Source organism: Panulirus ornatus, chromosome 34 (genome assembly GCF_036320965.1).
Source record: "Panulirus ornatus isolate Po-2019 chromosome 34, ASM3632096v1, whole genome shotgun sequence".
Lineage (NCBI taxonomy): Eukaryota > Metazoa > Arthropoda > Malacostraca > Decapoda > Palinuridae > Panulirus > Panulirus ornatus.
Genome location: NC_092257.1, coordinates 1,253,056 through 1,357,283, shown reverse-complemented (window position 1 = coordinate 1,357,283; position 104,228 = coordinate 1,253,056). Strand labels below are relative to the sequence as shown.

The 104,228-nt window shown below is 42.6% G+C and overlaps 3 protein-coding genes across 15 annotated transcripts; all 3 read left to right on the top strand.

The window, feature by feature from the left end:
* The first annotated feature begins 4,129 nt into the window (after nt 1-4,129).
* On the top strand, nt 4,130-19,616 carry LOC139759741 (uncharacterized). Of its 11 annotated transcripts, none has more exons than XM_071682163.1 (6): nt 4,130-4,283; nt 6,267-9,328; nt 11,769-11,937; nt 14,203-14,360; nt 16,251-16,406; nt 17,251-19,616. In XM_071682163.1, exons 2-6 carry the CDS (start codon nt 6,378-6,380, stop codon nt 18,383-18,385), a joined length of 4,569 nt encoding a protein of 1,522 aa, XP_071538264.1. In that variant the 5' UTR covers nt 4,130-4,283; nt 6,267-6,377; the 3' UTR covers nt 18,386-19,616. The 11 variants fall into 11 exon arrangements, with proteins under 11 accessions (XP_071538264.1, XP_071538257.1, XP_071538259.1 ...); XM_071682156.1 differs by lacking the exon at nt 4,130-4,283 and adding an exon at nt 4,959-5,088; XM_071682158.1 differs by lacking the exon at nt 4,130-4,283 and adding an exon at nt 4,961-5,053.
* Nucleotides 19,617-24,233: 4,617 nt separating this feature from the next.
* On the top strand, nt 24,234-33,835 carry LOC139759745 (SET domain-containing protein SmydA-8-like). 2 transcript variants are annotated; one of them, XM_071682173.1, is made up of 8 exons: nt 24,234-24,371; nt 26,311-26,491; nt 27,334-27,491; nt 28,211-28,369; nt 28,818-29,010; nt 29,972-30,097; nt 32,449-32,721; nt 33,045-33,835. In XM_071682173.1, the coding sequence occupies exons 2-8, from the start codon at nt 26,342-26,344 to the stop codon at nt 33,603-33,605; spliced, it is 1,620 nt and encodes a 539-aa protein (XP_071538274.1). In that variant the 5' UTR covers nt 24,234-24,371; nt 26,311-26,341; the 3' UTR covers nt 33,606-33,835. The 2 variants fall into 2 exon arrangements, with proteins under 2 accessions (XP_071538274.1, XP_071538276.1); XM_071682175.1 differs by having other exon boundaries at nt 24,319-24,545.
* Nucleotides 33,836-34,822: 987 nt separating this feature from the next.
* Nucleotides 34,823-101,479, top strand: LOC139759746 (SET domain-containing protein SmydA-8-like). Of its 2 annotated transcripts, none has more exons than XM_071682176.1 (9): nt 34,823-34,989; nt 44,452-44,622; nt 46,437-46,629; nt 62,086-62,309; nt 67,317-67,602; nt 67,851-68,027; nt 83,498-83,681; nt 98,167-98,351; nt 101,081-101,479. In XM_071682176.1, exons 1-9 carry the CDS (start codon nt 34,982-34,984, stop codon nt 101,204-101,206), a joined length of 1,554 nt encoding a protein of 517 aa, XP_071538277.1. In that variant the 5' UTR covers nt 34,823-34,981; the 3' UTR covers nt 101,207-101,479. The 2 variants fall into 2 exon arrangements, with proteins under 2 accessions (XP_071538277.1, XP_071538278.1); XM_071682177.1 differs by lacking the exon at nt 34,823-34,989 and adding an exon at nt 39,544-39,702.
* The last annotated feature ends 2,749 nt before the right edge of the window (nt 101,480-104,228 follow it).

Below are 104,228 nucleotides of genomic sequence, written 5' to 3'. Positions count from 1 at the left end.
CCAGCTCGCCCTACACACGGACATGCTTAACAGACTGAATGCCTCACATAGCAAGGCGGATTCACTGAACACTGACTCACCAACCAGACCACAGACGGGTAGATATTACTCACAGAGTCTCAGCGCGATGAGGGGAGAGGGGAATTATCCTCAAGCAGGCACTGGGTAATGGCGGAGTTGAGTAGTTACGGTAGTTCAGAAGCCGTGTTGTTGCAAGTGTGTGTGTGTGTGTGTGTGTGTGTTGCTCCTGTACGCAAACCTAAGTCCGGGTTCTGAGGAAGGTTATGCAATATGATATGCCTGTGTTCGTCCCTGTAAAAGTTTACCATCTCTTACAGGATTAAGTGGCAACATCAAGAGTGAATCAAGACAAATCATATTACTTTAAACCCTTGAGCATGATGTTGCGACCCTTGGGCACGACGGGATGTGAGCCTTGACGATATGAATGTAGGTTCGAGGCACGGCTATTAATGCCCAAGAGCAACACGTCGTGTTGTTAATGAAACTAACTTTGTTATTGATTTTATGTTAGTTACAATATTCGGCTGACCCAGTTCTGTATCGTTGCTCTCCATAACATATTCTTTAGCGCCGTCTGACAACTGGTTCTCGGGGACGGGTGTACGTAAGGTTAGAGGTTAACACAGTTGAGGCCTCGACTCATGGCTCCTGGAAGATAAATAAAGAGCTACGCTTTGCTTTTCAGATAATGGTATTTGCTTGGGTGGGCAGTAATGAGCTGCCTCCCAAGTAGCTGGCAAGATGGCGGTGTGGCCTCGCTGAATACATCTGTCTGATTTATCACGCCAGTGCTGACACAGAACTCACCCAGTCATCCCTCACGGGATTTTCCTCTGAGAAAATAGAAAAAGATTGTGGGGAAAACATAGAAGGGAATTAGCGATGATCAAGCAGTAATGTGTAGATTAATAACCCTATGGCTAGTCATAGCATTTTCATTATCATCATAACTATCATAGTTGTATTATGGTTATCATTATTTTGTTAGCTATTCGTTAAATTCCAGATGAGTGATAGCTACTACATGTATAAGTACTGGCTTGGCATGATCTATAAACCAGGTTTAAAGAGGATATAGCACAGGACAAAGTGTCCTCTGTGTGTGTGTGTGTGTGTGTGTGATTACTAATGGAGTGTTACAAAGGGAGTGTCTGTGTCATTTCTTGCATTTAAAACAGTTAAGTGTGTGGCACTGGATATACTTGTATGACTGAAAATGAAGGGAGTGCTTGTGATTGCTTATACGTCCACTTGTGTCCCCAAACTTATACATCCCCGACGCCACTGTTGGGCAAGTGAGGAACTGCTATGACCACAGAGTTGGTTAACCTTATGAACGCGACATACCAGGAGTGAGGGATGGCAGCACACCCGCTTCTTCTAAGAACCCCACCACTACCTAGACGAGGACTTGTGCAACCCAACATTTCCGGGTATTTATCCTCTGACCTTTACAATGACATGAAACTGTGACAATCTGTGTGTATACGTATCGCAAGGTACGTATGTATATGGATACGAGTCTGCCGTGCTACGGTTTCAGTGTCTACCTATGGTTGGTAAATCTGATTTTAGAAATGACTGTCGTTATCAACTGACCTGATCTGGGATCAACTAGTGTAACTACCAACATAAAGTGAAATGCTGCTGGGCTATGTGATGGTGATACCATCTAGGTATGTGATAGGGTATACACACTAGGTTACCTGATGGTGATACCATCTAGGTATGTGATAGGGTATACACACTAGGTTACCTGATGATGATACCATCTTGGTATGTGATAGGCTAGACACACTAGGTTACCTGATGGTGATACCATCTAGGTATGTGATAGGCTATACACACTAGGTTACCTGATGGTGATACCATCTAGGTATGTGATAGGCTATACACACTAGGTTACCTGATGGTGATACCATCTAGGTATGTGATAGGGTATACACACTAGGTTACCTGATGATGATACCATCTTGGTATGTGATAGGCTAGACACACTAGGTTACCTGATGGTGATACCATCTAGGTATGTGATAGGCTATACACACTAGGTTACCTGATGGTGATACCATCTAGGTATGTGATAGGCTATACACACTAGGTTACCTGATGGTGATACCATCTAGGTATGTGATAGGCTGTGAAGATGATTATGATACGAACTTGGGTATGTGATGACGATCACACTAAGCTATGGCATCACACAATACAAACCCCTAATTCTCATCAAGTCACAATAATGGCAGGTGATTTGGGATATCACGTAACACCAGGTTATGACCTCACGGTATAAGAACGTGTACAGACGAGAGGAAGAAGGTTGTGAGCCCTATACCAGCTATGAGTCAAAACGCTTGATCTCAAGTGATCACTACACATGCAGAGCGAAAATAACTTCAGCCTTAACGTCCCTTCACGAGGACGGGACCTGGTGGCCTTATAGAGCATCAGGTTAAAGGTCAGGTCATCACCATACCTGAAGGTCGCATCGTTGTACTCAAGGGTCGCATCGCTGTTCTCGTGGGTCGTACTGTCGTTGTTCAAGGAGTTATTAATGAACAGGAGCTGCAGTTATGCAAAGGAATGATAACCCATGATGTAGTGTTATCTTTGGGTCATATTTGACAAAATAAAAAAAATCGACAGGGAAGGTCAGGACTTGGAAGATAAAGGACAGTTCGGAGAAGTAAGAGATGATGTTCCAACTACATATTCAACGTATTTCTAATATAAATAAGTACTGTTTATTGCCAAGAAATTTGTATGTAGCTAAAAAGCGTCCAAAATTTGTACTTTCTCCGTATTGCTACACATTGGAAAACTTTATCTAAAGATTACAGAAAATGGTGCATGAGGGTACCCTTTTATATTCGCCATATATTCGTGAAGGTATAAATTTCTATACGTTTCCATTGTGTTCTTGACTTCGGAACAATGTAGTTCTACGAGGTGGAAAACTATTTCACAAGATCAAACTACAAGAAACTTTAAAACGTGGGAGGACTTAACATGGTGGTGAATATCGATAATTCGTGGATACCGATAGTAAAAAAAAGTAGATAATCAGGCACTTCAGATAGACAATACGACTTGCTACATATAGTCCTCTGTTCTACTTGTATTTACTTAACTACGCTACGTTAGGATCGTTATTCTTACGTTGCTACAGTGCATCGCCATGCTTAGAATTAGCGTCCTTCTTGCCATTCCTTGTACTGTAGGAATAAGTAGAAGACGAACACAGCGTGAGTTTCTAACATGATAGACAGAGGTGCACTGAGGAGGACCCAGAGCGTCTGTGATCTGCCACACCAACTGGATGCTATCACTGTGGCGGGTGAGGTGTGTTCACAGACAGCAGGCGGCAGACTGGACATACACAGCAAGGATGGCTTTTTAAGTAACACAGCAAGGATGGCTTCTTAAGTAACATAGCAACGATGGCTTCTAAAGTAACACAGCAACGATGGCTTCTTAAGTAACACAGCACCGATGACTTCTTACGTAACACAGCAACGATGGCTTCTAAAGTAACACAGCAACGATGGCTTCTTAAGTAACATAGCAACGATGGCTTCTTAAGTAACACGGCAACGATGGCTTCTTAAGTAACACAGCAACGATGGCTTCTTAAGTAACACAGCAACGATGGCTTCTTAAGTAACATAGCAACGATGGCTTCTTAAGTAACATAGCAACGATGGCTTCGTAATACTACGATGGCTTCAAAAATGGTGTATTTCTTGAATCATGTTGTGATGTGTGTGTTGCGCCGTCCTGTTGTGACATACTGTGTCGTTATGTTGTGATGTGTTATGATATGGTGTGTTGTGGTGTCATAATTTTTTTTCTGTTGTCATGTGTTCTGTTGTTTTTTGATATGCTGTGTTACTCTTTTTTTTGAGTTGTGGACTGTTGTGCTTTGCATTGTGGTGTATTTGTTGCGTTGTGTTGTGACGTACACAGTATTATTATGTAGTGTTGAGGGTGTGAGGCAGATGAGGCAGCAACACTGCTGTAGAGGGTGACGTGGACGTGACGACACTAGACCCCCCCCTCCCCCCGCTAAATATATCGTAGGGGGCGGGCGCTCCACCTTCACTGAGCGGGAGGAGGGATGACCCGGAGGGAGCGGGGATGGGAGGACGCGGTGGGGGAGGGAGGAGGATGATGACGTGGAAAGGGGCGAAGACACGTGGCCCCTATCTGACGCGAGTGTAACATGCTATCGTTCTCCATCATCTTACAACACCCTGATGGTACAACAGTCGCAGGAGAGGAAGACAGAGACAAATTTTTGTGTATGGTTCAGTGTCAAGTGTTTCATTACAGTGGTGTGTGTGTGTGTGTGTGTGTGTGTGTGTCCGGTCCATCACTCCTGCAGGTAAGTCTCTGACGACACCTGCAGGAGGCCTGACATCGCCAGGTTTTAGGTGGTCCATCAGAGAGAAGCAGCAGACACTGAGAAACCCGCAGGGGACTTGGGAGGCATTAGAAGCTTGTAGAAAGCTCCTGACGGAAGGGGACGGGTGACAAGGCTCCTGACGGTGGTAGATGGGAAAGAGGTTCCCGATGGAGGTAGATGGGTGAGGCTTCTGACGATGGCAGACGGGAAAGGAAGTTCCTGACGGAGGTTGACGGGTGAGAAGGCTTCTGACGGTGGTAAACGGGAAATAAGTTCCCGACGGTGGTGGACAGGATAAAAGGCTCCTAACGATAGCGGATGGGGGGCATCAGAAGCTTGTAGAAGGCTCCTGACGGCGGTGGACGGGACTGGGTGCCGGCATGTGGAGGCGTGCAGCGGCCGGGGGCCACAGTGCCAACCACCAGGGCCTGGTGAGCGCCACGCTTCTCACACACACTGACGCCCTCGACAATAAGCAAGGTGCGGATTATCGAAGTGGTTATTTTTAGGCTCCTGCTGTAAAGTGTAGGTAGACTCGTAGGGGCGGCCGTGCGCCGTGCCAGCTGCAGCAGAAGCAGCAGCAGCAGCAGGAACACCGCTGCGGTGGTGGTGGTGGTGGCGGAGGTGGACAGTTGTGGTGGAGTTGTGGTCCAGTGATGGTGATAGTCATGGTGGCGAAGTCCAGTGTGGGGCATAATGGTGGTGCACAGTGGCGGAGTACGGTGAAGGAGAGGATAAGAACGATGCGTCGTGAGGGACATTGTCTATCAGTATCAGGAGTTGGGTTAACCGTGAAAATGAAAATGAAAAATACATTGATGGAAAATAGTCAGGAAGGTCCAACTGGGACGCACTCAACCTACCGACGGACGAGAACACTGATGACCATATTTCCTTCCCTCATTAACGACAGTCCTCGTGTGGTGGTGGTGGTGGTAGTAGTGGTGGCGGCTGGAAAAACTCGCGTTCGAGGGCTGGTGTTGGCTGGGTGGTGGGTGTTGGCGGCGTGAGGGTGTTGAAGATGGCGGTGAGGCAGGGCTGTCAGGACGACGCGTCGACGTGCCAAGAGGCAAGCCAAGGTGGTGCCGCTGCTCGTGCCGGCGCTCTGTCTACCTTTGCTCTCATTACCCTCACGCCTCACCATCTCCGAAAACGTTTCTGTATAGATATCAAGTCCGGGGGAAGAGATGGCGAAGACGGTCGAGCACGTATCATAACCCAGGTTATCACAGCCTAGCCGTGGACACGTGGGTTAACCTGGCTGTAGACGCGTGGGTTAGCCTAGCCAAGTTACCGTAGCCAGACCGCTCGTCCGGCACAGGCCGGGGTCCGCATGTGCTGTGATATATATAAACAAACATCGTGTGAAGTTTTCCCTCGTGTTGTTCAGGAAAAGTGTTGCATATATGTGTATATTCCCGCGTTCTGATCGTCTTCAAATGCACGTAATCATAAAAAGTTTATTCATTTGTGTATGTTATTAATACAAAAGTTATCTGATATGATGTAGTGCGGTGCGATACCTACCTGTTCTCACGACAAGAATCTGAGGGAAAAAGAATGTGGTATGAATCACAGAAACAGATGAGTGGCAGTGAAGCAAGATATAAATGTATCTAGGTCAACACAGTTTGTATTCAGTGCGCAAGTGCCAAAACTGTTTGACGACTGCCATGCGTATTTCATCCATCAGGAGAATATAATAGCAGTCCCTGTGAATAAGAGTTTGAAATGTATGTATCATTGCGTTCACCGTCATTATATCTCTACTAGGCTGGGTTAGGGTCGACGCTAGCGCCCCTGTTTTGTCTGTCTTTAAAGCACCATTTATTGGCAGGTCACTGAAAGACTGAAAGTGACTGACTGAACTGACTGACTGTATTAGTGTAGCGAGTTTATTACAAAGTGCAGAGAGTGTATCAGAGAGTGCAGGCAGTGAGTGCTGAAAATGTACGAGGGTGAGGTGCAACAGCTGCCAGACCATGCAGGGTCCGGCCACCATCACTTCCGGGATGTTCTGCAAGCCTTCGTGCAGGACTTCTCCTTGCGGCAGGCAGCAAGCGAAACTAAGGTCCGGGAGATAGAGAGGCAGCTCAGCGACGCCACCGGGGAGATCCACATCCTACGACGCCTCCTGGAGGAGTATCAAACGAAACTCAACGACGATAACCTTCTCATAACGAGACTACACCACGAAATCGAAGCCCTGCAGGGGAGAGTCAGCAGCCTGGACAAGAAGAACAGCCAGACCGAGGCCGTCAGCAGTCGACTCGAGATCCGGCTGGAGCACCTGAAGGAGTGCTTGACCCAGACTTGCAACGATACCCAGAAGGGAGTGAGCAAACTCCTGGGAAACTTCGCGAAAGTCCACTTTTCTGGAGACTACGCTAAGAATGAGGATCTACGACCTGCAGAAGAAGTCAAGGAGCAAGAGGAAGTGTCTGTAAGAAGGAAAAATGTCCCCACTTTTGCTCAAGTTTGTAAATCAGACGGGAGTGGTTCTGACGTTGAAATGACCGCGGCAATCAAGCCCCCTGGTGATACTGCATTAAATAAAAAACCCGACCGTACACATTCCACATCTACGTGCCAAATTTCAGCCGACAAGCCACAAGAGTTCCAGTCTTCCACAGGGCACGAATACGTTACCCCTACGAACGATGATTCGATGACTAACGAATGTCCATCGACCGATGTCTCATCAACGAACGACAAGAATACAACGACTGCTGAATGTCTTCCTTGCAGCATTGCCACATATTCAGCAAATGATCAAATTTCTCGTCAACCCGATGGCGAGGCGAAAACAGTCAACTGTGCAAACGACTTAACTACCAAACAAACTTCCTCTCAAGACGGCAGTAACTTCACAGCCAAGATCCCATCCAACACTACACAAGACAATATCACGAAGGTTCCAGCCAGGACTCGCTCAGATGACAACACTCCCACGTCAGACACCGCCCATCTCCCGCCAGTCCCACCCAATGCAAACACCTCGTCCACGAGTAACCTTAGAGGGCACGGTGGCCTTCCAAAGGCCAAGAAGGCTCCAAAGGGCATGAAAGGGCAAGGCCCGCTGAAGAACAGCAGCAGCAAGCAACCCCGCACAACGAGTTTGAGTGAAGAACATGGAAAATTAAACAGAAGGCAACGCACCACCAGTTTAACAGAAGAACAGTCCAACATTCAGAAACAGAGGCGTACTGCCAGCTTCTGTGAAGACCAGCTTCAACGCGGCAACAAGACTGTTCCATCTAGCGCAGGCAAGGAAGAGTTGAACACAAGGAGAAAGGTTACTTCGAGCTTGAGTGGGATACTAGGCAAGTCCTGCAGAAATCATGGCACTAACGTCAGTGAAGAACATGGGGATACGAAAAGAACAAATCGCGGTGGTGGCAACGAACACGGGAAATCTGAGAACAGGAGCGTACAGACAGATACTCAGGTCAATGAAGAACATGTATCAACAAAGAGCAAGGAACGAGCAACGACCACAGGCAGCAACAGTAAACAGGCTACTGGTACCTCGACAAACAACGCAGAACAAACAAACAAACAAAGTAATACAGAACAATCTAATGTCAAGCCTCCTGTTGAACAACATACCCCATCAAAAGTCCATCAAGAACCCATAAACCATCATGGCACTGAAGACCACATCACTAACCAGGAGAGTAGAGAACAAATAACTATAAAGAACAATAATAAAAAAGGAAACAGGAAAGGCAATGAAAAACATGTAAACAAAAAGAGCAATGACAAACAAGTAAACACGGGCAAAGAAAAACAGGTAAACAAGAGTACTGAAAAACAAGTAAACACGGGCAATGAAAAACAGGTAAAAGATAAGGATGATGAAAAACATGTACAGAAGGACCACGAGAAACAAAAAGAAAATGATACAGCAAAGCAAGTACATAAGAAGGTCAGTGAAAAACAAGTAAAGGAAAAGGATAACGAAAAACAGGTAAACAAAAGTAATGAAAAACAAGTAAACAAGAAGGAATTTGAACATCAGGTTAGTGATGAACAAGCAACAGTACCAGACACAGCCAACAGTCTCTCCTCGAACAGTGAAAATCAGGTGACTTCCCATAACAGTGAAGAACATGGTGTAGCACAAGACAGTGAAAAACGAGTTATATCAAGCTGCAACGTGGACCAGGAAATTTGCTCAAAGGTCAGTGAACAAACAACATTTCTGAGCAATGAAGAACAGGTAATTTACTCAGAGGTCAATGAACAACCAACCCTCCAGTGTAATGTAGAACGAGATGTAAGTCACACTTCTGAAGAAGGCGAGGAAGTCCAGAGGAATCAAAATAAAATAACACTTTGGAGCAATGAAGAACGAACTCAGAGTAACGAAGAGAATTCTAAATACACTAACAAACAAACATTCCAAAATGATGAAGCCCATGCAAAAGGCATTTTTTCTCAGAATAGTGAAGATGCAGCATTCAAGGCCACTGAGGAACAAAAACCATCCCAGGGCACTGAAGAACACACGAATACTCACGATCTTAGAGAAGCAAGGTCCCAGAACAGAAAACATAAGCAGCACACTCCGAAGTCATCGGAAGGCAATGAACGTAGCCTAGCCGTCTCCCAATTAGAGAGCTCGCCCGTCAATGTGGACGTTCATAAACTCACTCCTGACGGCAACACGCTCGAGCTGGCACCACAAGAGAACCAACAGGTCAGCAACAACGTAGCAGCGACAACAGACAGTCCCAAGACCAGCACTGGGAAACAGAGGAAGACTAAGAATAAGGAGAAGCAAGACAAGTGGGAGGAGAGTAAGAAAGAGGAGACTAAGAAGCAAGAGGGTGTTAGGCAGTCTTCAGCCAAGGACGAGTCGGTGTTCCTTCCTGGCCTCCGACGTCGAAGCTTCAGGTTATCATCTGAACTCGTTTGGTGTCTCATAGTGTTTATGCCTCAGAGTAAATCCTACAGTAGGAGTGCTGGGTTCCCTGTCTTTCAGGACGTTGTTGTGCACATTGGTTCACATGGAATGGGGAAAGATTTCATGTTTACAGCTTTACAAGTTCGTGTGTTTTTCTGTAATGCCTTTAACATTTAAGTCATTTGCATTCTCCTATGTTATCTGTTTGTGTTTTTTCATTATGTTTTAGAACGTGAAGTTATCTTATTTTATAATCATATTTTGCTTAGATGCGTCGGAAACTGGCGTGATCAGATTTTTCATGCCGTTAACATAACGTTTTAGATATATTTTATTTTCAATTTGCTGATTAACTAAAATTTTCTGCTTAATGTTGTTTACATCGTATTCTAACTTAATGCATAACTTTTTTGTTCGGCTTCTGAGTTGCTGTTATCTTGCACAGAATCTAATAACGCAAGTGGGGTTCTTTCTCGTGAACTATAATAGTGACCTTTGACTCTTTGAAAAACTATAGGCTTCGTACAGTATATGACTGCATTTAAGAGATCAGAATAATAATAATAATAAAACAAAGACCCACATGAAAATACTAAGATTTTCTGTGGTTGCAGGGTCTAATATTTTTAAAGGATATACGAGTAGTATGATTGCCTTCAAGACCCGAATAATAATACTTTAATGTAAAAAAAAAAGAAAAAAGAAATAAGAGCGTGATTTCAACTAAAAATAAAAATAAATAAATTAACATTAATTCCACAGTGTTTGACAAGAGATTCAGTAAATGTTCTTTAAAAATATTCAGATCCCTGAGTGAGAGAGTCAGACAAGCACATTAATGAATATAAACATCGTTAGTGGATAAATAAATGTAAGATAAAGCTTCCGTGATGTACTTAACATTGCTGACTGTGAATCACACACGGGCTATGGTAGGTATATGATAATCATGTATTAGCTTAGCCTGGGGCATATATATATATATATATATATATATATATATATATATATATATATATATATATATATATATATATATATATATAAATATATATATATATATATATATATATATATATATATATATATATATATATATATATATATATATATATATATATATATAAGGGAGAAAGAATACTTCCCCCGTACTACCTGTGTCGTAGAAGGCGGCTAAATGGAATGGGAGCGGGGGCTGAAAATCCTCCCCCTTCAAAAAAAAAAAAAAAAAAAAGAGAAGGGGCCAAATGAGGACTTTTTCCTCTAAGGCTTAGGCTTCTGCTCTTGACGCTACCTCACTAACGCGGGAAACATGTAGAATATATATATATATATATATATATATATATATATATATATATATATATATATATATATATATATATATATATATAAAATGTACAAAAATTTACTAAAAGATTCAGCAAAAGGTAACCCGGAACTAATGGAAACTTTCAAAGTAATATGATAGATATATTGGAGGACAGAATCATAAATTTAACCACTTTATGTTGGCAATATATAAGTCTCAAGCAAGGTCCTAGCATGTCATTATTCAACTTGAACAGATGTTCAGCCTTAGTTAGGAATGTCCTACACACTGGTTGACGTTAGACAATATCTTTAACAACTTCTTGGTTCGATGAACTGACATCGCAACACGGCCTACCTGGCTTCTTTTACACATAATGGCTATGTGCATCGTTATGTATCCTCCTCTACTACGAAGTATATGTAAATATAATACGGTACCGGGTGGGACACCATGTGTTTCATAACACAACAGCACAAAATAAATGACGAAGGCGGATGCAACGGGTCTCATCTTCCAACAATTACAACACGCGACTAACAATAATGTTGAAACATAATCATAATAAGCCAGATGTTGTTGCAAAAGAAAAATTTATGTCTGACGATATTCGTGTAGTTGTATGGCAAGTCATGGCCACTGGCTTCTTGTTCATGGCTAGGCCTCTTAACCTGCCTCGGTCTGCCCCAGCTTTAGCCAACAGAACAGAAGATCAGTTAAACAAACTTAATCTTCCATTTACAAAAAATACTGTGACATACATTACTCCCTAAATCATTCAACTTCAACTTCGTCTCTTAATTAGATATGTTTACTGAAATATAATTAATCAGGGTATATTCTGTGCGATCTTAGAGGAAAATGGGAAGCATTGTACTACAGAAATTTCTGTTCACAAGAACAGTATATATATTTTCATGAAATAGTTTATGGATATACTAAATGTAAGACAGGGTCAGCCTTTTTACTCTTGGTCAAGCTAAGGGGAAGCAATGCAAGCTATGTTTAATGTATCCTTAACATAAAGTTTAAGCTGTAAAGCTGAATAATTGTGTGACATAATGATAGGGTGACATCATTTACCGTACGTGTGTGTGTGTGTGTGTGTGTCTGTACAGGATGGAAGGCGAAGAGGAACACCAAGAGCAAGAGGTGGGCATGTGCGCCAACTGCGGTTTCCTGGCCAAGCTGCGCTGCGCTAACTGCCGCCAGGCTTTCTACTGTAAGCGGGAGTGTCAAAGAGAACACTGGAAAAAGGGACACAAGGACCAATGCCAACCCTTCCAGGTGAGCCTAACTGGTACCACCATATTGTGCATGACAGGATATGACATCACTAATGACCTTGCCAGATGCCACCTGAACATACGTTTAAACCTCAGTAGACTTTCAAAGATTAACAAGTTCTCTTCACAACTTCACCCACACATAATGTCAGCCCACACAAACGCACAGTAAGTCCACTTCCACAATTTGTTGGATACGTCACATTTGTTAATTCATCGATGCCAAGAACAGTAGAGGTTGGGAAGTCTTCATATTGGCCAATGCAAATATCGTACATCCGAGAAAAGTCATATTTATACCTATAGGAATAGGAAGATACCAAAGGGAAGGCATGAAAATGTCAGAAATGTCTTTTCAAAAAAAGTTTGGCAAATATAAAGGCAAATAAACTACTTTGAATATATTTTTTTTTTTTTTTGTTGAGCAATGTGTTCAGCAAGGAAAGCATTTCCCACGACCTGCCAGATACTGACAACTTTACAAGAGAGAAATGGTTATTAACGTAAGCAAAGAGCGGAGGAGGAGGAGGAGGGGCACAAAATCATTTGAGTCAATAGGACGGAGGTGCCAAGAGGGCACCAGTTCGAGAGTAATTTCTCGCCACAGTTTAGGGTACGCTGGAGACCGTGCTTAATGTGTTGATTCACTAGTCAACACATTGCTACAGTTTTAGAGATTAAGTCTGTGGCCAAGTCAAGCATCATAACTCAAAATAGAGAACAAAGTGAGAGAGTTACAACGTGCCCGTCTTTCTCACAGATAAGTGACACACTACTGATCAAGAGAACGCCGCCACCAGCCGGCTGGAGGGTAGATAACAGATACAAAAAAAAATTCAGATGACTAGAGGAACAACGAGTCTCGGCTACGAACGAAAGACATAAAAGTTCGTTAAAGAGTCAAGGCAAAACATTTTTCACCCACTTCGATGAGTAGTTATGACCCAAACATGTTATCTCGATAATTAACGATAATATACAATACACAGATAATGAACAATCACCCTCAATATATTGTCTTTCATGTTAGTAGAGTAACCTACTGACATGTTATTTACGTATGTCGAGCCTAAACACTTACACGCCCCTATAAACATCTGATACAAACAGATGGAATATTAATGAATACCTATAGCTAATCAGATGTACGCACTGTTGAAATTGCTACTTCTTCCCATGCGAAACATGGATTACGTCTCTGTATTACTCTAAGCACTGGCAGTGTTATCATGTTCAATAAGGTCAAATCTCCCACATTCATCCAGAATAGGGTTAACCACAGGCAGCTGGTACAGCGGTGGTCCAAAGCAGCAGTGAGGGAGGGTGACAGACGATTACCGTCAAACAACGCAGAACAAAACATCAACATGTAAATAACTTTGGGAAAATTTAGAATTCTGTTGGTCTTGTTGGGGGATATAACCCACCTTACGCTGGGACGAGGTACACATGGGGAACAGAGTTAAGATTAGACCGACTTATCCTAATAAATCCGCATCTTAAACCAGTGGGAGTTGATGCAGGGATGCGATCTTCCCACCTTAACCAACGAGAGCTGGTGCCGGGGTGCCACCCTGTCATCCTCACAAGGAAAAGGTCCAAACATACACACACATCTAGAAGACATTCTTTTTCTAATTTCTTGATCCTCCTGCACTTTTCAAATCGTTTTCCAATGGTGCACCAACATTACATTCATCGAATTCCCTCCTAGATTTGTAGATAATAATAACAATAATAATAATTATAATAATAATAATAATAATAATAATAATAATAATAATAATAATAATAATAATAATAGTTATTCTTTATCATATGTTGTCAGTCTTTAGTTAGAAAGAAAATCAAGCTTTTCTCTCATAAAATGTAACTGGCAAAATTCCTAGAATTGGAGCAGACCTTTATATTGTTTTGATATATTTTGTTGAAATTACTGGGTCATGTTTCATTCCTCTATTTCTTTGTCCTGGACCTCTGATGGGAATATATCAAATCCTTGAGCATGACGGTACGAGTGTTGGGTATGATGGCATGGTCTTGGACCTGACCCTCAGGCCACATCATCATACTCGAGGGTCGTACCATCATACTTGAGCGTCGTACTACCGTGCTCAAGGGTCGTAACATCGTGCTCAAGGGTCGTAACATCGTGCTCAAGGGTCGTACCATCGTGCTCAAGGGTCGTACCACCGTGCTCAAGGGGTTGACTAAGCTGATGTATGCCGTTACTCCAACACATGCACAACAAGAGCGTTCCTTGCAGGTGATGGAGTCGGCCGAGCTTGGGCGGTACATGGTGGCCTCCCGGGACCTGAAAGCGGGCGACGTAATCGTTAAGGAAGATCCGTTGGTGGTGGGACCCAAGCAGATCACTGAGCCAGTCTGCCTCGGCTGCTACAGCAGGGTCGACGGATCCTACAGGTGAGGCAAGCTGGGAAGCAAGGGCTTGGGGGAAAAAAGAATTAGAAAAATAAAGGGAAAAATTGGAGAGAGAGAGAGAGAGAGAGAGAGAGAGAGAGAGAGAGAGAGAGAGAGAGAGAGAGATTTGAAAACACGACAAAACTCGGAGGTCGTGTTCAGATAACAGACGGACACATTATAACTGCTCACTATGCCACGCTACAAGCTTCGAGTTCTTACATATATTACTACAAAAATTATGTTTTTTTCGAACGAAAACGTTACATTCATGGCACACATGGACGGATGATACGCTAATCTTGTCAACAGGTAAAGACTCCCTTGGTCAAACTGCTTATCATCATAAAGCAGTAATCATACACTGAATGATTAATCATCAATTGCTATCTGAAATTAATCATCTATCGTGTAAGCAATATCACAAAAGATCAACTGAACTGATGCCTTTCCTAAGAGCAAAACTAAACCTGAAGATTACTTACAAAATCATTACATGTTACTTGAGCTACGAGTTCATCTAGAAATTACAGTCACCTAACACTGGTTTGCCACATGTTTTCTTCGGATACATAGAATGTTAAGATCAAATTATATATATAAAACATAAAGTGGGCTATACAATAATGAAATCATCTTTGTTCTTTTTATCACTGAAATAATTGGCATTTCATTTACGTGAAACACACTGGCCTTCAAGTGAAGTAATTTGCATAATGAGGGTTACTTGGGATGTACATTTATTATCTATAATATATGTGGATTTGGGGCGGCGTGCTGTCGTCACTGGGTTGAACCAGGGTATATGCAGCGATCAATATAAAGTATGGAGTGATACCATAGTGGTTGTGGATGGTTAGCCATGCTTTCAGCGCATTATACACGACAGAACGGATCCGTTTAAACAAGTCTGTTATTTGTTAGTTTCTGACGCTATCTCGCTAAGGTGAGAAACGCAGTTAGACGAAAGAATATATATTCTTGAAGATATATATATAAGAATACGCTGTTTTTGAAAATTAAAATATTTTGTATATTTAATCACTACTGCTCAAACGCTTTACTAATTTTGTAATGAAACTATTGTGTTTCACTACATCATTCATTATGGATGGCCCCAGATAGCGAGGCGTTCCAGCAGGTAGCGCGCGAGCTGACGCCATCCGAGATGATGGCTACCATTTTAATTTTAGAGTCGCCATCCACCATGTGACGCTGTGCAACATCCGTCTCCAGCATGATAACAAAACAGATATGATAATATGACACGGGAAATATGTTCCTAACGATAACTACGTCGTTTGTATGTGGGTAGTTTAGTCTCATGGTTATAAATGTCACAGACCGAATGTTGCTATAATGCAAGCGCTATGTTCATGCATTTCTGTGGCACACTTTTCTTACCGACTGTACCACGAAGCACCTAGAGCAAATCAAACGTAGACCCACGCGGCTGTCGTATAAATACCTCTTGCGTAACCATCACATCACGGCTCATGGCGTCACTACGTTTCTAAGTTAGGGTTCTCTCTCACTCTCTCTCTCTCAAACTCGGTGATGGGGCGCAATAACCGTAATATCTTCTACCGTAGGCTGAGCCATTAATATCTTTATTGTACTGAAGTGTAGCCCAGCGGCAGATGTCTCCGTATCACTGGAGCGTTAACACAAGCTCGACTCCTTTCGTTCTAAGGAACTGGATACTGTTTGTGTATTATCGTCAGCTGACGAGATCCAAGGACTCGCTCCGCAGATCATCACTTGACCGGCACACTCCCACACCAGTGGCCCTTCGTTCTCAATTAACCAGGAACTTATTTAGTTTATTTCATAACATACGTTTGTAGTGTACCTTGATATTTATGACCACGCGTGTGTAACACCTTCCTTCAGGTGTCAGAAGTGCCAGTGGCCGCTGTGTGGACCCGAGTGCGAGAAGGCCCCTGACCACCTGCCCGAGTGCGTCGTCGGCCAGGAGATAGGCTCGCCCATCGACATCACCAACTACGACGAGCCAAACCACTTCTACGAGGTCGTCTTCTCTCTCAGGTACGACTTGTATAACTGACTACTGATTTGTTACACATTACTCAAACCTGTACACTGAGTCATCCATCTGTATGCTACTGTGTCATTAACACTCAAAATATTTCAACTTAATTTTCAGAAGTTTTACCGCTGATTCCTTTTTACAAAATGATTTTTTTTCTGTATCTATTACTCATTCTGAATTATTACTTGAAATTTATTTTCTAATGATTCTAATCGTTTTTCTTTCAACAATTCCCCGTAGCTTCTAGACAGATGACATGATATATCGAGTCAGTTACAGAGGTGCTAATGGCAGGCTCTTAACCCTGCAGTGGTGATCACGTGTTGCACGACTGTTTATAACATCTTTTTAGGAGATAATTCATTGGTTTATCTGTGTGTTATGAAAAGCGACCAGAGACATTGGGGGAATAAGGTTCAGCAACTCAGCAGTCACGGGAGGGGATATGTTACCGGGTATTATTACACAGGCTATATAGTTGACCGTATTATTTTCTCTGACGACCATCCTCAGACAACACGGGCCAAGGAAGACAATCTTGAGAGACGAGGGCACATTGTGGCTCACGTGACTTCCTCACACCCATGGATAAATGTGATATAACATTTTCTACTGTAAATCCACCTGTTCCATCCTAGTGACGCTGCAGCTGTCTCCTGCTGGAGACAATGAAAGCTATAATTGATCTCGGTGACAATATAGCTTTCAGAGAGCTATACCTTGTCCTAGTATCTCTTTAGCTCTGCTTTGTCCTCTCTCATCTTTCAGCTCCAGACTCTCCATCAGTTGCCCTACAACCCTTTCTGTATTTTCTTAACTAAACATTCTCCTCCTCTGCAGATGCCTGGCCCTAAAGAAGAAGTCGCCGAAGAAATACGAGCAACTGCTGGCTCTGGAGAGCCACTATGAGGACCGTAAGGGCACACACATCCACAAGGAAAATCAGAAACGCATCGTGAACTTCCTCCGTAACTACTTCTTCATCCAGGAGTTTCCCATTGAGGACATCGACAGCTCGGAGCGATCCATCCACAACATCACCGGCATCATCGACGTTAACGCCCTCGAGTTGCGGCTCAAAGAGTCGGAAGTGCTGGGTCTGTATCCTAACTTCGCCATGTTGGAACACTCGTGCACGCCAAACACCAAACACACGTTCAACAAGGACCGCCAGGTGGTGCTCAAAGCGGCTGTGGACATCAAGCGTGGGGAGCACATCAGTACAATGTACACACATATCTTGTGGGGTACGGCGGCGCGGCGTGACCACCTGAAGCACAGTAAGTACTTTATGTGCACCTGTTTCCGCTGCTCCGACCCGACAGAGCTAGGCACGCACTTCTCCGCCCTCCGCTGTAAAAACTGCACCAACGGTTTCATGCTCTCCGCCGCGCCTCTGGACGAGCTGGCCTCCTGGATCTGTACCTCATGCAACACCACCATGACCTCCGAGGTGGTAACAGAGACCAATCTGAAGCTTGGGGAGGATGTTGAGGCTGCACTTGCGATGCCCAACAGAGAGGCTCTGGAGGAGCTGGTACAAAAGCATGCTAAGAACACAGTCCACCCGAACCACTTCCATCTCTTCGCCGCCCGCCACACTTTACTGCAGATGTATGGACGCGACCCCAACAGCGCGGACGAAGCGTCCATGAAGAAAAAAGAGAAAATGTGCCAGGACTTCCTGAAGGTGTGCACGGCGCTGGACCCCGGCATGTCCCGCCTGGCACCATACGCTGGCGTGGCTCTGTACGAATATCACTTGGCGGTGCTGGCGCGCGCACGGCAGGACCCAAACGCGAAGCAGGTGGACTCCGTAGCCCTTAAGAAGGACGTGGAAACCGCCAAAGCTCTCCTGCAGCAATGTATCCGTGTGCTACAGGACGAGCCTGCCGACCAGCCAGAGGGTCAGCTATGCCATGTAGCTCAACAAAATTTGGCCGAACTTCGGCAGTGGGAAGCGACACTGTCCTAAGCGATCGGTCTCCTAACATGAAAAGTTGTATGCTACATTCATGAGTCAGTACCATTACTTGGTGCACCTTAAAAACTAGTCCGTCTGGCCTCAAACACTACTGTCAAATGACAAGTAAATTACATCGTGTTTTTATCATTAGTCTTGTTTTGTGTTGGAAGTCTTGATCAGATGGCCAAGATTCGTCTCATTTCTTAATTATTTACACAGAAAAGTGATTCTTTCCGGTATGTGGCTTCGCCTTCATATCTGAGATGGCTCTTGCTCCACATGCATCGAATTGCGTGTAGAACAATGGAAATTATATCTAGCTCTCGATCTGACCTTAAAACATGACCCAGTTTTCCTGCGCCGTGCTATTGGATCTCTGTTTCTTTTACACACATGACTTCAGGTTCTGGTTGATTACATGCCTCCACAATTAGCTCCTCTACGCAATACCGACCGTACTCGTTGGCAACGCGAGGATGGGCCGTTGTAATGTCGGTTGTTTATTTATAACTCCAGAAATAGTTTAATTCAAGTTAAAACATACGACGTCTTTCCATCTACCGCTAAAGACTTTATAATTCTACCTTTTCAATATTTCTTTTTCCTTGTAACGAGACCAGTCCCTCTTTATTATGACAAGTTTTCCATTTCCTCAAAACTCATTTTCTCTGTAGCATTTCCATTGCCTGTTCTCAATGCCTGGCCTTGGTGAGGTATTGTTTCTGGGTGGAATATTCACGCATAAAGTTGGCGATAACCGACAAGGCTTGGGGTGATCTGCCACATGCTGCTAATAACTATAATGTGATTCCCACTCGACAGTGGCTTCCCACTTGTAACTATCTTAATCAGTCTACAACATACTGTTCTCTTGAGTAATTCTTTACTTCCTAATTAGTAGGAAAAGTCTTCAGATCAAGGTATACAGAAGATACCCTTACCCATCAACGAAAGCTTAGTTGGCCTATCCAGCCCCACTATAAGCCAACTCACCACCACCACAATATGGATGTCCATTTCTGATGTAAAAATACTTTCTGATTCTGAACTTTGTGGAACTGTAAAAACAATTGTTATGATAAGTGCTAAATTCTAATTTCATTTGTTAAATGAAAGTGTGAATTTTATTTTTCTCTAGTATTAAGTATCTAGGTTCAAAGGTACATACATGTTTGTGATGTTTGACTGATTGAAGAAAGTGTTGTTTAAATTTGTTAATAACAATAAATGTCTTTACAAATTTGGATGTTTCCTCCAACCTCATTATCAATAGAAAAAATGGCATAGGTACTGACATGATAATGAGAGTAATACACATAACTCCTTCCATTTACACACAAAGATGATAAAAACTGCTAAGTGCAATCTAACCATTATTATATATAAAACAGCAGGAGAGACGCTACCAGTAGTTGCATTACGATGCAATTAAGGATAGGCTACATTTTTTTTCTACCCAATGCTACAACAAATGACTTTCTGAGTTGTACATTAAGCTTTGTAACAAATACATTTCTTCATGAAGTTAATCTTTCTCTCCCCAACATACAAGGTAGGTTGCTTCCTTAACATGAAAATCACTTCACAGCCAACCTTACTATGGGAACTAGGATACTCCAATGATAATAATCCAACTGTTCGCCTTCATCATTATAAATTTCCCACTTGCATACACACAGTGGGTTTATGTGATGTAAACAATATCCCTAAAAACCATAGGTTAAGGATTTTCCGGTTGCTGGAAACATAAGGTCGCCATGACCTACGCAGTTGATAGGCCTAAGCCCGAACAGCAAAGTAAACAGCACGAGCGCAGTGTGCACATACGTGCAGTCGTAGAATTATGTTGAACTTTTAGAGATTATGTCATGGGAAATAATCTGATTTTGACAGCACTGACAACCTTCACCGTTGATAGGCCTCAGGCCTACCTAAATGACCTAACATTACACACGCAATTATTGGCCACGGGTAACAACGTGTGTAGTTAAAGTCTTTGTTAAATCCACGCATTTTAGTTATGGATGAAGTGTATATATGTAAAGCGACAGAACTGTCTAAATTATATATATATAACACTAGAATGTGGACAGACTTGTTTGCTGGGGCATTAGTGGCGTTGTTGAAAAAAAAAAAAAAAAGTGTTTATAAGACCCAGTAAGTCTGGCAGGGGTCCTCCGTGCTTCACAAAACAGGCGTCATTTATGCTCAGAAATAGTTCAACTTACTCTAAGGACAGCCACACACACACACACGCACACACACACACACACACACACACACACACACACATACACACACACACACACACACACACACTTACACTTTCAGTCTCTGAATGTTAGTGGTAAAGAGACACACGCCACCTTCTGTAGCTTCTCTACTTACACTTTTCCCTCAAATCATAACACGGAACTCAACGACACGCTTCAAATTAACTAAGTAAATCATCTATTTCGTCTTATTAATCTAGAATTATTTTAAATCGAGTTGTTCTTCTACACTGGTTAGATATTGACCTGTTCTTGCGGAAAGTTTGACATGCCTTGATCAGCCATGGCCCCTGAGTACCTTCCTTTTCTATAGCAGTTCGTGGTCTGCCTGGCGTCGCCCGCAGCTCGTGGTCTGCCTGCGCGTCGTCACCCTCACATTTTGTGCGTCTCGCTACCGTTATTTTGGGCCAAGCCGTCGCGTCGTTCCCCACCTTTACAACACTGCCCCCGGTGCCTTCCACTCTTGTCGTAATATTTCCTGCAGTTTCACGGGTAATTCTCCCTCTTACATTACTATGCACTATACTTTCTTACCAGTATCTATACCAAGCACTTCCATTTCTTCTGACGCAGTCGTCCGCTGTATAACTTTAAACCTAAGTTCCCAAGGCTTACTGAACAGCTTTCCCTCTACAGCAAACATGAAACTACTTCCGTTACTGTGGCAAACACAGCACGAGCGTTTTAATCTTTCGTTCTCATTCTTCTCTCGTGCCGTTTCATCATTCATTCTTCCTCTCATTCGTGGTTTGTAGTGCCCCTTGCCTGCCCAGCCCTCGCCTGGTCCTGACGCTGTACTATTTATACCCAGACCCACGTGTGGAGTTCAGCTCAAGCTGGCTCCTCTCTCACCACCACCGCCATCACCAGTGCAACGCCTAAAGCCACAGCTAACACCACCATCACACAAACTCCAATTACAGTTAACACCACCATCACACAACCCCCAACCACAGTTAACACCACCACAAGCCTTCTAAACCACAACTAACACCACCACAAAGCCCAACTACATCTAATATTACCACAAGCCACAGCTGACACCACAAGCCACTCACCCACAGCCGACGCAGACACCACCCACAGCCCGTTGTGCCTTTGATTCCAATGAGAAATCTTACCCAGAGCGTATCATTATCATGACTTGCTCAGCACCACCACAGTTGCACCACAGTTCACGAAGCTGAACGTCATCGGGTACGTTTCTGTTCTGAATGACACAGGCGGCAGTTAACCGATGTTCTTGGACGATCAGAACTACCCACTGCCGCACCGAAACGACCCAATGATCAACAATACCAGAGCAAGACATTCCTCCTGTGTGATGAATTCTATTCTCGTCGGCCTCGACTGAAGATCTTTAAATAGTGCGGCGTGTGCACGTCTCTGCCCTACACACATCACATCATATATAAATCTTTGGACGTGAGGACTGTCACAGAGGGGCTAGGCACCTTGGATCTTCACCCACAGCAATGAACATATGCAACACTATAACAATATTACAAACAAAATAAGCCTCAGTGTCTTAAACAGACGCTAAGCTTGAATTCCAAATCATCTTCCTGTTGTACTTGGATTTAATGCCCACCACCAGCTACAGGGCAACTTGACACAGCACGTACCACCTCCTGTACCTACTAACCATACAACGAAAACTGAAAAATATACATATATAACTGAGTTAGGCGAGACTAGCGGAACGGCAGTGTGATAAGTCTCGCGGATCATTAGAACTAACTAACATTATCATAACCAGAAACACATGAAGCATGACCAGGTGACATTCAATGTACTGTACCTACACTCAATACGGTATAAACAATACAGTACAGACAACATAGAAGACATTTATTGCTATATAACTCCGCCTATTATTACCATTATCATTTATTCATTTATTCACGCAGGTATGATTACCTCAGGACTACTTTCTATGAAGGAAGCCTGGTGTTATCCAGGGCCTTTTTAAATGTTCCTGAAGAGCAAGGCTGCCCTCCCTCCACTCAGAGGGAAATGTGGACTCGCTCTGGAGTCACACTGACTGTGCTCCCAGTGATAACAACATAACAACCTTCCCAAAGATGACTTTTCACTCGTACTGTGACCCCGAGTAAGCACAGTCCGGTAACACCAGTTCGCGCATAATGACCAAACTTGACCATATAATATTTTCTTGTGTGTGAACCAGGATCAACTCGGCGTAAACCACTATGACGTCATACGGAGTACCTTAGAAGGCATGTTTGTGTACAGCGAATTCGATTTACATAACCAGTCCACAGTTACCCTCCTCAATAACAAGACTGATCATTTCTTGTTAACTAAAGGCATCATGAGCAGTTGAGACGATCTTAAAACACCCGTATGTAAGCGCTTCGAATGATGGTTAGAACTTGATGCTGACAGCGTTAATGACCCTGGCAGTCGACAGGCCTAAGCCCAGCATTAACAGCCATGAAGCCCATCAAGTACTGACATCAGAACTGGCAGTTACGACACAAATCTATCATTCAAACTACCTGACAGATTAAGAGCAAAAGAAGGCAATCAAGAAATCATGGTAAAGCTTCAATGATTTGCAGAGTCGTGTACGCCAATCCATCTTCAACTACTCACACGTGACTGCCAACCACAGACCTAACTTGGGGGTTTACCACCTTCACAGTGACTCACGTCTTGGGCAACAGAATCCATTAACATCTCTCGCAAACAAACATGTAATTAAGATTCAGTGGAATGACGTGTATAGCCTCTCACTGACTGACGGGTATTCCAAAGGTTGGAGAGTGGGGGTGGGTGGGGGGGGGGGGGGGAGACAGGCCTGACAACGACCAGGGTTGTTAAGTTTGTCAACGTCATCACAAAACAACGATTAAGCATGAACATCTTCCTCGGGTGTTCCAGAGAGTTCCAGTGATACACACACACGCTTTCGCCACAAATATGGCCGTTTCCTACCCCCAGATAATTTACCCACCCATGGTGGAGGTAAACAACCACGTGAAGCTGGGAGGTTCTTGCCCTCTCACTTACAGCAGAAACTGTCATCAGTCACTCGTTGGGAACATACAGGTTTCTAAGAGTTGTAACTTGCCCCCAGTACTGTCTTGACCATAACAGGTGTAGATATAACCTACGTAGGTTCAGTGGACAGAAACCGTAAAACAAGGCGTCAATGATGATAACCAACCGAAGCCTAATCAATCTACAATTAAAAAGCTTTGCCAACTTGCAAGATGTTCATTACGTTAATGTACTTTTGCGTCGTACAATGATTCTACTGTTTTAGCAAACGGTACAATGATACCTGATTGTGATTACGTGAATTGCGATGTAACCTGAGCTGGGGCAACTCATTATGTCTCATGGTCTTAACTGTCAACGCTGTACGTGTCCATGAACGAGTATATTTATCCACGAAGAAACGCCTAAAGTCATTCTAGCTCAGGAGCTGATCATTTATCTAGCTGTCTGTAACAACAGGAAAATCCTTACACATTTAACAAAATGCACACAGCGAAGAACCACTCTGAGTCACCGTATATAATAAGAACTATGCGGTACGAGAACGGCAACCATGTCACAGTGCCTAGAGGGGAGAGCCAGCCAGACGTACGACGACGGCGAAGGGTGTTTTTGGCTCTGGTCCGACGACGGCGTTAGTACTAGGTGCCACGTGTGTTTACCTGGAGGACGTCGCTGAGTGCCGGTAGTGCCAGGTAGGACCACGAGGGGGCTCTCAGTAATCAGACGAGACACGGAGACGATAAGTGCAAAGCAATGCTGCTGATACAGTGAAAAACGTGTTAACTCCACCAACAGCTGAAACTACAGGAGCGATGGAGCATATCAGCAGTGGGGGTCTGGTGGCTGTCATGCCCCCTGGGTATATGGTGGGTGCTGCAGGTGATGATGCCTCCCTCTACTGGCAAGGCTTATATATTTTTTCTTTTATCAAAGAAATAAGAACTTGGTACTGTAGATATTAAATGAGATCTAAATGAATACGAGGACACATGAATATTTACATAGTTGCTTCATATATATATATATATATATATATATATATATATATATATATATATATATATATATATATATATAAGCTGTCTTACATATTTTCTCATAGAAAAAGGGTGGTATAGTATCCCTGGGCTCCTGCTGCGTCGCCTATGGACTGAGACACCGCATTAAGCCACCGTATATACATATATATTCCAGTATACGATATCTATTTGATATACATTATCCAGTATACGATATCTATTTGATATACATTTTCCAGTATACGATATCTATTTGATGTACATTTTCCAGTATACGATATCTATTTACAGAAAATGTAAATAGAAAAATGTGATTAAGACATCTGGATTTAAATGTTTTACAAGTTGTACGACACTGCAGCGGAAGCAGCGACTACAGCAGATGGGCAGACGTCACGCCCACCTATACACGCAAGGGTTGTATACATCAATTTTGTCTCCTACCCTGAGCGTCAGGATGAGGTATACATACATATACATTCGCATCATATCGAGTGCCGTGATATTCTAGAAGCAAGCAATGAACATTCCTAGATTAAGCTATTTACATTCACACGTAAAGCAGCAGCTCATTAATGAATAAACATCAACAATGTCCTATAATTTTGACATCATGATGTGAAAAAGCGAAGACGAAAAATATATCAAGTAAAGATGTGCAGTGAGTGTTTATGTATGATTTATAAAAGTGAAGTATACGATGTATCAATACAAACAATCAGGAGGCACATCATGGTTCCTTAAAAGAGGAAAAATACAAATCTTATGTCAGTGAAGCTGATGTCACAAGAACCTGCTAAAAATAACATTCTAAACATATGATGTTGTTACCCACAATCCAGACGTACGCAAGTAACACAAGTAACGTTCACATTACGGTAATATTTCTTATTTACAAAGTGAGGTGTCAATGAACGGAGATTTTAAGAAAATGTCCTAGACTGCGCCATTTTATATAGAGAAAGCGGTAAGTTAATTATAACAAAAACAAAAGTTGGCATCTCAACTGTGAACCATTTAAAATCGATTTTTGTAAGTCTTTAAATGAACCTATCATTGCGAATATACTTAAAATAATTTAATAATCTACATCCGTGTGTCATGTATATCATTATATTACGATTTGGGCACGTGAAATTTTTTTTTTAAATGGAGTCATGTATCATAATCCTATTCTGATATCAACACAGGACAGAGTAAGTTATCTGATATGGTATTTTTTTCTCTGTATAATCACGTGTTTTGTAAGGTCATTCATTATCTTTTAACTCATCATTTTCTCTGATCTAATCTTAATGGCAGATAACTAGTTAGTCGGGTTAAGTTCCTAGAACACCTACTTAGTGTAATGCTTAACAGAAATATCGATTTTAAGTATTTTACAAAAATCAGGAAAACAATATTTTCACTTATCACAATACGGAATATATTATACACATAAAAAATACAGTTTCGTCGAGCAACTTCTTTCCCAAAAGGAGTCCAAAATTTCCCTGATGCAGGCTGTAGCGCATCTTTGAAGGTGCCGGAGTACGGTCAGAGTGTGCGTGAGGTTGTATGATATGGTATGTGTGCATGTATGTACAGTAACTCCAGGTGTAGAGGTGGACAGGTGTGTGTGTGTGTGGCCAGAGGAGGGCAGGATGGGCGGCGGGCAAGAGCCAGGCGCGTGCGCGTCGTGCGGTCGTGAGGCGGACACAAGGTGCACCGGCTGCCACGCCGTCTTCTACTGCGGCAGGGAGTGCCAGAAGAAGGGCTGGGCCGCCCACAAGGACGCCTGCAGGCCCTTCACGGTGAGTCAGTGTCCCTCAGTCTAGCAACACGTACAGTGCGATACACTATACAATGTTACGTGTAACGTGGCGTATGACGTCACAATGCGTCAGTGTTACACTGTTACGGCGTATATGTCACTAGGTATCACTATGCAGTGCTATCATGGATCATCCTCCCTATGTATCATATACCACCAGGTATGATTCGTCATAATTCATGTGTATAATGTGTCACTGTGTCCCTATTTGACGTGCTAAATCAATCCAGATTCGGTGACATTCCCTTACAGTGTTACAGTGTGTGACAATGTAGAGTTAAGTGGTGTTACAGTGTGTGACAATGTAGAGTTAAGTGGTGTTTAAGTGTGTGACAATGTAGTGAGTTAAGTGGTAAACACTTATGCAGTCAGTGATAAGTGGCTTGGCCAGTCCCTCTGACTCCACTGAGTACAACACCAACACTTACACTTAATAAAATATTCTTATGTTGAGAGTATCATCACAAAACATTTCGATATAGAGTGTAAGCAGAGGAAACAGCACCGTGAAGTGAGGTATTGACTGATTCACGTTGCCTGGCTACTGCCAACACCAGACGTAACCCCTCCAACCTCGGAGATACCCAGAGATAACCCCCTCACACTCGACCACCTAACCCCACACTGCAAAATCAAGAGGTAGTTCTCCTCCTGGAAGATAACAGGGAGATAACAGTAACATTAAATTTCCATCAAATTAAGATATTTCTCTAAGCTAACTCTACCTACCATCCTCCTAGTAAAACCAGTCTCAGACTTTCTCCTAGAAGTTACCCTCACGCTAGAGAGGACCAGACACTGAAGCAAGTCTTCCCTGGACAGATAAGCAAAAACAAGGATGTGGGTCGCCTGCTGGTAGCTACTAGGGACCTGAGCGTGGATGACCTCATCCTGACGGAGGCGCCGCTGGTACTGGGGCCCAAACAGGAGACCGAACCACTGTGTCTGGGATGCTACAAGAGAATCACTGGCAATTACAGGTCAGTTAGCACATTAGCTGGTAAATCTAACCATTCAGAATCCTCTGTTTTCTAACTTCCAAAACGCTGGATCATTAACACTCAAAAAGTTCCCTCTGTACCACAGACAACCCCACTGTTCATCTCTTTCCACTGTATAGTCAAAATTAGCAGATTCAAGATGCTAAGTTCACTCCAGTCATGGTTCACGTTGTCCTGTGGTGTTTGAACTCAATACTTTTACGTATAACTTTGAATTATAACCAAAGGAAAGTCCTCGGGGGTAATAAAGTTGTGTAAAAGCCAAATTATGGCACATTCTACTGATCCTCGTGTGTAGCTGTTCACCTGTTAAGATTCTCACAGAGACTCTCAGCAGCCGCTTTGTTCCTCACTCACTTCCAGTCTACGTGAGTGATGGGCACCTCTATAAGGGGTTCAGTCTGACTCGATTTCCATGATGATCAGACGACTGTCCTGTCCTCCTACTGTTGTGTCCATGATTGTTGTGAGCGTCTGGAGGTTTGTGAACCACTAGCCTCCCTGGCTGGTGTTGCTCAACTTGCAAGACGAAGGTTTCTTCCAGAGAGACGCCTCCTCCATCACCACTGACCTATCCCTCCCCCCTTCCCACTGTGACCTCTGACCCATTAGCCCACCCTCTCCTACCTACCCTGACCTCTGACCCACCGGTCTCTCGTCCCATCAGCCATGATCAAGATACCCTCTACCCTGGCCAGGTGTTCCCGGTGCAGCTGGCCGATGTGTGGGGCCAAATGTGAGGACAGCCCAGACCACAGACCTGAGTGTGACGTCACTAGGGCCGCTGGACTCACCATATCTATCGACGAAGCAGACAGTGGACCCCACCACCTGTACGAGGTCATCACAGTCCTGAGGTGGGTCAGGGGAGATCATCAGGGCCCTGAGGTAGATCAGGGGAAATCATCAGGGCCGTCAGGTAGGTCTTAACGGCCTTCAGGTTGGTGAAGGGAGGTCAGCACGATGGTCGGGTGGGTCAGGTGTGGGAGTGACACAGCCCTCAGCGATCACATTAGGCACCACTACAGATTCATCCAGCCACCTTTCACCTTACAGAAGTACACAAGACGTGTACTGAGAGCCATTTCATAACAGGGTTTACCTCCTATAGACGGTGATGTGCCACAGGACATGGTACAATGTCAAGCTCATGGAACCCCTCCAACGTAATTGCATCAGGTATTTAAATCAATCGAATCAGCTTCTGATCGGTGCCTTGAGTCCATTTCCCATCAACCTAATGTCTGATATTTCTTGGCCATAAGCCGATCAAATCCCCCATATAACTCAACCCGGCCTCCGCAGGTGTCTGGTGCTGGCAAGCCTGGAACCCAAGCGATGGCGGACGTGCACGGATCGCTTCAACGCCCGCTACCTGCAGAGCGTCGGCTCACCGCAATACCGCCATAACCAGGAGTCTGTCGTCCAGGTCCTCAGGGACAAGTTCCGAGTACACGAATACCCCGACATCGGCAGTTCGGACGCCGCCATACAGACAGTGAGTTAACATGGACACATGAACGTATTGATTATAACACTGCAACAACGAGCAGACACTTACAAATGGTATTAGTTCACAGTGTATGTTAAAGCAAGTGGCATGGCAGCATGACCATCCCACGAACACACTCTGAGGCAGAGGAGGGAAAGGGAACTTAAGGAAGAAGCTGTAGCTCAGGGTGTAGTTAGGTAAGAATGTGAAGGAGTAATGTAGTCTAAGGTAAAATGTATGGATATATGAGTAAATAAGTATGGAACGAGACGGAGAGAAATATGTGGAAGAACAATGGAACTGTGTGATTGAAAATGTATGGCTTTGACTTGACTGGTATTGACGAAACAATATATATATATATATATATATATATATATATATATATATATATATATATATATATATATATATATGGAGATGAAGATGTATGAGCAAGGTTAAGAGACTGGGTGACCGCATATACACAGTGATCTAGTGTTAGATTTTAGTAAAAATGGGCATGTGATAACCTGATCTTACTTCCTCGCCATTACGAAATAAAAATCTGCCGTGCCAAATTAAATTTCATGAAACTGGTGTACGTTCAAAACTTTCACAAGGAATAAATATAACGCAACAATTACATTCAAGCACTATTTCCTGTTTGCTTCCACATGCACGGTTGATGAACGAAGTCCATCCTGTCATGTCCTGTTTCTCATCATGCCCAAGTTTACATATTCCAAACTTTCATCTTCAACAATACGGCTCAATCAGCTGCTTTTTGGCGCCATGTCTCCCAACAGCGTATATCTGCTCCACTTCTGTTGCTATTTACGTTATGAACAGCTACACAGTACATCATTAACTGCTTCTATGTCTTCTCACTCTACCTATCACTAACTTGACGCTCCAGACTTTACAGCTGTTCACCAGAGATTTTTCTGGCATACCTATTACTAACCTAGGTCCTGGGCTGCCGCAGGTGCTGGGCCTTCTACAGGTGAACCACGTTCCCACCAAGACGCCCTACGCCGAGGTGCAGGCGCTCTACCCGATGGCCTCCCTGGCCAGCCACTCCTGCATGCCCAACACCAAGCCCATCTGGAGGGTAAGTAAAACTCACGTTTAAAGTAAAGCCAAACAAGTAGTTTCCCCGACTGTGCCTAGTGTTAATCCCCTTGTTTGTGCTGTGCTCGTCCTTGTGTCTATCAAGTTTACATGTGCCTCATGTCTTTTTCTTCGTTTCATTTCTTTTGAAGGTTGAGTAATATTTACAGATCATATGTCGAGGAAATGTATGTCCTTTTTATCTTCAGAAAAGTGCTCGTCCCACAAGTATTTCTATTCATGGTAAGAGCGTCTGAACCTAAGGCAGGAATGCAATCATTCTGCCTAATATGTGTCCTTAGATCTGGTGAAAACATATGTATGATTTCACATATTCAGTGTCTCATAGGAAGTAACACTCAGTCTGTTACATGACACGGTTTTACTGTTCATGTATGTGAAGCTAGGACATAGGTCTGACCTTTCTTTCCTTTGACGTGGTCAATCTTTTCAATACTGAAAAAAACCAAAGCAAAATTAATATGGATGTGTTGAAGTTTCTCCAAAGATTGTCAACATCGAACCTCCAAAATACTGAGAGGACATTATCTGTTTCAGTTTGCCAAGAATCAATCAATCAAGGTTAAAAGAAAATTCTAACAAAGCCATGGTCAGTCAAGGCCAATTCTTAATGTCCAGGTGCTGTCCTCTACTTCACATTCAGCATTTGTAATGATTTCTCCACCTGCAAGGTTAGACGGTTGTATGTCTTCTGACCCGTTTTCGTCTGATTCATTTATCTAATTTCAATAGCAATTTTTCTAGCGTCTTCGTATAATGCCTCTTTCCCGGTATACGGTAGAGATTAGAGGGACGCCACCAGATAAACGAAAAAATTCGCTTGTGATTTCTACAAAACGTAGGAGACATTGAGACGTCTCCAGAAGGTTCCTTACGTTTAAAAGTAATTCTACGCAAGACTAATTCATTGTTTGCATTGGAAATACTCCAATGTGGGCGAAGAGTTCCACTCACCTGCCCACATGAACTTTAACTGGGTAGATTATTCAACAAAGTACATGAAACATGTATAAAATGAAGGCGACTGTGGGCTGTGGTCCCTACTCCTTCCCATAATGTTCTCATTTTTGCTGTGCTTAATTCCTTGTAAATGCTCCTAAATACTCGAGCTCTTGTTTACTAACCTCATAAAAACGTTGATAATTACAAAAAAAAAAATTCATGTCAAACATTATAAACCTGTAATACATCTCAGGTCAACGTAAGGGTTTGTCCTTCGTACATATATATATATATATATATATATATATATATATATATATATATATATATATATATATATATATATATATATATATATGTATTTGACCCTCACATACTGGTACAGTTTATGAACTAGAGCTGTTCTTAAGTGGAATGAAAATTACTATTTTTTTCGTGCAAATACTTTCTGTGTTAAAATACCACGAATTTTACCGCACTAGGCTACTCGGGCACTCCGAATCACTATCTCACGGTTAACTGAATACCTTATCTAACCTTCGATCAACAGAATGCCTCATCTAACCTAATGTTTCCTGAAACATCTACAACACAGTCCTGTTTTCAAGCGAATCTTCATAACTAGTATTCGTCTTTTTTCTGTGCAAAGATTCACAGACTTCTGAGCATGAAAATTATGAACAGGACGACATGGGCGCCACTAAATTAAGTGTAGTGTCGAAAACACAAGCATCGTTAACGCAGGACCACACGAAGTGCAACTTCAAAAAGGCAGGCGACGTACTATGTACCTCGAGAAGCTTTCACTCCAACCATCATAGACGACAAACGAAGGCGAAGAGACTTCTTTAAACAGAAGGAAAGTACTTCATCAGTATTGAATATTTGCTAGTTTGTAATCGTTTGCTGAGGCTCTGACCTTTTGTAATGACTTTTGTATTGATATGCTCTAAGCTCTTCTGGGGTGGAAAGTGTTCGTACAGAATGTTGTAGTAATGTACGAGCACGATGAATGGTTATTCAACAGTTTTGAAGTATAATACATGTTTGTTTATTTCTGTTAACGTGAGATATGAGAGCTATCACTGTCATTACTGTTCTTCGTAATATCAATATTCAAATATAGTCTAATCTAGTCTTATTACAGTAACGAAGCAATCAAATGAAGCGAGTGTTATTCCTTACGATGTTTATGCACTAAACATGACAAGTCTTAAAGTGTATTGTATGAGGGTTCACGAAGTTGTTATCCTGTCATTGCTCTTAACAACTCTCGACTGACTTCAAAGAGCTTCCTCTGTAGCAATCGCTGAATTATATAAATAAAATCAATAATACGATGACTAAATTAGCACGCAGTCACTATTAACAACAGTGACTTACTTTCAGGATGGTCGGCTAAACCTGCACGCTTCAGACCCCATCAAGCGTGGGGAGCCGATCACAGCCATCTATACTGATATCCTGTGGGGGACGCGGGCCAGGAGGGATCACCTGCAGCAGACGAGGCTTCTCTCCTGTACCTGTCAGCGGTGTGCAGACCCTACCGAGCTCGACACTTACTTTTCAGCTCTCCTCTGTCGCAGGTGTTCCAGCGTCGTTCTTCCCATCAACCCACTAGACGACTTCGCTCCCTGGACGTGTCGGGGCTGTTCCCACGAGGTCAGTGGCACTAAATGCTGTGTCCCAGTTATTCTGTGGAACACGTTGAAATCATTCATAGAAGATCACTGTCTAGAGATTGTCAACTTCTTCCTACAATCTGGAGAAACGTTTTCATGACATCCTACACAATGAAACCAATACAACTTGGTTATGTCACACAACCTGTTACTACGGGACTTAACCCCGTGTACTTCCTCACCATCAAACACACACTTTATCATTATTGTAATTAGTTATATCAATGTATCAGCAACACTTGATTATCACATTGTGAGAATATCACAAGTAATAAATGGAACTGAAAATGTACCTCCATCCAGGTGGCGGTTGAGGAAGTGTTACGGACAAGTCTCGCCCTGGGAGCAGCCGTAGAGGTAGCCCTGGCCACGCCCTCCATCCCCACGTTAGAGGCGCTACAGAGGGAATGGCTTCCCCGTGTTCATGCCAACCATTACCACCTCCACGCCGTCAAACACTCCCTCCTTCAGCTGTACGGCCGCTCCAAAGAGAAGGCCGACGAGAGGGAGAAAGATGCAGCTCATTGGGTGGAAATCGCTAAAAAGGAAAAGATGTGCAAGGAGTTCTTGACGGTCTGTTCCAGATTAGACCCTTCAACAGCGCAAACCATTCCCTTTGTCGGTCTCACTTTCTACGAGTACCATAAGACCATCTTGCAGAATTCTCAAAGACAGTTCGCTCAGAGTAAACTCACTAAACAGCAACTCAAGAAGAGGATGTTGCTTTCTAAAGCCCTGCTCAAAAAGGCCATAGAGATCTTTAAGCACGAGGCAGAAGACACCCCTGAGGGTCAACTATGTATAACCTGCGAGGAAGAAGTAATCCGAATCGGCAAATGGATGCTGGCTGTCGGCCTTGTCTGAGGGAGAAACAATAGAGATCATGTGTAGAGATTTAATTATGTACCTATTCGATATAGACAAATCATAACTTTTAAAAAGTTTCTTGTCTTACAAAAAAAGATTTCATAAGACTTTCTTAATGTACACACATTACCTCTTGTTTTATAGTCAGCCTACTTAAGTAGCACCAATTGTTTTGGACGACTCTTCCGGGTCACAAAGTATCACAAACAAATATATATTTAATTTAATTACGTATTTGCTACCTAACAATTGAATTAACTAAATACTTTTGTTGAAATATTATTCAGTAACTGTAGCTAATGTCGGAAAAGAGGAAGGAAAGAAAAAACAGGAAAACAGTAATGACATCGCCCTGCCTCACGATTACTATATAACAATTGATGAAATCGAGAATTTACAGAAATGAAAAAAAAATAGAGAAAAATAACGAAAAGAGATTCTTTTTCATATTCTTATCTCAAATCCCCTTAATCATCTTAGGTGTAGGTTTAATCTAGTAGGGAAGGTGTGTTGTTGCAATAGCACAGAACAACAGATGAGACTGGTAAAGACAAAGAGAGAGGAGTTAGGAGGGAGTTAGATAAGAGGGCAAGGTACCCGGTTGTCTGGGGGGGGAGGTGTTGAGGTATTTATAGCTCTCTTCTGCTGGGCACGTACCGTGACCCCTTCCCCACCGCCTGAGAGAGAGAGAGAGAGAGAGAGAGAGAGAGAGAGAGAGAGAGAGAGAGAGAGAGAGAGAGAGAGAGAGAGAGAGAGAGAGAGAGAGAGAACATTTCCCGTCTCAGCAAAAGGAAAAAATAAGATAAACACAAGAATAAGAAGACTATATGAAACAGTCACGGTATATATCCTGGACCGGTACATAACGTGTGGTACCGCTGGACTGGTAAATAACATGTGGTACTGCTGGACCGGTACACAACACCGGCAAACTGGTTCTTACAAAACGATACATAATACAGTGCACATCTACGGGCGGGCTCCCTCTCTCTCTCTCTCTCTCTCTCTCTCTCTCTCTCTCTCTCTCTCTCTCTCTCTCTCTCTCTCTCTCTCTCTCCTTCCATCTTGGCTTCACCCGGTGCACTGCGCAGCTGCACACGTACGCCACAATTTGGTTACAATGACAGTTGGCAACCATTCCTCCGTCGTGACATCATAGTGACGCGTGTTTGTGGTGACCGTGGTAACCCCTGGTACAGCGTGAGCACCATCAGCAGCCGAGGTAATAACTGTAGCAGAAGTAGGGAGGCGAGCGGGGCAACATCGCACCTCAGTTTGAGAGGTCTGGACGTCGTAACTATGTGCTGCCATCCTGACGTACGCCTCCGATACGGACGGACGCATGTTTGTCGCACCGTACGAGGAGCGGCAGAATGTTGAGGTACGTCGGTCGCAGGTGGTACAACAGTCGTGCTCGGTGAGGTCGTACTCCAGTGGTTGACAGCTGCAGTTATCTTGCTGTAGCTCAGCTGCTGAGGTCGTCCCGTCGTGCTGCAAGGGTCGTGCCTGCAGGGGTACGACCCTGTGCGTACGTACACATGTTGGTTAACACATGTATGCTTTAAGTATATGTGTGTTTTGCTCACGTGTTAAGGGCTGGAGAGCGTCTTGCTCCGCAATACTACCTCACACCTGGAGCTGTTCTCCCTCAACAAACAGGCTGTGTGAAACGTGATCCATACACCTCCCATGCCGCCCCCAGTGTTCCTCTCTCTCTCTCTCTCTCTCTCTCTCTCTCTCTCTCTCTCTCTCTCTCTCTCTCTCTCTCTCTCTCTCCATAATCTGGAGATATTATTCTGGTTTCAAGATGTGGCTGCTCGTGTCCTCCCTGTAACAGCTACAACACGTCATCACCGGTCAGCCACTCTGTTCTATGATCACTGTGTAACGGTTGACAACTCAAAGAGTCAGCCATTATGATGTCTGTTTCTTCCCCTACGCTGCTAAGCTTACCATCCCACGTTATCTCTAACAGCTATAGTCTTGCCCTTTTTAAAATGCGAGTTTTCCATTTCCATAACAATTGTTATTCTCACCTAACTCTAGTAATTCTTTATCCCTTTATGTTATTCAAGGTCTGGTCTTGATAAAGACTTTTGTCCCTGACTGGAGCCTTTAAGACTTATGAAAAAAAAATATATGCTTTCCACTCGCCTCATCCAGATTCGACCAACCCGACCACGACATGAGAACCAAGTGCCAGGCACCAGACACTGGCACTTGACACCTGGGGGGGGGGAGTTACTCAGGTGCTGGGGTGTGTGGGGTGGGGGTGAGTCTGGGGGGGGAGTTACTCAGGTGCTGGGGTGTGTGGGGTGGGGGTGAGTCTGGGGGGGGAGTTACTCAGGTGCTGGGGTGTGTGGGGTGGGGGTGAGTCTGGGGGGGGAGTTACTCAGGTGCTGGGGTGTGTGGGGTGGGGGTGAGTCTGGGGGGGGAGTTACTCAGGTGCTGGGGTGTGTGGGGTGGAGGTGAGTCTGCCGGCGGGGCTGTGGTCAGTTGAACATCATACCATGTAATGTGGCTGCCAAGAGTTATCTATATTGGTAACACACGTACATCAGCTGTGCAATGGATTACTATATCATTTTCTCAGGAGAACCAGTAGTAGTAGTAGTAGTAGTAGTAGTAGTAGTAGTAGTAGTAGTAGTAGTGGTGGTGGTAGTAGTAGTAGTAGTGGTGGTGGTGGTAGTAGTAGTAGTGGTGGTGGTGGTAGTAGTAGTAGTAGTAGTGGTGGTGGTAGTAGTAGTGGCAGCTGTAGAAGTTAAAAAAGAAATGTTTGGGAGTGTTTCGTGTAGTTGGCCATACATGACGGGAACTGTATTGAGGATGGCTCAGTGGTGCGTGGCCACTACATCCTGCCTACAACAACCCACCGTAGTGACCGTAGTGACCGTAGTGATCGTAGTGATCGTAGTGACCGTAGTGACCGTAGTGATCGTACTGATCGTAGTGACCGTAGTGATCGTAGTGGCCGTAGTGACCGTAGTGATCGTAGTGCTCGTAGTGATCGTAGTGCTCGTAGTGATCGTAGTGGACGTAGTGGTCGTAGTGACCGTAGTGATTGTAGTGATCGTAGTGACAGTAGTGATCGTAGGGAAGACCACACTAAACTGTGGCTGTTGCTGACCTAAACTGACCTGAGAGGAAGGTCGATGGTGTGACCTCAGCCAGGCCCACTCCCTGCCAACCATACCCCCTGCCCATATATACCTCCACCCCAACCCTATAAACACCCCCACCCTACCCATACATACCTAAACCCCATCCCAGCCACACACCCCCTCCTCCTCCTCCTGTCATGTTCATGTGCCAATCAGTATGACGTCATCCTCATGTCATGTGCTGAGCTTAATAAAAGTCTACATTACGTGCGCGCGCGCGCACGCGCCTCAAGAAGCTTGCAGCTGTCTCCGAGTGACGACTCGGTCTCCAGCGTGATGAAGCAACGATGAATACGCCCATAGCGGTCATCAGGTCCCTGTAGTGGTGTCTGTGTTGCTCATTATGTCAGTAGACACTGCTCTTCACTAGTTGGAAGTAATCAAATCCTCTTTGTTTTTTGTGTTCAACTTCGTTGTCTTTAACTTCTTTGAATCACCATTTTTCGTTATCTGTAAACGTGTTGTTTTGAACAAGGATCAGACGGTTCACAACAGCGATCAGAAGCTTCGGAACAAGAATCAAAAGTTTTCTGAACTGGGATCAGAGGGTTCACAACAGGGAAGAGATGGTTCGAAACAGGGATCAGAGGATTCAAATATGAGTCACAAGGTTCACAACAGGGATCAGAAGCTCCTGAATATGACGAGATCACTAAACCGTCAGCCAGGGAAGGACGACCAGACGACGCCATCACCAGGGAAGAGCCGTCTTGAACCTCTGCAGTACCACCACGACGACACGACCCTTGACCACGACGACACGACCCTTGAGTATGATGGTTTGGCACTTGACCTGACTCTTCAGTCACTTAGGTCATCTTACCAAAGGGCCATGTCGTCTTATCAAAGGGTTGTACCATTGTAGTCAAAGGCTGTACCGTCGTGTCCAGAGGCTGTACCGTCGTAATGAAAGTTACAGCAGTAAATCTGTCTCATATCATTCATAACACTAACCAGTTTACCCAAACGTATGGTTGTCTCCTGTTACCTGCAACCCAGCCCTTACTGCGTCCCCTGCAACACTGTGAAGCCCTCAGCACCACTGTGTCCCTTGCAACACTGTGAAGCCCTACGCACCACTGTGTCCCTTGCAACACTGTGAAGCCCTCAGCACCACTGTGTCCCTTGCAACACTGTGAAGCCCACAGCACCACTGTGTCCCTTGCAACACTGCAAGGCCCTCAGGACCCCATCAGTGGCCCACACGAGAGGCAGGGAACCTCCACACTCATGACACATGAGGAGGTCACTCGCTTCATGGTGACCACAGGCGTCTCTCTCTCTCTCTCTCTCTCTCTCTCTCTCTCTCTCTCTCTCTCTCTCTCTCTCTCTCTCTCTCTCTCCTCTCTCTTCTCTCTCTCTCATCCAGTCAGCTCAGACTTACCGAGATTTTCTATGTTCTGTTGTGACATAGTTGTAAACAAACTCTGGTGCAGGAAGTAATCACCAACATCTGTTGTTTTCCTTTCCCGACCTTTGTACAATGTCCAGTGGACCTTTTTCTTGCAGCGTGAAGTTTGGACAATCCTTCGAAGCGTAAGACAACTTGACTGTCTTGCCATACCAGTGACCCTCCAGCGGTTGCGTCAGTAGATCGTTATATGTATTGTGATCTTGCTACATTCCTTCCTGGTGGCTGTGAAGTTGCTACAGTAATAATCCTTTGGTCACGCGATCTTACGCTAGAACAAACCGTCAGTCGTGTTCACGTCTTCAGACACATCTAGGACGACCAACCGGTTCAGTAACAACTGGTTGCTGCCGGTCCCCGAGGTTGGCGTCCGGCAGCTTGTGTCGGAGGCTAACCCCCGCCGTAGGGTCCAGGTACGTACATACCTGGACATGAACTACACAACTTCTCTCTTACATTGACCAACCGTCAGGTTCTTCTACAGCTGTTTGGTTGCAAGTACCTACACCGCCATCGTTCCCTCGACAACATATATAGATGAAGGTGACAGAGGAATGCGACCTGCACTGCTCCAGGAAAGCGACCTGCACTGCCCCAGGAAAGCGACCTGCACTGCTCCAGGAAAGCGACCTGCACTGCTCCATGAATGCGACCTGCACTGCTCCAGGAAAGCGACCTGCACTGCTCCAGGAAAGCGACCTGCACTGCTCCAGGAATGCGACCTGCACTGCTCCAGAATGCGACCTGCACTGCTCCAGGAAAACAAGTGATTACACTCTCGTTTGCGTGATGGCTGACGATGGTTCTGTAAAGACACGTTATGTACCAATTTGAGATCACGTCTTAACCTCCCGCCTTCCCCTCTTTCTCTAATGTTGTCGTGTTGGTCAGCATCGTAAAGTTGGTATATTCATTCCCTCACAAACAAACACTTGGGTCAGTGGGTAGGCTAAGAGAGAATCACTTCCACGATAATTAGAATACAAAATTCTTGGTCAAACTTGCGTATTAACTGAATGAAAAGTTCGCATGAGGAAATTGATTGAGTTATGGAAATGATAACGATTATGAGCTAAAACATATTGCTATCTAAATCGCAAGATATTACCAACCATGGTCAAAACTATGCTAACATAGTGACCGAATCTGGTCAAACATGAATCGTCTTTATAAGTTACTGTACACTTACCAGGGCCTCACATCTCATGATAAACTGGTCAAGGTAAATATGGATTTTTGTTAGTAAAGAATACCTGTAAGTCGTTGGTATATAAACGTCCAGTTATTTGTTAACTTGGTAACATTCGAGAACCAACTGCTACATTCTGCCAGGGGTCCAGGCGTGGGGGAGGGGGTGTGTGCGTGCGCAGGCTGCCACGTGCTCGCACCTACTCTGGTAACACGCCAGCAGAACTATTTTGGTCGCCGTAGTGTGCGTCTGCTCTGCGACCGTGATCGTAGGTGTTGATGCTGAGTTGCTAGATTTCTGTGATTTAGATGATTATTGGAAAGTTATAGCAAGGTGAGTCCTGCGTCCAGACGCAAGAGTTTGGCTTCTTAATGGCCTTCAGCTTCGAGGGGAAAGTAGAGTACCCACTTCTTGTGCTTCTTACATCTGAGGTGCTCAAGTATTTGTGATATGGATACAGAGTAAACAGCTTATGGAATATATTTTAAATGATGCTTCCCAACTCCTTAGACGTGCAGAGAACCTTACATACAGAAAATAAATTAACGATTAATATTATCTGTGCTATGTGAAGCGTAACTCTAGGCCACAGTTGTATTTTCTTAATTCACTGCGATTGTGGGAATTTACAAAATACGGTTGTAAACATATAGAGGATGAGGAATATGTCTAGTTGGATCCATGTAACAAGCTAAGACCATAATTACATTATATATATGTCAAGCTTGTTTTTGTCCTTATGAATTAACAAGCTTTGCTGGGCTGGACAACCTGTAAGGTAACCCACCCTCATCCGCTGCTCAGTCTACTTGCCCATGAAATTTACTGTTCTCAGTCTGTATATATATATATATATATATATATATATATATATATATATATATATATATATATATATATATATGTATATATATTATTCCTGGGGATAGGGGATTAAGAATACTTCCCACGTATTCCCTGCGTGTCGTAGAAGGCGACTAAAAGGGGAGGGAGCGGGGGGCTGGAAATCCTCCCCTCTCGTTTTTTTTTTTTTTTTTTCCAAAAGAAGGAACAGAGGGGGCCAGGTGAGGATATTCCAAAAAAGGCCCAGTCCTCTGTTCTTAACGCTACCTCGCTAACGCGGGAAATGGCAAATAGTTTAAAAGAAAAAAAAAAAAAAAAATATATATATATATATATATATATATATATATATATATATATATATATATATATATATATATATGTTTGGTAAAGTGTGTGAAAGAAGAAAGTTAAGAGTAAATGTGAATAAGAGCAAGGTTATTAGGTACAGTAGGGTTGAGGGTCAAGTCAATTGGGAGGTAAGTTTGAATGGAAAAAAACTGGAGGAAGTAAAGTGTTTTAGAAATCTGGGGGTGGATCTGGCAGCGGATGGAACCATGGAAGCGGAAGTGGATCATAGGGTGGGGGAGGGGGCGAAAATCCTGGGAGCCTTGAAGAATGTGCGGAAGTCGAGAACATTATCTCGGAAAGCAAAAATGGGTATGTTTGAAGAAATAAATATATATATATTTAGGGTCAAGTCAATTGGGAGGTAAGTTTGAATGGAGAAAAACTGGAGGAAGTAAAGTGTTTTAGATATCTGGGAGTGGATCTGGCAGCGGATGGAACCATGGAAGCGGAAGTGGATCATAGGGTGGGGGAGGGGGCGAAAATCCTGGGAGCCTTGAAGAATGTGTGGAAGTCGAGAACATTATCTCGGAAAGCAAAAATGGGTATGTTTGAAGGAATAGTGGTTCCAACAATTTTGTATGGTTGCGAGGCGTGGGCTATGGATAGAGTTGTGCGCAGGAGGGTGGATGTGCTGGAAATGAGATGTTTGAGGAGAATGTGTGGTGTGAGGTGGTTTGATCGAGTAAGTAACGTAAGGGTAAGAGAGATGTGTGGAAATAAAAAGAGCGTGGTTGAGAGAGCAGAAGAGGGTGTTTTGAAATGGTTTGGGCACATGGAGAGAATGAGTGAGGAAAGATTGACCAAGAGGATATATGTGTCGGAGGTGGAGGGAACGAGAAGTGGGAGACCAAATTGGAGGTGGAAAGATGGAGTGAAAAAGATTTTGTGTGATCGGGGCCTGAACATGCAGGAGGGTGAAAGGAGGGCAAGGAATAGAATGAATTGGATCGATGTGGTATACCGGGGTTGACGTGCTGTCAGTGGATTGAATCAGGGCATGTGAAGCGTCTGGGGTAAACCATGGAGAGCTGTGTACGTATGTATATTTGCGTGTGTGGACGTATGTATATACATGTGTATAGGGGTGGGTTGGGCCATTTCTTTCGTGTTTCCTTGCGCTACCTCGCAAACGCGGGAGACAGCGACAAAGCAGAATATATATATATATATATATATATATATATATATATATATATATATATATATATATGATTATTCCTGGGGATAGGGGAGAAAGAATACTTCCCACGTATTCCCTGCGTGTCGTAGAAGGCGACTAAAAGGGGAGGGAGCGGGGGGCTGGAAATCCTCCCCTCTCGCTTTTTTTTTTTAATTTTCCAAAAGAGGGAACAGAGAAGGGGGCCAGGTGAGGATATTCCCACAAAGGCCCAGTCCTCTGTTCTCAACGCTACCTCGCTAATGCGGGGAACGGCGAATAGTATGAAAGAAAGATATATATAATTATTGTGGGAACAGTTAATGTTACGTCGTTTGAGATTAATGAGATAAAAAAGACCATGCTGGATTGCTTGGTGTGCAATGTACGGTAAACTGCAGTACTACTGGTGTACAACGCTACTGGTGGAACTACACCCTGAAGTATGACATCACACACCACAGTATGACGTCCCACTACATAATACGACGTGTGGTGTGAATGGTTTATCATTTGTGTTTTACGAAGAAAGAGTTTTACACTCGTGTTGCCACGTCTCTTAACTGTGTATATATGAACTAGGTTTGTACTACGTATACACACACACACACACACACTAGCTTACTCCAGGTACCCACTTTATCAACCAGCCCCTAAGGGAAGATGAACAACTGGGTGGACTGTGGGCCGGCCGCCGCTCCTGTGTTGTTTTGTGTGAACACTAATGTGTACAGGGGTAAGGCTGGTTAGGCTCAAGCCCGTCTTGCTTCACAGAGGGAGGCGTTCTACATTGTCATAGAAATCTATAAAAAGTGTCTTTTCTTTCTCATGAGCTTCTTCCCTCTTCATTTTTCTTTACGTTACTGATGTGAATACTTTTCGTATTTCAAGGAGCCAGTCAGAATCTCCTAAAACATCATCTTCAATTTCTCTGTCTTGTCAGTGCTCAATACTAGGAGTTATTTATTTGACTCCATCCACCCCATTCTTACGCTAGAAGTATTTCATCACTTCATAAACTTAATTTGTTGTGTTCAAATATATTGGTGTGATTTCTACCTACTAAAGGACTTCTCAATATCGACAGTACCAGATTGCCTTGCAAACTTTGTAATCATATCATTTATGATAGTACAGCAACATTTACCGGCCGCCGTGGGAACTTCCAAAGCCAATCTCACGCTTTAAGTTAAAGTTTGCACACTTGGGATGTATACTTTCATATGGGAAAACTGTGCGGTGTAAATATTGTCTTGAACACCATATCCACGTAGCTGAAGGCCAAAATGATAGCCATTAGAATTTATTTCTAAGTAATTTATGTTGTGGCTATAGTTACAATTCAACCTCGGGTCCTACGTTGTGGCTATAGTTACAAGTCAACCTTGGGTCCTACATTGTGGCTATAGTTACAAGTCAACCTCAGGTCCTACGTTGTGGCTATAGTTACAAGTCAACCTCGGGTCCTACGTTGTGACTATAGTTACAAGTCAACCTCGGGTCCTACGTTGTGGTTATAGTTAAAGGTCAACCACGGGTCCTACGTTGTGGTTATAGTTACAAGTCAACCTCGGATCCTACGATGTGGTTCTAGTTACAAGTCAACCTCGGGTCCTATATTGTGGCTATAGTTACAAGTCAACCTCGAGTCCTATGTTGTGGCTATAGTTACAAGTCAACCTCTGATCCTACGTTGTGGCTGTAGTTACAAGTCAACTTCGGGTCCTACGTTTTGGATATAGTTACAAGTCAACCTCAGGTCCTACGTTGTGGCTGTAGTTACAAGTCAACCTCGGGTCCTACGTTGTGACTATAGTTACAAGTCAACCTCGAGTCCTACGTTGTGGCTATCGTTACAAGTCAACCTCAGGTCCTACGTTGTGGCTATAGTTACAAATCAACCTCAGGTCCTACGTTGTGGCTATAGTTACAAGTCAACCTTGGGTCCTACGTTGTGGCTATAGTTACAAGTCAACCTCGGGTCCTATGTTGTGGCTATAGTTACAAGTCAACCTCAGGTCCTACGTTGTGGCTATCATTACAAGTCAACCTCAGGTCCTACGTTGTGGCTATAGTTACAAGTCAACCTCGGGTCCTACGTTGTGGCTATGGTTACAAGTCAACCTCGGGTCCTACGTAGTGGCTATAGTTACAAGTCAACCTCAGGTCCTACGTTGTGGCTATAGTTACAAGTCAACCTTGGGTCCTACGTTGTGGCTATAGTTACAAGTCAACATCGGGTCCTACGTTGTGGCTATAGTTACAAGTCAACCTCGGGTCCTATGTTGTGGCTATCGTTACAAGTTAACCTCGGGTCCTACGTTGTGGCTATCATTACAAGTCAACCTCGGGTCCTATGTTGTGGCTATAGTTACAAGTCAACCTCAGGTCCTACGTTGTGGCCATAGTTACAAGTCAACCTCGGGTCCTATGTTGTGGCTATAGTTACAAGTCAACCTCGGGTCCTACGTTGTGGCTATAGTTACAAGTCAACCTCAGGTCCTACGTTGTGGCTATAGTTACAAATTAACTTCGGGTCCCAGCCTCATTGTAGATTGGTGTAATATGTCTTATGGATCTCATCACTGCCTCATCTTCCTTATGGTGGGATTGAGTGTGATTAACCAAATGTTTTTCAAAGCTGGAGCTTGAGGAGGTTTATATTCATTATTTTTTTTTTCATAAAGTCAATGTGTATAAATATCGTAATGCAAGTTGCACTGGTATTGCAGGATGCCCGAGTCACAAGGGTTGTGTGAGGTGTGCAGCAAGCCTGCTAAGCAGTTCTGTTCGTCCTGTAGGTCAGTGTTCTACTGTTCCAGGGAGTGCCAGAAGCAGGACTGGAAGAACCATAAGGGAAAATGCAAACCTTATGTTGTCCAAAATCACTCCATCTATGGAAGGTCAGTTTCATTACAAAGCATTTCCAGGTATTATATTGACAACAATCCTGTGGGAAAATATCATTTGTATTGCCTTTAAAACCAGAAGAGGTAGTGCACATTTATAGTCTCATGAACTTATGTTTCTAGGGCAACCTACATCTTTTCAGTGTATCACAGATTATCAAATTTCTATTTTCACCAGTTTCACATTGATTACATGGATGAATATTATTTCATTCTCACAAACTGCAAGACTCTCGTTAATAGTTTGTACATTGCCTTAGATTAATAGCTTTTCCCCTCAGATGCCTTTTTCACATTCAGATCTCATTCTTACCTCACCAACAGGCATTATGTTGGTCGTTATGTTCATAGGGCAAGTTTGAATTCTTCTGCATACTATGGGAGGATTTATGCACTTTTTCTCACACATTTCAATGTTTATATATGAAGGTTGATATACAGAAGTTTGGAATGTGTCCTCTGTGTAACATGAGGAGACCTTCACTTCACATATAACTGATTTGCAATTAATGCAACTTTATATTGAGTTACTAGGGAAGGCCAAATTCAAGCATGTGAAACACTACAGTATGACACTACCCCAAATAATTTTTTGTGTGCAGAAGAAACTGGAGTTATGAATGGGCTTGCTCATTTTTAGTCATATAGACCAAAGCAGAATTGGATTGGGCACTATTCAGTCAATATTTATTCCTGACGTCAAACTCTACTGAATTCCATAGATAAAGAATTTCATATAGTGTCTGTGCAGAAGAGTGAGGTATATCTTCAAGAACTTGAATTTTTTCTACTTGGCAGATGTAAGATTTGGACACCATATGCAGATTTGAGATGGGAAAGCTATTTTAGTTGTAAGTGTCCTTGCAAGAACATGACATGTTATGTGTGACTTTTCCATAACAGAGATTGCTTTGTGAGGCTGACATGAGCTTCTTACATGCTTATTGAGAATGCTAGCTATAACATTTTAGGCCTGATGCTGATATGATTGTCCATGTTGTTTGGGTGGGGCTGAAAGGAACATCCACACAAATCAAAGCTGCAAGTTGATTAATCATCTAGAGTAGCTCAGAATGCAAAGGGTGTCTGCTAGGAAGCATATCTGTAGTGCCCATCAAGTCTGAAGCAAGTGTGTAAAATGCTGGAATGTATAACCTTGGTATGTGCAAGTTCCTGACCTGATCTGGTTCCACTATTGTTTTGAGACAAATTTATTACACAGTATACTTACATGACCTTTAAATTTGTAGGTCATCATAAATGTATAATTATTTACTCTTCCTTCTGTCTTATTATCTCACAATGGATATTCTTTCTTCCTCTTCTTATACATCTGCTTCCCTGGGTGGCTTTGGTTATGTTTTCTGAACTATCACTTCATAGGTTCAAGCATCACCACATGATTCCTTTCAGTGAATACATTTTGAGTTTCACATCTCATTATACATTCACTCAACCTGTCAAACCTATTACATGAACTCAGGGATAGATATATATATATATATATATATATTGTGTACACTGTGGCTAGTTAGTTAAATTGTTAATGTAAACACATATTTTCCCTGAATACCAATAGCTGCAATTTCACCACTGTACATCTTACTCCCTTTTTCCTTTTTGAGGAGCAGTAACAGGTATAATGGGTGTTTTAGGAAGCTTAATGATAAAAAATAGTGAAGTGTATGACCATTTGGAAACAAAGATTTCCTAATTGCAATGAAGTTTACAGTTGTAAAATAGTTGATAAAAAGGGCCAAAATCACTTAACTAAAATTAAAATTACATCAAAGATATGTGTGATACAGGCACATGGTAGCAACACGAGACATACGTGCTGGGGAAGTGATCCTAAAGGAGTCTCCTGCAGTGGTGGGCCCCAAACTACGGTCATCCCCTGTGTGTCTTGGTTGCCACAAGGTCATCAGTGGATCCTTCACTTGCTCTAAGTGTCATTATCCTCTCTGTGCACCTTCCTGTGAGATCTCAAAATACCATAAGGTAAGTTTTTCTCAACTACTGTCCACATCTCCCAATCCACTTTATTTCTCAATTGCCTACACTCTTTTGAACACAAATATTGGCAAGAATACATTAAATAAAAAGAATACATATATATATATATGCCTGAGGATTGGAGGAATGCATGCATAGTCCCATTGTATAAAGGCAAAGGGGATAAGAGTGAGTGCTCAAATTACAGAGGTATAAGTTTGTTGAGTATTCCTGGTAAATTATATGGGAGGGTATTGATTGAGAGGGTGAAGGCATGTACAGAGCATCAGATTGGGGAAGAGCAGTGTGGTTTCAGAAGTGGTAGAGGATGTGTGGATCAGGTGTTTGCTTTGAAGAACGTATGTGAGAAATACTTAGAAAAGCAAATGGATTTGTATGTAGCATTTATGGATCTGGAGAAGGCATATGATAGAGTTGATAGAGATGCTCTGTGGAAGGTATTAAGAATATATGGTGTAGGTGGCAAGTTGTTAGAAGCAGTGAAAAGTTTTTATCGAGGATGTAAGGCATGTGTACATGTAGGAAGAGAGGAAAGTGATTGGTTCTCAGTGAATGTAGGTTTGCGGCAGGGGTGTGTGATGTCTCCATGGTTGTTTAATTTGTTTATGTATGGGGTTGTTAGGGAGGTGAATGCAAGAGTTTTGGAAAGAGGGGCAAAAATGAAGTCTGTTGTGGATGAGAGAGCTTGGGAAGTGAGTCAGTTGTTGTTCGCTGATGATACAGCGCTGGTGGCTGATTCATGTGAGAAACTGCAGAAGCTGGTGACTGAGTTTAGTAAAGTGTGTGAAAGAAGAAAGTTAAGAGTAAATGTGAATAAGAGCAAGGTTATTAGGTACAGTAGGGTTGAGGGTCAAGTCAATTGGGAGGTAAGTTTGAATGGTGCAAAACTGGAAGAAGTAAAGTGTTTTAGATATCTCGGAGTGGATCTGGCAGCGGATGGAACCATGGAAGCGGAAGTGAATCATAGGGTGGGGGAGAGGGCAAAAATCCTGGGAGCCTTGAAGAATGTGTGGAAGTCGAGAACATTATCTCGGAAAGCAAAAATGGGTATGTTTGAAGGAACAGTGGTTCCAACAATGTTGTATGGTTGCGAGGCGTGGGCTATGGATAGAGTTGTGCACAGGAGGGTGGATGTGCTGGAAATGAGATGTTTGAGGACAATGTGTGGTGTGAGGTGGTTTGATTGAGTAAGTAATGTAAGGGTAAGAGAGATGTGTGGAAATAAAAAGAGCGTGGTTGAGAGGGCAGAAGAGGGTGTTTTGAAATGGTTTGGGCACATGGAGAGAATGAGAGAGGAAAGATTGACCAAGAGGATATATGTGTCGGAGGTGGAGGGAACGAGGAGAAGTGGGAGACCAAATTGGAGGTGGAAAGATGGAGTGAAAAAGATTTTGAGTGATCGGGGCCTGAACATGCAGGAGGGTGAAAGGCGGGCAAGGAGTAGAGTGAATTGGATCGATGTGGTATACCGGGGTTGACGGGCTGTCAGTGGATTGAATCAGTGCATGTGAAGTGTCTGGGGTAAACCATGGAAAGCTGTGTGGGGCCTGGATGTGGAAAGGGAGCTGTGGTTTCGGGTAATATTGCATGACAGCTAGGGACTGAGTGTGAACGAATGAGGCCTTTGTTGTCTTTTCCTAGCGCTACCCCGCACACAAAGGGGGGGAGGGGGATGGTATTCCATGTCTGGCGAGGTGGCGATGGGAGTGAATAAAGGCAGTGTGAATTGTGTGCATGGGTATATATGTATGTGTCTGTGTGTGTAATATATATGTGTACATTGAGATGTATAGGCATGTATATTTGCGTGTGTGGACGTGTATGTTTATACGTGTGTATGGGGGTGGGTTGGGCCATTTCTTTCGTCTTGTTTCCTTGCACTACCTCACAAATGCGGGAGACAGCGACAAAGCAAAAATAAATATAAAATTTCTTTTTCATACATATTCGCCATTTCCCGCGTTAGCAAGGTAGCGTTAAGAACAGAGAACTGAACCTAAGAGGGAAAATCCTCACTTGGCCCCATTCTCTGTTCCCTCTTTTGGAAAAGTAAAAACTGGTGGGGAGGATTTCCTGCCCCCCACGCTCTCTCTCCTTTTAGTTGCCTTTTACGCACAGGGAATACTTAGGAAGTATTCTTTCTTCCCTATCCCCAGGGATAATACACACACACACATACATATATATATATATATATATATATATATATATATATATTTTTTTTTTTTCATACTATTCGCCATTTCCCGTGATAGAGAGGTAGCGTTAAGAACAGAGGACTGGACCTTTGAGGGAATATCCTCACCTCGCCCTCTTCTCTGTTCCTTCTTTTGGAAAATAAAAAAAAAAGAGTGGGGAGGATTTCCAGCCCCCCCGCTCCCTTCCCTTTTAGTCGCCTTCTACGACACACAGGGAATACGTGGGAAGTATTCTTTCTCCCCTATATATATATATATATATATATATATAGAGAGAGAGAGAGAGAGAGAGAGAGAGAGAGAGAGAGAGAGAGAAAGAGAGAGAGAGAGAGAGAGAGAGAGAGATGTGTGGAAATAAAAAGAGCATGGTTGAGAGAGCAGAAGAGGGTGTTTTGAAATGGTTTGGTCACATGGAGAGAATGAGTGAGGAAAGATTGACCAAGAGGATATATGTGTCGGAGATGGAGGGAACGAGGAGAAGAGGGAGACCAAATTGGAGGTGGAAAGATGGAGTAAAAAAGATTTTGTGTGATCGGGGCCTGAACATGCAGGAGGGTGAAAGGAGGGCAAGGAATAGAGTGAATTGGAGTGATGTGGTATACCGGGGTTGACGTGCTGTCAGTGGATTGAATCAAGGCATGTGAAGCGTCTGGGGTAAACCATGGAAAGCTGTGTAGGTATGTATATTTGCGTGTGTGGACGTATGTATATACATGTGTATGGGGGTGGGTTGGGCCATTTCTTTCGTCTGTTTCCTTGCGCTACCTCGCAAACGCGGGAGACAGCGACAAAAAAAAAATATATATATATATATATATATATATATATATATATATATATATATATATATATATATATATATATATATATATATTGGAAAGAGGGGCAAGTATGAAGTCTGTTGGGGATGAGAGAGCTTGGGAAGTGAGTCAGTTGTTGTTCGCTGATGATACAGCGCTGGTGGCTGATTCATGTGAGAAACTGCAGAAGCTGGTGACTGAGTTTGGTAAAGTGTGTGAAAGAAGAAAGTTAAGAGTAAATGTGAATAAGAGCAAGGTTATTAGGTACAGTAGGGTTGAGGGTCAAGTCAATTGGGAGGTGAGTTTGAATGGAGAAAAACTGGAGGAAGTGAAGTGTTTTAGATATCTGGGAGCAGTTCTGGCAGCAGATGGAACCATGGAAGCGGAAGTGGATCATAGGGTGGGGGAGGGGGCGAAAATTCTGGGAGCCTTGAAGAATGTGTGGAAGTCGAGAACATTATCTCGGAAAGCAAAAATGGGTATGTTTGAAGGAATAGTGGTTCCAACAATGTTGTATGGTTGCGAGGCGTGGGCTATGGATAGAGTTGTGCGCAGGAGGATGGATGTGCTGGAAATGAGATGTTTGAGGACAATGTGTGGTGTGAGGTGGTTTGATCGAGTAAGTAACGTAAGGGTAAGAGAGATGTGTGGAAATAAAAAGAGCGTGGTTGAGAGAGCAGAAGAGGGTGTTTTGAAATGGTTTGGGCACATGGAGAGAATGAGTGAGGAAAGATTGACCAAGAGGATATATGTGTCGGAGGTGGAGGGAACGAGGAGAAGAGGGAGACCAAATTGGAGGTGGAAAGATGGAGTGAAAAAGATTTTGTGTGATCGGGGCCTGAACATGCAAGAGGGTGAAAGGAGGGCAAGGAATAGAGTGAATTGGAGCGATGTGGTATACCGGGGTTGACGTGCTGTCAGTGGATTGAATCAAGGCATGTGAAGCGTCTGGGGTAAACCATGGAAAGCTGTGTAGGTATGTATATTTGCGTGTGTGGACGTATGTATATACATGTGTATGGGGGTGGGTTGGGCCATTTCTTTCGTCTGTTTCCTTGCGCTACCTTGCAAACGCGGGAGACAGCGACAAAGCAAAAAAAAAAAAAAATATATATATATATATATATATATATATATATATATATGTATACAGTCAATGAGTTCGATATACAGTCCTATAAAATATCATGTTTTGTATAGGATTGTATATCGAACTCATTGACTGTAATGATTAGGATTTTTTAGGTGCTTTGTTGATTTTTATGCTCAGGCAGAAAACTTTTTACAGCTGTATATTTTGTGGAAAAATCTATCCCTGGGGATGGGGATGAAAGAGTGCTTCCCGCGCGTTCCTCGCGTGTCATGGGAAGCGGCAGGAGGGGATGGGAGCGGAGGGCTAGAAATCCTCCCCTCCTTGTATTTTTTAACTTTCTAAAATGGGAAACAGAAGAAGGAGTCACGCGGGGAGTGCTCATCCTCCTCGAAGGCTCAGACTGGGGTGTCTAAATGTGTGTGGATGTAACCAAGATGTGAAAAAAGGAGAGAGAGGTAGTATGTTTGAGGAAAGGAACCTGGATGTTTTGGCTCTGAGTGAAACAAAGCTCAAGGGTAAAGGGGAAGAGTGGTTTGGGAATGTCTTGGGAGTAAAGTCAGGGGTTAGTGAGAGGACAAGAGCAAGGGAAGGAGTAGCAGTACTCCTGAAACAGGAGTTGTGGGAGTATGTGATAGAATGTAATAAAGTAAATTCTCGATTAATATGGGTAAAACTTAAAGTTGATGGAGAGAGATGGGTGATTATTGCTGCATATGCACCTGGGCATGAGAAGAAAGATCATGAGAGGCAAGTGTTTTAGGAGCAGCTGAATGAGTGTGTTAGTGGTTTTGATGCACGAGACCGGGTTATAGTGATGGGAGATTTGAATGCAAAAGTGAGTAATGTGGCAGTTGAGGGAATAATTGGTATACATGGGGTGTTCAGTGTTGTAAATGGAAATGGTGAAGAGCTTGTAGGTTTATGTGCTGAAAAAGGACTGGTGATTGGGAATACCTAGTGTAAAAAGCAAGATATACATAAGTATACGTATGTAAGTAGGAGAGATGGCCAGAGAGCGTTATTGAATTACGTGTTAATTGACAGGCGCGCGAAAGAGAGACTTTTGGACGTTAATGTGCTGAGAGGTGCAACTGGAGGGATGTCTGATCATTATCTTGTGGAGGCTAAGGTGAAGATTTGTATGGGTTTTCAGAAAAGAAGAGTGAATGTTGGGGTGAAGAGGGTGGTGAGAGTAAGTGAGCTTGGGAAGGAGACTTGTGTGAAGAAGTACCAGGAGAGACTGAGTACAGAATGGAAAAAGGTGAGAACAATGGAAGTAAGGGGAGTGGAGGGTTGGAATGGGATGTATTTAGGAATCAGTGATGGATTGCGCAAAAGATGCTTGTGGCATGAGAAGAGTGAGAGGTGGGTTGATTAGAAAGGGTAGTGAGTGGTGGGATGAAGAAGTAAGATTACTGGTGAAAGAGAAGAGAGAGGCATTTGGACGATTTTTGCAGGGAAAAAATGCAATTGAGTGGGAGATGTATAAAAGAAAGAGACAGGAGGTCAAGAGAAAGGTGCAAGAGGTGAAAAAGAGGGCAAATGAGAGTTGGGGTGAGAGAGTATCATTAAATTTTAGGGAGAATAAAAAGATGTTCTGGAAGGAGGTAAATCAAGTGCGTAAGACAAGGGAGCAAATGGGAACTTCAGTGAAGGGCGCAAATGGGGAGGTGATAACAAGTAGTGGTGATGTGAGAAGGAGATGGAGTGAGTATTTTGAAGGTTTGTTGAATGTGTTTGATGATAGAGTGGCAGATATAGGGTGTTTTGGTCGAGGTGGTGTGCAAAGTGAGAGGGTTAGGGAAAATGATTTGGTAAACAGAGAAGAGGTAGTAAAAGGTTTGCGGAAGATGAAAGCCGGCAAGGCAGCAGGTTTGGATGGTATTGCAGTGGAATTTATTAAAAAATGGGGTGACTGTACTATTGACTGGTTGGTAAGGTAATTCAATGTATGTATGATTCATGGTGAGGTGCCTGAGGATTGGCGGAATGCGTGCATAGTGCCATTGTACAATGGCAAAGGGGATAAGAGTGAGTGCTCAAATTACAGAGGTATAAGTTTGTTGAGTATTCCTGGTAAATTATATGGGAGGGTATTGATTGAGAGGGTGAAGGCATGTACAGAGCATCAGATTGGGGAAGAGCAGTGTGGTTTCAGAAGTGGTAGAGGATGTGTGGATCAGGTGTTTGCTTTGAAGAATGTATGTGAGAAATACTTAGAAAAGCAAATGGATTTGTATGTAGCATTTATGGATCTGGAGAAGGCATATGATAGAGTTGATAGAGATGCTCTGTGGAAGGTATTACGAATATATGGTGTGGGAGGCAAGTTGTTAGAAGCAGTGAAAAGTTTTTATCGAGGATGTAAGGCATGTGTACGTGTAGGAAGAGAGGAAAGTGATTGGTTCTCAGTGAATGTAGGTTTGCAGCAGGGGTGTGTGATGTCTCCATGGTTGTTTAATTTGTTTATGTATGGGGTTGTTAGGGAGGTGAATGCAAGAGTTTTGGAAAGAGGGGCAAGTATGAAGTCTGTTGTGGATGAGAGAGCTTGGGAAGTGAGTCAGTTGTTGTTCGCTGATGATACAGCGCTGGTGGCTTTTTCATGTAAGAAACTCCCAAAAAGAAAGCTGGTAAGATTTTTGGTAAATTTGGGGGAAAAAGAAGAAAGTTTAAGAGTAAATGGGAATAAAAAGGAAAAGGTTTATTGGGAAAAAGAAAGGGTTAAAGGGGCCCAAAGTAAATTTTGGGGGGTTTGGTTTGAAGGGGAAAAAAACTGGGGGGTGAAGGGGTTTTAGATTCTGGGAGCATTTTTGGGGCCCAGAAAAGAGGGAAACCCCATGGAACCCCAAGTGGAATCTTTAGGGTGGGGGAGGGGGGCCAAAAATTCTGGGACCCTTGAAAAAATGGGGGGGAAAAGGTTTCGGAAACTTTACCTGGGAAAAAGCAAAAATGGGTTAAATTTTTTGAAGGAATAGGGGGGTTTTCCAAAACAATGTTGAAAGGTTTGGAGGCGTGGGCAAAAGGAAAAAGAGTTTTTGGCGGGAAAGGATGGATTTTCGGGAAAAATGAGATTTTTTGAGGCCCAAATGTGGGGTGTAAAAGGGGGGTTTTGATCGATTTAATTAAGAAAAGGGTAAGAGAGTTGGGTTTTGGAAATAAAAAAGAGCTTTGGTTGAGGGGAGCAAAAAAGGGTTTTTTTTGAAAGGGTTTTTGGGGGCACATGGAGAGAATGGTGAGGAAAAAAATTTGACCAAGGGGGTAAATGGGGTTCGGAGGTGGGGGAAAACGAGGAAAAAGAGGGGGGAACCCAAATTTGGAGGGGGAAAAATTGGAGTGGAAAAAGATTTTGTGTGATGGGGGCCAAAACTGAAAAGAGGGGGAAAGGAGGGCAAGGAATAGAGGGGAATTTGGGAAAGCGATGTGGTTACCGGGGTTTGGGGGAACTTTGCTGCCCGGTGGTTTGAATAAAAGGCATGTGAAACCCGCGGGGGGTAAACCAGGGAAAAAGCTTTTGTAGGAAAGTATATTTTTTTTGTGGGGGACGAAAGTTTTATACATGTGTATGGGGGGGGGGTGGGTTGGGCCTTTTCCCCTTTCGTCTGTTTCCTTGCGAAAACCTTTCCCAAAAGCGGGAGCCCAGCGACAAACCCCAAAAAAAAAAAAAAAAATATATTTTAAAAAATATATAATATATATTAAAATTTTAAAAGATATATGTATACAGTCAATGAGTTCGATATACAGTCCAAAAAAATTTTCATGTTTGGGAAAAGGGGTTTATATGGGAACTAAATTTGCCCTGAAAAAGATTAGGTTTTTAAAAAGGTGCTTTGTTTTTTTTTTAAAGGCCCCAGGCAGAAAATTTTTTAAAAACAGCTTTATATTTTGGGGGAAAAAATTTTAATCCCTGGGGTGGGGTTTGAAAAAAGTGTTTCCCCCGCGCGTTCCCTCGGTGCCCCTTGGGAAGCGGCAGGGGGGGATGGGAGCGGGGGGGCTAGAAACCCCCTCCCCCCCTTGGGTTTATTTTTTAATTTTCCCAAAAAAGGGGAAAACAGAAGAAGGAGTCAGGGCGGGGGGGCTCACCCTCCTCGAAGGCTCAGACGGGGTTGCCCTAAAGTGTGTGGATGTAACCCAAATGTGAAAAAAAGGAGAGAAAATGTAGTATGTTGGGAAAGGAACCTGGATGTTTTGGCTCTGAGTGAAACAAGCTCAAGGGTAAAGGGGAAGAGTGGTTTGGGGAATGTCTTGGGAGTAAAGTCAGGGGTTAGTGAGAGGACAAGAGCAAGGAAGGAGTAGCTAGTAACTCCTGAAACAGGATTTTGTGGAGTATGTGATAGAATGTAATAAAGTAAATTCTCGATTAATATGGGTAAAACTTAAAGTTGATGGAGAGATGGGGTGATTATTGCTGCATATGCACCTGGCATGAGAAGAAAGATCATGAGAGGCAAGTGTTTTGGAGCAGCTGAATGAGTGTGTTAGTGGTTTTGATGCACGAGACCGGGTTATAGTGATGGGAGATTTGAATGCAAAAGTGAGTAATGTGGCAGTTGAGGGAATAATTGGTATACATGGGGTGTTCAGTGTTGTAAATGGAAATGGTGAAGAGCTTGTAGGTTTATGTGCTGAAAAAGGACTGGTGATTGGGAATACCTAGTGTAAAAAGCAAGATATACATAAGTATACGTATGTAAGTAGGAGAGATGGCCAGAGAGCGTTATTGAATTACGTGTTAATTGACAGGCGCGCGAAAGAGAGACTTTTGGACGTTAATGTGCTGAGAGGTGCAACTGGAGGGATGTCTGATCATTATCTTGTGGAGGCTAAGGTGAAGATTTGTATGGGTTTTCAGAAAAGAAGAGTGAATGTTGGGGTGAAGAGGGTGGTGAGAGTAAGTGAGCTTGGGAAGGAGACTTGTGTGAAGAAGTACCAGGAGAGACTGAGTACAGAATGGAAAAAGGTGAGAACAATGGAAGTAAGGGGAGTGGAGGGTTGGAATGGGATGTATTTAGGAATCAGTGATGGATTGCGCAAAAGATGCTTGTGGCATGAGAAGAGTGAGAGGTGGGTTGATTAGAAAGGGTAGTGAGTGGTGGGATGAAGAAGTAAGATTACTGGTGAAAGAGAAGAGAGAGGCATTTGGACGATTTTTGCAGGGAAAAAATGCAATTGAGTGGGAGATGTATAAAAGAAAGAGACAGGAGGTCAAGAGAAAGGTGCAAGAGGTGAAAAAGAGGGCAAATGAGAGTTGGGGTGAGAGAGTATCATTAAATTTTAGGGAGAATAAAAAGATGTTCTGGAAGGAGGTAAATCAAGTGCGTAAGACAAGGGAGCAAATGGGAACTTCAGTGAAGGGCGCAAATGGGGAGGTGATAACAAGTAGTGGTGATGTGAGAAGGAGATGGAGTGAGTATTTTGAAGGTTTGTTGAATGTGTTTGATGATAGAGTGGCAGATATAGGGTGTTTTGGTCGAGGTGGTGTGCAAAGTGAGAGGGTTAGGGAAAATGATTTGGTAAACAGAGAAGAGGTAGTAAAAGGTTTGCGGAAGATGAAAGCCGGCAAGGCAGCAGGTTTGGATGGTATTGCAGTGGAATTTATTAAAAAATGGGGTGACTGTACTATTGACTGGTTGGTAAGGTAATTCAATGTATGTATGATTCATGGTGAGGTGCCTGAGGATTGGCGGAATGCGTGCATAGTGCCATTGTACAATGGCAAAGGGGATAAGAGTGAGTGCTCAAATTACAGAGGTATAAGTTTGTTGAGTATTCCTGGTAAATTATATGGGAGGGTATTGATTGAGAGGGTGAAGGCATGTACAGAGCATCAGATTGGGGAAGAGCAGTGTGGTTTCAGAAGTGGTAGAGGATGTGTGGATCAGGTGTTTGCTTTGAAGAATGTATGTGAGAAATACTTAGAAAAGCAAATGGATTTGTATGTAGCATTTATGGATCTGGAGAAGGCATATGATAGAGTTGATAGAGATGCTCTGTGGAAGGTATTACGAATATATGGTGTGGGAGGCAAGTTGTTAGAAGCAGTGAAAAGTTTTTATCGAGGATGTAAGGCATGTGTACGTGTAGGAAGAGAGGAAAGTGATTGGTTCTCAGTGAATGTAGGTTTGCAGCAGGGGTGTGTGATGTCTCCATGGTTGTTTAATTTGTTTATGTATGGGGTTGTTAGGGAGGTGAATGCAAGAGTTTTGGAAAGAGGGGCAAGTATGAAGTCTGTTGTGGATGAGAGAGCTTGGGAAGTGAGTCAGTTGTTGTTCGCTGATGATACAGCGCTGGTGGCTGATTCATGTGAGAAACTGCAGAAGCTGGTGACTGAGTTTGGTAAAGTGTGTGAAAGAAGAAAGTTAAGAGTAAATGTGAATAAGAGCAAGGTTATTAGGTACAGTAGGGTTGAGGGTCAAGTCAATTGGGAGGTAAGTTTGAATGGAGAAAAACTGGAGGAAGTAAAGTGTTTTAGATATCTCGGAGTGGATCTGGCAGCGGATGGAACCATGGAAGCGGAAGTGGATCATAGGGTGGGGGAGGGGGCGAAAATCCTGGGAGCCTTGAAGAATGTGTGGAAGTCGAGAACATTATCTCGGAAAGCAAAAATGGGTATGTTTGAAGGAATAGTGGTTCCAACAATGTTGTATGGTTGCGAGGCGTGGGCTATGGATAGAGTTGTGCGCAGGAGGATGGATGTGCTGGAAATGAGATGTTTGAGGACAATGTGTGGTGTGAGGTGGTTTGATCGAGTGAGTAACGTAAGGGTAAGAGAGATGTGTGGAAATAAAAAGAGCGTGGTTGAGAGAGCAGAAGAGGGTGTTTTGAAGTGGTTTGGGCACATGGAGAGGATGAGTGAGGAAAGATTGACCAAGAGGATATATGTGTCGGAGGTGGAGGGAACAAGGAGAAGAGGGAGACCAAATTGGAGGTGGAAAGATGGAGTGAAAAAGATTTTGTGTGATCGGGGCCTGAACATGCAGGAGGGTGAAAGGAGGGCAAGGAATAGAGTGAATTGGAGCGATGTGGTATACCGGGGTTGACGTGCTGTCAGTGGATTGAATCAAGGCATGTGAAGCGTCTGGGGTAAACCATGGAAAGCTGTGTAGGTATGTATGTTTGAGTGTGTGGACGTATGTATATACATGTGTATGGGGGGGGTTGGGCCATTTCTTTCGTCTGTTTCCTTGCGCTACCTCGCAAACGCGGGAGACAGCGACAAAGTATAATAAAATAAATAAATAAATATATATATATATATATATAGTCGCCTTCTACGACACGCAGGGAATACGTGGGAAGTATTCTTTCTCCCCTATCCCCATTTATTTTATTTTGCTTTGTTGCTGCCCCCTACATTAGCGAGGCAGCGCAAGGAAACAAACGAAAGAATGGCCCAATGGGATAATATATATACATATATATATATATATATTATTATACTTAGTCGCTGTCTCCTGCGTTAGCAAGGTAGCACAAGGAAACAGATGAAAGAATGGCCCAACCCACACATATACATATATATATATATATATATATATATATATATATATGTATACATAAACGCCCACATAGGCACATATACATATCTATATATTTCAACGTATACATACATATACATACACAGACATATACATATATACACATGTACATATACTTGCTGCCTTCATCCATTCCTATCACCACCTTGCCACACATGAAATGGTGCCCCCCTTCCCCTGTGCGCTCAAGAGGAAAAGAGAACAAAGGCCACACTCGTTCATACTCAATCTCTAGTTGTCATGTGTAATGCACTGAAACCACAGCTCCCTTTCCACATCCAAGCCCCACAAAACTTTTCATGGTTTACCCCAGATGCTTCACATGCCCTGGTTCAATCCATTGACAGCACGTTGACCATGGTATACCACATTGTTCAAGTTCACTCTATTTCTTGCACAACTTTCACCCTTCTGTATGTTCAGGCCCCGTTCGCTCAGAATGTTTTTCAGTCCATCCTTCCACCTCCAATTTGGTCTCCACTTCTCCTCATTCCCTCCACCTCTGACATGTATATCCTCTTTGTCAATCTTTCTTCACTCATTCTCTCCATGTGACCAAACCATTTCAAAACACCCTCTTCTGCTCTCTCAACCACACTCTTTTTATTACCACACATCATGGTCAAACCACCTCACATCACATATTGTCCTCAAACATCTCATTTCCAGCACATCCACCCTCCTTCACAAACCTCTATCTATAGCCCACGCCTCGCAACCATATAACATTGTTGGAACCACTATTCCTTTAAACATACCCATTTTTGCTTTCCAAGATAACATTCTCGACTTCCACACATTTTTCAATGCTCCCAGAACTTTCGCCCCCTCCCCCACCCTGTGATCCACTTTCGCTTCCATGGTTCCATCTGCTGCCAAATCCACTCCTAGATATCTAAAACACATCACTTCCTCCAGTTTTTCTCCATTCAAACTTACCTCCCAATTGACTTGTCACTCAATCCTACTGTACCTAATTCACATTTACTCTCACCTTTCTTCTTTCACACACTTTACCATACTAAGTCACCAGCTTCTGCAGTTTCTCACCTGAATCAGCCACCAGCACTGTATCATCAGTGAACAACAACTGACTCACTTCCCAAGCTCTCTCATCCACAACAGACTGCATACTTGCCCCTCTTTCCAAATCTCTTGCATTCACCTCCCTAACAACCCCATCCATAAACAAATTAAACAACCATGGAGACATCACACACCCCTGCCACAAACCAACATCCACTTAGAACCAATCACTTTCCTCTCTTCCTACTCGTACACATGCCTTACATCCTCGACAAAAACTTTTCACTGCCTCTAACAACTTGTCTCCCACACCATATATTCTTAATACCTTCCACAGAGCATCTCTATCATATGCCTTCTCCAGATCCATAAATGCTACATACAAATCCATTTGCTTTTCAAAGTATTTCTCACATACATTCTTCAAAGCAAACACCTGATCCACACATCCTCTACCACTTCTGAAACCACACTGCTCTTTCCCAATCTGATGCTCTGTACACGCCTTCACCCTCTCAATCAATACCCTCCCATATAATTTCCCAGGAATACTCAACAGACTTATACCTCTGTAATTTGAGCACTCACTTTTATCCCCTTTGCCTTTGTACAATGGCACTATGCAAGCATTCCGCCAATCCTCAGGCACCTCATCAAGAGTCATACATACATTAAATAACCTTACCAACCAGTCAACAATACAGTCACCTCCTTTTTTAAAAAATTCCAATGTAATACCATCCAAACATGCTGCCCTGCCGGCTTTCATCTTCCGCAAAGCTTTTACTAATTTTTCTTTGTTTACCAAATCATTCTCCCGAACCCTCTCACTTTGCACACCACTTTGACCAAAACACCCTGTATCTGCCACTCTATCATCAAACACATTCAACAAACCTTCAAAATACTCACTCCATCTTCTCACATCACCACTACTTGTTATCACCTCCCCATTAGCCCACTTCACTGATGTTCCTATTTGTTCCCTTGTCTTACACATTTTATTTACCTCCTTCCAAAACATCTTTTTATTCTCCCTAAAATTTAATGATACTCTCTTACCCCAACTCTCATTTGCCCTTCCCTTAACCTCCTGCCTCTTTCTTTCATACATTTCCCAGTCATTTGCATCATTTCCCTGCAAAAATCGTCCAAATGCCTCTCCTCTCTTTCACTAATAATCTTACTTCTTCATCCCGCCACTCACTACCCTTTCTAATCTGCCCATCTCCCACGCTTCTCATGCCACAAGCATCTTTTGCGCAAGCCATCACTGCTTCCCTAAATACATCCCATTCCTCCCCCACCCCCCTTATGTCCTTTGTTCTCACCTTTTTCATTCTGTACTCAGTCTCTCCTGGTACTTCCTCACACATGAAAAAAAAATATTGTTTATCTTATTATACTTAATCACTGTCTCCTGTGTCAGCAAGATAGCGCAAAGAAACACAAAGAAGTGATCCAACCCACCCACGTACACATGTATATACATAAATGCCCATACATGCATATATACATACATATACATTTCAATGTGTACATACACAGACATATACATATATACACATGTACATATTCATACTTGCTGCCTTCATTCATTCCCGTTGGCATCCTACCACACATGGAATATGAGTGGATGAGCTGTTCTTTATCTGTTTCCTGGTGCTAGTTCGCTCACATGGGAAATAGCAATTATGTATAATATAATGATATGGAAAGGTCTGTGGGACCTGGTTATGGATAGGGAGCTGTGGTTTTGATGCACTGCACACAACAGATAGAGAATGGATGTTAGTGAATGTGGCTTTTTCTTCATCCATTCCCAGCTTTACCTCACTAATGCAGGAAAAGGCAATCAAGTATGAAAATATATATATGTATACTTTGTTTGGTACTGTTGTTTTGATAATGCCTGGTAGTGGGACTAAAACTGGGTGTCGATATTTGTGTGTCACCTCTGCACCATGATGTCATCCTGCCGCTGCATTCCACTGAAAATATCGTAGACAATACAGACAGATGTTTCAAAGAAACACAGGTGATTTCCTCAAGTGCATTTCTTGATTGTGTATGATTTCTATGGAGATCAATTATTATACTTTGTTGCTGCCTCCTGCGTTAGCAAGGTAGTGCAAGGAAGCAGACGAAAAAATGGCCCAATCCACCCACATACACATGTATATACATACACGTCCACACACAGCACATATACATACCTATACCTCTCAACATATACATATATATACACACACAAACATATACATATGTACATAATTCATACTGTTTGCCCTTATTCATTCCCGATGCCACCACGCCACACATTTAGCCTCCTTTAAAAGATATGGTTTTCCTAGTTCCTTGTTTTCTGTAAGTGCTTCATGTTTCAACTACATCATTTTTCTTTTCTTTGTTATACTGCAGCCTGACAATTTTCTTTTCTGTTTTACTACAGCCTGACAATTTTCTTTTCTATGTTATACTGTAGCCTAGGAAGATGAGGTTTGGCTGTCATCCACTATTCTTAAATCTGAATACCCATTGGTTTTACATTAAGTGATACTGATGGTTACAACTTTAAGCCAAACTCATTCCATTGGTACACATTTGAAAAAAAAATACTTTTGCAATCTGTATTATCTTTCAAGTTCTTCAGGGGAACTTCCTCCTGACAAAATAAGGGAGATGTTCCAAATCCAGGTGAGTTTATAGAACTGTATTGGAAATTCTCTAATGTTTGATTTCTGCATTATAAGCAGTAACCTAATAAAGCTGCCATTGGCCTCCAGGTTGAATGCCGAGTATTGGCTGGGGCAGCAGGGAAGATCAAGATTGACAATTTTGAGGCATCACACCCTGCCTATGAATGTGTTACACCTTTGCGTTGTCTTCTTTTGAAAGAAGAGGACCCAAAGAAGTGGGAAGCTATCAACCAACTGCAGGACCATGCTAAAAATATAAAGAACAGCGAGATGGATGATGTTATTCAAAGAAACACAGTTGATTTCCTCAAGTGAATTTCTTGATTGTGTATGATTTCTATGGAGATCAATTATTATACTTTGTTGCTGCCTCCCACGTTAGCAACGTAGCGCAAGGAAAGATGAAAAAATGGCCCAATCCACCCACATACACATGTATATACATACACGTCCACACACAGCACATATACATACCTATACATCTCAACATATACATATATATACACACAAACACATACATATATACACATTTACATAATTCATACTGTCTGCCCTTATTCATTCCTGTTGCCACCCTGCCACACATGAAATGACAACCCCCTCCCCCACATGCACGCGAGGTAGCACTAGGAAAAGACAAAAAAGGCCACATTCGTTAACACTCAGTCTCTAGCTGTCATGTATAATGCACCAAAACCACAGCTCCCTTTCCACATCCAGGCCCCACAAAACTTTCCATGGTTTACTCCAGACGCTTCACATGCCCTGGTTCATTCCATTGACAGCACGTCGACCCTGGTATACCACATCGATCCAATTCACTCTATACCTTGCATGCCTTTCACCCTCCTGCATGTTCAGGCCCCGATCACTCAAAATCTTTTTCACTCCATCTTCCCACCTCCAATTTGGTCTCCCACTTCTCATTCCCTCCACCTCTGACACATATATCCTCTTTGTTAATCTTTCCTCACTCATTCTCTCCATGTGACCAGACCATTTCAAAACACCCTCTTCTGCTCTCTCAACCACACTCTTTTTATCACCACACATCTCTCTTACCCTTTCATTACTTACTCGATCAAACCACCTCACACCACATATTGTCCTCAAACATCTCATTTCCAGCGCATCCACCCTCCTCCGCACAACTCTATCTACAGCCCACGCCTCGCAACCATATAACATTATTGGAACCCCTATTCCTTCAAACACCCATTTTTGTTTTCCAAGATAACGTTCTCAACTTCCACACATTTTTCAACGCTCCCAGAACTTTCGCCCCCTCCCCCACCCTATGATTCACTTCCACTTCCATGGTTCCATCCGCTACCAAATCCACTCCCAGATATCTAAAACACTTCACTTCCTCCAGTTTTTCTCCATTCCAACTTACCTCCCCAATTGACTTGTCCCTCAACCCTACTGTACCTAAAAACCTTGCTCTTATTCACATTTACTCTCAGCTTTCTTGTTTCACACACTTTACCCTACTCAGTCACCAGCTTTTGCAGTTTCTCACCTGAATCAGCCACCTGCGCTGTATCATCAGCGAACAGCAACTGACTCACTTCCCAAGCTCTTTCATCCACAACAGACTGCATACTTCCCCCTTTCCAAAATTCTTGCATTCATCTCCCTAACAACCCCATCCATAAACAAATTAAACAACCATGGAGACATCATGCACCCCTCCCGCAAACCTACATTCACTGAGAACCAATCACTTTCCTCTCTTCCTACATGCACACATGCCTTACATCCTCGATAAAAACTTTTCACTGCTTCAAACAACTTGTCTCCCACACCATATATTCTTAATACCTTTCACAAAGCATCTCTATCAGCTCTATCATATGCCTTCTCCAGATCCATAAAAGCTACATACAAATCCATTTGCTTTTCTAAGTATTTCTCTATGGAGAGATCAATACCTACCTTAATTTAAGTTTCATGAAAATATTTTATATCATGCTTCCATATTTTTTCTACCTTAATCTGAAGCTGCTATTTTTCATAAACATACATGTTTTCTTGTGAAAGTACATGGTGATAAAACTACATATATATCTGAACCACTTTCATGTTTATAGAAGATATGGAAGTGGAAGTGAATCATAAGGTGGGGGAGGGGGCGAAAGTTCTAGGAGTGTTGAAGAATGTGTGGAAGTCGAGAACATTATCTCGGAAAGCAAAAATGGGTATGTTTGAAGGAATAGCGGTTCCAAAAATGTTATATGGTTGCGAGGTGTGGACTATGGATAGAGTTGTGCAAAGGAGGGTGGATGTGCTGGAAATGAGGTGTTTGAGGACAATATGTGATGTGAGGGTTAGATCGAATAAGTAATAATAGGGTAAGAGAGATGTGTGGTAATAAAAAGTGTGTGGTTGATAGAGCAGAAGAGGGTGTTTTGAAATTGTTTGGTCACATGGAGAGAATGAGTGAGGAAAGATTGACAAAGAGGATATATGTGTCAGAGGTGGAGGTGGAAAGATGGAGTGAAAAAGATTTTGGGTGATTGGGGCCTGAACATGCAGGAGGGTGAAAGGCGTGCAAAGAATAGAGTGAATTGGAACGATGTGGTATACCGGGGTTGACATGCTGTCAATGGATTGAACCAGGGCATGTGAAGTGTCTGGGGTAAACCATGGCAAGTTCTGTGGTGCCTGGATGTGGAAAGGGAGCTGTGGTTTCGGTGCATTGTTACATGACAGCTAGAGACTGAGTGTGAGCGAATGTGGCCTTTTTTGTCTTTTCCTAGTGCTACCTCATGCACAAGAGGGGAGGAGGGGGTCGTAATTTCATGTGTAGCGGGGTGGCGATGGGAATGAATAAAGGCAGACAGTATGAATTATGTACATGTGTATATATGTATATGTCTGCGTGTGCATATATATGTATACGTTGAGATAAATAGGTATGTATATTTGCGTGTGTGGATTTGTATGTATATACATGTATATGTGGGTGGGTTGGGCCATTCTTTTATCTGTTTCCTTGCACTACCTCGCTAACGTGGGAGAAAGCGACAAAGCAAAATAAATAAATACATAAATAAATGTATAAAAGTAGTGGTGATGTGAGAAGGAGATGGAGTGAGTATTTTGAAGGTTTGTTGAATGTGTTTGATGATAGAGTGGCAGATATAGGGTGTTTTGGTTGAGGTGGTGTGCAAAGTGAGAGGGTTAGGGAAAATGATTTGGTAAACAGAGAAGAGGTAGTAAAAGCTTTGCGGAAGATGAAAGCCGGCAAGGCAGCAGGTTTGGATGGTATTGCAGTGGAATTTATTAAAAAAGGGGGTGACTGTATTATTGACTGGTTGGTAAGGTTATTTAATGTATGTATGACTCATGGTGAGGTGCCTGAGGATTGGCGGAATGCGTGCATAGTGCCACTGTACAAAGGCAAAGGGGATAAGAGTGAGTGCTCAAATTACAGAGGTATAAGTTTGTTGAGTATTCCTGGTAAATTATATGGGAGGGTATTGATTGAGAGGGTGAAGGCATGCACAGAGCATCAGATTGGGAAAGAGCAGTGTGGTTTCAGAAGTGGTAGAGGATGTGTGGATCAGGTGTTTGCTTTGAAGAATGTATGTGAGAAATACTTAGAAAAGCAAATGGATTTGTATGTAGCATTTATGGATCTGGAGAAGGCATATGATAGAGTTGATAGAGATGCTCTGTGGAAGGTATTAAGAATATATGGTGTGGGAGGCAAGTTGTTAGAAGCAGTGAAAAGTTTTTATCGAGGATGTAAGGCATGTGTACGTGTAGGAAGAGAGGAAAGTGATTGGTTCTCAGTGAATGTAGGTTTGCGGCAGGGGTGTGTGATGTCTCCATGGTTGTTTAATTTGTTTATGTATGGGGTTGTTAGGGAGGTGAATGCAAGAGTTTTGGAAAGAGGGGCAAGTATGAAGTCTGTTGGGGATGAGAGAGCTTGGGAAATGAGTCAGTTGTTGTTCGCTGATGATACAGCGCTGGTGGCTGATTCATGTGAGAAACTGCAGAAGCTGGTGACTGAGTTTGGTAAAGTGTGTGAAAGAAGAAAGTTAAGAGTAAATGTGAATAAGAGCAAGGTAATTAGGTACAGTAGGGTTGAGGGTCAAGTCAATTGGGAGGTAAGTTTGAATGGAGAAAAACTGGAGGAAGTAAAGTGTTTTAGATATCTGGGAGTGGATCTGGCAGCGGATGGAACCATGGAAGCGGAAGTGGATCATAGGGTGGGGGAGGGGCCGAAAATCCTGGGAGCCTTGAAGAATGTGTGGAAGTCGAGAACATTATCTCGGAAAGCAAAAATGGGTATGTTTGAAGGAATAGTGGTTCCAACAATGTTGTATGGTTGCGAGGCGTGGGCTATGGATAGAGTTGTGCGCAGGAGGATGGATGTGCTGGAAATGAGATGTTTGAGGACAATGTGTGGTGTGAAGTGGTTTGATCGAGTAAGTAACGTAAGGGTAAGAGAGATGTGTGGAAATAAAAAGAGTGTGGTTGAGAGAGCAGAAGAGGGTGTTTTGAAATGGTTTGGGCACATGGAGAGAATGAGTGAGGAAAGATTGACCAAGAGGATATATGTGTCGGAGGTGGAGGGAACGAGGAGAAGTGGGAGACCAAATTGGAGGTGGAAAGATGGAGTGAAAAAGATTTTGTGTGATCGGGGCCTGAACATGCAGGGAGGGTGAAAGGAGGGCAAGGAATAGAGTGAATTGGATCGATGTGGTATACCGGGGTTGACGTGCTGTCAGTGGATTGAATCAGGGCATGTGAAGCGTCTGGGGTAAACCATGGAAAGCTGTGTAGGTATGTATATTTGCGTGTGTGGACGTATGTATATACATATATACATGTGTATGGTGGTGGGTTGGGCCATTTCTTTCGTCTGTTTCCTTGCGCTACCTCGCAAACGCGGGAGACAGCGGCAAAAAAAAATAAATAAATAAATGAGTAGAATATTTGCATACATTTGATATATTAATTGTATTGCTCAGTAAAAAGTACTTAAAAAAGAAAGAAAGCATATAATTATGAGTAATGTATTTTACAAACTCTACATTACAATTTAAAGTAAATACATTTCTGCTAAACTGTGCATACGTAAAACAGGTCTACATGTTAGTAAAAACACTTGGTAGAAGTCCTGAATGCATTTGAGATATACGACAATATTCTCATCTAACCAGCATTATTGCCAGAAATAATGACCATAGATTGACTGAACCACATTCTTATCTTTAGAGACAATAATGTCTGGAATCTTAAATAAGTTAAGTTTTCAGGTTTTGATCTTGTTCTGACAAAGTACACATTTCACTTATCGGCAGGAATTACATGAAGTATGATGGTGCAGATAGTTCAGAGATTTACCGCATGAGTGGAATTCTCCTTGTTAACAGTTTTGAGTTAAAACATAATGGCCAGCGAATACGTGGAGTGTATCCTCAAGCAGCCATGATGGCACATGACTGCATTCCAAATACCAAACATGCTTTTGATGATGATCTGACTTTGATATTAAGAGCAACTATTGTCATTCGTAAAGGTAGCCCTATCACCAGTACATATACCAATATCCTTTGGAATACACTTCAGCGGCGGAAGCAGCTTAAGGTAAGAAAGGTATCTCTTTATTTGGGAAAGCAATAATCTCTAGTCCACAGTGTGTTTTCACTTTTAGTCGGGAACTGGATACAACATATTCTCTTTTAGAGTCCATGGTTCATTCAAATTTAGTTTGAGATCTGGATGCAACACAGCATAAATGCTGTAAATACTTTCAGAAGCAAATTGATGAAGAATCACATGTATACAACATATTAATTTGTTCCTTATCACACTAAAAGGATCTTCCCAAACAGGCTGTGAAATATTTTCTGTGCTCTTGTCGACGGTGCTCTGATCCCTTAGAACTTGGAACACACCTAAGCACCCTCCTATGTAGTGAATGTGGTGGCCATGTACAGTCTACAGCACCTCTCGAGATGGATGCAAGTTGGGCCTGCCTTAAATGTAGCAACACTCTTTTGGGCAAAACAGTTAGTGTTTTTCTAGTTCAGTGTTTTTTATTTGGAAATGAGATCTAATAGAAATTATATCATCACACTTTTTATCTGTTCTAGAAGAAAATGTGATTACATGAATAACTTCATAAGTATTTAAGTTTCAAAAAGGTCATTGGTAGTTTGGGCAAAGATGGGCATGTTTGAAGATGTAGCAGTCCCATTGAAGTTGTAAGGATGCGTATCTTGAGCCCTATATGCAAAATGCAAAGGAATGGAATATGGTTTATGTGCTGAAAATGAAATGCTTGAATAGGTGTAAGGAGGGTTGAATTTGTAAGGAATGATGGAAAAAGAGTGAGCTGTAGTAGTAAGCACCATCCGCTGAGAGTTGACTAGTGCTGAAATGGTTTGATATATGGAGAGGATGAGTGAAGAAAGGCCAACAAAGAGGATTTACATGTTAGAAGGAGAGGGTTAAGAGGAAGGGCAAGACTGAAAAAAAGAGGGAAGAACAGAGTAAAGAGGCTTTGAGGTTCTGGAGCTTCAGTACTCTGAAGAGTAAGACGCATACATGGGATAGAATAATTTGGGGCAGTTTGATATATGGAGACAATGTGTTGTCAGTGGGCTGAACCAGGGCATACGAAGCAGTCATGGGGAAATAACAGAACTGATCTATTTGACTTGGCTGTAGGTGATGGGCTCTAGTTTCAGTGAATTATACAGGCCAGCTAAAAGTGGATGTGAGCAAATGAGGCTGTTTCATCTGTTCCTGGAACTACCTCAGTAAAGCAGAAAACAACCAATAAGTACATATAAACATGGATGAGAAGTATGTAAGGGCCAACACAATTGGGGTATTGCGATTAACAAGGGCAATTTGCTGCCAGTTGGCTGAACCAGGCAAAAAAAAAAAAAATGTGGTATTGTATGGCTATAATATCGATGGGGAACTTTAGTCTTAGTACATTATATATGGTAGCTCAAGCATGGAGGTGAACAAGGCCATCGTCTGTCTGTTCAGGATATTTCCTCCCTGTAATGGGAAGTGGGGGAAAAAGAATACTGCCCATATATTCCCTGCGTGTGGGTGGCTCGAAATCCTTCCCTCCTGTATTACTTTCCAAAATATGGAACTGAGCAGTGAACCAAATGAGTGGTCTTCCATCTAAGGCTTGGACATCTCTTCTTGATGCTACTTAGCTCACATGGGAAACGGTGAGCATATATGAAAACAAAAGATATGTTACCTTACTTCACCTACAAGTGACTACATGACAAACAAAAGATATGTGACCTTACTTCACCTACAAGTTACTACATGACAAGTGTAAAGGCACATTTAGCAACTTTGTATCATTGTTAATGGACAAAAAAGAGCACAATCTGATCAAGGACCTTCTTGCTCCAAAGTAGTCCATCACTTTCCTGCTCCTGTGTGGAGAGCAGTCTTGAACTACAGGAACCTCATAAAAAGGGTCTTGGGGTCGTTTAATAATAATATATGTAACCCCACTTGGTAAAGTGTGTGAAAGAAGAAAGTTAAGAGTAAATGTGAATAAGAGCAAGGTTATTAGGTACAGTAGGGTTGAGGGTCAAGTCAATTGGGAGGTGAGTTTGAATGGAGAAAAACTGGAGGAAGTGAAGTGTTTTAGATATCTGGGAGTGGATCTGGCAGCGGATGGAACCATGGAAGCGGAAGTGGATCATAGGGTGGGGGAGGGGGCGAAAATTCTGGGAGCCTTGAAAAATGTGTGGAAGTCGAGAACATCATCTTGGAAAGCAAAAATGGGTATGTTTGAAGGAATAGTGGTTCCAACAATGTTGTATGGTTGCGAGGCGTGGGCTATGGATAGAGTTGTGCGCAGGAGGATGGATGTGCTGGAAATGAGATGTTTGAGGACAATGTGTGGTGTGAGGTGGTTTGATCGAGTAAGTAACGTAAAGGTAAGAGAGATGTGTGGAAATAAAAAGAGCGTGGTTGAGAGAGCAGAAGAGGGTGTTTTGAAATGGTTTGGGCACATGGAGAGAATGAGTGAGGAAAGATTGACCAAGAGGATATATGTGTCGGAGGTGGAGGGAATGGGGAGAAGAGGGAGAACAAATTGGAAAAAAAAGAACCCCAATACCAATTTTATGGGAATCCTACAGCTTCTAGGCTCTGGTTTCAGTTTATAATACATGAGAATTGGAGATCAAACGTGTGCAAGCGAGGCTGTTTATTCCTGATGTTACCTTCCTATGTGGAAGAAACAGTTGGGCAAACAGACATGTAATATATATATATATTTTTTTTCTATTTTGCTTTGTCGCTGTCTCCCGCGTTTGCGAGGTAGCGCAAGGAAACAGACGAAAGAAATGGCCCAACCCACCCCCATACACATGTATATACATACACGTCCACACATGCAAATATACATACCTACACAGCTTTCCATGGTTTACCCCAGACGCTTCACATGCCCTGATTCAATCCACTGACAGCACGTCAACCCCGGTATACCACATCGATCTCATTCACTCTATTCCTTGCCCTCCTTTCACCCTCCTGCATGTTCAGGCCCCGATCACACAAAATCTTTTTCACTCCATCTTTCCACCTCCAATTTGGTCTCCCACTTCTCCTCGTTCCCTCCACCTCCAACACATATATCCTCTTGGTCAATCTTTCCTCACTCATTCTCTCCATGTGCCCCAACCATTTCAAAACACCCTCTTCTGCTCTCTCAACCACGCTCTTTTTATTTCCACACATCTCTCTTACCCTTACGTTACTTACTCGATCAAACCACCTCACACCACACATTGTCCTCAAACATCTCATTTCCAGCACATCCACCCTCCTACGCACAACTCTATCCATAGCCCACGCCTTGCAACCATACAAAATTGTTGGAACCACTATTCCTTCAAACATACCCATTTTTGCTTTCCGAGATAATGTTCTCGACTTCCACACATTCTTCAAGGCTCCCAGGATTTTCGCCCCCTCCCCCACCCTATGATCCACTTCCGCTTCCATGGTTCCATCCGCTGCCAGATCCACTCCCAGATATCTAAAACACTTTACTTCCTCCAGTTTTTCTCCATTCAAACTTACCTCCCAATTGACTTGACCCTCAACCCTACTGTACCTAATAACCTTGCTCTTATTCACATTTACTCTTAACTTTCTTCTTTCACACACTTTACCAAACTCAGTCACCAGCTTCTGCAGTTTCTCACATGAATCAGCCACCAGCGCTGTATCATCAGCGAACAACAACTGACTCACTTCCCAAGCTCTCTCATCCACAACAGACTTCATACTTGCCCCTCTTTCCAAAACTCTTGCATTCACCTCCCTAACAACCCCATACATAAACAAATTAAACAACCATGGAGACATCACACACCCCTGCTGCAAACCTACATTCACTGAGAAGCAATCACTTTCCTCTCTTCCTACACGTACACATGCCTTACATCCTTGATAAAAACTTTTCACTGCTTCTAACAACTTGCCTCCCACACCATATATTCTTAATACCTTCCACAGAGCATCTCTATCAACTCTATCATATGCCTTCTCCAGATCCATAAATGCTACATACAAATCCATTTGCTTTTCTAAGTATTTCTCACATACATTCTTCAAAGCAAACACCAGATCCACACATCCTCTACCACTCAGAAACCACACTGCTCTTCCCCAATCTGATGCTCTGTACATGCCTTCACCCTCTCAATCAATACCCTCCCATATAATTTACCAGGAATACTCAACAAACTTATACCTCTGTAATTTGAGCACTCACTCTTATCCCCTTTGCCTTTGTACAATGGCACTATGCACGCATTCCGCCAATCCTCAGGCACCTCACCATGAGTCATTCATACATTAAATAACCTTACCAACCAGTCAATAATACAGTCACCCCCTTTTTTAATAAATTCCACTGCAATACCATCCAAACCTGCTGCCTTGCCGGCTTTCATCTTCCGCAAACCTTTTACTACCTCTTCTCTGTTTACCAAATCATTTTCCCTAACCCTCTCACTTTGCACACCACCTCGACCAAAACACCTGCCACTCTATCATCAAACACATCCAACAAACCTTCAAAATACTCACTCCATCTCCTTCTCACATCACCACTACTTGTTATGACCTCCCCATTTGCGCCCTTCACTGAAGTTCCCATTTGCTCCCTTGTCTTACGCACTTTATTTACCTCCTTCCAAAACATCTTTTTATTCTCCCTAAAATTTAATGATACTCTTTCACCCCAACTCTCATTTGCCCTCTTTTTCACCTCTTGCACCTTTCTCTTGACCTCCTGTCTCTTTTTTTTATACATCTCCCACTCAATTGCATTTTTTCCCTGCAAAAATCGTCCAAATGCCTCTCTCTTCTCTTTCGCTAATAATCTTACTTCTTCATCCCACCACTCACTACCCTTTCTAATTAACCCACCTCCCACTCTTCTCAAGCCACAAGCATCTTTTGCGCAATCCATCACTGCTACCCTAAATACATCCCATTCCTCCCCCACTCCCCTTACTTCCATTGTTCTCACCTTTTTCCATTCTGTACTCAGTCTCTCCTGGTACTTCCTCACACAAGTCTCCTTCCCAAGCTCACTTACTCTCACCACCCTCTTCACCCCAACATTCACTCTTCTTTTCTGAAAACCCATACAAATCTTCACCTTAGCCTCCACAAGATAATGATCAGACATCCCTTCAGTTGCACCTCTCAGCACATTAACATCTAAAAGTCTCTCTTTCGTGCGCCTGTCAATTAACACGTAATCCAATAACGCTCTCTGGCCATCTCTCCTACTTACATACGTATACTTATGTATGTTTTTTTTTTTTTTTTTTTGCTTTGTCGCTGTCTCTTGTGTTTGCAAGGTAGAGCAAGGAAACAGACGAAAGAAATGGCCCAACCCACCCCCATACACATGCCTTGATTCAATCCACTGACAGCACGTCAACCCCGGTATACCACATCGCTCCAATTCACTCTATTCTTTGCCCTCCTTTCACCCTCCTGCATGTTCAGGCCCCGATCACACAAAATCTTTTTCACTCCATCTTTCCACCTCCAATTTGGTCTCCCTCTTCTCCTCGTTCCCTCCACCTCCGACACATATATCCTCTTGGTCAATCTTTCCTCACTCATTCTCTCCATGTGACCAAACCATTTCAAAACACCCTGTTCTGCTCTCTCAACCACACTCTTTATTTCCACACATCTCTCTCACCCTTACATTACTTACTCGATCAAACCACCTCACACTGCATATTGTCCTTAAACATCTCATTTCCAGCACATCCACCCTCCTATGCACAACTCTATCCATAGCCCACGCCTCGCAACCATACAACTATTCCTTCAAACATACCCATTTTTGCTTTCCGAGATAATGTTTTCGACTTCCAAACATTCCTCAAGGCTCCCAGAATTTTCGCCCCCTCCCCCACCCTATGATTCACTTCCACTTCCATGGTTCCATCCACTGCCAGATCCACTCCCAGATATCTAAAACACTTTACCTCCTCCAGTTTTTCTCCATTCAAACTTACCTCCCAATTGCCTTGACCCTCAACCCTACTGTACCTAATAACCTTGCTCTTATTCACATTTACTCTTAACTTTCTTCTTTCACACACTTTACCAAACTCAGTCACCAGCTTCTGCAGTTTCTTACATGAATCAGCCACCAGCGCTGTATCATCAGCAAACAACAACTGACTCACTTCCCAAGCTCTCTCATCCCCAACAGACTGCATACTTGCTCCTCTTTCCAAAACTCTTGCATCACCTCCCTAACAACCCCATCCATAAACAAATTAAACAACCATGGAGACATCACACACCCCTGCCGCAAACCTACATTCACTGAGAACCAATCACTTTCCTCTCTTCCTACACGTACACATGCCTTATATCCTCTATAAAAACTTTTCACTGCTTCTAACAACTTGCCTCCCACACCATATATTCTTAATACCTTCCACAGAGCATCTCTATCAACTCTATCATATGCCTTCTCCAGTTCCATAAATGGTACATACAAATCCATTTGTTTTTCTAAGTATTTCTCACATACATTCTTCAAAGCAAACACCTGATCCACACATCCTCTACCACTTCTGAAACCACACTGCTCTTCCCCAATCTGATGCTCTATACACGTCTTCACCCTCTCAATCAATACCCTCCCATATAATTTACCAGGAATACTCAACAAACTTATACCTCTGTAATTTGAGCACTCACTCTTATCCCCTTTGCCTTTGTACAATAGCACTATGCAAGCATTCCGCCAATCCTCAGGCACCTCACCATGAATCGTACATACATCAAATAACAATACCAACCAGTCAACAATACAGTCACCCCCTTTTTTAATAAATTCCACTGCAATACCATCCAAACCTGCTGCTTTACCGGCTTTCATCTTCCGTAAAGCTTTTACTAACTCTTCTCTATTTACCAAATCATTTTCGCTAAACCTCTGACTTTGCACACCACCTTGACCAAAACACTCTATATCTGCCACTCTATCATCAAACACATTCAACAAACCTTCAAAAGACTCACTCCGTCTCCTTCTCACATCACCACTACTTGTTATCACCTCCCCATTAGCCCCCTTTACTGAAGTTCCCATTTGCTCCCTTGTCTTACGCACTTTATTTACCTCCCTCCAAAACATCTTTTTATTCTCCCTGAAATTTAATGATACTCTCTCACCCCAATTCTCATTTGCCCTCTTTTTCACCTCTTGCACCTTTCTCTTGACCTCCTGCCTCTTTCTTTTATACCTCTCCCACTCATTTGCACCCTTTCCCTGCAAAAATCATTCAAATGCCTCTCTCTTCTCTTTCGCTAATAATCTTACTTCTTCATCCCACCAATCACTACCTTTTCTAATCAACCCACCTCCCATGCTTCTCATGCAACAAGCATCTTTTGTGCAAGCCATCACTGATTCCCTAAATACATCCCATTCCTCCCCCACTCCCCTTACCTCCTTTGTTCTCACCTTTTTCCATTCTGTACTCAGTCTCTCCTGGGACTTCCTCACACAAGTCTCCTTCCCAAGCTCACTTACTCTCACCACTCTCTTCACCCCAACATTCTCTCTTCTTTTCTGAAAACCCCCACAAATCTTCACTTTCCCCTCCACAAGATAATGATCAGACATCCCTCCAGTTGCACCTCTCAGCACATTAACATCCAAAAGTCTCTCTTTCGTGCGTCTATCAATTAACACGTAATCCAATAATGCTCTCTGGCCATCTCTCCTACTTACATACGTATACTTATGTATATCTTGCTTTTCAAACCAGGTATTCCCAATCACCAGTCCTTTTTCAGCACATAAATCTACAAGCTCTTCACCATTTCTATTTACAACACTGAACACTCCATGTATACCAATTATTCCCTCAACTGCCACATTACTCACCTTTGCATTCAAATCACCCATCACTATAACCTGGTCTTGTGCATCAAAACCACTACCACACTCATTCAGCTGCTCCCAAAACACTTGCCTCTCATGATCTTTCTTCTCACGCCCAGGTGCATATGCAGCAATAATCACCCATCTCTCTCCATCCACTTTCAGTTTTACCCATATCAATCTAGAATTTACTTTCTTACACTCTATCACATACTCCCACAACTCCTGATTCAGGAGTACTGCTACTCCTTCCCTTGCTCTTGTCCTCTCACTAACCCCTGACTTTACTCCCAAGACATTCCCAAACCACTCTTCCCCTTTACCCTTGAGCTTCGTTTCACTCAGAGCCAAAACATCCAGGTTCCTTTCCTCAAACATACTACCTCTCTCTCCTTTTTTCTAATCTTGGTTACATCCACACACATTTAGACACCCCAATCTGAGCCTTCGAGGAGGATGAGCACTCTTCGTGTGACTCCTTCTTCTGTTTCCCCTTTTAGAAAGTTAAAATACAAGGAGGGGAGGGTTTCTGGGCCCCCGCTCCCGTCCCCTTTAGTTTCCTTCTACGACACGTGAGGAATGCGTGGGAAGTATATATATATATATATATATATATATATATATATATATATATATATATATATATATATTTTTTGCTTTGTCGCTGTCTCCCGCGTTTGCGAGGTAGCGCTAGGAAACAGACGAAAGAAATGGCCCAACCCACCCCCATACACATGTATATACATACACGTCCACACACACAAATATACATACCTACACAGCTTTCCATGGTTTACCCCAGACGCTTCACATGCCCTGATTCAATCCACTGACAGCACGTCAACCCCGGTATACCACATCGATCCAATTCACTCTATTCCTTGCCCTCCTTTCACCCTCCTGCATGTTCAGGCCCCGATCACACAAAATCTTTTTCACTCCATCTTTCCACCTCCAATTTGGTCTCCCACTTCTCCTCATTCCCTCCACCTCCGACACATATATCCTCTTGGTCAATCTTTCCTCACTCATTCTCTCCATGTGCCCAAACCATTTCAAAACACCCTCTTCTGCTCTCTCAACCACGCTCTTTTTATTTCCACACATCTCTCTTACCCTTACGTTACTTACTCGATCAAACCACCTCACACCACACATTGTCCTCAAACATCTCATTTCCAGCACATCCATCCTCCTGCGCACAACTCTATCCATAGCCCACGCCTCGCAACCATACAACATTGTTGGAACCACTATATATATATATATATATATATATATATATATATATATATATATATATATATATTGATAGAGATGCTCTGTGGAAGGTATTAAGAATATATGGTGTGGGAGGAAAGTTGTTAGAAGCAGTGAAAAGTTTTTATCGAGGATGTAAGTCATGTGTACGTGTAGGAAGAGAGGAAAGTGATTGGTTCTCAGTGAATGTAGGTTTGCGGCAGGGGTGTGTGATGTCTCCATGGTTGTTTAATTTGTTTATGGATGGGGTTGTTAGGGAGGTAAATGCAAGAGTTTTGGAAAGAGGGGCAAGTATGAAGTCAGTTGGGGATGAGAGAGCTTGGGAAGTGAGTCAGTTGTTGTTCGCTGATGATACAGCGCTGGTGGCTGATTCATGTGAGAAACTGCAGAAGCTGGTGACTGAGTTTGGTAAAGTGTGTGGAAGAGGAAAGTTAAGAGTAAATGTGAATAAGAGCAAGGTTATTAGGTACAGTAGGGTTGAGGGTCAAGTCAATTGGGAGGTGAGTTTGAATGGAGAAAAACTGGAGGAAGTGAAGTGTTTTAGATATCTGGGAGTGGATCTGGCAGCGGATGGAACCATGAAAGCGGAAGTGGATCATAGGGTGGGGGAGGGGGCGAAAATTCTGGGGGCCTTGAAGAATGTGTGGAAGTCGAGAACATTATCTCGGAAAGCAAAAATGGGTATGTTTGAAGGAATAGTGGTTCCAACAATGTTGTATGGTTGCGAGGCGTGGGCTATGGATAGAGTTGTGCGCAGGAGGATGGAGGTGCTGGAAATGAGATGTTTGAGGACAATGTGTGGTGTGAGGTGGTTTGATCGAGTGAGTAACGTAAGGGTAAGAGAGATGTGTGGAAATAAAAAGAGCGTGGTTGAGAGAGCAGAAGAGGGTGTTTTGAAGTGGTTTGGGCACATGGAGAGAATGAGTGAGGAAAGATTGACCAAGAGGATATATGTGTCGGAGGTGGAGGGAACGAGGAGAAGAGGGAGACCAAATTGGAGGTGGAAAGATGGAGTGAAAAAGATTTTGTGTGATCGGGGCCTGAACATGCAGGAGGGTGAAAGGAGGGCAAGGAATAGAGTGAATTGGAGCGATGTGGTATACCGGGGTTGACGTGCTGTCAGTGGATTGAAGCAGGGCATGTGGAGCGTCTGGGGTAAACCATGGAAAGCTGTGTAGGTATGTATATTTGCGTGTGTGGACGTATGTATATACATGTGTATGGGGGGGGGTTGGGCCATTTCTTTCGTCTGTTTCCTTGCGCTACCTCGCAAACGCGGGAGACAGCGACAAAGTATAATAAAAATAAAAAAAAAGATATATATATATATATATATATATATATATATGGAGACATCACACACCCCTGCCGCAAACCTACATTCACTGAGAACCAATCACTTTCCTCTCTTCCTACACGTACACATGCCTTACATCCTCGATAAAAACTTTTCACTGCTTCTAACAACTTGCCTCCCACACCATATATTCTTAATACCTTCCACAGAGCATCTCTATCAACTCTATCATATGCCTTCTCCAGATCCATAAATGCTACATACAAATCCATTTGCTTTTCTAAGTATTTCTCACATACATTCTTCAAAGCAAACACCTGATCCACACATCCTCTACCACTTCTGAAACCACACTGCTCTTCCCCAATCTGATGCTCTGTACATGCCTTCACCCTCTCAATCAATACCCTCCCATATAATTTACCAGGAATACTCAACAAACTTATACCTCTGTAATTTGAGCACTCACTCTTATCCCCTTTGCCTTTGTACAATGGCACTATGCACGCATTCCGCCAATCCTCAGGCATCTCACCATGAGTCATACATACATTAAATAACCTTACCAACCAGTCAACAATACAGTCACACCCTTTTTTAATAAATTCCACTGCAATACCATCCAAACCTGCTGCCTTGCCGGCTTTCATCTTCCGCAAAGCTTTCACTACCTCTTCTCTGTTTACCAAATCATTTTCCCTAACCCTCTCACTTTGCACACCACCTCGACCAAAACACCCTATATCTGCCACTCTATCATCAAACACATTCAACAAACCTTCAAAATACTCACTCCATCTCCTTCTCACATCACCACTACTTGTTATCACCTCCCCACTTGCGCCCTCACCGAAGTTCCCATTTGCTCCCTTGTCTTACGCACTTTATTTACCTCCTTCCAGAACATCTTTTTATTCTCCCTAAAATTTAATGATACTCTCTCACCCCAACTCTCATTTGCCCTTTTTTTCACCTCTTGCACCTTTCTCTTGACCTCCTGTCTCTTTCTTTTATACATCTCCCACTCAATTGCATTTTTTCCCTGCAAAAATCGTCCAAATGCCTCTCTCTTCTCTTTCACTAATACTCTTACTTCTTCATCCCACCACTCACTACCCTTTCTAATCAACCCACCTCCCACTCTTCTCGTGCCACAAGCATCTTTTGCGCAATCCATCACTGATTCCCTAAATACATCCCATTCCTCCCCCACTCCCCTTACTTCCATTGTTCTCACCTTTCTCCATTCTGTACTCAGTCTCTCCTGGTACTTCCTCACACAGGTCTCCTTCTCAAGCTCACTTACTCTCCCTGGGGATAGGGAGAAAGAATACTTCCCACATATTCCCTGCGTGTCGTGGAAGGCGACTAAAAGGGAAGGGAGCGGGGTGCTGGAAATCCTCCCCTCTCATTTTTTTTTTTAATTTTCCAAAAGAAGGCTCAGTCTCTAGCTGTCATGTAATAATGCATCGAAACCACAATTCCCTTTCCACATCCAGGCCCCACAGAACTTTCCATGGTTTACCCCAGATGCTTCACATGCCCTGGTTCAATCCATTGACAGCACGTCAACACCGGTATACCACATCGTTCCAATTCACTCTATTCCTTGCATGCCTTTCACCCTCTTGCATGTTCAGGCCCCGATCACTCAAAATCTTTTTCACTCCATCTTTCCACCTCCAATTTGGTCTCCCACTTCTTGTTCCCTCCACCTCTGACACATATATCCTCTTGGTCAATCTCTCCTCACTCATTCTCTCCATGTGACCAAACCATTTCAAAACACCCTCTTCTGCCCTCTCAACCACGCTCTTTTTATTTCCACATCTCTCTTACCCTTACATTACTTACTTGATCAAACCACCTCACACCACATATTGTCCTTAAACATCTGATTTCCAGCACATCCACCTTCCTGCGCACAACTCTATCCATAGCCCACACCTCGCAACCATACAACATTGTTGGAACCACTATTTCTTCAAACATACCCATTTTTGCTTTCCAAGATAATGTTCTCGACTTCCACACATTCTTCAAGGCTCCCAGAATTTTCACCCCCTCCCCCACCCTATGATTCACTTCCGCTTCCATGGTTCCATCCGCTGCCAGATCCACTCCCAGATATCTAAAACACTTTACTTCCTCCAGTTTTTCTCCATTCAAACTTACCTCCCAATTGACTTGACCCTCAACCCTACTGTACCTAATAACCTTGCTCTTATTCACATTTACTCTCAACTTTCTTCTTTCACACACTTTACCAAACTCAGTCGCCAGCTTCTGCAGTTTCTCACATGAATCAGCCACCAGCGCTGTATCATCAGCAAACAACAACTGACTCACTTCCCAAACTCTCTCATCCCAACAAACTGCATACTTGCCCCTCTTTCCAAAACTCTTGCATTCACCTCCCTAACAACCCCATCCATAAACAAATTAAACAACCATGGAGACATCACACACCCCTGCCACAAACCTATATTCACTGAGAACCAATCACTTTCCTCTCTTCCTACACGTACACATGCCTTACATCCTCGATAAAAACTTTTCACCGCTTTTAACAACTTGCCTCCTACACCATATATTCTTAATACCTTCCACAGAGTGTAAGAAAATAAATTCTAGATTGATATGGGTAATACTGAAAGTTGATGGAGAGAGATGGATGATTATTGGTGCATATGCACCTTGGCATGAGAAGTCAGATCATGAGAGGCAAGTGTTTTGGGAGCAGCTGAATGAGTGTGTTAGTGGTTTTGATGCACGAGACCGGGTTATAGTGATGAGTGATTTGAATGCAAAGATGAGTAATGTGGCAGTTGAGGGAATAATTGGTATACATAGGGTGTTCAGTGTTGTAAATGGAAATGGTGAAAGCTTGTAGATTTATGTGCTAAATACCTGGTGATTGGGAATACCTGGTTTAAAAAGCGAGATAACATAAGTATACATATGTAAGTAGGAGAGATGGGCAGAGAGCGTTATTGGATTACATGTTAATTAATAGGCATGCGAAAGAGAGTCTTTTGGATGTTAATGTGCTGAGAGGTGCAACTGGAGGGATGTCTGATCATTATCTTGTGGAGGCGAAGGTGAAGATCTGTAGGGGTTTTCAGAAAAGAAGAGAGAATGTTGGGGTGAAGAGAGTGGTGAGAGTAAGTGAGCTTGGGGAGGAGACTTGTGTGAGGAAGTACCAGGAGAGACTGAGTACAGAATGGAAAAAGGTGAGAACAATGGAGGTAAGGGGAGTGGGGGTTGGAATGGGATGTATTTAGGGAAGCAGTGATGGCTTGCACAAAAGACGCTTGTGGCATGAGAAGCGTGGGAGGTGGGTTGATTAGAAAGGGTAGTGAGTGGTGGGATGAAGAAGTAAGATTATTAGTGAAAGAGAAGAGAGAGGCATTTGGACGATTTTTGCAGGGAAAAAATGCAAATGACTAGGAGATGTATAAAAGAAAGAGGCAGGAGGTCAAGAGAAAGGTGCAAGTGGTGAAAAAGAGGGCAAGTGAGAGTTGGAGGTGAGAGAGAATCATTAAATTTTAAGGAGAATAAAAAGATGTTTGGAAGGAGGTAAATAAAGTGCGTAAGACAAGGGAGCAAATGGAAACTTCAGTGAAGGGGGCTAATGGGGAGGTGATAACAAGTAGTGATGATGTGAGGAGATGAAGTGAGTATTTTGAAGGTTTGTTGAATTTGTTGAATGTGTTTGATGATAGAGTGGCAGATATAGGGTGTTTTGGTCGAGGTGGTGTGCAAAGTGAGAGGGTTAGGGAAAATGATTTGGTAAACAGAGAAGAGGTAGTAAAAGCTTTGCGGAAGATGAAAGCCTTGCGGCAAGGCAGCGGGTTTGGATGGTATTGCAGTGGAATTTATTAAAAAAGGGGGTGACTGTGTTGTTGACTGGTTGGTAAGGATATTCAATTATTCACTATATATATGGCTCATGGTTAAGTGCCTGAGGATTGGCAGAAAGCATGCATAGTGCCACTGTGCAAAGGCAAATGGGATAAAGGTGAGTGTTCAAATTACAGAGGTACAAGTTTGTTGAGTATTCCTAGGAAATTATATGGGAGGGTATTGATTGAGAGGGTGAAGGCAAGTACAGAGCATCAGATTGGGGAAGAGCAGTGTGGTTTTAGAAGTGGTAGAGTATGTGTGGATCAGGCGTTTGCTTTGAAGAATGTATGTGAGAAATACTTAGGAAAAACAAATGGATTTGTATGTAGCATTTATGGATCAGGAGAATGCATATGATAGTTGACAGAGATGCTCTGTGGAAGGTATTAAAAGTATATGGTGTGGAAGGCTGGTTCCTAGACGCAGTGAACAGTTTTTATCGAGGATGTAAGGCATGTGTACGAGTAGGAAGAGAGGAAAGTGATTGGTTTCCAGTGAATGTTTGTTTGTGGCAGAGTTGCGTGATGTCTCCAACGTTGCTTAATTTGGGTATCAATGGGGTTGTTAGGGAGGTGAATGCAAGAGTTTTGGGGAAAGGGGCAAGTATGCAGTCTGTTGTAGATGAGAGGGCTTGGGAAGTGAGTCAGTTGTTGTTCGCTGATGATACAGCGCAGGCGGCTGATTTGGATGAGAACCTGCAGAAGCTGGTAATTGAGTTTGGTAAAGTGTGTGAAAGAAGAAAGCTGAGAGTAAATGTGAATAAGAGTAAGGTTATTAGGTACAGTAGGGTTGAGGGACAAGTTAATTGGGAGGTTAGTTTGAATGGAGAAAAACTGGAGGAATTGAAGAGTTTTAGATATCTGGGAGTGGATTTGGCAGCGGATGGATCCATGGAAGTAAGTCACAGGGTGGGGGAGGGGGCAAAGGTTCTGAGAGCGTTGAAAAATGTGTGGAAGTCGAGAACATTATCTTGGAAAGCAAAAATGGGTGTTTGAAGGAATAGTGGTTCCAATAATGTTATACGGTTGCGAGGCATGGGCTATAGATAGAGTTGTGCGGAGGAGGGTGGATGTGCTGGAAATGAGATGTTTGAGGACATGTGGTGTGAGGTGGTTTGATTGAGTAAGTAATGAAAGGGTAAGAGAGATGTGTGGTAATAAAAAGTGTGTGGTTGAGAGCGCAGAGGAGGATGTTTTGAAATGGTTTGGTAACATGGAGAGAATGAGTGAGGAAAGATTGACAGAGGATATATGTGTCAGAGGTGGAGGGAATGAGAAGTGGGAGACCAAATTGGAGGTGGAAAGATGGAGTGAAAAAGATTTTGAATGATTGGGGCCTGAACATGCAGGAGGGTGAAAGGCGTGCAAGGAATAGAGTGAACTGGAATGATGTGGTATAACGGGGTCAACATGCTGTCAATGGATTGAACCAGGGCATGTGAAGCGTCTGGATTAACCATGGAACGTTTTGTGGGGCCTAGATGTGGAAAGGGAGCTGTAGTTTCGGTGCATTATACATGACAGCTAGTTGTGTGCTTAAATATAAATTAAGTTCTTTCATCTTCAACCACCTCTATCTAGGTGTCCTGGGGAGACCAAGCACTGTATAAGGAGCTCCGTGGACTAGACCATATCTCCTCGCAGCCATTGGAAGAATTCCTTGACCACTACCAGAAAGCCTTGCATCCTAAACATCGCTTTTTTGTGGAGGCCAAGTATGCCCTAATCAAGTTCTATGGCAATCATCCAGAATACAGATACAGAGGTTAGTGATACCAGAACACCGAAGGAAATGATGGACATCTTTTGAATGAGAAGTTCCTCAGGGAGGCTCTTCAATTTGCCACTGATGATGACAGAGCCTTGCTGAAGGTACCCTTTCAGTAGCAGTGTAACCACATGCAGGTGGAGTCCAGTAACTAACATTCACATATTTCTATGTATATCTCTTCCTCTTTTTTCAAACTTTTTTGCTGTTTCCTGCATTAATGAGTTAGTGATAGGAACAGAAAAAGAAAAGGCCTCATTCACTCTGACAATGTCCAATTTACAAAGCAATTTAGAACAGCCACAATGAGGACACTGAGCACTTACGATTCAATTACCCTGCACTTTCCACACACACATCAAACATTTTATGATGTATGGTTCCAAACAGTGGATGTTGTTGACTTCCTGAATGCTGCAGGAGCCTCATATAGATGGAAGGGACCTCTGAGGCAGGAAGTATGAGAATTTGTTATATTTATTGTCACCCTAGGACCAATTTTGATGAAAAAATCATCATGTTACCTAGGACCTTTCTGAATGCTCCTACAACCCATGGCTGTGTACTTTCAGTAGCTGGGAAACTTAAAATCTCTTGGAGTGAAAATTCTTTGATGAGACTGTACCCAATGATACACGGGAAAAGGCTAGAGTTTGAGTGTGGACGAATGTGGCCTTTGTTGTCCTTTCCTAGCACTACCTCTCATGAATGTGGGGGGAGGGGGGTGTCATTTCATGTGTGGTGGGGTGGCGGTGGGAATGGATGAAGGCAGCATGTATGAATATGTGCGTGTGTGGGCATTTATGTATATACACATGTATATGGGTGGGCTGGGCCATTCTTTCGTCTGTTTCTCTGCGCTACCTCACTAATGCGGGAGACAGCAACAAAGTATATAAAAAAATATATAATAATATTTATTATACTTAGACGCTGTCTCCCACATTACGAGGTAACACAAGGAAACAGACGAAAGAATGGCCCAACCCACCCACATACACATGTATATACATAAACGCCAACACACGCACATATACATACATAAACATTTCAACGTATACATACATATACATATATAAACATGAACATATCCATACTTGCTGTCTTCATCCATTTCCATCGTCACCCCACCACACACAAAGAAGAGTTTCTTTTTTCTTCTTTTTTAGTTGTGTCCACACTCAGTCTCTAGCTGTCATGTGAAATGCACAGAAACCACAGCTCCCTTTCCACATCCAGACCCCCCACAGACCTTTCCATGGTTTACACCAGACGCTTTACATGCCCTGGTTCAATCCGTTGACAGCAAGTCCACCCCGGAATACCACATCATTCCAATTCACTCTATTCCTTGCATGCCTTTCATCCTTCTGTATGTTCAGGCCCCAATCGCTCAAAATCTTTTTCATTCCATCCTTCCACCTCCAATTTAGTCTCCCGCTTCTCCTCGTTCCCTCTACCTCTGACACGTATCCTCTTTGTCAATCTTTCCTCACTCATTCTCTTCATGTAACCAAACCATTTCAACACATCCTCTTCTGCTCTCTCAGCCACACTGTTTTTATTTCCACACATCTCTTACCCTTTCATTACTTACCCGATCAAACCACTTCACACCACTTAGTGTCCTCAAAAATTTCATTTCCAACACATCCACCCTCCTCCGCACAACCCTATCTATAGTCCATGCCTCGCACCCATATAACATTGTTAGAACCACTATCCCTTCAAACATACCCATTTTTGCTCTCCAAGATAACATTCTCGCCTTCCACACATTCTTCAATGCTCCCAGAACTTTCGCCCCCTCCCCCACCCTGTGACTCACTTCCATTCACACTCAGTCTCTAGCTGTCATGTGAAATGCACTGAAACCACAGCTCCCTTTCCACATCGAGGCCCCACAGACCTTTCCATGGTTTACACCAGACACTTCACATGCCCTGGTTCAATCCATTGACAGCATGTCCACCCCGGTATACCACATCATTCCAATTCACTCTATTCCTTGCATGCCTTTCACCCTTCTGTATGTTCAGGCCTTGATCACTCAAAATCTTTTTCATTCCATCCTTCCACCTCCAATTTAGTCTCCTGCTTCTCTTTGTTCCCTCCACCTCTGACACATATATCCTCTTTGTCAATCTTTCCTCACTCATTCTCTCCATGTAACCAAACCATTTCAACACATCCTCTTCTGCTCTCTCAACCACACTGCTTTTATTTCCACACATCTCTTACCCTTTCATTACTTAACCGATCAAACCACCTCACACCACTTATTGTCCTCAAAAATTTCATTTCCAAAACATCCACCCTCCTCCACACAACCCTATCAATAGTCCATGCCTCGCACCCATATAACATTGTTGGAACCACTATCCCTTCAAACATACCCATTTTTGCTCTCCAAGATAACATTCTCACCTTCCACACATTCTTCAACACTCCCAGAACCTTTGCCCCCTCCCCCACCCTGTGACTCACTTCCATTCACACTCAGTCTCTAGCTGTCATGTGAAATGCACAGAAACCACAGCTCCCCTTCCACATCCAGGCCCCACAGACCTTTCCATGATTTACACTAGACACTTCACATGCCCTGTTTTGATCCAATGACAGCATGTCCACCCCGGTATACCACATCATTCCAATTCACTCTATTCCTTGCATGCCTTTCACCCTTCTGTATGTTCAGGCCTTGATCACTCAAAATCTTTTTCATTCCATCCTTCCACCTCTAATTTAGTCTCCCGCTTCTCCTCGTTCCCTCCACCTCTGACACATATATCCCCTTTGTCAATCTTTCCTCACTCATTCTCTCCATGTAACCAAACCATTTCAACACATCCTCTTCTGTACTCTCAACCACACTGTTTTTATTTCCACACATCTCTTATGCTTTCATTACTTACCTGATCAAACCATCTCACACCACTTATTGTCCTCAAACATCTCATTTCCAACACATCCACCCTCCTCTGCACAATCCAATCTATAGCCCATGCCTCGCACCCATATAACATTGTTGGAACCACTATCCATCCAAACATATCCATTTTTGCTCTCCAAGATAACATTCTCGCCTTCCACACATTCTTCAACGCTCCCACAACCTTCGCCCCCTCCCCCACCCTGTGACTCACTTCCGTTTCCATGGTTCCCTCCGCTGCTAAGTCCACTCCCAGAATCTAAAACACTTAACTTCCTCCAGTTTTTCTCCATTCAAACTTACCTCCCAGTTGACTTGTTCCTCAACCCTACTGAACCTAATAATCTTGCTCTCATTCACATTTACTCTCAGCTTTCTTCTTTCACACACTTTACGAAACTCAGTCACCAGCTTCTGCAGTTTCTCACCCGAATCAGCCACCAGTGCTGTATCATCAGTGAACAACAACTGACACTTCCCAAGCCCTCTCATCCACAACAGATTGCATACTTTCCCCTATCTCCAAAATCTTGCATTCACCTCCTTAACAACCCCATCCATAAACAAATTAAACAACCATGGAGACATCACACACCCCTACCATAAACCGACATTCACTAGGAATCAAACACTTTCCTCTCTTCCTACTTGTACATATGCTTTACATCCTTGATGAAAACTTTTCACTGCTTCTAGCAACTACCTCCCACACCATGTACTCTTAATACCTTCCACAAAGCATCTCTATCAAGTCTATCATATGCCTTCTCCAGATCCTTAAATGCTACATACAAATCCATCTGTTTTTCTAAGTATTTCTCACATCCATTCTTCAAAGCAAACACTTGATCCACACATCTTTTACCACTTCTGAAACCACGCTGCTCTTCCCCAGTCTGATGCTCCATACATGTCTTTACCCTCTCAATCAATACCCTCCCATATAATTTCCCAGGAATATTCAACAAACTTATACATATATGAACGAATGTGGCCTTTGTTGTCTTTTCCTAGCGCTACCTCGCATGCACTTGGAGGAGGGGGGGGTGCCATTTCATGTGTGGCAGGGTGGTGGGAGGAATGGATGAAGGTAGCATGTATGAATACGTACATATGTGTATATATGTATATGTCTGTGTATGTATAAGTATGTATACATTGAAATCTATAGGTATGTATATGTGCGTGTGTGGGCCTTTATGTATATACATGTGTATGTAGGTGGGTTGGGCCATTCTTTCGTCTGTTTCCTTGCACTACCTTGCATGCATGGGTGTGTGTGTGTGTGTGTGTGTGTGTGGCGGGGTGGCAGGAATGGATGAAGGTAGCATGTATGAACACGTAAATGTGTATATATGTATATGTCTGTGTATGTATAAGTATGTATACATTGAAATTTATAGGTATGTATATGTGCATGTGTGGGCTCAGATTTGGGGTGTCTAAATGTTTGTGGATGTAACCATGATGAGAAAAAAGGAGAGATAGGTATTATGTTTGAGGAAAGGAACCTGGATGTTTTGGCTCTGAGTGAAACGAAGCTCAAGGGTAAAGGGGAAGAGTGGTTTGGGAATGTCTTGGGAGTAAAGTCAGGGGTTAGAGAGAAGACAAGAGCAAGGGAAGGAGTAGCACTACTCCTGAAACAGGAGTGGTGGGAGTATGTGATAGAGTGTAAGAAAGTAAACTCTAGATTGATATGGGTTAAACTGAAAGTGGATGGAGAGAGATGGGTGATTATTGGTGCATATGCACCTAGGCATGAGAAGAAAGATCGTGAGAGGCAAGTGTTTTGGGAGCAGCTGAGTTAGTGTGTTAGTAGTTTTGATGCACGAGACCGGGTTATAGTGATGGGTGATTTGAATGCAAAGGTGAGTAATGTGGCAGTTGAGGAAATAATTGGTGTACATGGGGTGATCAGTGTTGTAAATGGAAATGGTGAAGATCTTGTAGATTTATGTGCTGAAAAAGGACTGGTGATTGGGAATACCTGGTTTAAAAAGAGAGATACATAAGTATACGTATGTAAGTAGGAGAGATGGCCAGAGAGCGTTATGGGATTATGTGTTAATTGATAGGTGCGCGAGAGAGACTTTTGGATGTCAATGCACTGAGAGGTGCAAGTGGAGGGATGTCTGATCATTATCTTGTGGAGGTAAAGGTGAAGATTTGTAGAGGTTTTCAGAAAAGAAGAGAGAATGTTGGGGTGAAGAGAGTGGTGAGAGTATGTGAGCTTGGGAAGGACACTTGTGTGAGGAAGTACCAGGAGAGACTGAGTAGAGAATGGAAAAAGGTGAGAACAAAGGACGTAAGGAGAGTGGGGGAGGAATTTGATGTATTTAGGGAAGCAGTGATGGCTTGGGCAAAAGATGCTCGTGGCATGAGAAGCATGGGAGGTGGGCAGATTAGAAAGGGTAGTGAGTGGTAGGATGAAGAAGTAAGATTATTAGTGAAAGAGAAGAGAGAGGCATTTGAACGATTTTTGCAGGGAAATATTGCAAATGACTGGATGTATAAAAGGAAGGCAGGAGGTCAAGAGAAAGGTACAAGAGGCAAAAAAGAGGGCAAATGAGAGTTGGGGTGAGAGAGTATCATTAAATTTTGGGGAGCATAAAAAGATGTTTTGGAAGGAGGTAAATAAAGTGCGTAAGACAAGGGAACAAATGGGAACATCAGTGAAGGAGGCTAATGGAGAGGTGATAACAAGTAGTGGTGATGTGAGAAGGAGATGGAGTATTTTGAAGGTTTGTTAAATGTATTTGATGATAGAGTGGATGATATAGGGTGTTTTGGTCGAGGTGGTGTGCAAAGTGAGAGGGTTAGGGAGAATGATTTGGTAAACAGAGAAGGGGTAGTAAAAGCTTTGTGGAAGATGAAAGCCGGCAAGGCAGTGGGTTTGGATAGTATTGCAGTGGAATTTATTAAAAAAGGGGGTGATTGTATTGTTGACTGGTTGGTAAAGTTATTTAATGTATGTATAATTCATGGTAAGGTGCCTGAGGATTGGCAGAATGCTTGCTCATGGTGAGGTGCCTGAAGACTAGCGGAATGCTTGCGTAGTGCCATTGTACAAAGGCAAAGGGGATAAGAGTGAGTGCTCAAATTATAGAGGTATAAGTTTGTTGAGTATTCCTGGTAAATTATATGGGAGGGTATTGATTGAGAGGGTGAAGGCATGTACAGAGCATCAGATTGGGGAAGAGCAGTGTGGTTTCAGAAGTGGTAGAGGATGTGTGGATCAGATGTTTGCTTTGAGGAATGTATGTGAGAAATACTTAGAAAAGCAAATGGATTTGTATGTAGCATTTATGGATCTGGAGAAGGCATATGATAGAGTTGATAGAGATGCTCTGTGGAAGGTATTAAGAATATATGGTTTGGGAGGCAAGTTGTTAGAAGCAGTGAAAAGTTTTTATCGAGGATGTAAGGCATGTGTACGTGTAGGAAGAGAGGAAAGTGATTGGTTCTAAGTGAATGTAGGTTTGCAGCAGGGGTGTGTGATGTCTCCATGGTTGTTTAATTTCTTTATGGATGGGGTTGTTAGGGAGGTGAATGCAAGAGTTTTGGAAAGAGGGGCAAGTATGAAGTCTGTTGGGGATGAGAGAGCTTAGGAAGTGAGTCGGTTGTTGTTCGCTGATGATACAGCGCTGGTGGTTGATTCATGTTAGAAACTGCAGAAGCTGGTGACTGAGTTTAGTAAAGTGTGTGAAAGAAGAAAGTTAAGAGTAAATGTGAATAAGAGCAAGGTTATTAGGTACAGTAGGGTTGAGGGTCAAGTCAATTGGGAGGTAAGTTTGAATGGAGAAAAACTGGAGGAAGTAAAGTGTTTTAGATATCTGGGAGTGGATCTGGCAGCGGATGGAACCATGGAAGCGGAAGTGGATCATAGGGTGGGGGAGGGGGCGAAAATCCTGGGAGCCTTGAAGAATGTGTGGAAGTCGAGAACATTATCTCGGAAAGCAAAAATGGGTATGTTTGAAGGAATAGTGGTTCCAACAATTTTGTATGGTTGCAAGGCGTGGGCTATGGATAGAGTTGTGCGCAGGAGGGTGGATGTGCTGGAAATGAGATGTCTGAGGACAATGTGTGGTGTGAGGTGGTTTGATCGAGTAAGTAACGTAAGGGTAAGAGAGATGTGTGGAAATAAAAAGAGCGTGGTTGAGAGAGCAGAAGAGGGTGTTTTGAAATGGTTTGGGAACATGGAGAGAATGAGTGAGGAAAGATTGACCAAGAGGATATATGTGTCAGAGGTGGAGGGAACGAGGAGAAGTGGGAGACCAAATTGGAGGTGGAAAGATGGAGTGAAAAAGATTTTGTGATCAGGGCCTGAACATGCAGGAGGGTGAAAGGAGGGCAAGGAATAGAGTGAATTGGATCGATGTGGTATACCGGGGTTGACGTGCTGTCAGTGGGTTGAATCAGGGCATGTGAAGCGTCTGGGGTAAACCATGGAAAGCTGTGTAGGTATGTATATTTGCGTGTGTGGACGTATGTATATACATGTGTATGGGGGTGGGTTGGGCCATTTCTTTCGTCTGTTTCCTTGCGCTACCTCGCAAATGCAGGAGACAGCGACAAAGCAAAAAAAAAAAAAAAAAAAAATATATATATATATATATATATATATATATATATATATATTTTTCTTTTCTTTCAAACTATTCGCCATTTCCTGCATTAGCGAGGTAGCGTTAAGAACAGATGACTGGGCCTTTGAGGGACTACCCTCACCTGGCCCAATTCTCTGTTCCTTCTTTTGCGAAAATAAAAAAAAAAAAAAAAAAAAAAAATATATATATATATATATATATATATATATATATATATATATATATATATATATTTTTCATCCATTGTTCTCACCTTTTTCCATTCTGTACTCAGTCTCTCCTGGTACTTCCTCACACAGGTCTCCTTCCCAAGCTCACTTACTCTCACCACCCTCTTCACCCCAACATTCACTCTTCTTTTCTGAAAACCCATACAAATCTTCACCTTAGCCTCCACAAGATAATGATCAGACATCCCTCCAGTTGCACCTCTCAGCACATTAACATCCAAAAGTCTCTCTTTCGCACGCCTGTCAATTAACACGTAATCCAAAAACGCTCTCTGGCCATCTCTCCTACTTACATAAGTATACTTATGTATATCTCGCTTTTTAAACCAGGTATTCCCAATCATCAGTCCTTTTTCAGCACATAAATCTACAGGCTCTTCACCATTTCCATTTACAACACTGAACACCCCATGTATACCAATTATTCCCTCAACTGCCACATTACTCACCTTTGCATTCAAATCACCCATCACTATAACCCGGGAGTGGGGGAGGAATGGGATGCATTTAGGGAATCAGTGATGGATTGCGCAAAAGATGCTTGTGGCATGAGAAGAGTGGGAGGTGGGTTGATTAGAAAGGGTAGTGAGTGGTGGGATGAAGAAGTAAGAGTATTAGTGAAAGAGAAGAGAGAGGCATTTGGACGATTTTTGCAGGGAAAAAATGCAATTGAGTGGGAGATGTATAAAAGAAAGAGACAGGAGGTCAAGAGAAAGGTGCAAGAGGTGAAAAAAAGGGCAAATGAGAGTTGGGGTGAGAAGTATCATTAAATTTTAGGGAGAATAAAAAGATGTTCTGGAAGGAGGTAAATAAAGTGCGTAAGACAAGGGAGCAAATGGGAACTTCAGTGAAGGGCGCAAATGGGGAGGTGATAACAAGTAGTGGTGATGTGAGAAGGAGATGGAGTGAGTATTTTGAAGGTTTGTTGAATGTGTTTGATGATAGAGTGGCAGATATAGGGTGTTTTGGTCGAGGTGGTGTGCAAAGTGAGAGGGTTAGGGAAAATGATTTGGTAAACAGAGAAGAGGTAGTGAAAGCTTTGCGGAAGATGAAAGCCGGCAAGGCAGCAGGTTTGGATGGTATTGCAGTGGAATTTATTAAAAAAGGGGGTGACTGTATTGTTGACTGGTTGGTAAGGTTATTTAATGTATGTATGACTCATGGTGAGGTGCCTGAGGATTGGCGGAATGCGTGCATAGTGCCATTGTACAAAGGCAAAGGGGATAAGAGTGAGTGCTCAAATTACAGAGGTATAAGCTTGTTGAGTATTCCTGGTAAATTATATGGGAGGGTATTGATTGAGAGGGTGAAAGCATGTACAGAGCATCAGATTGGGGAAGAGCAGTGTTGTTTCAGAAGTGGTAGAGGATGTGTGGATCAGGTGTTTGCTTTGAAGAATGTATGTGAGAAATACTTAGAAAAGCAAATGGATTTGTATGTAGCATTTATGGATCTGGAGAAGGCATATGATAGAGTTGATAGAGATGCTCTGTGGAAGGTATTAAGAATATATGGTGTGGGAGGAAAGTTTTTAGAAGCAGTGAAAAGTTTTTATCGAGGATGTAAGGCATGTGTACGTGTAGGAAGAGAGGAAAGTGATTGGTTCTCAGTGAATGTAGTTTGCGGCAGGGGTGTGTGATGTCTCCATGGTTGTTTAATTTGTTTATGGATGGGGTTGTTAGGGAGGTAAATGCAAGAGTTTTGGAGAGAGGGGCAAGTATGAAGTCTGTTGGGGATGAGAGAGCTTGGGAAGTGAGTCAGTTGTTGTTCGCTGATGATACAGCGCTGGTGGCTGATTCATGTGAGAAACTGCAGAAGCTGGTGACTGAGTTTGGTAAAGTGTGTGGAAGAAGAAAGTTAAGAGTAAATGTGAATAAGAGCAAGGTCATTAGGTACAGTAGGGTTGAGGGTCAAGTCAATTGGGAGGTGAGTTTGAATGGAGAAAAACTGGAGGAAGTGAAGTGTTTTAGATATCTGGGAGTGGATCTGGCAGCGGATGGAACCATGGAAGCGGAAGTGGATCATAGGGTGGGGGAGGGGGCGAAAATTCTGGGGGCCTTGAAGAATGTGTGGAAGTCGAGAACATTATCTTGGAAAGCAAAAATGGGTATGTTTGAAGGAATAGTGGTTCCAACAATGTTGTATGGTTGCGAGGCGTGGGCTATGGATAGAGTTGTGCGCAGGAGGATGGATGTGCTGGAAATGAGATGTTTGAGGACAATGTGTGGTGTGAGGTGGTTTGATCGAGTGAGTAACGTAAGGGTAAGAGAGATGTGTGGAAATAAAAAGAGCGTGGTTGAGAGAGCAGAAGAGGGTGTATTGAAGTGGTTTGGGCACATGGAGAGAATGAGTGAGGAAAGATTGACCAAGAGGATATATGTGTCGGAGGTGGAGGGAACGAGGAGAAGAGGGAGACCAAATTGGAGGTGGAAAGATGGAGTGAAAAAGATTTTGTGTGATCGGGGCCTGAACATGCAGGAGGGTGAAAGGAGGGCAAGGAATAGAGTGAATTGGAGCGATGTGGTATACCAGGGTTGACGTGCTGTCAGTGGATTGAATCAAGGCATGTGAAGCGTCTGGGGTAAACCATGGAAAGCTGTGTAGGTATGTATATTTGCGTGTGTGGACGTATGTATATACATGTGTATGGGGGGGTTGGGCCATTTCTTTCGTCTGTTTCCTTGCGCTACCTCGCAAACGCGGGAGACAGCGACAAAGTATAATAAAAAAATAATATTTTTCATCATATTATTCGCTATTTCCCGCGATAGCGAGGTAGCGTTAAGAACAGAGGACTGGGCCTTTGAGGGAATATCCCCACCTGGACCTCTTCTCTGTTCCTTCTTTTGGAAAATTACAAAAAAAAAGAAAAAAAAAAAAAAAATGGTTCCAACAATGTTGTATGGTTGCGAGGCATGGGCTATGGATAGAGTTGTGCGCAGGAGGGTGGATGTGCTGGAAATGAGATGTTTGAGGACAATGTGTGGTGTGAGGTGGTTTGATCGAGTAAGTAACATAAGGGTAAGAGAGATGTGTGGAAATAAAAAGAGCGTGGTTGAGAGAGCAGAAGAAGGTGTTTTGAAATGGTTTGGGCACATGGAGAGAATGAGTGAGGAAAGATTGACCAAGAGGATATATGTGTCGGAGGTGGAGGGAACGAGGAGAAGTGGGAGACCAAATTGGAGGTGGAAAGATGGAGTGAAAAAGATTTTGTGTGATCGGGGCCTGAACATGCAGGAGGGTGAAAGGCGGGCAAGGAATAGAGTGAAGTGGATCGATGTGGTATACTGGGGTTGACGTGCTGTCAGTGGATTGAATCAGGGCATGTGAAGCGTCTGGGATAAACCATGGAAAGTTGTGTGGGGCCTGGATGTGGAAAGGGAGCTGTGGTTTCGGGCATTACTGCATGACAGCTAGAGACTGTGAACGAATGGGGCCTTTGTTGTCTTTTCCTAGTGCTACCTCGCACACATGAGGGGGGAGGGGGATGGTATTCCTTGTGTGGCGAGGTGGCGATGAGAATGAATAAAGGCAGACAGTGTGAATTGTGTGCATGGGTATATATGTATGTGTCTGTGTGTGTATATATATGTGTACATTGAGATGTATAGGTATGTATATTTGCGTGTGTGGACGTGTATGTATATACATTGTGTATGGGGGTGGGTTGGGCCATTTCTTTCGTCAGTTTCCTTGCGCTACCTCGCAAACGCGGGAGACAGCAACAAAGCAAAATAATAATAAAAAAAATATTCATTCATATATATCCCTGGGGATACAGGATTAAGAATACTTCCCACATATTCCCTGCGTGTCGTAGAAGGCAACTAAAAGGGGAGGGAGCAGGTGGCTGGAAATCCTCCTCTCTCGTTTTTATTTTTTTTTTTTTATTTTCCAAAACAAGGAACAGAGAAGGGGGCCAGGTGAGGATATTCCCTCTAAGGCCCAGTCCTCTGTTCTTAACGCTACCTCACTAACGTGGGAAATGGCGAATAGTTTGAAAGAAAGAATATATATATATATATATATATATTTTTTTTTTTTTTTTTTTTATACTTTGTCGCTGTCTCCCGCGTTTGCGAGGTAGCGCAAGGAAACAGACGAAAGAAATGGCCCAACCCACCCCCATACACATGTATATACATACACGTCCACACACGCAAATATACATACCTACACAGCTTTCCATGGTTTACCCCAGACGCTTCACATGCCCTTATTCAATCCACTGACAGCACGTCAACCCCGGTATACCACATCGATCCAATTCACTCTATTCCTTGCCCTCCTTTCACCCTCCTGCATGTTCAGGCCCCGATCACACAAAATCTTTTTCACTCCATCTTTCCACCTCCAATTTGGTCTCCCACTTCTCCTCGATCCCTCCACCTCCGACACATATAACCTCTTGGTCAATCTTTCCTCACTCATTCTCTCCACGTGCCCAAACCATTTCAAAACACCCTCTTCTGCTCTTTCAACAACGCTCTTTTTATTTCCACACATCTCTCTTACCCTTACGTTACTCACTCGATCAAACCACCTCACACCACACATTGTCCTCAAACATCTCATTTCCAGCACATCCACCCTCCTGCGCACAACTCTATCCATAGCCCATGCCTCGCAACCATACAACATTGTTGGAACCACTATTCCTTCAAACATACCCATTTTTGCTTTCCGAGATAATGTTCTCGACTTCCACACATTCTTCAAGGCTCCCCGGATTTTCGCCCCCTCCCCCACTCTATGATCCACTTCCGCTTCCATGGTTCCATCCGCTGCCAGATCCACTCCCAGATATCTAAAACACTTTACTTCCTCCAGTTTTTCTCCATTCAAACTTACCTCCCAATTGACTTGACCCTCAACCCTACTGTACCTAATAATCTTGCTCTTATTCACATTTACTCTTAACTTTCTTCTTTCACACACTTTACCAAACTCAGTCACCAGCTTCTGCAGTTTCTCACATGAATCAGCCATCAGCGCTGTCTCATCAGTGAACAACAACTGACTCACTTCCCAAGCTCTCTCATCCACAACAGACTTCATACTTGCCCCTCTTTCCAAAACTCTTGCATTCACCTCCCTAACATCCCCATCCATAAACAAATTAAACAACCATGGAGACATCACACACCCCTGCCGCAAACCTACATTCACTGAGAACCAATCACTTTCCTCTCTTCCTACACGTACACATGCCTTACATCCTCGATAAAAACTTTTCACTGCTTCTAACAACTTGCCTCCCACACCATATATTCTTAATACCTTCCACAGAGCATCTCTATCAACTCTTATCATATGCCTTCTCCAGATCCATAAATGCTACATACAAATCCATTTGCTTTTCTAAGTATTTCTCACATACATTCTTCAAAGCAAACACCTGATCCACACATCCTCTACCACTTCTGAAACCACACTGCTCTTCCCCAATCTAATGCTCTGTACAGGCCTTCACCCTCTCAATCAATACCCTCCCATATAATTTACCAGGAATACTCAAGAAACTTCATATAATCATATAATCACTAATATGTGTGTGTCTTTGGTGGAAAGATAGCAGGTCGATATGCCATCAGTGGACTGAACTACTGGCACATGAAGCGTCTAGGGTAAACAATAGTAAGGTTGTAGGGCCTGGTTAAGGATACGGAGCTGTGGTTTCAGTGCATTTCACATGACAGAGAATGAATATGAGTGGATGCAGCCTTTCTTCATCCGTTCCTGCCACTACATCACTAATGCAGGATATGGCAATGAAGTATAAGACAAGCAAAAAAATATCCATGAACTTCTCTCAGGCTCTAATTTGAAGACACTGATTGTCATTGTACATACCACTTCTGGAAGTAGGCTATTCTAATATTATACCACTCTACAGCTGAAATATACATTTTTCCATTTTGTTGTCACATCTACTTTTCTGTTCATAAAGTTATTTCTGACCTATAAATCTCTCTAAAGAAATACTGTGTTGAAATTATCTATTTTTAAAAATTTTCTATTACATCTCCGATTCAGTGCATTTTTTGAGAAAAAGTTTAGATATTTGAGTCTTTCCTCTTTAGGCTTATTTCTGAGTGAAAGGATTTGCTTGATTGCTCTTTGAAGTCATTCTAATTTTTCATCATCAGTGATTAGGTTTCGTGACCAGAACTGAATAGCTCACTGTATTGCAGTTTAGATCTGACCAGTTGTTATAAAGAGTGAGCGTTGTATTCTTTATCTCTTCATGCTCATTCTCTTTGGGAACTCCCAACAAGGGGGGTGCCCATGGCAAAAGCTTCTCCACTTTTTTCTGTCCTTACATGCCTCCCTTGCATACACCATTCCACGCATTCTTTCCCCACAGTACTCCTCCACTCCATTTTACCATGTCACAGGTGATGACATATTATAATTTGAATTGTGGATAAATTATGGAATACAGGTATAACTGCTGTACTACAACAGTTTTCGCAGTAAAGATACAAACACGAAAAAAGTTTCTCATAGTTATATCCCTAAGATTTAATTCCTTTTTTTCATGCTATTCTATTAGAACCACATAAAGTTTGTAATATGTTGCTTGTTTTAATGTCCCCACTGTTTATTTGGAAGGCTCAATCCCCACTCTTTGAAAGTAATTTGTAATACTAATCATAACTTTTGTCCAAATGTATGCTATCAGTTTGCTACGAAACATTGTGATATTACAGATATGACAAGAGAGCAGTTGGAACGGAAAGTGACATATTGCCGGGAACTCTTGGAGTTGGCTGATATCATAGATCCTGGACTGAGTTTGTTTCGGGGAACACTTCTGTTTGAGCTTCAGGCTGCCCTTGTAGCACTGGCAAAGATGCTTCTCTCGAACGAGATCATAAGCAAGGATGGAACACAGGTAAACTCTAATATCTTACCTTTCCCAATAACATGATCAAGAATATTCTTACCACAATGTCAGGGACTGACATGAAAGGCCTTAACTCAGTTTCTGTTAAGTACATTATGAAAGGAAGTTGAACATCACCATTATGTGGTAGGAACATATGGAAAAATCATCCTTAACTCTTATATACCAGAAATCCTCATAAGGTGATTTGTGTAGCAGGTGCTAGGAGTCATGATAGGAACATTAGCTGCCTTGGGCTTATTTTGAACAACCAGCTAATATTTTTATAGTGATACAGTTCCTTTAAGTGTCTCTTGGTCAATACAGGTGCTTATTACAGTCTATCACTCTCTGGAAGTAATTCAGAAGTATAAGTATTATTCCTTGGGATAGTGGAGAAAGTATACTGCCCATATATATCCGCATGTCATAAAAGGTGACTGTGGGGGATCCTCCCCTCCTGCACTGCTTTCCAAAAGGGGAACATAGGAAAGAGCCAAATAAGGATTTTTTCACCTTAAAGGCTCAGTCATCTGTTCTGGATGTTCACATGGGAAATAGCAAAACAAATATGAAGGACAGATGTGTAAATATGTACAAATGATGACCATAAATAGTGATGCGTCATTTTATGAATGTGGGTCACGAAACTCACCCTAACACGTCCGTCAGGGGAATTATGCATTATCCGTGAGATTATCTCAGCCTTATAAGTTATGGCTCCTTAACTTTTTTGTACACATCCTTTATGTTTATATGTATTTCTTTCATAAGTCATGAGCCAATATCAAATTTGTTAGATGCTCACCCTGAAACTCTTCCATCACCCACTTCTCAGCCCCTGTGCCTTCTCACAAGGGGTTTTATGTGTTAACTTCAACACTATGCTGTGGCCAACTAAGTTAACTTTTTTGGTACATATGCTTTATTTTTGCTTGAGTTTATTTTGAAGTGGAAAAGAAAGTTTGAAGCCCTTATTTTTTGCTTCATAACATAAGAAATTTTTATGAAGGCACTAGGTATTTAGGGGATAAGGAGAGGATGAATGTGAAAACTAACATCACCCTGGATAATGAATTGAGTTATAAAGACAATGGATTATGACCTACAAATACAATGGAGCACAGCAACATCAGTTAGATGACTGTGATGCCAAAACATAACAATGAAAAAGTAATGGAAAATGCCATGCAAATTACCTACGATGAAAGCTGACAATTATAGCCACTTGCATTTAATCCAATAGTAGTTCAAGAAACATTATCATTTTAACCACAATTTCCCTTCTTCCACAAATAAGCTATTGTGCTCATAAACTGATGACTCAACACTGCATTCCTCCACATCCTTCAAATGGCTCTTTCTTCTCTCACTCGATCTGCATCATATCTTGACACAACTTCAGTAAACTCAGACGAAATCTGGTTATGTTTAATGCCTTCATGACCCAGTTTCTGCCCATCTTTCTATTGAAAATTCCTCACAACTTTCCTCCCCCTTCAATGGTTCTGTAATTCCAACTCTTAACTTATCACTGTAACATCCACTCTTAGCTTGAAAACCCCACATTTTAAGTAGCTAAGTCTTTTCTAAGAAATAGTAAGTCCTATTTATATTTTGAAATTTCTTTTCTTCCAACCAGTTGCTCCATTTATATAAAGGATTGATCCTTGTATGGAGTACTGCTCTCACATCTTGGTTGGTACTAGCTCTGCTTCCTTACTTGATAGAGTTGAACTGAAAGCAGTACAACTTATAAACTCTCCAAGGCTTACTTCAGAACTTGACCTATTTGCCCTATGGCACAGTGTTAATTCAGTTTCCCTCTACAATAGGTTTTACATAGGTTTTTGCCCTCGAGAGCTGGCTGCATGTGCATACCCACCACTAGCTAAACCATGCAACACTCGGTAAGCTGCTGTGTCACATGATTACTGTGTGGCTGTTGGCAACTCGAGGATGGGTCATTTTTGATAACTGATTCTTTCCTTACTCCTCCAAGATTTGTAGCTCTATCCTCTGTCTTTTCCAATAACTATGACCTGGAACATTTTAAGACAGATTTTTCACCTTTCTAGAATTTGTACATACTTTCCCTTGTCTCTTCTTCCCTTTCATTAACAAAAACTTTTAAAGAAGGGAAACCCAGATTTACAAATGAAATTATTAAAGTAATGGTGGTATGGTTCTTACATCGAAGATCATTTCAAAATGCTCTTACTCAATCATAGGAGATGTCAAGACCTATGTTTTTACTGCTTCACCCCATTTGCTTCACCTTCATTTGTATTTTCATATGGTTCAAATGTATTTCTGTTTACAGATTCTTTTATTTTTCTCATTATATTTCTCATTTTACTTCTCTTTAGATTAGGACATCTTTTATTTTAGTATTAGTGACATAGTACTTCAGCTGGAAATCTTTAATGTCTTTCATAAACTGAGTAATCTTTACAGAAATTAATCCTTCAACAAGTAATAAAATGTTGCATGGTCAAATTGTGCATTTTCACAGAAACCAGTATTTTACAAATAAGATGTCCAAGTAGAGTATACAGTTATATTGATGTGCTTTTACAAAATACATACTTGAGGCAAAGTGAAATCATTTGCTGCTTACAAGATACTGGAAGATGTTTTTTTATGGGTAACATCATTCATCAGTGGTGTTAATGATTTCCTTTACTGTTTGCAAAAACTGCTAAGAATATTAAGCTCCTTTTTCTTTGATTCATTAGGACTACATGACAGAAGCAGTAAAACATCTGAAAGAAGCCTCAGAAATTCTCAAGCATGAACCAGAGATGGAAAAGGGTGGTCTGGATGCTAAACTGAAGATGTTATCAGAAGAACTTGATATCTAAAATTGTAAAACATGAAAACGTTCTGAATCCTGGTGAAATATTATCTTAAATTCCCAATTAAAGAAAAACAAAGTATCACTACAGGCAATTTCGCAGTCATTCAGGATATGAATATCACAATACTTAAGGATGTGATCAGGTCAAAGATTTTTCAGGGTAAGACTTTGTTTAAGAACACAGTCTTAGGAAGTTATTTTGTTATTTTTATATAGATCATAAATAAACACAAACATTGTGTACTTAGAAATGCCAATAAAAAGTTTTTAGTTGAAACTCTAGTTTTTCTCAAAACTGAAAGTACTGTGTTCTGAATAATGGTGGTTGTCAAGTTGCACTCCTTTGACCTAGGTAGCTGTCTTCTTTCTGCCTCACCCACAAGTGGACTACTGGCAATCTTTCTGCAAACTTACAATCTCTCTGCCACACAGAATACTTGACAATATAGCTCATTCTTCATTACTTTAGATTTTCCTGCAGTGAGTACTATGCGCTAGCACTGGTTTTTGGCAAAATGGTAGGAGCAATACATACAGGTACACCACCAATTTTCCGGCACTCTTAGTTACAAAGCCCTGCCAGATTAACATTTTGCCGGACCAACATGGTCAGGTAATAATAATTTGTCAACACACCTCTGACTCACTAATTGAACATCTCCCATGTGTCTAAAGTATTCATCTGCATTATACACCTGCTAAGGACTGAGGTGCTGGTCAGCTACAAGTTTCACAAATTTGTCCACATACTCGGCAGCTTCTTTATATAATAAACAGTTGATGAACCAATATTGTAGATGTCACACAGCTTACGCACCAAAACACCACGGTCCATTTTTTTCAAGTTCTACTTTATCTTGGATCAATAAAGACTGATGTGTACGTCTGACACCACAACTGACACTCTCATATGTCTTAGAAGCCATAGCTAGTGTTAAATGTAAGCAAAATAAGCTAAGAATCTCACAGAATTGCAGTATCACCACCAACAAGTGCAGTGTAATGAATGTAAATAAGCACGCCCTACACACAACGCCATCTGTGGCCACCCAATAAACTAGTCTGGTGGCCGTGGTAATTTCAAGTTCCCTCATGTAATTTTGTCCGGACTAAAGGAGGTGCCGAACTATTAGTTGCCGGAGATTCGGTGGTGTATCTGTCGTTGTAGGTAGGAACATTTAGACAGGAGCATTAGGTAGTAGTTGTCGGCAGGAAAATCAGGTAGGAGCCTATGCAAACAGTGCACTAGAGTAGCCCTCTGCCAGTGGCCTGTTAAGAGTGAGGCACTAAAGGCTCAACAGCAGCACTGGAGTTCACCACTGGTTATGGAGACTCTATTGCTGTGGCCACCTCTTTAAGGGAGTTTCAAGAACAGGTGTCAGACATATTTTTGCCCATGAAAAAAATGCCAAAAAAAAAAAAAAGGCTGCTTTCTGTGTGATGGCTATTGTTCAACGCACATTCTAATAAGAATACACATTTGCTTCACATTAACAAATGTATATTCATATCATCCCTGAAAGAGAAAATAAGACTTAGACTGGTGGGTTACAGGCAACAATAATTCATCCTTTGTTGGGTTACCATCTCTGACAAGCCAGCATAGCCTACAATGCTTGGAATTCAACTTCTGGTGAGAAATTCTGTGCAAGCTGCTAAGTAGGTGTAGATTGATACCAATAGTAACAAATGGATTATGAATGGGGCATTTGCAGGAAATGTTCAGCCAAATTACATTCGTTATTCTCATTTCTTAAACATAACTTACACTGTGTACAGCTTAATAAGCAATGTAATGATGTTTCTGGACTGTCTACTGGTGGTAACACTACAAGCAAGAAGTCAACTTCAATAAGGCTGTATTATCATCAGTGGATGAAAAGGAGTAGCGAGTTATTAAGGACCTTCCCCTCCCAAAGTAACCCAACTTACCCTACCCCTGCATGCAGACAACCTCAAAGATGCAGGTGCCCTCAAAATCTGATTTGGGGTTACAGAACTAACTTTGCCCTGTACTTACTAATTCGCAAAACCATTCCCATGATGAAATTTTTTTAGATTCAGATTATGTTCAATGATTTCTTTTTACCAATCTTTTCCCACTCATGGCACAAGAATGATGGGGCTTTCAGGCTTTAATGACCATTTAAAGTTTCATGCTTCAACAATCATATAAAATTCAAACATCATGATCATCAAAATACATAAAATTGAGGACAAGCCACAAGAAATAAGCCAGGCTAACGAATCCTTCACATACATGTCTCATGGAGAAGAAGAAATAAGACTGATAAGACATTGTAAGTCCTAGTAATCATAGCCTCTTACCTCTAAAAAGTTTGCTAGGGACTAATGTTGTTGGGCCTTTCACTTGGAGAGGCAAGGCTGTCTGGCAGCTTCATGAAATATCCTATGAATATCATAGCTCATCCTGGAAGGAGAAGGGAAAGAAAAGGGGCTCGAAAAACCAATATCCCATTTGTATATGGCCTGATAGACCATTCCATTTAGAGGCCATCTTAGAGAAAAACAGGAAAAAAAAGAAACCTAAACCAAGAGTGCTACTCATAAAAGCAGAAAAGATAATCATGAAAAAAAAAAACTATGAAAATAATCAAAAAACATGTAAGCCAGGGAGGCATGTAAGGGCAGGTACAACTGGAGACTTTATCTTTGATGGGAGTTCCTGGAGGGAACTGGTGTCAGATATAAAGACAGACACAAAAATATGAAAACCATTACCTTCATTACTAATGAGGCACTAAGTATAAATGCAGCACTTGAGTGCTCAAACATATGCACATGCTGTACTTCAGCAGGCAAAAATGGGCAGACAGACCATTTACAATACCCACCACCACCCATACTCCAAATACACACATAAATAATGGGTTTTGGTATTCAACTGAAGGTCAGTCCTGATGATAAACCCGCTATGGTAAAGAATTTCACAGTCTACTGATGGAAGGAAATAAGGAGATATCAAATCTGTCAATTCTCAATTTGTCAGTGCTAACACTCTCTAG

Coding starts and splice junctions, on each gene's coding strand:
- LOC139759741 (XM_071682163.1), top strand. CDS start 6,378: ATGTACGAGGGTGAGGTGCAACAGCTGCCAGACCATGCAGGGTCCGGC. Junction 11,938..14,202: donor ACCAATGCCAACCCTTCCAG/GTGAGCCTAACT, acceptor CGTTCCTTGCAG/GTGATGGAGTCGGCCGAGCT. Junction 16,407..17,250: donor GAGGTCGTCTTCTCTCTCAG/GTACGACTTGTA, acceptor CCTCCTCTGCAG/ATGCCTGGCCCTAAAGAAGA.
- LOC139759745 (XM_071682173.1), top strand. CDS start 26,342: ATGGGCGGCGGGCAAGAGCCAGGCGCGTGCGCGTCGTGCGGTCGTGAG. Junction 29,011..29,971: donor CGGACGCCGCCATACAGACA/GTGAGTTAACAT, acceptor GGGCTGCCGCAG/GTGCTGGGCCTTCTACAGGT. Junction 32,722..33,044: donor GTCGGGGCTGTTCCCACGAG/GTCAGTGGCACT, acceptor ACCTCCATCCAG/GTGGCGGTTGAGGAAGTGTT.
- LOC139759746 (XM_071682176.1), top strand. Junction 68,028..83,497: donor ACACTCTTTTGGGCAAAACA/GTTAGTGTTTTT, acceptor ACCTCTATCTAG/GTGTCCTGGGGAGACCAAGC. Junction 98,352..101,080: donor TAAGCAAGGATGGAACACAG/GTAAACTCTAAT, acceptor TTGATTCATTAG/GACTACATGACAGAAGCAGT.